General features: G+C 46.6%; 4 protein-coding genes across 27 annotated transcripts; 1 reads left to right on the forward strand and 3 right to left on the reverse strand.

Annotated features, from left to right (window-relative positions):
• Nucleotides 1-10,623: 10,623 nt before the first annotated feature.
• Nucleotides 10,624-18,473, reverse strand: LOC104066246 (tumor necrosis factor ligand superfamily member 10). Its single transcript, XM_054075161.1, has 5 exons — nucleotides 18,294-18,473; nucleotides 13,328-13,474; nucleotides 12,980-13,016; nucleotides 12,397-12,504; nucleotides 10,624-12,193 (listed from the first exon to the last, which is right to left on the reverse strand). Exons 1-5 carry the CDS (start codon nucleotides 18,438-18,440, stop codon nucleotides 11,751-11,753), a joined length of 882 nt encoding a protein of 293 aa, XP_053931136.1. The 5' UTR covers nucleotides 18,441-18,473; the 3' UTR covers nucleotides 10,624-11,750.
• LOC128853108 (carcinoembryonic antigen-related cell adhesion molecule 2-like) lies at nucleotides 13,481-68,571 on the forward strand. 6 transcript variants are annotated; one of them, XM_054075154.1, is made up of 6 exons: nucleotides 13,481-17,853; nucleotides 30,124-30,453; nucleotides 30,583-30,855; nucleotides 31,026-31,085; nucleotides 32,592-32,643; nucleotides 50,620-51,087. In XM_054075154.1, exons 1-6 carry the CDS (start codon nucleotides 17,631-17,633, stop codon nucleotides 50,897-50,899), a joined length of 1,218 nt encoding a protein of 405 aa, XP_053931129.1. In that variant the 5' UTR covers nucleotides 13,481-17,630; the 3' UTR covers nucleotides 50,900-51,087. The 6 variants fall into 6 exon arrangements, with proteins under 6 accessions (XP_053931129.1, XP_053931133.1, XP_053931135.1 ...); XM_054075158.1 differs by lacking the exon at nucleotides 50,620-51,087 and adding an exon at nucleotides 35,226-37,216; XM_054075157.1 differs by lacking the exon at nucleotides 13,481-17,853 and adding an exon at nucleotides 29,452-29,606.
• On the reverse strand, nucleotides 39,772-57,800 carry LOC128853107 (hepatocyte cell adhesion molecule-like). 18 transcript variants are annotated; one of them, XM_054075138.1, is made up of 13 exons: nucleotides 57,652-57,681; nucleotides 54,908-55,005; nucleotides 53,311-53,463; nucleotides 53,083-53,214; nucleotides 51,094-51,435; nucleotides 47,041-47,313; nucleotides 46,734-46,838; nucleotides 44,527-44,625; nucleotides 43,235-43,354; nucleotides 42,899-42,994; nucleotides 42,028-42,120; nucleotides 41,370-41,446; nucleotides 39,772-40,260 (listed from the first exon to the last, which is right to left on the reverse strand). In XM_054075138.1, the coding sequence occupies exons 4-13, from the start codon at nucleotides 53,114-53,116 to the stop codon at nucleotides 40,219-40,221; spliced, it is 1,281 nt and encodes a 426-aa protein (XP_053931113.1). In that variant the 5' UTR covers nucleotides 53,117-53,214; nucleotides 53,311-53,463; nucleotides 54,908-55,005; nucleotides 57,652-57,681; the 3' UTR covers nucleotides 39,772-40,218. The 18 variants fall into 18 exon arrangements, 16 of the variants coding, with proteins under 16 accessions (XP_053931113.1, XP_053931116.1, XP_053931115.1 ...); XM_054075141.1 differs by lacking the exon at nucleotides 54,908-55,005 and having other exon boundaries at nucleotides 47,041-47,268; nucleotides 57,652-57,799; XM_054075140.1 differs by lacking the exon at nucleotides 54,908-55,005 and having other exon boundaries at nucleotides 44,527-44,622; nucleotides 57,652-57,799.
• LOC128853109 (uncharacterized) lies at nucleotides 64,633-104,790 on the reverse strand. 2 transcript variants are annotated; one of them, XM_054075162.1, is made up of 3 exons: nucleotides 104,611-104,790; nucleotides 104,189-104,338; nucleotides 64,633-65,852 (listed from the first exon to the last, which is right to left on the reverse strand). In XM_054075162.1, exons 1-3 carry the CDS (start codon nucleotides 104,681-104,683, stop codon nucleotides 65,473-65,475), a joined length of 603 nt encoding a protein of 200 aa, XP_053931137.1. In that variant the 5' UTR covers nucleotides 104,684-104,790; the 3' UTR covers nucleotides 64,633-65,472. The 2 variants fall into 2 exon arrangements, with proteins under 2 accessions (XP_053931137.1, XP_053931138.1); XM_054075163.1 differs by lacking the exon at nucleotides 104,611-104,790 and adding an exon at nucleotides 104,475-104,554.
• Nucleotides 104,791-142,128: the final 37,338 nt, after the last annotated feature.

Here is a 142,128-nt window from a genome sequence, read left to right on the forward strand (position 1 = left end):
ATTGTCAGCTCAGCAACTTGGTCCACCTCTGTGCTCCTCAGGTTCCTGTCCCAGAGCTGATAAAATTATTTTCCTGTTAATAAAATTGTGACTGACAACTGGAATTTTGAAGGTGTACATGAATGCTTTCGGAGATCAGTGTTGTTCGTTGGAGTTTCAGACTGAACCTAATGCCATTTTGCTGTCCATGGCTGTCACTTGGCAGCAGTAGCAGAGCTTCCGCTTGCCTCGAGCTCACGGCCGAGGCTGCAGAGGGAGCCAGGCTGTTGGGTAATAGCCATGAGTAGTGGGATGGGGTTCTGCCTGCTTCCTGACGGACAAACCACCGGCTGTTGAACACGTTTGGGGGATGATGTAAGGGGCAATGTGCGCTTGCAGCCCAGAAGGCCAACCGTATCCTGGGCTGCATCAAAAGAAGCGTGGCCAGCAGGGCGAGGGAAGTGATTCTGCTCCTCTAGTCCTCTCTTGTGAGACCTCATCTGGAATACTGTGTCCAGTTCTGAAATCCTCAGCATAAGAAGGAGATGGAGCTGTTGGAGCGGGTCCAGAGGAGGCTACAAAGATGACTGGAGGGCTGGAGCACCTTCCCTACAAGGACAGGCTGAGAGAGTTGGGCTTGTTCAGCCTGGAAAACAGAAGGCTATGAGGAGATCTTATAGCAACCTTCCAGTACCTGAAGGGGGCCTACAGGAAAGCTGGGGAGGGGCTGTTCATAAAGGCTTGTGGGGATGGGACAAGGGGGAATGGGTACAAACTGGAGAGGGGCAGATTTAGACTAGACCTTGGGAAGAATTTCTTCACCATGAGAGTGGTGAGACACTGGAACAGGTTGCCCCATCCCTGGAGGTGTTCAAGGACAGGTTGGATGGGACCTTGGGCAGCCTGATTGAGTGTGATGTCCCTGCTGATGGCAGGGGGGTTGGAACTAGATGATCTTTAAGGTCCCTTCCAACCCCAACTATTCTGTGATTCTGTGATTCTAGGTTTGTTGAGCACTTTGTACAGTCTCAGCTCCCCTCATTCCCATCTGCGGCTCTGCCAACCCCAGCAGAGTCTTGGTGGCACAGGGTGATGGACTGTCCATGATAAACCTGTGCTGGGGGATCTCTGATACAGGACTGCCCTGTGTTAGAAACAGCGTGGCCAGCAGGAGCAGGTAAGGGATTGTACACCTGGACTCGGCACTGGTGAGGCCGCACCTCGAATCTTGGGTTCAGTTCTGGGCCCCTCACTCCAAAAAAGACATTGAGGAGCTGGAGCATGTCCAGAGAAGGGAACGGAGCTGGGGAAGGGACTGGAGAACAAGGGTTATGAGGATCGGCTGAGGGACTTGGGTCTGTTTAGCCTGGAGAAAAGGAGGCTGAGGGGAGACCTCATCACTGTCTACAACTGCCTGAAAGGAGCCTGTAGAGAGGTTGGTGTTGGTCTCTTCTCCCAAATGACAGGTGATAAGACAAGAGGGAATGGCCTCAAATTGTGCCAGGGAAGGTTCAGATCGGACATCAGGAAAACATTTTTAAGGGAAAGAGTTCTCAAGCACTGAAACGGCTGCCCAGGGAGGCGGTTAAGTAAGTCCCCATCCCTGGAGGTGTTGAAAAGATGGGCAGATGAACTGCCCAGGGACATGATTTAGTAGTAGACAGGTACGGTTGGACTTGATGATCTCAAAGGTCTTTTCCAGCTTAGGGATTATATGATTTTTCCATGTAGGGAAGCTCACAGCAAAATTCCCCATCCTCATTCCTGCATTTGCTGCAGCAGTGGTGCCATGTGCCCGGTCCATGAGGTGGATTTGGGGGGGAGATGTACATCTTACTGGGGTTGGTGCTTTCCTTTTCCCAGTGAAATGGGGGTTGTGGAAGCTCCTGGCTGTTTGCTGTCTGCTTTTCTTGAATTCCTTTCATTGCTATAAAAATAAGTTCAACTATTCCATCAAAAATTCCTACAGGGGAGAGCCCATACTCAGGTTTTTTTACCTTCAGCGTTTTCTCCATTGGCCCTAAGCAGCAGTTCCTCTTCCCCGGCACAGTTCCAGCTGCTGCTAAGGCTCTGTCCAGTTCTTACTTTTCCATTGCTTTGCCTTCAGAGCGACTCCAGGAGGAGCCCTGGGGTTTCTCTTCAGCAAACAGCAGAGCTGGAGCCAATCCACACAGTTGGGGAGCACCACCAAGCCTGTGGTCTCCTTAGGTGAATCAGAAATGGTGCTTGCAGCCCCAGGTTGCACACCCAGAGCTGAGGCTGTGGTTGATGCTCCTGGAAATGCCCTCTTCATCTGAAACCTTCTAACTCCAGGGGGGAGGCTGTGGCAAGGAGTTGGCTGTAGGGCATCCTCCTCGTCACCCTCACCCAGGAAAGGAAGGGACCTGGCTGTGATACTGTGTTTATGAGGTCCGTTATTGGAGACCGTTTGGGAGAGAGGTTTGGATGCCTGCTCTGGCTGTCAGCCTTCCTAAGGGCGGAATGGAAGTTGCATTGGTTGGCTTTGCACTTCCCCCAGCCTGGCACTGGGGTTTGAAAGGCATGCAAAATGCACGAGGTAGTTTGTTCTGGAGTTGCGAGGCCAGCAGGCTCTTGCTCTGCTGCTCTCCTCATCTCCTCTGCCTGTCTGCAGAGAAGTTCCCATCCTCTGAGCTTGGCATTAATGAAATGCAGAGGATGAGGGAACCCAGTGCCATCCCTTTCCACCCTCCTGGACCCAAGGCAATGGATAAGGGAGCCCAATGCCATCCCTTTCCACCCTGCCGAGTTCCCAGCTGGATACTGAGGTGTCCATGAAGGATGGGCTCCTTCTGGGGTCAGGACTTGCTCAGCAGCTTTGTCCAGACAAGCAGGGGCTGAGCGATGGGTCGGGCTCCTCCTGTCTCCGTGATGCTGCAGGCAGTAGGTACACAGAATTATTTTTTCCTGGTATGTCCAGCTTGTCTCACTTGAGAAATAAAGGGGGAAACTGCATGTGCTTGGTGCACGAGATCCGTGAGTCTGGATCGAGCTGGCTCGGCTTTTTTCTTGTGTACGGCTCGCTAGACCCAAGAGTAGAGCCGGGGAGCTGTCAGTGCTGGCAGGAGAGCCTGAGACCGTGCCGGGCAGCAGCGATGGTGTGGTGGTGGGTGACAAAGGAGGAGCGGCTGAGCTGCTGGCATTGGCTTCAGCAGGGTGGCGGCTCTGTTCCTCAGAATCCAAGGTCTGAGCAGTAAAAGGCAGCTCTGAAAGGGGAGAGAAACCACCTCCAAAGCATTGCCTTTCTTGTGGGACCACAGTCCTCGTGGGGCTGCAGTCCTTGGGGGAAGGAGTGAGCTGCATGAATGAGACGGATGACAATGGGCTCCTGCCTGCAGTAGCACAGGGCTCCCTATGCTCACTCTGTGCTAAATGTTTTCTTGTTGCTTCAGCAAGCATCCTGCCTCCTATAGCTCTTTGAATCCTTCTTACTGTAGGAAAGAGTGGCTTGTTTTCCTTTTTTTCAGGCTAGGTTACTGTGTGGGCGAGAGTGGTGGCTGGGTGAGGTGTCCCAGAGTGCACTGAGACAGATGTACATCAGGCAGAGTCAGGGCTGCCAGCGGAGTCTGCACGCTTGTGATAGTGGGGTCACAACCCCAGGCTTGCTTTCTTTGTCGTCTTTATTTATAATGTCCCAAGAAATTATTTCCTAGGGTGTAGACATGTTTTTCAGTGTGGATTTCCTCCTCCCTGCTGCAAACTTGATCTGGGCTTGGGACTTGAAAGTAAAACAAACCCTTGCTTGGAATGGAACAAAAGACTTGGAGGTGGTGATGAACAGGTTTATAACAACAGAAAGGGGGGGAAAACTGATTTCAGTCCCAGAATTTATTTTGCGACAAAGGGCAGTGTAGCGGGTGTGTGAACGCCCTGCGGCTGGCGTGTTTGTCTGCCCTGAATTGAAAGTAAAGCTTTGCAGTGCTGAGGATAATGACAGCACTTTGGCAGCAACTACAAGGAAGCTGTGCGTGTCCGGATCCCATCGACACGGCAGGGGCCTGAGAAATAAGGTCAACCTGAAAATGTATCAGAGCTGCAGTCGTCCCCCAGCCCCTAGATCTTTTCTATAGCAGGAGGACTGACAGGCTGAGAGAGTTGGTGATATTCAGCCTGGAGAAGAGAAGGCTGCAAGGAGACCTTAGAGCAGCTTTCAGTACCTGAAGGGGCTACAAGAGAGATGGGGAGGGACTTTTTACAAAGGCTTGTACTGATAGGCAGGCATCTTGGGTGGACTACAGGGAGGAAGTGAGGTCATGCAGGGAAAAAATCAGGAGGGCCAAGGCCCAACTAGAAATCAAATTGGCTAAATCTGTGAAAGATAATAAAAAATCTTTCTACAAATACATCAAAAAGAAAAGGAGGACGAGGGAGAATATTCAGTCCCTATTGGATGCAGAAGGAACAACAGTGACAGGGGGTGAGGACAAGGCTGAGGTACTTAATGCCTTCTTTGCCTCAGTCTTTAATAGCAAGGAAAGCTGTTCCATCTGTTTACAAACCCAGGAGTTAGAGGAGCAGAATGAGGCTCCCATGATCCAAGAGGAGGCGGTTAGAGACTTGCTTGCCCAGCTAGACACCCACAAGTCTGTGGGGCCAGATGGGATCCACCCAAGAGTACTCAAGGAGCTGCCGGATGTCCTTTCCAAACCCCTTTCCATCATCTTCCAGTGGTCCTGGCTGACTGGGGAAGTTCCACTAGACTGGAGGCTGGCTGATGTTGTGCCCATCTACAAGAAGGGTTGCAGGGAGGATCCGGGGAACTACAGGCCTGTCAGTCTGACCTCAATGCTGGGGAAAGTCATGGAACAGGTGATCTTGAGTGCTATCAGGAAGCACATGCAAGAGAACCGGGTGATCACGCCCAGTCAACATGGGTTTACAAAGGGCAGATCTTGCCAAACTAACCTGATCGCCTTCTATGACAAAGTGACTCGACTACTGGATGGGGGAAAGGCTGTGGATGGAGTCTTCTTGGACTTCAGTAAAGCCTTTGACACAGTTTCTCACAGCACTCTGCTTCAGAAACTGTCAGCCTCTGGCCTGGACGGGCACACACTGTCCTGGGTTGAAAACTGGTCGGATGGCCGGGCCCAGGGAGTGGTGGTCAATGGAGTTAACTCCAGCTGGAGGCCAGTCACAAGTGGGGTTCCTCAGGGCTCGGTACTGGGTCCAGCCCTGTTCAATGTCTTTATCAATGACCTGGATAAAGGCATTGAGTACGCCCTCAGCAAGTTTGCAGATGACACTAAGCTGGGAGGAAGTGTGGATCTGCTGGAGGGTAGGGAGGCTCTGCAAAGGGATCTGAACAGGCTGGACCGCTGGGCCGAGACCAATGGCATGAGGTTTAACAAGGCCAAATGCCGGGTCCCGCACTTGGGGCACAACAACCCTATGCAGTGCTACAGACTGGGGGAAGAGTGGCCCGAGAGCTGCACAGAGGAGAAGGACCTGGGGGTAATGGTTGACAACCAACTGAACATGAGCCAGCAGTGTGCCCAGGTGGCCAAGAAGGCCAATGGCATCTTGGCTTGTATCAGAAATGGGGTCACCATGAGGTCCAGGGAGGTTATTCTCCCTCTGTACTCGGCACTGGTGAGACCGCACCTTTGAATATTGTGTTCAGTTCTGGGCCCCTCACCACAAGAAGGATGTTGAGGCTCTGGAGTGTGTCCAGAGAAGAGCAACGAAGCTGGTGAGGGGCTGGAGAACAAGTCTTACGAGGAGCGGCTGAGAGAGCTGGGGTTGTTTACCCTGCAGAAGAGGAGGCTGAGGGGAGACCTTATTGCTCTCTACAACTACCTGAAAGGAGGTTGTGGAGAGGAGGGAGCTGGGCTCTTCTCCCAAGTGACAGGGGACAGGACAAGGGGGAATGGCCTCAATCTCCGCCAGGGGAGGTTCAGGAAAAAAAAATTTCACAGAAAGTGTCATTGGGCACTGGAACAGCTGCCCAGGGAGGGGGTGGAGTCACCTTCCCTGGAGGTGTTTAAGGAACGGGTGGATGAGGTGCTGAGGGGTATGGTTTAGGGAGTGTTAGGAATGGTTGGACTCAATGACCCAGTGGGTCCTTTCCAACCTGGTGATTCTATGATGGGATGAGGGGGAATGGGTGTAAACTGGAGAGAGGCAGATTTAGGCTGGACATAAGGATGAATATGGTGAGGGTGGGGAGGCCCTGGCCCAGGTTGCCCAGGGAAGCTGTGGCTGCCCCATCCCTGGAGGTGTTCAAAGCCAGGTTGAATGGGGCCTTGGGCAGCCTGATCCAGTGGGAGGTGTCCCTGCCCATCACAGGAAGGTTGGAACTAGATGATTTTTAAGATCCCTTCAAACCCAAACTATTCTATGAAAGGGCAGGGAAGGGCTCACAGCTGTCACCTGCAGGGAAGAGGTGCTTGGTGGGAGCTGGAGCAGCTTTTGAGACAGTTTTGGGTGGGTTTTTTTTGTTTTCTGTGAGGTTCTGAGATTGCTGCATGTCAAGGAAAGGGCCCTGTGAAGTGTTGATCCATCCTCCCTTTGGCATGGGGAAGGCAAGCGACATTTACATGGTGGGAGTAGTTGTGTACCTGGTCTGCTGGCACCCATCGGGGTAGCACCCATCCTCTTCCCTGAAGCCACGCATTCCTCCAGGCAATACGGGCAAGTAGCCCAGCACCTGCCTTTCCTGACATTGCCCCAGCTCTGTCCTCACCACAGCAGGAAGAAGTCAAGGCAGGGCAAAGCGGCCCCGCCATGGGTGAGTCACGCACCAAGCAGTGGCAGTTTAGGAGCTACTGGGTGCCAAATGTGTATTTATTCACACACAGACCTATTGGTGTCAACCCCGTGACTGCAAGCGGCTCAGGGTCTTTGCCTGGTGGTGTCTGTGCTGCCAGAAACCCACCCCAGGGGGGGCTAGGAAGCCCTGCTTGCAGCTGTTGCAGCTTGCTCTTCTTACCTGTGGGTCTTGGAGCCTTTTATAAAGGCTGATGGCCACAGGCATCTTATACAAGTGGGGAAATCGAGGCACAGAGCCTTCAGGAATGCCCAGGTCTCCTGGTGAAGAAACTGAGTGGTTCCTGCCAGTGCTCTTGGTTATTGCCCAACCTAGCTGCCATAGAGAATGAAGATGGTGAGGACCAACAAGTTACTGCTATGGCTTTAAAGCCCCTTGATTAATGACCCCCTCATCATCTTCCCTACACCTCTCGTCTCTTCTCCAGGTATTCCTGAAGCAAGATCTTTGCATAATGAGTGAGAAATTGGCCTGGGTTGCCCAGAGAAGTGATGGCTGCCCCACCCCTGAAGGTGTTCGAGGCTAGGTTGGATGGGGCTTGGAGCCCCTGATCCAGTGAGAAGTGTCCCTGCCCATGGCAGGGGGTGGAACTGGATGGGCTATGAGGTCCCTTCCAGCCCAAACCATTCTAGGATTCTGTGATAACGTTGTCTCAATGAGATTCATAGAATATCCTGAGCTGGAAGGGACCCACAAGCATCACCAAGGCGCTTGGTGGTGCTGTCTCTGCACGGGACAACCGCAACATTCGCACAGTGTGTCTGAGGGTGTTATCTGAATGCTACAAGCTCTCAGTTTAGAAGGGGACATGAGCTGGGTTCTTCTTCCAGTGCTCAGCTTCTGAGGATGTTGCACACGTGGCCATTGGGTTGATCTTGTCCAGTCATCAGCACTTCCCATGTACATCAAACTTAGAAAATCCAGGACCTACTTTTGTACAAGCAAGAAGTGAGGCAGCCTTGTCAGGTGCTGGAAACATCAGTGGGACTGGGAATGGAAGCAGAGCCTCTGCAGGGGCTAAGGCGGGATGTGCTGGAGCAGGAGCTTCTCCCATACCTGGCTGCCGGGGCGCAGGACAGTTTTGGTTCCAATGGTGCTTGCTGCTTGTTGTTGAGTTTTAAAACTGGTTTGGGAAACTGAAATCCCTCTTCCAGCATGGAGCATGTCAAAGATGCAGCGAATTCCCAGGATTGTTTTGCTTTTCTCAGCATCTCGGGTTGTTTGGGTAAAGCCTCCTCTGTGCTCAGGCCAGGGCTGGGGAGGGTGTGGTTTATCTCAGAGGGGAGATGTCACAGCGGGGAGAGATGAAGAGTTGACTCTCCCAAAGCAGCCTCTGCCTCTAAAATCTGACTCCCCAGGGCTGGGGGAGCCCCTCGCCCAGGTGCTGACACGCGGGATTTCTTCTCTGGGACAAGGCTTTGCATTCCCTTTCTGTTGGTGCTGTCGGGCTCTGTGGGAAGAGAAGGCTGTGGGGAGATCTTAGAGCAGCTTCCAGTACTAAAAGGGGCTATAGGAAAGCTGGGGAGGGGCTCTGGATCAGGGAGGGCAGGGAGAGGAAGAGAGGGAACGATTTTGAGCTGCAAGAGGGGAGATGAGATCTTAGGGAGGAATGTTTTGCTGTGAGAGTGGGGAGGCCCCAGCCCAGGGTGCCCAGAGCAGTGGTAGCTGCCCCATCCCTGGAGGGGTTCAAGGGCAGGTTGGATGGGGCTTGGAGCCCCTGATCCAGTGGGAGGTCAGGCCTCTGATCCATGGCAGGTGGTTAGAACTGAATGGTCTTTGAGGTCCCTTCCCACCCAAATCATTCCATGATTCTGTGATCTCAGCAGCAGCTGCAGGACTGGGAGATGCCTCTAAGCCCTCTCCCCACCATGACAAACCCAGAGCAGGAGACCTGGAAAAGCAGCAGAGCCAGGACCTTGCAAACACCCTCCTATGCCAAGGCCAGCCCCCACCCCACCCTACCACCTTTTCCCCCCAGTCCATCCCATTTCTGCTTGCCTGGTGCCACTCGACTCTTACCACATAGCAAGATTGCTGTTTGGCTCAATGCTTGTGGAGTTCATCTTCTCTGAAATCATCTGCCCACGAGTCTTTCTCTTCCAGGAAAGCAGAGCAATCCATGGTCTGGTTGGCGCTGAGCCCGGCTCTCCCAGCTCACGCATGGAACTGCTTTACCTGCGCCATTGCCAACTCCTGCAAACATCCTACCCACTCCACCGGGCCGGGGGGGCTGCTTTAAACTCCATTTCAAAGCAAAACTTGGACCCATCTGCTCCATTTCCTGCAGCTCCAGGTTTTCTGATTCAACCTGAGCTCCCGCAGCAGCTCAGGGGCCAGTGCTCCCCAGCAGGGAGGTTTCATGCCAGTAAGGATTTGTAGAGCTCTGAGAGCCCGAATCCTGTCGTTGGTCACCAAGGTGATTGACAAAGCAGGAAGAGAAAGAGAGGTGCAAGCAAAAAGGGACCATTCAGAGTGGATCTCGGAAGGCAAAGTTTTGCAGGGCCAGCACTAGTTGGGACCTGGTGTGCTTGGAGGTCTTTGCTAAGTGATACCACGGGGGACCCAGCTGTGCCTTGAACTCAAGGGCTGTGTTTGCACTGGGCAAGAGCCCAATGCATCTGGCAGGGCTGAGTATAGAGCGAAGCCTCACCTTCCTCCACGGAGCTGGGGAACCACAGCTGTTTGGGGACCAGGACCCCCCAGCCCTGCCTGGAGAAGGGAGCAGCTGTGTTCCCCCTTTATAGGTGGCAAAATGGTGTCCTTAGGCTTTGGATGAGCTGAGAAATCTGCCCCTGCATTTGGGGCTGGTCCAGGCGCTTGTGTGCGGGATGAGGGGGCCGCACCGTGCCCCTTTTATCGGCCTCGCTGGAGCAGCCACCTGCAGGAGCTCGAGAGTGGCAATGGCCAAGGGCTGTGGGTACTGGGGGCTGTGGGAGCCGCCTGGCTCAGCCTGGCACCAGCTCTCAGCCCCAGCCGAGGATGCAGGCCTGGAAAGCTGTAGATGGATAGCAGGAGCAAGGAGCAGCCTCTGCCTGGACATGATGTGATAGGGAACAAACCCCCCCCGTAGCACTCGAGGGTTTGGCTGTGCCTCAGGCTGGGCTTGGCAACCCCAAAGTGGAGAGAGGGGAGCAGCACCAGGGAAGCTGGGCGAGATGTGATTCCCAGGAGCTGATGGGAGGAAGAGGAGTGGGCTGGATCAGGTCCCGGCAGGGATTCTGCTGGAGCTGCTGTTGGAGCTGCCCCTAGTCCCAGGGGAGATGAAGGTACTGGGCTCAGGAGTGGGAGTGCATCTCCCTGGGAATGCCCCAGGCATCCGTAAGGGAGAGGTGGTGTGGAGCCCTTCGAGGCAGCATGGAACCCTTTGAGGCTCTACCGATGCAAGATGAGGCAGGAGCTGATTATCGCCCGCAGCCTTCACTGGGCTCTGTCTGCAGCTCTCAGGGGCAGAGCTCCTGGGAACCAGCCCATTCCCCCAGGCTGCCTTCGCACCCAGCAGCTCTGGCATCGCACCCGGGCTGCTCTGCTGCTGCCAGCATCACCACAGCACTGAGCTGGTGAGGCAGCACTCGGGTGTGGAAGCACAGGGTGAGGCTGCAGGCAGCCGGGGAGAAGCTGCTGCTCTGCGGAGAAGCTGCCGCTCTGCTCTGCCTCCTCGCAGCCCCGAGCCTGCAGCACTGGGGCAAGGATGGGGCGAGAGGGGGCAGAGAAGGCTGGGCTGCAGCCGGCAGGCCTGCCTGGCACCCAAGAGTGCTGGCACCCAGGTTGCCGGCGGAGCATGGGAACCAGGCCAGACATCAGGATGCCCGCTTGGCGATGCCTGATGCAAAAGGGGGGCAGAGCAGGGCTTCCCTGTACTCCAAGAGGTTTTATTTAAATCAGCACTGTGAGCCCCCCGTTTGCCGCACCGGCACAGGGGGTGCTTTGCATCCTTCGTGGGAGCTGACGCTGCCATCCTGTCCATACAAACAGTCTTCATATGATACAGAGTGTATACAGGGAATTACAAAGAGGGGCTGTGTCCAGCCCAGCGTCCGTGGGTTGAGCCAGCGTGACCACGCTCCGGCCTGCTCGATCCCTCTTTTGGCATCTGCCATGGCCTTGAACGCCGAGGGGCCGGTATTGTCCCTCCTGGGTCCCTGCCGATGCTCACCCACCTCCTGCAATCCTTGCTCCAGCTAAATGTGAGCAATCATGTGGCCCAACAGCGCTGGAAGGACCAAAACCCCCAAGGAAAGAGATGCTTCGTCAGAATCAAGGGATGTCACAGCAAGCTCCTGGCCGGATGGTCCTGTGCAGCTCAGCTCGGGCATAATGTGCCTCCCTGCCACGTGCCCAGGTGCGGTAGCTTGGGCTGGTGATTACTCGCCGGTCCTGCTCTTTGACCGCCCAAAGCGGATCGTTGGCATCACTCCAGGTTTCTAATTAGCCCAAACTCTTCAAATCCTTCTCAGAAGCTGATGTTGAAGCTTTCTCGTACCTGCGGGCTATCCCGGCGAGCTTTGCCCCGGGGTGTCAGCCCTGTGCCTGCGCTCCTGGCACCGCTGCCCTCTGCCAACCCTAGTTTCTGCCTTGGAGTCCCCGGGCACCCACAGCCTAGCGGGCCGTGAGGTCCAACTCGCCAAGGGTCATCCTGCCATGGAGATGCTTTGTCTTGCAGTTCTAGATGCGACCCTGGTGCCTTTCCTGCAGCAGGACCTCCTTGGGGAGGTGAAGCAGCTGGGACATCCTCCCTCATGCACGTCACCAGTGGACCACCCCTCATGCAATGGAGAGCCGAGCTCCATGTGGCACTGAGCACCGCAAGTCCCTGCAGGAGGCCATCCCCCGTGCCCTTCTCTGGCTCATCCCTTACTGCAAGGGTCATCACAGGCAGGAGAGGACCCCATGCCATGTCCCTGCCCCAGCCACTGGGCTGGGGGTGGCTTGGAATAGCTGCTGCGGGAGAGCGGATGGCAGGGAAGGTGGGAGGCCGAGGCGGCTGTCACAGGTCGAGCCGGAAGGCCCCGAAGTAGCTGGCTGCTGCATCATTATAGTCGATGGCCAAGGAGGAGACGGAGACAAAGAGCTCATCGCCAGCCTTCAGCTCAAACAGCCCGCCCTGGTAGAGTGCGTGGAGCCCGTAGTCCGCCTCAGGCGCCCAACACTTGGTGCCAACCCCTTTGAGCAGGAGGATGGGCTGGCTGTAGGAGGTCTTCCAGTTGATGCACTGCACGAGCTGTGGGACGGAGACTCTGGTGTTGGCCCCGGCACTGGGGTAGCGGAAGTAGATCTGGGAGTAGACGTAGTACTTGCCTGCCTGGTTGACTCGCAACCGGCCATCGCGGTAGGTGATGTTCTGCAGATGCGAGTGGATGGTGCTGTCTTCCCAGTATGAGATGGCGTGGCGGCAGGACTGGGAGAGGTTCCCAAAGGGCTTGGAGTTTCCTGGGGAGAAGAAAGAGTCATCGAAAGGAGCCTCCATCAGGGTCAGGAGGGGTGGCTTTACCCCTCTCTCATAGCCTGGAGGGGTGAAGGTGGTCTTGGACTGGACAGGAGAAACCGCTCCATCTGCCACCATCCTCCCATCCTGCTCCCCTGCCCTTTGTGTGGGATCTTTCCCCTGTTCCCATCTCAGAAATCCAACTTACCGTCCTCGGCCAGGCCCTGTGCACGGAGGGTGAGATGCGCCGAGGGCTTGCCCATTGTTCTGCGGAGAACCTGCCCCTCCGAGATGTTGAAGGAGCTCCGCCGGGCCTCTGTGGGAAAAGGGACACATGGCTGCAGAAGACAGAGAGTGTGGGGATGCCCAGCCCGTGCTGGCAGAGCAGGTCCTCACTGAGCAAGCAGGAAATGCCCCACAGACCTGCTGAAGAGGGGGGTTATTTGGGGATGGAAATGTTGAGTCAATCATTCTCTAAGGTTTTGGTGCTGTCCCCTGTGGCCCTGGTTGACTGGACTCCACATAGACATCACAGCTGGCCCTGCCACCCCATCCCTGGGGACAGATGCCCATAATGTGCGCTGTGGGACAGTCCTTGCCCTCCTCTCCCGCCCTGGCTCGCAGCACCGTGCCTGGTGGAGTTTGCCCCGGGAGCGACCAAGCCTGCTGGCAGCCGCAGCCACACGCCAAGCCATGTGCACGTGGACCGTGGCTCCATCTGTCTGGCTGCAACCGCACCCCAGAAGAGGTCATGGATGCCCTGCAGTGCCAGCACCCCAGGAGGAACTCACCCTTCACCGCACTCCTGTGAATAACGTTCTCTGTCACCTGAACCAGGAGAGGAAAGAAACAGTCCTGCGGTTAGAGGTGAAACGGGCATTCCCTGTGTCCCAGCTCCTCTCAGCTCCTCCAAGCCTTCAAAACTTTGGTTTTTGTGCTATGGCTCTGGGCTCCACCAGCTCCTTGCCGCAAAGGGCCCGACATGCAGCCCCACTCCTCCACTCCCGTCTTAAACCATCCTTGGAATTGCCCTCTGCCATCCCTCTGGTGAGGTGGAGGGGGAAACTGAGGCAGGCAGGAGCTCTCCCAACAGCTGTGCCATCCTCCCTGGTCCCCAAAGCCAGCAGGTCTGGGCTCACCGTGGCCACGTAGGCTTTGATGGTGTTGGCCAGCTTGAGGCAGGACTGGTTGCTGATCAGCTCCTCCAGGCTGGAGCCATCCTGCTGCTGACTGATCACCTGCAGACACCGCAGCTCCTCTGTGCTCCCCGGCACCTGGGCTTTGAGCTGGAACAGAAACACCCAGACGTGGAGCTGCTGGAGCCAGTGCAGAGGAGGCCACGGAGATGATCCAAGGGCTGGAGCACCTCCTGTACGAGGACAGGCTGAGAGAGTTGGGGTTGTTCAGCCTGGAGAAGAGAAGGCTGTGGGGAGAGCTTAGAGCAGCTTCCAGTGCTGAAAGGGGCTCCAGGAAAGCTGGGGAGGGGCTCTGGATCAGGGAGGGCAGTGACAGGACAAGAGGAGATGGGTTTAAGCTGAAAGAGGGGAGATTGAGATGACATCTGAGGAAGAAATATTTTGCTGTGAGGGTGGGGAGGCCCTGGCCCAGGTTTCCCAGAGCAGTGGTGGCTGCCCCATCCCTGGAGGTGTTCAAGGCCAGGTTGGATGGGGCTTGGAGCCTCTGATCCAGTGGGAGGTGTCCCTGCCCATGGCAGGGGAGTGGAACTAAATGGGCTCTGATGTCCCTTCCAACCTAAACCATTCCATGATTCCATATTTCTAACTCTGCATCAAATCAGGCATGCACAGCGCGGTTGGAGGATGTGGTGAGGTTGCTGGCAGGGGGTGTGGATGGGGCAGCTGCCTCTGGCCCAGCTCCTCCAACATTTGGGAGCTCAGGGCCACACTGTGGGATGGAGAATAACCCTGAGCTGCCCTGATCCCAGAGCTGGGGCTGGGCCAAGGCAACACTGCTTGGATGCAAACACCGTCTGCATGTCCTGTGCTAGGATGGAGTTGGGAGGCTGAGTGGTTCCCAGGCTCTGTCAAAAATCTGTTTTTGTGAATAGGATTGGTTAAATCTCATCTTGTCCGCCCATGATCCCTGGCAGAAGTGAGTCTTGCTCATCTCTAGCTCTTTATGAAACACAACAGTCCCTTTCCTGGAGTTCCAGCAGCAAGCAGGAGGAGGAGGCAAGACTCAAGGACCCTTGCAAGCTGCAGAGCACTAGGTCAAGGGAAGATTTCCCATTCTCCATCTCCTTCATCTCTGCCCTGGCGGGATGAGGCTTCACAAGCAGTGAAGCCCTGGCTTCGAAGGTGGTGTTCACAGCGTCCAGGGCAGGGGTTGCCCTGTGAGGTTTGGCTCCATATGAGGCAAGAGCTGTCATCTGGACGTACCCAGGCAGCTCTGGCCACATTCACCGTGGTTTCTCTCTGCTGAGCTAAACTGGGGTTGCAAAAGACGTTCTCGGGTCCTTCCAGGCTGCAGACAGGACCCCAAGTGCTCGCAGTGCTGTGGCAGTCCAGGCAGTGCTTTGACACTTTCAAGCCTGAGCTGCCTTGTGGTTTGGGCTGGAAGCCTCCCCTCCGCGTGATGCAGGCTGTCCTGGTGCCCTGCCCCATCCCAGGCTGTTCCAGTGCTCGCCCGGCAGCACAGCGGGGAGCAGGCACGGCTTGGCGCTAGGGATTTGTCACCACGCTGCTATGCCATGAGGAAACTGAGGCACAGCTGGCACACTGCCCTGAAATCAGCATGTCAGGAGCTGGGAACCAAAGAATCACAGAATTATAGAATAGCTTAGGTTCAAAAGGACCTAAATGATCACCCAGTTCCACCCCGCTGCAATGGGCAGGGACACCTCCCACTGGATCAGGCTGCCCAAGGCAGGTAAAGGGCTGTTAAATATCTCCAGGGATGAACACTTCCAAGGATGAACACCAACTCCTCAACGATCCCCTCTATATCAAACCTAGATTGATCCCAGGGCAGAACGCAGGAGTCCTCATGCTTGGCCACATTGTCATCTGGGGCTTGGCCACCTCCTCCCCCAAGGCCCTGCTTGCCCCCTGCCCACCTCCCACAGTCGCAGTCTGGGGTTCTCGCTTGGCTTGGAGCCAGGATGTGCTCACGTTTGGGATGCACACAGGCTCCAGGGGCAGCAGAAAGACTGCAGAGGGTCACATAAAAAGGGATGGGGGGGATTTTGTTGACTCTCATGGGCCAAGCATCTGTCCTTGCACTGGCCAACCCTGCCAGGAGCATGGTGGCTCGTAGCCGGACTTTAGTGGCCAGCTTGGAGGGGCTGTGCAGTGGCTCGTAGATGGGCTGCAGTGGCTAGCTCGGAGGGACTGTGCAGTGGCTCATAGGTGGGTTGCAGTGGCTAGCTCGGAGGGACTGTGCAGTGGCTCACAGGTGGGTTGCAGTGGCCAGCTCGGAGGGGCTGTGCAGTGGCTCGTAGATGGGCTGCAGTGGCCAGCTCAGAGGGGCTGTGCAGTGGCTCATAGATGGGTTGCAGTGGCTAGCTCAGAGGGGCTGTGCAGTGGCTCATAGATGGGTTGCAGTGGCCAGCTCAGAGGGGCTGTGCAGTGGCTCGTTGATGGGTTGCAGTGGCCAGCTCGGAGGGGCTGTGCAGTGGCTCATAGATGGGTTGCAGTGGCCAGCTCAGAGGGGCTGTGCAGTGGCTCGTAGATGGGTTGCAGTGGCCAGCTCAGAGGGGCTGTGCAGTGGCTCATAGATGGGTTGCAGTGGCCAGCTCGGAGGGGCTGTGCAGTGGCTCGTAGATGGGCTGCAGTGGCCAGCTCAGAGGGGCTGTGCAGTGGCTCGTAGATGGGCTGCAGTGGCCAGCTCGGAGGGGCTGTGCAGTGGCTCGTAGGTGGGCTGCAGTGGCCAGCTCAGAGGGGCTGTGCAGTGGCTCGTAGGTGGGTTGCACAGTTGCCAGCTTAGAGGGGCTGTGCAGTGGCTCGTAGATGGGTTGCAGTGGCCAGCTCAGAGGGGCTGTGCAGTGGCTCGTAGATGGGTTGCAGTGGCCAGCTCAGAGGGCAAGCGCAGCCCTCGACTCTCCCTGGGCTGGGTCCAGACCCGCCTGCCTGAGAGGGAGGACACTTGGTGCCCACCAAGGCAGCAAATCCCCGAGTGACGGGGCTGAACCCACAACCCCAGGCCTGGGCACAGCCAGTGTGTGCAGCTCTTGGGCTGCCACGAGCACTAATCACCAGTTACAGGGTGAGCCCTCATCTGACTGGTCCGGTAGGGTGGTGGCATATTCCCAGCAGCACATGGGGATGGCAACCATGCGTCTCATCCCTCTGGGTCCTACCAACCGCCTGGCACCGCCTGATCATGCTAGTTGCCTTGATTAAAGCTTGCACGCACCACTGGTCCCTCTCCCTGCAGGGTAACCTCTCCACTTCCCTTCTCCTGGGCTCCTGGTGCTGCGGGGGAGGGCATTAAATGAAGGGAAAAGTGGGAAAGTTTGGTAAAACTGAAGGGATGGGAAGAGCTATGGGTAAGGGGGAAAGGGTGGGCTGGCATGCCGAGTGATGGGGGTTGGAGCTGGACGAGCTTTGAGGTCCCTTCCTATCCAAACCAGTCCATGATCCAGTGTCCTCAGAGGTGCTGAGCTCCGCGTACCTATCCCCAGTGCATATCCACGCAGGGATCCAGCAGAGAAGCCTCTGCGATCCCCCCAAAGATGGACAGGGAAGCAACTTTCTCTTCCCTTCAGCCCTGCCCTCTGGCTCCATCTGCCCGCATTCCTCTCCTCTCCTCAGTGCCTTTCATGTAAACTCCTCCCAGCGGGTGCACATGGGATGCAGGGCTGGAAACAAAGCCCAAGTCTATGCTCCAAAGGATGCTCTGCTCCCAGCCCATCCCTCCTGCGTCCCCAGGCAGGGCTTGGTCCTTTTATCCCTGTCTCTGTTGTGGTTTTATGCACTGTTCCGAGCTGTGGCACTCTTGATGGACTCTCCACCAACAGAGCTGATAATTCCCATCATCAGGTCTGAATTTCCCTCACCCCATGGCAAATATCTCTCCTGGTTGGGGGTTTCCCACGCCTCCCGTAGCTTGAGAATTGCCATGAGTCCCAGTTAGCTGAGAGACCGGGGGCTGGTAGCAGGATTGGGCGACCACGTCGAGTTTGGGAAGGATTTGGCACAAATAATGCTGTGGGTAGGTGGGAACATCTGGATCCCAGCACGGGTGTTTGGTGGGATTGAGCTGGAGCACGGACCCAGGAGTGGATGGGATGGGATGGGATGGGATGGAGGGGCTACCCAGCCAGGCCATTCCAGCATCCCACAGAGTGGGTGAGGAGGGATGGGGGTCAGGGAATGAGGGTGGGATGGGAATTGTGGAGGTGGAGATGATGAAGGAACCAGGGGTGAATGAGGTCTGGAGCCCAGGGAGCTCTCCCCTCCCCATCTGGAGCTGCAGGCTCTGATGGGGCCCCAGAGCAGGGCTCTTTCCCCTCCAAGTGCAGACACCAGGACAAAGTCTCCCTCTCTCCACATCTGGATCCATGGCTCTGGGTGGAGCCCAGGACAGTGTCCAACCCCCCAGGCCCTACATCTGGATTCCGGGCGGCCCTCGGGACAGTGCCTCCCTCTTCCCCCCAGCCTCCACATCTGGATGCAGAGCTGGAGCAAGCCCCTCTCCACATCGGGTCAGTGTTCTCCTCCCTCTCCCCCTCTAGACGGAGGCCTCAGATCAGTGCTTCCCCCTCAGCCCCACATATGAACGCAGAGTTTAGATGTGTGCCCCCGAGCCTCCACATCTGGACGCAGAGCTCAGATTGGTGCCCCTCAGCCCCGCATCTGGACGCAGAGATTGGATCGGTAACACCTCTACCCCCACATCTAGATGTAGAGCCCAGATCAGTGCCCCCCCAGCCCATATCTGGACGCAGAGATTGGATCGGTGCCTCCCCACCCCCAGCCTCACATTTGGATTCATAGTTCAGATTGGTGCCCCCTCCCCCCCCCCCCCCCCCCCCCCCCCCCCCATCTGGACGCAGAGCTCGGATCGGTGCCCCCCCAACCTCCAGCCTCCACATCTGGACACACAGTTCCGATCGGTGCCCCCCCCTCCCCGGCCCCGTCTCACCTTGGCGATGGCCATGGAGAAGTAGACGAAGAGGCCGGTGGCGGAGACGAGCTGCAGAGCCAGCACGGCCCCCACGCCCAGGCAGCCCCAGAGCAGCCCGCGGCGCCCCCCGGCCCCGGCAGCGCCCGCACAGTCCCGCGCGGCCATCGCGGCCCCGGCGGGAGGGCGGGACGGGGAGCGGGGAGGGACCGGGGCTGGGCCGGGCTGCGGGATGGGGGGCCGCGGGGGTGGGGGAGGGGACGGACGCGGAGCCCGGGGACAGAGGTGGCCCGGGGAGAGAGATGGCCCCTGGACAAAGGGTGGTCCCGGGGCAAATTGTGGTCCTTGGGACAAAGGATGAGCCCAGGGACGAAGGTGGTTCCAGGGACAGAGTTGGCCCAGGGAAAAGAGGTGGCCCCAGGCATGGAGGTGGCTCCTGGGCCGTGGGTGGCTGCTGGAGTGGCCCCTGGTGGGAGAGAGTAACCACAGGGACAAAGGGTGGCCCCAGTGGTCCAGGTAAAAGATGGGGCCCCTGGATAGAGGTGGCCCCAGGGACAGAGAGGTGCCCCAGAGAGAGAGGTGGCCCCTGGACAAAGGGTGGTCTCAGGGACAAAGAGTCACCCCAGGCACAGAGGTGGCCCCTGGACAGAGGTGGCCCCAGGGGCAGAGGTGGCCCAGGAAAAAGAGGTGGCCCCTGGATAGAGGTGGCCCCAGGGGCAGAGGTGGCCCTGGACAAAGGGTGGCTCCAGGCATGGAGGTCGCCTCTGGGCAGTCCCCCTGGCTGCTGGTCCAAGGGTGGCCACTAAGGAGACAGAGTGACCTCAGAGACAGAGGTGGCCCCAGCGGCAGAGGTGGCCCGTGGACAAAGAGTGACCCCAGGGACAATGGGTGGCCCCAGGGATAGAGGTGGCCCCTGGACAAAGGGTGACCCCAGGGACAAAGGTGGCCCCAGGGAAAAGAGGTGGTCCCAGGGACAGAGGTGGCCTCTGGGCAGTGCTGGTCCAAGGGTGGCCACTGGGGAGAAAGAGTGACCTCAGGGTCAAAGGGTGGCCCCAGGGACAGAGGTGGCCCTAGGGACAGAGGTGGCCCCTAGACAAAGGGTGGTCCCAGGGGCAAATGGTGGCCTTTGGGACAAAGGGGGAGCCAAGGGTCAAAGGCAGCTCCAGGGACAGAGCTGGCCCAGGAAAAAGAGGTGGCCCCTGGACAGAAGTGGCCCTTGGACGAATGGTGGTCTCACGGGCAAATGGTGGCCCTGGGAACAAAGAGTGACCCCAAGGACAGAAGTCTGGGCAGTGAGAAATCTCTTGTCCTGTCTGGGCTGTCAAGAGATGGTGTCAGGGCTTGGAGGACATAATGAGGCACGGGGGTGGGCGGTGGGCCAAGCGTCCCCATGGGGCTCCAGCCCTCAGATCATCTCCATGGCCTCCCCTGGACTCATTCCAACAGCCCCATGTTCTTCCTGTGCTGAGGACTCCAGAACTGGACACAGGACTCCAGGTGGCATAGGGACATGTGCCGCACATGCACATGCACTGCGGACCCAGTGCCGCAGCCATCGGTACTCATAGAATGGTTTGGGTTGGAAGGGACCTCAGAGCTAATCCAGTTCCACCCCCTGCCATAGGCAGGGACACCTCCCACTGGATCAGGGGCTCCAAGCCCCATCCAATCTGACCTTGAACCCCTCCAGGGATGGGGCAGCCACCACTGCTCTGGGCAAGAGAAGAATCTTCTTTGAGGCTGTGTTTGTGTAAATTCCCAGGTACAAAATTGAGGCTGAAAGCTGTCCTGGCTCTGGATCTGCTGCTGGGCCAGAGCCCTGGAATAAAAACAGTAGTTCATCAAAGCAGAGCTGATCTGAATGCTTCTGAACTTTGGCCAGGGCTTCCCCACCCTCACATTTCTCCCTAAGATCTCTTCTCAATCTCCCCTCTTGCAGCTCAAAACCACTCCCCCTCATCCTATCCCTGTGCTCCCTGATCCAGAGCCCTTTCCCCAGCTTTCCTGGAGCCCCTTTCACGATTGGAAGCTGCTCTAAGGTCTCCGCAGATCCTTCTCTTCTCCAGGCTGAACAACCCCAACTCTCTCAGCCTGTCCTCGTACAGGAGACGCTCCAGCCCTCAGATCATCTCCGTGGCCTCCTCTGGCTCCAACAGCTCCATGTCCTTCCTGTGCTGAGGACTCCAGAGCTGAACACAGGGCTCCCAATCACATAGGGACATGCCACAGAGAGGTGGCCATGAAGCCAGAGCAGCTCTGAGTCAACCAGGACTGAGGTCCCTGTAGGTTATGGGGCTCCCCCAGCCAGTGCTGCTCTCCCCTAGTGAGAGCAGTGAACCAAAGCCCCGCCAGGCTGAGTTTTGACCCTTGAGGGGCTTAAAACTCTCCGTGACATTTCAGTAGTTACATCAGTTCAGGATTTGGCCCTTAAGCCTCAACTTGTTGGGCTGGGGCTTGCAGAGCATCTAAGGACTCCTCAACCAGGGGAAGAGGGAGAGTGGGTCAGAAGAGCTGGTGAGGGTTTGAGGGTTCCCTCCTCTGGAGATGGAGGAGACAGCCCTTGTTGGAGCATGTTCAGAGCTGAGAACTGGCTACTCCTGCATCCTGAAATGCAGCCACCACTCAGCATGCGAGGAGGTGGGTGGGTGGCTGGCCCTGGTCACGCATGGAACTCAAGCAGGTCCTGCCTCTTCTTCTACCTGATATGAAGTAATCCCACCCATGAAGCAGCATGGTCCCCATGCACTATAAGTCACCCCTCATTTCCCTTCTTTCTCCTTTCCCAATGACCCCTGGGCTCTGCCCTCCCTGCCCCACATTTCTTCCGGAGCAGACGTGTGTTTCGGGGTGACGGCTCCCTGCAGGGTCCATGTTGGCTCTCCTCGCTCCTCCAGCTGCTGGTTGTGCACGTGTCCTTCCTCTCGACCCCTGCTCTCTGGACCCATCACTGCAGCCTGGCTGGGTTGGCGTCGTAGGAGCAGTTTGTAGTGGGTTTCCTCCACAAGCTTCCCTTCACCCAGGCTTGCTTTGCCATGAGGTGGGGGTGGAAACAGAATCATAGGATTGTAGAACAGTTTGGGTTGGAAGGGACCTTAAAGATCATCTAGTCACAAACCCCCTGCCATGGGCAGGGACATCCCACTGGATCAGGCTGCCCAAGGCCCATCCAACCTGGCCTTGAAAACCTGCAGGGATGGGGCAGCCACAGCTTCCGTGGGCAACCTGTGCCAGTGCCTCACCACTCTCATGGTGAAGAAATTCTTCCTTATATCAAGCCTAAATCTGCCCCTCTCCAGTTTACCTGTTCCCCCTTGTCCTACCACCACAAGCCTTTATGAAGAGTCCGTCTCCAGTTTTCTTGTAGGCCCTTTTCAGGTACTGGAAGGCTGCTATAAGATCTCCTTGGAGCATTCTCTCATCCAGGCTGAACAACCACAACTCTCTCAGCCTGTCCTCATATGGGAGGTGCTCCAGCCCTCTGATCATCTTTGTAGCCTCCTCTGGACCTGTTCCAACAGCTCCATCTCCTTCATATATTGAGGATTCCAGAACTGGACACAATACTCCAGATGAGGTCTCACAAGAGAGGGATAGAGGGGCAGAATCCCCTCCCTCGCCCTGCTGGCCACGCTGCTTTTGATGCAGCTCAGGACATGGTTGGTTTCTGGGCTGCGAGCGCACATTGCCGGCTCATGTTGAGCTTCTTATCAACCAGCACCCCAAGTCCTTCTCTGCAGGGCAGCTCTCAATCACACCATCCCCCATAGTGTACTGAAATTGGGGATTGCCCCGACCCAGGTGTAGGATCTTGCACTTGGCCTTAATCTCAGTGCTTTGGTAGCCCTGAGCCATATTTATTAGGTGGGCATAAAGCTGCAGTAGTCCTTGCAGAAGGAGCCAGGCATGCGGGGCTACTCCATGCTGCTTCTCTGCCCAGCATGCAGAGGAGCTGTGTGACCAGATACCATGGTCCAAACATGGGGAAGTAGGTAAGTAGTCCCTTTATCTGCTTTTATTGCCTTTGTAAAAGATTTCGCCAAGCCTTGAATAATGCGAGCTCCATGCAAATGCCTTTGGATCCCTGATCTAATCACTTGCTCCCTGAACGGGTGTCTCCAGTGGGCTGTGATGTGCGAGGGGAGAGAATGATGGGAAGGGTGTGGAGTGGGCTGGCGGTTTCCTTGGCATCTTCTGGATAGCAAAAAAAGTTTTTCCTCTTACTCTTCTAGCAGAAAGGCAGCACTGATGCTGTTTGGGGGCTGCGGGTCCCCCATTCCCCGCCTCCTGGGAGCCTGATCAGAGTGAAGCTGCAGGAGCAGAGTGAAGGTGGTGGGACCCAAAGTGGACAGGAGATGTGGAGGTGGACGCTGAAGGGCTGAGGGTTCATATATTACCAAATGCCCCGGCCAGTCTTTCAGCTTGGGCTGATTGTTGATCTCAGGGCCCACTCTCATAATTTTCTGATTCTATCACTGGCAGAGGCTGCCCTGGGAGGTGGTGGAATCTCCATCCCTGGAGGGGTTTAAAAGACAAGCAGATGAAGTGTTTAGGGATATGATTTAGCAGTGGATGGGTATGGTTGGACTCAATGATCTCGAAGGTCCTTTCCAACATTCTATGATTCTACTTCTACCACCCTTTGCTGTCCTCACTCTTACTCTGGGAAGGGGCTGCTGAACCTCTGGTGACTTGTCTTGGAGAGACCTGCCTGGGGAAAACCCTTCCCATTCCCCTCTGTGCTGTGAGTCAGGATGCTCCTGAGACAAGGAGATCTTCCAGCCCAAAGCATCTGCCAAGCCCACAAGCAGTTTTGCCCCCTGTTTGACAGCTCAGTGCATGCCTCCATGCCCATCCTCTGCAGGCACCAGCCCTGCCCTGGCAAGGAGCTGTTGCCCCAGGCAAGCTGCTTTCTTTGGAACTGGGAAAGGGCACTGAGCTAGGAGAGAGATGACTATTTATTTCTAAAAGAATCCAACTAGAAATGAACCCTCCTGTCTGTTCTCATTAAAAAAGCTCAGGGCCTTCAGAGCCAGGTGGAGGGGTGTCAGATGGGGCAAGGGTGCACGTGGGAAGCAGAGGGAAGCCTGGAGCTACAAGAACGTGGTAGCTTGGGGCTGCTCTCGTGTCTTGGTGACAGGAGGTTTGCAGAGCAGCCAAGCCTGCAAACGAGGGCTGGACCAGAACTAGAACTGTGTGAGTAAAACTGAGTGGATGCCAGGTAAAAAAAAAATGCTTCCTGAGACTGGCTGAGGAGTTGTTTTTCACTTCTGATGTTTCCTGGTCTGTGCCCTAGGAGGGCTGGGTCAGCTGAGCCTGGAAATCTGTTTCTTCAGCGCTCAGTGGTGCAGAGCAAGTGCAGGAGAGCAGGAGAAGGTGTTTTGCTGGTTGTTAGCAAGAGCCAGGAGTGGGAGAAACCAAGCAGGGAGCACCTGCATGGCAGTGTGTGTTGTGTGCCTGGGATTTTTCACTTTGACCCTTGGGTTTGCTTCAGCTTTGCTGCAGGAATTCCAGTATCTGGAGGGTCCTACAAGAAAGATGGGAAGGGACTTTTTACATGGGCATGGAGTGGCAGGATGAGGGGAATGTATTTAAATTGGAGAGGGGAAGATTTAAATGAAACGTTAGGAAGAAATTTTTCACAATGAAGGTGAGGAGGCCCTGGCCCAGGTTGCCCAGAGCAGTGGTGGCTGCCCCATCCCTGGAGGGGTTCAAGGCCCAGTTGGATGGGGCTTGGAGCCCCTGATCCAGTGGGAGGTGTCCCATGGCAGGGGGTGGAACTGGATGGGCTTTGAGGTCCCTTCCAACTCAAACCATTCTGTGATTCCATGGTTGAATGTGCAATTCAGTCATGTTATTTTCCCATGTTTTCCAAGGGTGATGGGGCACACAGGACCTGTTGGATTAGCATAGGCTGGATCCCCTCTCGAGTTTGATTAGCGACAGAGCATCCCCCCGTGGTTCCGTTGCTCTGGAGCACAGCTCTGGTGCTGGGGCTCAGCTTCCCGAGGCTGCTCCTTTAAGGCAGCTTTGTTTGCTTGAGCAGCTGATGATTTCAAACATGTGTTGGCTACAGGATCTTCAGCCAGGAAGCAACACAACACCCCCACCCCCGGGGGAGGTGAAATCATTGCATGCAGTTCAGGAACGCCTCTGCTCATCTCCCTGGTGCATGCAGTTCAGGAAGCCTCTGCTCATCTCCCTGGTGTGCCCTCTCATACGTTTGTTTTGTGATTTGAACTGATTGATTCCTGTGCCAAGAGTTTTTGGGGTCCTGACAGCAGGACTCAGCACCCCAGCAGCGCTGCCTGACAGCGCCCAAGAGCTGATGCCACCGTAACTGATGCTACAGTTCCTGTCTGCCCCAGACCACCAGGGAACCAGCAGAAAATCCCCTCCTTCCAACAACCCTTCAAGTCTACACGATGGGAGGGATCTGGTTTCTTTGAGAAACCCACAGAGAAGCTCTTCTTTCTCAGGCATATCCAAGATAGCCCTCCAGAAGGGGAGCCCCAGGAACAGGAGAAGCAGGACAATGTGAACCTGGTGCAGGGGTGATCCTGGAGGGTCTGTGAGTGTGAGCACCTCCCAGCACAGGGGGGTCCAGCTGGGCCTGCCTGTTTGGGTCAAGCTGTGCTGATGCTCTCAGAAAGACTTGTGGAAGAGTTGTTTTAGGCTTTATGACCAGTCCGACCTGTCTCACCCCTTCTGCCCTTCCTCCCCTATGACCCAGACCCCCCCATTCAGGGGCTGGAGTGCAACCAGAGGAGGGGAATGGAGCTGGGGAAGGGGCTGGAGAACAAATCCTATAAGGAGCAGCTGAGGCTGTTTAGCCAGAGAAGAGGAGGTTTATACAGTTCTCTGCAGCTCCCAGAAAGGAGGTTGGAGTGAGGTGGGTGCTGGGCCCTTCTCCCAAGTGACAAGTGATAGGACGAGAGGAAATAGCCACAAGCTGCGCCAGGGCAGGCTTAGACTGGATATTAGGGAAAATTTCTTCCCTGAAAGGGTTCTCAGGTGCTGCAATGGCTACCCATGTAGGTGGTGGAGTCCCCATGCCTGCAGGGATTTAAAAGCTGGGCAGATGAGATGCTCAAGGATCTGGTTCAGTAGTGGACAGGAATGGTTGGACTTGATCTCAAAGGTCTTTTTCAACCTAAACAATTCTATGATTCTGTGGCACTCTACCTTATACTGCATCCTTTCCTGCCCTGTGGCAGTGTGTAAACCGTGGTCCCAGCAACCCATTTCAACGGACACTTTGCTTCTCGTCTTTGTCCTTTCCTCTAAACTCACTGGATGGGAACTGAGTTGGCCTCAAACTGCCCAGTTTGGACTGGTCCCTTGGCCAGACCCATGCAGAGACTTCAGCCTGCCCCCCCAAGAGGCCTCAAGACCCTGCTGTCCTGCAGATGCAGACAGGCCGATGCAGCCAGACACCGCGTGCTCTCCCTCTGCGAGGTGCAGAGCCCCTTTGCTTTGTTCCTGGGAATTTGAGAACCATGCAAGACACGTGGAGGCTGCAGAGCCAGGGAATGGACCATTTTCAGCCAAGTCATGGTTGGAACTGACTCAGAGCTTCCCACCACAGGTTTCCTGCTGGCTCAGGGCTTTTTCATGCCCTCCTCCCTCCCCAGCCCAACTCCTTGTGAGGTTGCGCAGATACGTTTCCCATCCGCAGAGCTGCAAGAGGCCCCTTCCCCTCATCCAGGGGGCTCGCAGGGGAAGCGTGTACTCACTGCCTGGTTCTGGCTTAGTAGAAACACCCTTTTGAGGTGAGTCTTGCTCATTCTGGTTCGTTGTACGCCTGGCTTTGGCTGCGCAGTGCCGAGGGGCAGCGGGTTTGGCCCCTCTGTCTGCTCTCAGTGGAGCAAAAGCAGCCTTCGTGCTGCCCCAGTGCATGCTTGCCTTGGGGCTGCAAGGGGAGGACATCAGCCATGAGGTCCCAGCCTCTGCACCCAAAGCCCTCCCAGTGCTTGGGCTGGAAGCAGCTGCCAGTCCTTGTTGGCTCATCAGGTCACTCCTTCCCTGGGGCCAGGGTTTGCTTGTCCCTGTTATCAGGGGGGGATGGAGACCTCCCCTGCCTGGCTGCATCAGGTCATCTCCAGAGGTTGCTAGGGGGCTGCAAAACCCAGGCAATGAGTTGGGATGAAGACCTCCCTTGCTTGGCTGCATCTCCAAGAGGTTGCCAGGTGGTTGTGATGAGTCAAAACAACCTGGAGCTCCCTTTGCCCTCTGTGGCCCAAAAGGTTTCTTGTCCCAGCTTAACAAATGAGTCCAGCTCTTCCAGCCTCACACAGTGCCAGGAGTAGGGGTGGGGGCTGGAGGTGTTGGTGTTCACCCTGATGCAACCCAACAGGTTGGCTTAGATGGGCAGAAGCTGTTCCTCACTGACCAGAAACTACCACAACCAAAAGCTTTGATGCAGAGCTGGGCTTTGTAGCCTCCTGCAAACCAGCAGGATCTGGGCTGATTTGGCTCAGTTTCTCCTCTCACACAGCACAGCTCAACCCCAGGATCCGTCACTGCACCCTGCAGGAAGCTGTCTCCATCCTAGGGCTGCTCCTGCCATCCCTGAGCTGGGACACAACGCCTAGTTTCTCCTGGGCTGTAGAGGGTAAAAAGAGCTCCAGGTCGTTTTGATTCATCGCCTGGGTTTTGCAACATGCCTGGCAAAGCAGAGCATAAAAACAACCATGAGGAAAAAAGACAGCCACAGTGCAGTCCAGCTGGGGTCTGGGTGTGTCAGCTGCTGGTCTGTGCCAGCCTCCTGTCCAGGACCTTCATAGCCCTGCTCTCCTGGTTCTCCTTCAAGGAAGCTGTCTCTGCTCTTGCTCTCACAGCAGGGAATGAAGCAGCCCAGTATTGGGCACCCCCTCCATGTCCCCCACCTTCCACTGCTGCCCATAGCATCCTGCTGCCCAGGATTACACCCATGCACGTCTCTGCATAAAAGGAAGCTTCCCACCACAGCTGAGCCCCTCACTCCAAGGACATTGAGGGGCTGGAGCGTGTCCAGAGGCAAACAGAGCTGGGGAAGGGGCTGGAGAACAAACCTTATGAGAAGTGGCTGAGGGACCTGGGGTTGTTTAGCCTGGAGAAAAGGAGGCTGAAGGGAGACCTCATCACTCTCTGCAGCTCCTGGAAAGGAGGTTGGAGCGAGGTGGGCTCTTCTCCCAGTAACAAGTGATGGGATGAGAGAAAATGGCCTCAAGTTGCACCAGGGGAAGGTTAGATTGGATATAAGGGAACATTTATTTACCAAAAACCTGGTGAAGCCCTGGCAGAGACTGCCTAGGGCAGTGGAGGAGTCTCCATCCCTGGAGGTGGAGGAGTCTCCACCACCTGTGGATGTGGTGCTTAGGGAAATGGTTTAGTGGTGGAGTTGGCAGTATTAGGTTAAGTGCTGGGTTTCATGATCTTAAAAGTCTTTTCCAACCTAAGCAATTCTATGAGTCTGTGATGGCAGGAGCAGGGCTGCTCCCTGCTTTGCTGATGGGAGTTTGCTCACATGGCAGCAGAGGGATGGATAGAGGGGGGAAGATTTGAGCCAGCTCCATAAAGACACAATCTGGCAAGCTTCCTAGGGCTTCACATCCTGCCAACCAGCAGCACCCTGCATAACATCACAAGGTGGGACTGCTTCCTCCTGAGACACTCATGAGACCTGGAGCACTCATAGGCTTGGGTAGGGGATGAAGAGCCATTTGCTGTCTGCATCTTCTCTTTGTTGGGCCCTCTCATCCCAGCTCTTCCCCTTGTCTCCTCTGACAGCTGATCTTCTCGCTCCCTCTAGTGGGACAGTGATGGGGCCTCCCTGCCTTCACACACAGCTGTCTCCAAGTTTCTCCTCTTGATCGTCCCCTTTCCGTGTTCTTGATGTCTTTCTGGAGATCTTCCTCTGGCCTGGATGGGGCCAGTCCCTGGTCTGGCCCCCCCTCTTCTCCCTGCAGCCCTGCTCCCCTCACTGGTACCCATGGAGGGAGCAGAACATCCTCCAAGAGACAACCTGAAAGCCTTGGTTTCATTAGAGGCTGGCGTGCGGTGGCTCAGCTGCCAAAAGGTGTGAATTCATGGCCTGGGCAGATCTAAGCTTCCTCTTCCCAGCTGCAGCCACATCAGGCATGTGGCCTCTCCATGCTGGGACAGCTCGCAGCTCCAGGAGCACCTTAAAGTGGCTGCGTTCAACCCAAATCAAGAGATCCTGGCACATCATATCCCCTTCAAGGAGATGCAGGCTGCAAAGCCGCTCTCCAGCCAGGTGTAGGGACGCTGGTTAATGCTCCTGGGACAAGCAGCTCAGAGAGCCGATGCTCACAAAGTTCCACCCTCTCTTCCTTCGGCTCCTGGAGGCAGCGGGGTCCTGACGGCTTGAGAAGCACGGCAGCCCTGAGCTGTGCACAGGCCTTGATCCCTGATCACCCAGGAGGTGATCTCTGGCCTCGACCCACATTGCTGGTAAGGCGTGATTGACCTCCCAAGCAGCCACATTGCCCTCACGCCACTGTTGTGTTACCTGCAACAACCACTTCGTTGTGGGACTAAGGGGAGGCCAGAGGCAGAAATCCAAACATGTTTTCATCACGGAATGGTTTGGGCTGGAAGGGACCTCAAAGCCTATCCAGTCCCACCCCCTGCCACGAGCAGGGACACCTCCCACTGGATCAGGGGCTCCGAGCCCCATCCAACCTGGCCTTGAACCCCTCCAGGGATGGGGCAGCCACCACTGCTCTGGGCAACCTGGGCCAGGGCCTCCCCACCCTCACAGCAAAACATTTCTTCCTCAGATCTCATCTCAATCTCCCCTCTTTAGCTCAAAACCATTCCCCTCATCCTGTCCCTGCCTTCCCTCACCAAGAGCTCCTCCCCAGCTTTCCTCTCGTGTCCAGTTACAGCAGCATCTGGGGGGACACTGGGAGGTCACCCAAGCACCAGCAGCCCCCTCCACGCTGCTGACGGCCTTGGAAGGAGTCCGAGGGGACCCAGTCCTTGCTCTAGGCTCTGAATGATGCTGGAAGGAGTCTGAACCTGCCCTCAGGAGGAACTTCTCCTGCACGGGGGGCTCTCAAACCAGTTTGACTCAGCTTCGTGTTTCTCAACATATAAAAACCTCCATGGTTGGTTGTGCCAGATACCAGGGGCCACTGGACCACACAAAGCACCACAGCGGGCTTTGCTGCCGTAAAACAGCTGTGTCTATGCTGCTGAGGGGATGGGAACAATGCGGGGAAGGGGGAAGAAACCCACAGGACAGGAGGTGCTCGGGGCGGGTGCCGCCGCCGATGCTGCCGGTCCTGCTCCTCCTTTTCGTCCTGCCGAGCCCCGGCAGCCCCGCAGCCGGTGGGGGGGTCACAGGCCAGTGGTTGTCCCTCTCCCTCTCCTCCTTTTCCCTTCCTTGTCTCCCTCTCCCTGGAGAAAGGAGAAGGAGAGAAATCATAGAATCATGGAATGCTTTGGGTTGGAAGGGACCTCAAAGCCTATCCAGTTCCAACCCCTGCCATGGGCAGGAACACCTCCTACTGAGCTAAGGTTGTTTTCAAGGATGATTGGGAAGGTGTTTGTGGGCTTTCTCATCTCTGAGAGCAATTTCTTGCCAGTGATCCAATGGGAAATAAGCTTTTGTGCGTGACAAGGGCTCCTTTAGCTTGGTCACCCCTGGGTTTGTGCCCCTGGCAAAGCGGGAGAGAGGAAAAAGGACCTCCTGCTTTTCCATGTTGCTGCTTAAATCTAGAAATAATGAAGTCCCCTACACCACTGTTGTAGGGCAGCTGAGCCAGGGAGGGTGTTGGCAGCCACCTCCCAGGCAGCTGAAGTTGAATCCCAGGCACTGTTTAGTGACATCTCATTTCTTTTTCAGCCCGCACACTTTCTCCATGCTACTCTGCTAACCTCAGCCCTGCATCAGAGAGGCTGGTCTCGGCCGTGGGCTGCACTGTGCTTTTGACAGTCCCGCCGCTGAACGCCACCAAAGCTGTCTTCTGGGAATACAAAACTGGCTCGCAGGAAGGAGTTATCATCAGTTATGCTTTCAATAGACCTGCCAACGCATCTCGCTTCTACGAGAATCGCACCAAGTTTAATGAAACAGACTTCTCGCTGCAGATGGTGCTTCAAAGGGGAGATGATCGGCTGTACCGGTTCCGGTCCGGATCGGATGCCACGGGCTGGTTCCAGCTGCGTGTTGTGGGTGAGTGATGAGATAGCAAACCCTTCACTGCAGCTGGAGAGCTTGAATCGCTGCGGAGGAAGGTGCTGCTCTTCTGGCACCCAGGGAGCAACTGGTTTCAATGCTGACTGTCCTTCCGTGTCTCCCCAGAACTGCTGTCTGAGCCAGAAATTGTGGGCAACTCATTGGTGAAGGCAGGAGGCAACATCAAACTGGTCTGCAACGTCCTGGGAGGGAAGGCAGATTTGTACCGGTGGAAGAAAAATGGAGAGCTGCTGCTGGGAAGCAACCACATCCAGTTTGTTGACAACACTACCACCCTGTGCATCATGAAAGCGTCGATGAATGACAGTGGCTATTACACTTGTGTGGTCCACAACGAAGTCAGCCAGAATGAAACCTCCTTCCTGCTCCATGTCCAAAGTAAGTGGGGATTTCTTCCTGATGCCCAGGAAAAGAAACAGGGGAAGCAGTCCCCAAATCTCACCCAGTGTCTCTGTATCCCTGTGCCAAGTGGCAGTTTTTTGCTTGGGGAGTGTGGGTAAAGGGTTACATTCGATCTAGGTGTAGAGACTGAATCTTTTTCTTTGCAGATGCTGCAAATGTGGTGTTGCCCATGATCCTGGCTTGTGTTTTTGTCGGCTTGCTCGCAGGTTAGTGCTGGGTGGGGCTGTATCTTCACCATGTTTTTTTGGCCAGCTGGCTGCATCGCTGGTGGGCACTGCCGCAGATGCTGCATGCGGGAAGGGATGAGGTAAGAGGAGCTGTGCTGGCTGATGGGGCTTCTCCTTGCTGGAACCGGGGTTTCATAGAATCATGGAATGGTTTTAGTTGAAAGGGACCTTAAAGACCATCTAGGTCCAACCTCGCTGCCATGGGCAGCAACACGTCCCACTGGATCAGGCTGCTCCAAACAACCTGGCCTTGAACACCTCCAGGGATGGGGCAGCCACAAGTTCCCTGGGCAACCTGGGCCAGGGCCTCCCCAACCTCACAGTGAAGAATTTCCTCCTTTTGTCTAGTCTAAATCTTCCGCCTCGTCCTATCGCTCCATGACTTCATAAAAAGTCCCTCCCCAGCTTTCTTGTAGCCCCCTCAGGCACTGGAAGCTGCTCTGAGGTCTCCTCGGAGCTTTCTCCTCTCCAGGCTGAACAACCCCAACTCTCTCAGCCTGTCCTTGTATGGAGGGTTCTCCAGCCCTCAGATCATCCTTGTAGCCCCCTCTGGATCTATTCCAACAGTTCCGTATCCTTCTTATGTTGAGGATTCCAGAAGTGGACACAATACTCCATGTGGGGCTTCACAAGAGCAGAATAGAGGATTTCCCACCCAGGCAACTCATGGGCAGGGGCTGGGGCTTTGTCACTACCATCATTTCATGCCGGGTGTCCCCAATCCACACAGGTAAGGTTGACCTCCATGGCCTTCCCTTGCCTTCCTGCTCCCAGGCGTGGGAGGGAAGGTGGTCATGAAACGCCTCCTGTGTGTCAAGAGCAGGCATGAGATTCAACTTTACTTTCCTTATCTGGGTCAACCCCCTGCATAGTCCCATGGCTCTGGGGGATGTTGTGCATCCCTTGTAGGGTCAGAGTGCCCCCAGCTGTGGTCTGCCCACAGAAGGGAAACTTGCTTTCTTACTCAGTGGCCTCGCTTCTCCTCCTTTTTTGAGCTGAAGAGACAGTCCCTGGGAAAGTGGGGATTTTAATTCTCAGATTAACAACTGCACACTTGGAGAGGGGAAAGGAAACAGAAACAGGCAAGTCTGGATGCAAGAAGAGGCTCTGGCAGTGTAAAAGAGAAGTGAGAGGTTCTCCCCAGGTGGTTTCTATGGATGTTTTGCTATTCCACGAAGTTTTCAGGTTTTTCCTGTGCAAAGCCTCCAGGTGCGGGGGTAGCGTCTCGTGTGTTCTTGTTCTTGATGCTCCCCTGTACCTGCCCACATGTCGCCAGAGCTGGTGGCCAACTCTGCTCCCCAGTCATCGTCTGGGCTGAGGCGAACAGTGGGGCAGTGAGGAGATGGGCAGGGGTGGTTTCTTCAGACGCCAAACACCAGCTGACAGGCACTCCTGGCTCAAGGTTTTCTGGCCAAGCATTGCCACGCTTTGTCTGTGCACCATCTCTAGGGTATTTAATGGAAATGATGACTGCTTTGTCCCCAGGTGTCTTCGTCTGGTGCAGGAGCAGGGACCGCCCGTGTCGCAATGGCTGTTGGTAAGATGCCTTCAGCTCCTCTCTTGGGGCTCCCCCAGCCATAGCTACAAGCCCAAAGTTATCGTTGGCTGGAACTGAGAAGTGGGGCAAGTGGAAGAACTTGGAGTCCTTTGCCAGCTTCTCCTTGCAGGTGTAAGAGGCAGCTGGGGAGTTGCTCTCCCCACTCTGGAGGCAAAAAGGATTTGCTGTCCCCCCTGTTTAGTCCCCACTGGGATTTGCTCTGGAAGTATCTGTGATTCCTCCACTCGGGCCGTAGTACTGCTGGCTGTGTCCAGCAAAGCAGGTGCCAGCATTGGGGAGTGCAGGCTCACCAGCAGCGAGGAACCTCAGAGCTCCTCCTGGTCCATCATCCTTTGCTCCATCACCTGTTCTCCCTCCACACTGGCTTTTTAATTCTCATTACAGACTTCCTGAAGTCGTGTGTACTGGGTCCTATCCCAATTCCTCACATTGCACAAGCAGCAAAAAACTCAGGCTGCGTTTTTTGGGAGAGCAGAATTTTGCCTGGAGGGGTAACACTCAGCTTCTCCTAAGTGTCTGGGGTTCAGATGGGGCCAAGCTTTTGTTTCCAGTAAAGCTTTCCAGATTTACATCAGCCAAGCTGCAGCAGCCTCCGGGGTGGAGCAGATGCAGAGGCTGTGCAGATCCACTCGGAAATGTGCTCCTTAGTGGTTTTTTTGTTTGAATTATCCAAAGGCCTCCAGAGATTCTGGAGAGTGAGTAATTCTCAACATCTTCTGGGAGCTTGCTCACTCTATGACCACAGAGTGCTGTTAACTGAAGCTTCCCGGAGGGTGAGGATAAGGATACGATCCTGCAAGGATAGCAAACTCTTTCCCATGTTGTGGCCAGTCCAAAATAAGAGAGATCCTGGTTGTTTGTTGCAGCCAGTCCCAGGGAACTCCTCCCAGGGATAAGGTGGCTGAGGTAGCTCCTGAAATTTACAGTAGAGCACAAGTCCAGCACTGCCACCGCCAGCATGTGACACTTGGCAGCTGCCTCAGAGGGGTCTAAGTGAGGATCCAAACCCAGGAGATGGCTTAGCTGGAGACCTTCCTTCTCATTGCGGGTAGAGAGCTGAGTGGCTCTCTACCTTCCTGTGGTGGCTCCCTGCCTTCCGGTGGTGGTGGTGGTAGATGCTGCCTGAGGAGCGCCACATGTCTGATGCTGTCCCAGCCTCTTCTGGGCTCACCTCTGAAATGGAATTACTTGGCCTGGCATCTTCACCCTGGAGAAAACTGGTTGCTCTCCCAGGAGTGCTGGACCTCACTTGCCACCTGGGCTGTACATGTGCTGGTGCAAGCTTGTCCTTCCCTTTGGCCACTCCTAGGGGTGATGGACCTTGCAGGTCATCAGGCCAGGGTGTTTGCACCCATCTTTCATTCTGATGGGAACAACCCCAGGTCCAGCACCAGGGCTGGGTGTTTTCACAGAATCACACAGAATCACAAGGTTGGAAAGGACCCATTGGATCATCGAGTCCAACCATTCCTAACACTCCCTAAACCATGTCCCTAAGCACTTCATCCACCCGTTCCTTAAACACCTCCAGGGAAGGCGACTCGACCACCTCCCTGGGCAGCTGTTCCAGTGCCCAATGACTCTTGTGAAGAATTTTTTTCTGATATCCAACCTGAACCTCCCCTGACGGAGCTTCAGGCCATTCCCCCTTGTCCTGTCCTCTGTCACTTGGGAGAAGAGCCCAGCTCCCTCCTCTCCACAACCTTCTTTCAGGTAGTTGTAGAGAGCAATAAGGTCTCCCCTCAGCCTCCTCTTCTCCAGGCTAAATAACCCCAGCTCTCTCAGCCCTGGTCTGGCTGCTGGGTGCTCACTTCTCTCTCAGAGAAGCTGGTGGCTCAGGAACTTCTCTCCTTGCTCCGGGTTGCTGTCAGGAAACGGAGAGCACAGGTGCATGTCTCTGTTGCTTGGGTCTTGTTTATAGACCTGCTTTGCCAGCAAAGGGCTTTTCTGGCCAGGGGAATGGTGGGTTTCCCTCTCCTTGGAGTTACCCTTTCTCTTTGGAGAAGTGCACCTGGGAAAGGCTGAAATCATGCCTCATGGTGTGAGCAGTCTCTGAGAGGTCGTACACCTCTTTCTGGGGCACACAGGGAAATCACGGGCAGGCAAACTGGCTCATGGCTTGACCATCTTGGATGCTGCCTACTGTGTCCAGGGGAGATAACCAGGTATAAAGGGGCCGGCAGCACAGGGCCATCTTTCAGCCTGGGTTTTCGTGTTGCAATTAAAGCGTCCAAAGAATCAGAGCAGTTTGGGTAGAGTAAACCAGATTTCAACGTCAGTTTTAAGCTTCAGTGCAGGTTGCCAAGCTCCCTGTCGCACTCGCAGGTGTCAAATAAATGCAGCCACATTTTACAGGAAATACTTCTCTAAGGTTTTTGGAGAGATGTCTGTAAATCGTTTGGGAGATGTGGTTTTTAATATCCATTGCTGCTAATAAAAGTGTGTGTTACCCCAGGTGATATTGTTGTGATCATCAAGGGTGGAGTATCTAAAGCTAGCAGAGAGATGTGCTCCCCACTGTTGGTACCTGTGTGGGATTCAGGATTTGTGGTGGGTTGCAGGTGGTGGCAGACCTTGAAGATGCTGGATTTCACCCCATGTTCAACTCTGTGGGAAGAGCCGCTGTGCCCAGGGAGGACATCTGGCTCCTGCATTCCCACTGGAACAGCTGCCCAGGGAGGTGGTGGAGTCCCCATCCCTGGAAGTGTTTAGAAGACGGGCAGATGAAATGCTTAGGGCCATGATTTAGTAGTGGACAGGTACAGTTGGACTTGGTGATCTCAAAGGTCTTTTCCAACCTAGGGATTCTATGATTCCCCATCCTATCCTTTTCCTGGGCAGCCCGGATCCTCCTGTGGCAACTGCAGTTTGGGGAACTGAGCTGGGGTTAAAACCAACCCAACAACCTTGTGCTGAGGCCAAGTGAGGGTATTTTTTACCTGAATCAGTTTGCTGAGTCACAGGAACCTGGCAAGCAGCTGTTCTGGCACAGCCCATAGTCCCAGGGATAGCTGGGCTTGGGAGAAGATGCCACTGAGGTTGGAGACGTTTCTGAGGTTCACCCTGTGGATCATTTACAGGGGAAGTTTCAGTCTGGAGGTTAATCTGGTGGCCTTTTACGTGGATTTATGCACAGTAGCTGTGTTTGAAATCAGAAAAGCCTTCTGCAGGCCATAGGAAATACCTTTGTGCATTGTAACAGCCAAATCTGGTGGGGAAAAACAGCCTTTGGGAAGGACAGTACGAACATGTGGAGTTTCGATGTGCTCTGAATAGATGAGTCCCTGTTTGAGTTTGCCAAGCAAACAGATTCCTACTGGTAAAGCATGTTGGTATTTCAAGTTACTACAAAATTACACCCAGAAAAGCAAGTGTATGTTTATATTTCAAACTATTTTATTGCCTATGATTAAGCTGATCTGTGATTAATTTGTTGTATGAATCATAGAATCTTGGAATGGTTTGGGCTGGAAGGGGCCTCAAAGCCCATCCAGTTCCAACCCCCTGCCATGGGCAGGGACACTTCCACTGGATCAGGGGGTTCAAAGCCCCATCCAACCTGGCCTTGAACACCTCCAAGGATGGGGCAGCCATCCCTGATTCTTCCCAAGATCTCATCTCAAACTCCCCTCTTGCAGCTCAGAACCGTTCCCCTCATTCTATCCCTGCGGTCCCTGATCCAGAGCCTCTCCGCAGCTTTCCTGGAGCCCCTTTCAGGTCTGGAAGCTGCTCCAAGGTCTCCCCACAGCCTTCTCTCCTCCAGGCTGAACAACTCCAACCCTCCAAGCCTGTCCTCATATGGGAGGTGCTGCAGCCCTTGGATCATCTCCATGGCCTCCTCTGGACCCATTCCAGCAGATCTATGTCCTTCCTGGGCCAAGGACTCCAGCACTGGATGCAGGGCTCCAGGTGGGGTCTCGCCAGAGCAGAGCAGAGGGGCAGAATCCCCTCCCTCGCCCTGCTGGTCTCACTGCTCTGGATGCAACCCAGGACACGGTTTCTCAGTTATGAGAGCACGTTGCTGGCTTGTGTTGAGCTTCTCCGCCATCAGCACCCCAAGTCCTTCTCAGGGGTGCTCACAATACATTCTCTGCCCAGCCCGTGTATATGGATTATTTGAAATGCTACTCGTATAATGCTCAGCTAATCACTCCCAGGAGCGAGGCCAATTGGTGATGGACAAAGTCTCCCTGTCTGGATGATCCATGCCAGGGAATCAGGAGTCAGTAGGGGGGTGCCATAGAGAAGTCTTCTCTGGGGAGTCTCCACTTCGGATGGAAATGAAGTGTTTTTTACACCATAGAGACATGAGGGGGCGTAGGACACCGCTATTTGGAGCAGGAGTTTCTGTTTCACCCGGAATGATTATTTTCTATTTTTCTCAGACCAATTTTTGCTTTCCCAGGCTGGTTCTCTCTTCCTTCAGCTGAAAGAGACAAGACCTTACACCAATTCCTGCTTTCTCAGTCTGTTTTCCACTTTTTTTGAATAGTTTTTCCCTATCCAAATACTAAGGATGGGGCTCTGAACAACCTCATCTGATTGAAGGTGTCCCCTGTCATGCAGGGGCGTTGGCCTGCATGATCTGTAAAGATTCTTTCCCAACACAAAGCCTTGTGTGATTCTGTGATTATAAGATTTGCCTTGCAATAAGACAAGAATCGTAGAACCATAGAATCACCAGGTTGGAAGGGACCCACTGGGTCATTGAGTCCAACCATTCCTAACACTCCCTAAACCATGTCCCTAAGCACTTCATCCACCCGTTCCTTAAACACCTCCAGGGAAGGTGACTCCACCCCCTCCCTGGGCAGCTGTTCCAGTGCCCAATGACACTTTATGTGAAAATTTTTTTTCCTGATGTCCAGCCTGAACCTCCCCTGGCAGAGCTTCAGGCCATTCCCCCTTGTCCTGTCCCCTGTCACTTGGGAGAAGAGCCCAGCTCCCTCCTCTCCACAACCTCCTTTCAGGTAGTTGTAGAGAGCAATAAGGTCTCCCCTCAGCCTCCTCTTCTGCAGGGTAAACAACCCCAGCTCTCTCAGCTGCTCTTCGTAAGACTTGTTCTCCAGCCCCCTCACCAGCTTCGTTGCTCTTCTCTGGACACTCTCCAGAGCCTCAACATCCTTCTTGTGGTGAGGGGTCCAGAACTGAACACAGTACTCAAGGTGTGGTCTCACCAGTGCCGAGTACAGAGGGAGAATAACCTCCCTGGACCTGCTGGTCACACCGTTTCTGATACAAGCCAAGATGCCATTGGCCTTCTTGGCCACCTGGGCACACTGCTGGCTCATGTTCAGTTGGTTGTCAACCATTACCCCCAGGTCCTTCTCCTCCGTGCAGCTCTCCAATCACTCTTCCCCCAGTCTGTAGCACTGCATAGGGTTGTTGTGCCCCAAGTGCAGGACCTGGCATTTGGCCTTGTTGAACCTCATGCCATTGGCCTCATCCCAGCGGTCCAGCCTGTTCAGATCCCTCTGCAGAGCCCCCCTACCCTCCAGCAGATCCACACTTCCTCCCAGCTTAGTGTCATCTGCAAACTTGCTGAGGGTGCACTCAATGTCTTCATCCAGGTCATTGATAAAGACATTGAACAGGGCTGGGCCCAGTACCGAGCCCTGAGGAACCCCACTTGTAACTGGCCTCCAGCTGGAGTTAACTCCGTTGACCACCACTCTCTGGGCCCGGCCATCCAACCAGTTTTCAACCCAGGAGAGTGCACGCCTGTCCAGGCCAGAGGCTGACAGTTTCTGAAGCAGAATGCTGTGAGAAACTGTGTCAAAGGCTTTACTGAAGTCCAAGAAGACTCCATCCACAGCCTTTCCCCCATCCAGTAGTCGAGTCACTTTGTCATGGAAGGCGATCAGGTTAGTTTGGCAAGATCTGCCTTTTGTAAACCCATGTTGACTGGGCCTGATCACCCGGTTCTCTTGCATGTGCTTCCTGATAGCACTCAAGATTACCTGTTCCATGACTTTCCCCGACACTGAGGTCAGACTGACAGGCCTGTAGTTCCCCGGATCTTCCCTGCAACCCTTCTTGTAGATGGGCACAACATCAGCCAGCCTCCAGTCTAGTGCAACTTCCCCAGTCAGCCAGGACCGCTGGTAGATGATGGAAAGGGGTTTGGAAAGGACATCCGCCAGCTCCTTGAGTACTCTTGGGTGGATCCCATCTGGCCTCATAGACTTGTGGGTATCTCACTGGGAGCCACATTCTGCTCGTCTAACTCCTGGGTTTGTACACAGAGGGAACAACTTTCCTTTCTATTAAAGACTGAGGCAAAGAAGACATTAAGTACCTCAGCCTTGTCCTTATCCCCTGTCACTGTTGTTCCTTCTGCATCCAATAGGGACTGAATATTCTCCCTCGTCCTCCTTTTCTTGTTAATGTATTTGTAGAAAGATTTTTTCTTATCTTTCACAGATTTAGCCAATTTGATTTCTAGTTGGGCCTTAGCCCTCCTAATTTTTTCCCTGCACGATCTCACTTCCTCCCTGTAGCCCACCCAAGACACCTGTTCCTTCTTCCAAAGCTCATAGACATTCCTCTTCTTTTTTATGTCTCTCAAGATCTCCCTACTCAACCAAGCTGTTTTTTTTCCCCCACCGGCTCCTTTTCCTAGCAGCTCTTGAGCTCCTAGGATTTCATTATTTAAGAGCGCCCAGCCCTCGTGGGCTCCCTTGCCCTGAAGGACTGTCTCCCATGGGACTTTGCTAACCAGCCTTCTGAACAGTCCAAAACCAAGGGGAGCTGCTGTTACTGAGAATCACTCACCTGCCTCTCTGCACCTTAAAAGGAGACTCACCAAGGTGAGAGGAGGATGTGGCACCCAGAGCAGCACCATGCATTGGTGCCGTCACTGAAGAGTGCTGCTGAAAGCAAACCAGGGTCAGGTTAAAGGTTCAGAAGCAAAAGCAAAGGCAGGGTGGCTCTGGCAGGACCGCATCCCAGCAGGGCTTGGACAGTATGGTCTGCACATCTTTTGTACCAGAACAAATATTAACCAGGCCAGTAGCTAAAGCTGACAATCTGCTCTTCTGCAGTTGTCTATACTAATTATTGGCAGCAACCCATTCTGGATCTAATTCCATGAAGTGCTCCAGAGCATCAGCTTTTCCCCTTTATTGACATTTACATGACTTTTGGGCTTTTTTTGTTTGTTGACTTATTAATGTAATAAAAAAAAAGAAGGCATGTGGTGTGGCAGTGTTAGTGAGGCTGGTTAAGCTCCAGCTTGGTCCCAGGTACAACTTCTGGCTCATGGAAAAGCTGCCCCTGCTGGGGTGATGGCCAGTGTTAGCAAGAGCGATGCTCGTATTTTCTCTTAGCCTTGGTTTTATGAATAGAGGGCAGGGAAAGTGGAGGGAGGACATATCACTTGTCACCTGGAGCTATTGCTTAGGGACCTGGGGGCAGCGTTTTGGCAAGATCTTTGCTAAAAGCCTTGTCTCGTTGGTGTCAAGGTAGAGGCAGATCTTACAGACGCCTTGTTTCAGCTGATGGCAGCTTCCCAGCTCTATGGGGCTCTACCCCAGCTGGTGAAGGGACGATCCTTTACTCCTCTTCCTGCTTCTGTCCTCGGGTTTCTTCCAGCACCTGCCAAAACCATAGAGACCATGGCTTTTGGTGGCCTAAAAGGGACTGAGAGCTCTTCAGCCATACCGTGAACTATCCTATAGGAAGCTCTGCTGTGAAGCATCCATAGGAAGCAGTGTCACAGTCCTAGGACGAGCACCCCTTCGGTACACAGAGACATTGTCCTCTCTTAAACATCCCCATCCCTCAACTCACCTCCAGAGACTGTCCTGGGAGAGGCAGTAAATCACCTCCACCATGACCCCCTCCAGAGTCATAGAACCATGGAATGGGTTGGAAGGGACCTCAAAGCCCCTCCAGTTCCACCTCCTGCCATGGGCAGGGACACCTCCCACTGGATCAGGGGATCCAAGCCCCATCCAACCTGGCTTGGAACCCTACGAGGGATGGGGCAGCCACCACTGCTCTGGGCAACCTGGGCCAGGGTCTCAGGCTCAGTTGCAGGAGAGACAAGGAAGGGCTCCACTGACCCCCAGGTCCTTCTGGCACCACTCAAATAAGGCAGGAGAGGAAGGGGGCATTAGGGCAAATCGGCAGTGCTGGCGTGGGAGGGAGGTTACTCTGAGACAGAGTGCAGTGGAGGAGGGAGGGAGACTAAAGTGAGCACAGGAGGTGTACTTGATGTTGTTGGTAAGAGACTGGTTTTCCTCTGTGCGTTATTTGTAACTGTTCCGGATTAGGTGTAGTAAAAGAGTGTTTTTACCCAAATCAAAGTGCAGCAGCCCGTGGAGCTGGGGTACATGGGACACTGAGGTGCTCTTCCCAGCAGCTGATTGCATCTCAGCAATGCCAGCATGGGCAAGCAAAAATGCAGTGCTCAGGGCATCATCCACTGCCCACCCAAACCCAGGAATGCTCCCCAGGGCCTGACAGTGACCCCATGGGACCGAGCTGAACTGGTGGCCCCAGCCCAGCCAAGGTGGTGGCCCCAGCAACCAGCGGGCTCACTGTGCATCCCCTCAGGATGAGGACAAAGCCCGAGCATTCTGCAGAGATGCAGGCAGGTGCTTCCTTGTTATTATGAATTAAATATTCATTGTGAATTAAATATTCATCAGTAAATAATAAGGGCTTGCAATAGCAGGGAACCAGCTAAAGCAGAGAGTTACCGGGCTGGTTGTGTCTTGTGTGCTCTGGGTGAAACGCGTGATATTCGTCATCTTCTCTTTTGGCTTATTCCTGTGATCTGCGAAGAAAGGAACGGCCAAGTGACTCTTGGTTTCCAACAATGCTTCAGTAATGCAGGCTGCACCCTACGTGCAAAGGTTTTCTAGGCAAAGAAAACCTGGCTGCAGAGAGCAGTGAGGATGGGAGCCTTTCACTGGGCAGAGCCCTTCTCTTTCAAAACCAAGAGAGCCCTGGTTTAGGCAGGGAAAGCAAGAAGCACCATGGATTTCTGCCTTCAACACCCATCTGGGCAGACTTTCCAGTGCCTGACAACCCGTTCAGGGACGAATTTTTCCCTAATATCCAATCTAAACCTCCTGTGGCACAACTTGAGGATATTTCCTCTCATCCTATCACCTGTCACTTAGGAGAAGGGCCCAGCACCCACCTCACTCCAACCTCCTTTCCAGGAGCTGCAGAGAGCGATGAGGTCTCCCCTCCTCCAGGCTAAACAGCCCAAGGTCCCTCAGCAGCTCCCAGAACCCTTGGGCTCCAGCCCCTTCCCCAGCTCCATTCTCTTCTCTGTGTGCTCCAGCCCCTCAATGTCTTTTCTGAACTGAGGGGTCTGGAGAACAAGTCTTGTGAGGAGCAGCTACTTACACCACAGGAGAAGGAGCAGCAGCACGATGAAGATTGCTACAGCAGCAAAGCCACAGCTGGCTGTCAGATGAACAGCCTCTGAGCAGCCTCGCTCTGATGAAGAGAAAGGGAGAACCTGTCAGCAGTCACTTCTCTGGCCAACACCACCCTCTGAACATTTAGGTGCCATGAATTTAATATCGGGAATTCCTGTGTTTCAAATCATGGAACCAGCCAGGCAAAACTTCCTTTTTCTATGCCAGAGCTAAGAAGCTGCCAAGACTGCATTAACTGCAATAAGGTTTCTGGCAGGACCAGCTCTGCAAAGCCACATAAAGAATCTCTCTGCCTCATGTGGAGTAACCCCTCCTCAGATACACTTCTGTTCCCCAGAAGAAAGGCAAGCAAGGGCAAGAATGGTGCAATGGGGGCCAAGAAGATGATCAGATGATGCAAGGGCTGGAGCACCTCCCGTCTGAGGACAGGCTGAGAGAGTTGGGGTTGTTCAGCCTGGAGAAGAGAAGGTTGCAAAGAGATCTTACAGCAGCTTCCAGTGCTGAAAGGGGCTACAGGGAAGGTGGGGAGGGGCTCTTAATGAGGGAGGGCAGAGATAGGATGAGGGGGAAGGATTTTCAGCTGAAACAAGGGAGACTGAAATGAGATCTTAGGCAGAAATGTTTGTTGTGAGGGTGGGGAGGCTCTGGGCCAGGTTGCCCAGAGCAGTGGTGGCTGCCCCATCCCTGGAGGCGTTCAAGGCCAGGTTGGATGGGGCTTGGAGCCTCTGATCCAGTGGGAGGTGTCCCTGCCCATGGCAGGGTGTGGAACTGGATGGGCTTTGAGGTCCCTTTTGACCCAAACCATTCTATGATTCTAAACATGGGCCACCCCTTACCATGGAGCTTCTGGACATTGTGGAGCAAAAGGGTGGTGAACAACAAGTTGACGATCAGCGTTGTGGGGGCTGTAGAATTCTGGCTGACTTTGTGCCCTGTGAGAGGCAAAAAATGCTGACAGATTAGAGAAAAAGGCATGACGAATGCAGGCTGGAATGCAGAGGAGTTGGGCTTCAATGAGAGAGTGAGGAAGGTGTGGAAAAAGTCTCTGAACAGGTGCCATGGGAGTGTGCTGGGCCTGTGCTGCCTCCTGGGAGTGAAAACCTAAGGAATTTAGTCCTGGGCTCTTATTATGCCTTTTTCAACAGAGATTTAGATCATAATCAGCAACTTACATATTTCGATTTTGCAGTATCTTGGAGATTCTGGTCTCACTGCTGCTGCTGCAACCTCGGTACTTCCTATCACCCCAACAAGGCAGAACAGGGCAAGCAAGATGAAGGCAGCAGAAAAACCTGTGGGAGCAGAAGTAAACCAGAGGGTGAGATGGAAGCTAGTGAAGACAGCAGTCTGAGAACAAGGTGAGGAAAGTTGGCTTCTGGAGACCCTACAACCTGTGTGTGGGAGTGGAGGATCCATCAGCCTGTGCAATGGGGGTGTGCAGTAGAAGCTGGACTGCAGACAAGAAGGGTCCCCACATCCTGAGGATGAGTCTGGAAGCAGAACTTACTCAGTGCTGCTGGCCAGGGGACCATGTCCTACAGCTGAGGACAGTTTTTATCCTGTAAGTTGGTAGCAAGCAAATGGTACTGTGTTCAGCTCTGGAGCTGTTGGAGCACCTCTGGAGGAGGCCACAGAGATGATCCGAGGGCTGGAGCACCTTCCGTACAAGAACAGGCTGAGAGAGTTGAGGTTGGTCAGCCTGAAGAGAAGGCTGCAGGGAGAACTTAGAGCAGCTTCCAGTCCCAAAAGGGGCTCCAGCAAAGCTGGGGAGGGGCTCTGGATCAGGGAGTGCAAGGATAGGATGAGGGGGAATAGTTTTCAGCTGAAAAAGGGGAGATTGAGATGAGCTCTTGGGGAGAAATATTTTGCTGTGAGGGTGGGGAGGCCCTGGCCCAGGTTGCCCAGAGCAGTGGGGGCTGCCCCATCCCTGGAGGGGTTCAAGGTCAGGTTGGATGGGGCTTGGAGCCCCTGATCCAGTGGGAGGCGTCCCTGCCCATGGCAGGGGTTGGAACGGGATGGTCTTTAAAGTCCCTTCTAATCCAAACTACTCCGTGATTCTATGATCCTATTATAAACGTACACATAGGCAACAACTTACTTTCAACGGAGAATGGAGACAAGACGTGTGCGTTTCGGAGGGGGCTTCTCTGTGCTTGTTTGCCTTAATGTGTGCTTCCAGCTCAGCATGTGGCAAAGAGGCACCCATGGTGTGACAAGCAGGCAGCCTCAGCCTGGGGCAGGGAAGAACTGGCTATGGACTGGTTTCAGAACAGCCAATCTTTGTGTTCCTCCCCTGTGGTCCCTTAAGGTCTGGTGGAAATGGTTTCTGAACTGCTTTTCTGAAGCCACTAGAAAAGGGATTGTGGTACATGAAGAGTGCAAAAAGGACATCAAAGATGCTGGAGGGAAAAGAAAGATGAGACACTGAAGCAAACAAGAACAGATCAGGTTAAATGAATCCTACCTTCTTCCAGCATCCAGATGATGGAGGCAGCAAGCAGAAGGAGAGAGGAGATGCACAAAAATCCATGGGCAAACAGAATTATGGGTTTCCTTGCTTCTTCTCATAGGGGAAAAAAAGGCAAATGTATTCAGTACCAGACAAACTGTGTCCTGCGCTTGGGGCACAAAACTCTTGGGGAAGAGTGGCTGGAAAGTTGCCTGTCAGAGAAAGACCTGGAGGTGTTGATTAACAGCAGTCTGAATACTAGCCAGCAGTGGCCCAGAAAGCAAATAGCATCTTGGCTTGCATCAGAAACCGTGTCTCCAGCAGGGCCAGGGAAGGGATTCTGTCCCTCTACTCAGCACTGGTGAGGCCGCATGTCGAATCAGTTTTGGGCCCCTCAGTACAAGAAAGACATTGAGGGGCTGGAGCACGTCTGGAGAAGAGAACGGAGCTGGGAAGGGGGCTGGAGAACAAGTCTTCCAAGGAGCGGCTGAATGACCTGGGGTTGTTCAGCCTGGAGAAAAGGAGGCTGAGGGGAGACCTCATCACTGTCTACAAGTGCCTCAAAGGAGATTGCAGAGAGGTGGGTGCTGGTCTCTTCTCTCAAGTGACAGATGATAGGACAATAGGGAATGCCCTCAAGCTGCACCAGGGGAGGTTTAGATTCAACATCAGGAAAAATTTCTTCACAGAAAGGGTTTTCTCAGGCATTGGAACGGCTGCCCAGAGAGGTGGTGGAGTCCCCATCTCTGGAGAGGTTTAAAAGGCTGGTAGATGAGGTGCTTGGGGATATGATTTTGTAGTGGTCAGGTACAGTTGCAGCTGATGATCTCAAGGGGTTTTCCAACCTAATGATTCTTTGATTCTATGATACACAGAATGGGTGCATCCTGCAAAGGGAAGATCAACAAGAAGCACAGCTTTTCTTTGTAAAGAATTGAACTCCTGAGCTTTAGAAACCCTGAAAAGAAAACCAGGTGCTTTCTTTGACTTCAAGAGGAACCAGGAGACACCAGACAGGTTCAGGGTTTTTCCACACTGAACCAGACACCAAAAGCACCTAGTGAGGCACTTTACGACACTTCTGAGTGTTTGCTGCCTGTAAAGATCTAACAAGTGCTGGATTTCCTCTGGATACTCATCTCATGGGGGAAAGCCCACCTGGCACAAGCTCTTGCTCACCAGGCATGGAAAGCTCTTCAGGGGAGATTACCCCAAAGACAAGAGCTAATGTCATAACCTGCACATGGTCCCAGAGGTAATGCTGAGAGACAAATACACATGGTCCCAGAGGTAATGCTGAGAGACAAATACACATGGGAGAAACTTTACCAGCTGTAGGGCTTCCCCACTGCTCTCCACATGGTCTCTGTTATTCTGGAAATTATTTCTGGTGGGCAGAAGAACCCCCTAGCAGATTACTAGGCGCCCTAGCTATGTTGGAGGACTCACTGTTGGCTCCGTCTTTAGGTTTGTTTTTTTAATTAAGATATATGTTGCTACTGGAGCACCCAGGTTAACCATGGGTTAGCAGATCCAGTGTCATGACTCAAACACCAATGTGCTCGGTCACCAAAACCCATGAGATGTGATCATTGACCAACTCCAGGCAGGAAGGCTCTTCCAAGCAGTCTGCCTGTCCTGCCCTTTTTATTTCTTCCCAGGGATGTCTGAGGAATGGGTGAGGAACCACTTGTCTGCTTGATACTTTGACTCCATCTCTCACAAGGCCATTTGGGATTAGCTGCTTCTAGGGAGCTTTATTTTCTGTGTAAGCAGGAGGCATCAGAAGCACACAAGCTGAGCACATCTCCTCCCACTACCAAAGTGGGTTGGGATGATGGGGAGAAGAAACTTGGCTGAGGCTTTCTATCATCTGCCCTGTCCTAGAATCATTAAGGTTAGAAAAGACCTCTAAGATCATCAAGTCTAACCATCAACACAACACCATTGTGCCTACTAAACCTTGTCGCCCAGTGGCACATCTACATGAATTTTGAACCTCTCCAGGGATGGAGACTCCACCACTGCTCTGGGCAGCCTGGTCCAATGTTCCACCACTCTTTCAGTAAAAATTTTTTTCCTAATATCCAACCTAAACCTCCCCTGCTGCAATTTGAGGCCATTTCCTCTTCTCCCATCACTTGTTACCTGAAAGAAAGTGCTGTTCACAGTGGGGAGAGGAGGGTTGAATCTAGGGCCTGGGGTGAAGTCCTGGCACTCACCGAACCTGTGAAAGAGCTGGATAATGAAGCTGATAGCAGAGACAGTGGTGAACATCAGCGCGACGATGACCAGCCTCTGTGCGTGGTGTAGAGGAGGTGTGAGACCTGCGGCAGGAGGAAAACCCAACACTGAGGACAACCTCTAAACACAGAGGGGCAATCATACAAAACCGCAAAATGCTGGAAAACCTGAGGGACAAGTCCTTGCCTTGCTCAGGAAAGTCCATGAGAGACAGTTGTACCCTGCAGGGTGGATGTGCAACAAGAGGACACACCACTGGACCCACCATAGCAGGGCAAGTCTAACCTGTCACCATCAGATTCAGAGTTGCCTCCTTCCAGCTTATCATGTTGCTGATGTTGCAGGAGTAGGTGCCACAGTCTGACTTCTCTCCATTCCTTATCCACAGCACAGTGATGTTTTCAGAGAGCAGATAGCACTTTTCAGCAGGAAGGGGACGTCCATCCTTCTTCCAGGAGATGGAAAAAACCTCTACTCCCTCTGGCACCAAGCAGACCAGCTCGATGGGCGAACCTGCCAGGTTTGAAGTACACTGGAGCTCAGGCTGGGGCACAGGCTCTGAAAAGCAGAGAGCAGTGTGGTAGCGCTCCCAGGAGCATGAGAACTGCCCTGTTTTGAACCTCAAAATTGGCTGACATGCAAGAATACCGAGCAAGAATACTGAGCCCCTTGGGCAGTAAGCAGGTCCTGATTTACACCCCAGGTCAGTTTGGAGGAAGAAAAGATACTGCAGGAGCAGTGCAACAACAGTTGAGTTACAGAAAGCAGATGTCCCCATCCCTGCCACTGCACCACTCCTTGGATGGACTCTACCAACCCCTGGAGATCACTGTGGGCTCAGGGGTAACATCCTGAAAGAGCTGTGAGATGGGATTACCGGAAAGTGACTTTCTGGACACTGTCTGACATGGGATTTCCCCAGAGGAGAGAGATCTTCCCACACAGTGGTGGCACAGGCAAGTATCGGAAAGGAAGAAGAAGCCATGAAGTTCAGCTGAAGAGCAGCGACGTGGGACTCCACTGCTGCCTGCATTTCAACTGGTCCAACTATGTGTGGGCCTAAGCACAGAGAATCAAGCCTTGTGTGCTGGAGAACCACATGCAGAAGGAGGGTTGACTGTCTCTCAGCTAACACCTAGGTACCTGCACTGGTTGGGGCTGCTTTTAACTACATCTGGATTTCCATTTGGTAGCAACCCCGTGGTCCTGAGGTTCTTCATTCCTGGATGTCCAGCCTGCAGTGTGCTCTCATAGTGATGCGGAGCTCTAGGAAAGGGCACTTCAAAACAGGGAGAGCTCTTGTCAATTTTCCAGGGAAATTCAGAGGCAGAGAAAGGCAATGGTGGTGGGAAGGAAGACAATCTGCAAGGCCTGGAGCTAAGCAGGGAGCCACAGGAGATCAGCCCCATCTGCCTGGCAGACCCAACCTCCTGCATCCATAAACCCAGCTGACCTCAGGATCTGATGCTGAAGGGGTTAGTAGGGCCATTGGTGAGGCAGCAGCATGATTGCTACCAAGGAGCTTCTGGCCTCAGCTCCAAGGGACTGGTCACAACTTTCAGCTCCTGAGTTCCTCAAATCATTACCATAGCAGTGGTTTTGCCCATCAAAGGTGAGCAGAAATCCCTTCTCTCAAGGAAATTTTATGCCATACATTTCCTGTGAGCAGCTTTTCATGACAAAACAACCAGATAAAAGCTCAGGCAGAATGTGTCTCCTGTTTCCATCACTCCAGTATGAAGGGACCCTACAGCCTGATGTCCCAATCAGGAACTCAGCCCTTTGCCAGACTCAATTGCAAAAAAAAAATCTGGCATTTCCCAGCAACTCTTTCAGGCTCTCCAGCTGTGTCTTTCAAGGCAGTGATGAAACCAGAAATCTTCCTCTAGTCTGAGACTTGCTGCTCCAACTGGATGCACATAAGCCTGATGAGATTCATCACAGGGTGCTGAAAGAGCTGGCTGATGTTATTGCAAGACCTCTCACCACTATTTTCAATGGTCTTGGGAATCTAGAGAGGTCCCAGTTGACTGGAAGCTGGAAAAGGTTCTTCCAGCTTTCAAGGAGCATAAGAATCATGGACTCACAGAATGGTTTGGGTTGGAAGGGACATCAAAGCCACTGACATGGACAGGGACACCTCCCTCTGGATCAGGTTGTCCCAAGCTCCACCAAACTTAGCCTTGAACACCTCCAGGGATGGGGCAGCTGCCACTGCTCTAAGCAACCTGGGCCAGGGCCTCCTCACCCTCATTGTGAAGAATTTCTTCCCAAAGTCTAATCCAAATCTGTACTTCTCCAGTTTATACCCATTGGCCCTCAACCTATCACTCCAAGCCTTTGTAAACAGTCCTTCCCCAGCTTTCTTGTAGCCCCTTCAGGTACTGGAAGGTTGCTATAAGGCCTCTTCAGAGCCTTCTCTTCCTCAGGATGAACAACCCCAACTCTCCAAGCCTGTTCTCATATGGGAGGTGCTCCAAACCTCAGGTCATGTTCGTGGCCTCCTCTGGACCCACACCAACAGCTCTGTATCCCTCTTATTTTGGGGACCCCAGGAACTGGACGCAGGGCTCCAGGTGGGGTCTCACCAGAGAGGCAGAATCCCCTCCCTCCCTGCTGGTCCCACTGCTTGGGATGCAGCCCTGGACATAGTTGGTTTCTAGGCTGTGAGAGCACATTGCTGGCTCATGTTGAGCTTCTCATCCCCAGCACCCCAAATCCTTCTCAGGGCTTCTCAATCACATGAACCCCAGCCTGTATTGAAACCATGGATTGCCCTGACTTAGCTGCAGGACCTTGCAGTTGGCCTTGTTGAACCTCATGAGGCCCACGCAGGCCCACCTCTCCAGCCTGTCCAGGTCCCTCTGGATGACATAGCATACTTCTGGTGTGACAACTGCACCATGCAGCTTGGTATATCTGCAAACTTGCTGAGGGTAGGAAGACCTTGGTAATTATGGGCTTGGTAATATTATGGAGAAGTATCTTCCGGGAGTTATCGAGAAACACTTGAGAGACATTGCAGTCATTGGTCACAGTTAACATGGGTTCACAAAGGGAAAGTCCTGCTTAACCAATTTAATGTCCTTTTATGACAAGGTCACCCATCTTGTTGACCAAGAGAAGCCAGTAAAGGTGGGCTTCATGAGATTTTAGTGAAGATTTTGATGCTGTCTCCCATAGCATCCTTCTGCGGTGGATGTCACAACACACAAATCTATAATACATCGTCTGAGGAATTGGCTGATAGATTGGGCTCAAAGAGATACAGCAAATGGGGTGAGGTCAGGCTGGTGGCCAGTCATCAGTAGGGCTACCCAGGTTTTTGTTTTAGGGCCAGAGATCATTAAGTGATTTAGGTGCAGAAGTCAATTGTACATTTGCTGATTTTACTAAACTAGGAGAAGCTGTGGACTCCCTTGAGAGTAGAGAGGCCTTACAGAGAGATGTGAATAGACTGGAGAGCTGGGCAGTCACCAACCGTATGGAATCCATGTGGTTGTTCATTGCCCAGCTCTCCAACCTGTCCAGATCTGCAGGGCCTCTCTGCCCTTAGGAGCATCAACAGCTCCCCCCAGTTTGGTGTCATGCACAAACTTAATTATTAAACCTTCAGGTCCTGCATCCAGGTCATTTATGTAGAGGTTAAAGGGCACTGACCCTAGGAGGGATCCTTGTGGAACCCCGCTGGGGACTGGTTGCCATCCTCATGGAACCACAGTTACTGTGGATCCTTTGAGCCCAGTCCATTGCTCACCCCGTGCATTGTGTCTTTGTTCAGTTGTGTGTGGGACAGTTTGTTCAGGAGAAGACTGAACAAACTATGTTTGTTCTATGATGCTATGGCTCTATTCTGGTTGCCAGCTTGTGGACCTGTCTGCTGCACCAACTGGTGGATCTGAGAAAACCATCCTCTGGAGGACAAGTCTTATGTGGAGCAGCTGAGGAACCTGGGGCTGTTTTGCCTGGAGAAGAAGAGGCTGAGGAGAGACCTCACGCTTTCTGCAGCTGTAAAGGAGGCTGGAGCGAGGTGGGTGCTGGGCTCTTCTCCAAGGTAAGACGTGATAGAGTGAGAGAGAATGGCCTCAGGTTGCACCAGGAGAGGTTTAGATTGGACATTAGGAAACATTTCTTCACCAAATGAGTTCTCAAGCACTGTAATGGCTGCTCAGGATAGTGGTGGAGGGGTCCCTAGAAGGGTTTAAAAGACAAGTAGATGAGGGTGTTCAGGGATCTAGTTCAGGAGTGGGTAGATATGGTTGGACTCGATGACCTCAAACGTCTTTTCCAACCTAGGTATTCTATGATTCTAAGATCCTTTCAACACATCTGACTTACTGATAACTTTAAGGAGGGTTGTCCTAGCTTTATCCTGCATCAGATCAACTGTCGCTTTATAGGTGCCGCTGTCTGTCTCTTCTAACCCCTGCAGGAGAATTGAGCCATTCTTCTGGTAGAAAGTCACTCTGCCTTGGTACGCTGGGTAAATGGTGAGAGACTGGGAATCTGCGTAGTGCTGCAGGATTAATGCGGAGCTGGTGGGGCTCAAGTATTCCCACTGGATGAAGCTGATATTCTTGATATCCGGCGCGTGCATCAGTATGGAAGATCCTTCCACTGCGTATCTTTTTTCTGTGATTTCCACCATAGCAAAGGACACCTGCAAAATCAGCAACAGGTCTGGCAAGGGGAGAGATATCAGAACAGTGTGGGTTAGTTTTAAAGCAAAAGCCAAAGAGCAATTTAATGTACTTGGGCACCCTATTTTTATCCTTTACATATTTTTTTTGTGCATGTTACCATCTGCCTTCCTGAAACTTATTTGTGCCATGTATCTGACTTCCTTCCTCGAGATAAAAACTGGAACGTTTTTGTTGGTGTCTTCTAGAAATGCTTCTCAGCTGGTTAAAAAAATTCCTTGCCCTTTGCAATAAAACTGGTTGGAACTGCGCTTTTTGGGCTTTCCTGCGCAGCAGGGGTTGCTAATGGGGACCACAATCAGTGCAGCTTCACCCCTGCATCTCAAGCTGCTCCCTCAGGACCTGAAAGGAAGAGCATGGCTTGGAAAACAAGCTCTGAAATGCACTTTGCTGGGACTATGTAGTCTGCTAAATAACTGGTGTCTGAGGGCTGACCTTTCTGTATGGTGTTAAAACCTACAGGCCTCTTCAGCCCTGGCCTCATCATCCCTTCCAGAGGAGGCTGAGCCCTGCAAAACAGATGCTCCCCTTGAGCTAGATGTGACCTTTCTGCATCTGGAAGGTGCTTGGTTCATCGCGCAGTCACATTTCCTGGTATCACTGAGTAATGCAACTGCCATGTGGGCGAGCTCTTTTCATAGAATCATTAGGTTGGAAAAGACTTTGGAGATCAGCAAATCCAACCATACCTGCCTACTGCTAAGTCCTGTCCCCAAGCACCTCATCTACCCACCCTTTAAACACCAGGAATGGTGACTCAACCACCTCCCTGGGCAGCCATTCCAGTGCCTGGTATCCCTTTCAGTGAAGAAATTTTCCCTGATGTCCAATCTGAACTTCCCTTGGTGCAGCTTGAGGCCATTCCCTCTTTTGCCCCATCACCTGTCACTTGGGAGAAGAGACCGAGACCCACCTCTCTGCAACCTCCTTTTAGGTAGTTAGAGAGAGCATGAAATGGAACCTGAACCAGCCTTTAAATAAAAGCCTTTGTCTTGAAAATGTTTTGTGGTTTCCCCAGGGGATACGGCAGCTAGTGTAGGTGTCAGCCTGTGAGTGTGATCCTGAAACGTGCCCTTGGCTCTACCAAACCCAGACATGAGAATCCCATCGTAACGCTGCTGGGATAAAAAGATGTAGCAAGAGGAAAGGCGCATGTGATATCTCCAGCACCCAAATCTGCCAGAATCATCATCCTGGACCCACTCTGAGCGTGTTTCAAAGGTTATGCTGGTTGCTGAAGAGGGAACAATCTACAAAAAACAGGTTCCAAAAGGAAATCATGTCTAAGCAAAGAGGAAAGATGGTGAAGGGGAGGTTCAAAGGCTCAGGGAAAGGAAATGGAGGGTACAGCATGGTGGGAGAGCAGAGAAGAGGCTCCCAGAAAAGCAATCCGTAGGAATGCAGTGGAGGAGAGATGCATGGAAGAGGTGGTAGTGGCACCCAGGTATGATGATGCTGCAGCACTGGGAGGAAGGAAGGACCTGCCAGGCTGGCTCCCCTGCACACACCCCTTTCCCAGTACTGCCACAGCCCGGAGCAGGGACACAAGGAGAGCTCAGAAATGCTGCAAGCATGTGCTCTTCAGGGAGGTGATACAAGCCCTTCATAAGTTAATTTTCTTACTTACAGCCTGTGATGGCTGCCTGCAGTTGGGTTAACATGGTAATGCCCTGCAGGCTCTTTCAAACCACTCCAAGGGATGAGCTCTTTCTGCAGCTCTACACTCTTGGGATGGCTGCTCTAGGTGTGATGGATGGACCTGTGAAGGACACAGTGAAAAGCATCATTGGCATCTGCTGTGCAGGGGTTGGAAAAGGTGAAGGGTGCTCAGTGCAGCGATGGAGGAGCTACCAACCTTCTTCATGCGCTCCCTCAGCTCTAGTGTCTCCACAGGCAGCACTGGCTGAAGCCTGAGCCCACACTGCTCATCATGGCACAGCTCAGGAAAACCATCACAGCGATATCTGCCTCCAGTGCCAGTTCACCACAGTGGTGGAAAAAGGATCTCCTAAACACAAAGACCACTGATATCAACAGCATCAACTCCAGCACAGGTGTAGCAGTTAATCGGGAGGGACAAGAGTGCTCCAGCCCTCAGATCATCTCTGTGGCCTCCTCTAGACTTTCTCCAACAGCTCCATGTCCTTCCTATGCTGAGGACTCTAGAAGTGGACACAGGGCTCCAGGTGGGGTCTCACCAGAGGAGCAGAATCCCCTTCCTCGCCCTGCTGGTCCCACTTCTTCCAGTGCAGCCCATAGTGCTCAGAGGTGGTTTGCAGAGTCACATTGAAAGCTTTGGCTTTTGGACAGCAAGGACTTCTCTCAGTGCCAGGTTTTGTAAGGCTCTGGAGCAAGGGGGAGGGCAGACAACTGTGGTAAAGTGGACAATGGGACAATTTTTGCCAAAGGTTTTTCATTGCCCTGCGAACAGAGTCTCAGCCAGGACTAGCAAAGGTCAAGATGGTCTCCTTTAGAGACGTGATTTATTTTAGAACCAGTCTGAGGCTGACAGTGGCTAAGGAACTGGCTTTTGATGCAGGGGATGTGTGTTTAAGGCTGAGCTCCCTTTGGAGAGACATTACATCCTGGCAGCATCCAGCTTTCGTCTGGGAAATCCAGCAAATAGCAGAGGAGGATCTGAAAGGGAATCAATTTCAACCACAGAGCTGCCCATAGGTGCAGCATGATCTCCTGGATCTGGCCCATCTCATATCCCCAACCCCAAGAAGGAGAAGAGAGAAAAAAATCCCCAGATCCAAGGGAAAACAGCCAGAGTGTGTCATGTTCAGCCCTGCAACAGAGAACTCTAGCCAGAACATCCTCCCCAACACCACTCCCAGAGGAGCCCTCTGCGGATTCCTGGTTTCTGCCTTGCCAAAACGATATTCCAGCCCTCAGATAATGCAAGAGCTGAAGTACCTCCCATCTGAGGACAGACTGGGAGAAATGGGATTGTTCAGCCTGGAGAAGAGAAGGCTATGGGGAGAACTTAGAGCAGCTTCCAGTCCCAAAAGGGGCTCCAGGGAAGGCGGGGAGGGGCTCTTGATCAAGTTGTGCAGGGACAGGATGAGGGGGAATAGTTTTCAGCTGTAAGAGGGGAGATTGAGATGAGATCTTAGGGAAAAATGTTTTGCTGTGAGGGTGGGGAGGCCCTGCCCAGGTTGCCCAGAGCAGTGGTGACTGCCCCATCCCTGGAGGTGTTAAAGGCCAGGTTGGATGGGGCTCGGAGCCCCTGATCCAGTGGGAGGTGTCCCTGCCCATGGCAGCGGGTGGCACTGGATGTTCTTTGATGTCCCTTCCCACTCAAACCATTCCATGACTCTGTGATTCTAGCAGCTGTGGAAAGAAGCATTTATGTTGTTTAGAGTTGAAGGATTCTGTGCCTACAGAGAGGGAATGAGGTTTATTGCAGGAGATGGAGAATACGACATATTTGCACAAAGAACACATACCACACCTCCTGCTTAAAGTGCTGCTGGTCCTCCGAAAATGAATGCCTCCTCCTCCCTTCTTGCCTCCACCAGCAGACCAGGACCCCTCAGATCTGTGGCTGGGGAGACGGGTAAGAGCCTGTGGGTACAGAGTTGCCCCCACAAGGTGGAGGGTGGGTTACCTCTGCCTGCCATCCCACAGACTGGTGTCTCTCTTGAAGAGAACTTCTTGTCTCACACAAGGCATTAGCCTGGTCCAACGTTTGCAGCCTGGAGGGCGGGTGTAAATGTGAGCCAACACTTTTGGTAAAGGGGCAGGTATTTCCAGTAGTTTTCACAGACTCTTACATGGATAAGGAGAGGAGTCAGACAAGAAAATGCATAAACAAAGCAGTCTTGTTTTCCTCTGTGCTCCAACATCATTACTATGCCGTTATCTTTCCTTTTTACAAGCTTTCCTTTTTACATGAAAAAGCTGGCACAGAAGCATGCTGCAGCCTGCTGGAGTTCTATGGAGATGACTTTTTAAGTGGTATCTTAGGAACTTCACTATATACCATGTATTTGGGAAACATCCAAGGCAATTCTGCCTCTTCTGCAGCCTTTTATGGGAATGGAATGTGCGTCAGCTCTTGTTCAGCTGAAAACAAAGAGATTGTTGGATGACTTGGCTAGGATATGACTGTGTATCAGGACAAACATCTGTGTCAGTGGAAGGGAAACTCCCAGTACTACAAAGTCCTTCTGTCCTTTCAGGACTGCCAAGGACTCAAATTGAAAGAGGGGAGATTGCAATGAGATCTCAGAGAGAAATGTTTTGTTATGAGGGTGGGGAGGCTCTGGCCCAGGTTGCTCAGAGCAGTGGTGGCTGCCTCACCTCCCTGGAGGTGTTCAAGGCCAGGTTGGATGGGGCTTTGATCACCCTGATCCAGTGGGAGGTGTCCCTGCCCATGGCAGGGAACTGTGTGGGCTTCGAGATTCCTTCCAGACCAAACCATTCTATGACTATGATTAATATAATTAATTATGACTCTATGCAAGCAAGGCATTGAGTCCTCCCTGACGCTAGAGAGAGGTGAGAGGCTCCTTTAGGGATGGGGAGGCAGGCAAAATACTTCTTATATTACAATTTCCTCCTGCTCCTCTGCGGTTTGCCCGTAGCAGAGATGTTAGCAGCTGACATCTGGCTGGAACTATTGTGGTCTGGCAAAGGAATCTGCAAGAGGAACCGAGAGCAATCAGCACAGGCACAGGCTGATTTTCTGTTATCTCTGGCATGATCTCCAGCATCCGTGCAGCCCCACTAAGGAGGTGGGTAAAGAGGAGACATGGCTTATCAGCTCCTGGCAGTGGAAAAGGCCATTATCCTAGCATGGGCTGCACTCCATTAGTGGTTCTTAAAAGAATGTACTTCGCCTGACCTTGGCAAAAGGGTGATAACAGACCTGGTGTTGACAGGAGCAACAGGAATGAATGATTTTCAAAGATAAACTTTGATGAGAGAGAAACTCTGCTGCAGAGGCAGCACAGGCACCTCTGGTACGGGCTGGTACAATCAGGCCCTTTGGTAAGGATCTGTGTGCCCTCTCTCTGCTCTGATGTGAAGCCTTTCACTGCAAAATAAAGAGGAATGATCTTTGCCCTGCCCGAAGGAAATAAAACAAAAGAGATGAAACCATTCCATGATATCACCCTGACAGCTGGGAAAGGTTGGATTATCACATTAGCAAATATTAAACCCTGGCTCTGCTCTCTCTGTCTCACATCTGCTGAGGCCTGGCAGAAAGCACGGCCATGGGTGAACTGTTACAACCAGTGGCAAGGACAGAAACTGTGAAGCGCTGCTCAGCAGTCATGGTTTACAAAGGCATAGAGCCACAGAGGAGGCTCTATGATCATATGACCAGAGGAGGCCACAAAGATGATCCAAGGGCTGGAGCACCTCTGGTATGAGGACAGGCTGAGAGAGTTGGGGTTTTTCAGCCTGGAGAAGAGAAGGCTGTGGGGAGAACTTAGAGAAGCTTCCAGTGCTGAAAGGGACTCCAGGAAAGCTGGGGAGGGGCTCTGGATCAGGGAGTGCAGGGAGAGGGTGGAGGAGAATATTTTTCATCTGCAAGAGGGGAGATTGAGATGAGATCTTAGGGAGAAATGTTTTGCTGTGAGGTGGGGAGGCCCTGGCCCAGGTTGCCCAGAGCAGTGGTGGCTGCCCCATCCCTGGAGGGGTTCAAGGCCAGGTTGGATGGGGCTTGGAGCCCCTGATCCAGTGGGAGGTGTCCCTGCCCATGGCAGGGGGGTGATGAAACTGCATGGGCTTTAAGGTCCCTTCTGATCCAAACCATTCTATGATTCTATGATTCTATGATCCTGCATTTCTATGATTTATGACATATCTGCCTCCCTGTGAGTATTTATTTACTGGGGCTAGGTAGGAGGAGAGAGCTGAGCCTGGGGAACAGATCCCAGTGCCTGGTGGAGGAGAGCACCCACGGTGCGGCAGCAAAGAGTTGGGGTAGAGCGGGAGGAGGGCTTTTCCTCTGTCCCTTGCCTCATCCCCATTGCTCCAGCCCTGGTGTTATCCAGCCGTGTCACTTCAGTACAAAAATCACCCCAGCCCCATCTCTTCAGTACCTGCTCTCATCACTCCAGGTCTTTGTTTCCATCACTCCAGCCCCAGCCCCATCTCTCCAGTAGCTGCCCCTTCACTCCAGGTCCCTGTTCTCATCACTCCAGCCCCTCCCCATCTCTCCAGCCCCCTCCCCACTCACCCTGGTGCTGGCAGCTCTCCGCAGTGGTCTCTGCTCGTTGCTCTCAGCTCGGGGCGGTAACGGAGCTCCCGCCCACAAGCAGCAAGTCCAGCCTTCTCTGTTTCGTTTTCTCTATCCTCGGCTCTCCCAGGCGCTCTCCATTGCTAATTGGAAGCAGGAGGTGGCTAAAGCACTGGTGGTCTGGTTCCTGCTCAGCCTCTTGCTCGCCCACTTCCTAAGCAATGGGACCACTGAAATGTTTCCTCTTCCCCACGCCCCCACCCCTGCAGGGACTGGGACCTCCAGCTTTCTGCACGATGGTGAGCATTTATAAGGAGCCCAGGAGAGCTTAGTAGGATCTGGGTTTGCCTTGCACAAGACATAGGGAATCTCTCTGGGTGATCCAGCACACAGGGGCAAAATGGGCTTAAGACCTGGAGGAGGAAGGCAGGAGATAAGGCATGAAAAGGGTCATCTCCACCTGCCTTCAATGTTTTCCCAAAACTAACCATCATGCAGATGGACACAAGAGTCGTTTGGCTCTCAAAAGAACCTCCAGCCCATCCAGATGGTCTGGGTTCTCACTAAGTCCCACCTTCTACCCATCATCATTGCACTTGGCAAGTTGGTCGTTTGACACCGTGTCTCTTAGCATCCTCATGAACAAGCTGACCAAGTCTGGGTGGTGGGGTGGGTTGGAAACTGCCTGAATAGCCAGTTCATAAGGGGTTGGTAGTGGGACCAGTCTTCTTGTTAAAAGGGGGACAGGCAGGGAGCAGGGACTTCGAGTGATGGGACCAGGGACAGGATGAGGGGACCAGTGACTGGAATAAAGGGAGAAGCAATGGGGCCAGGTACTGGAGCAGCGGACTAGGAACTGAAATGGTGGGGATGAGGACTACAGCAAGAGGACCAGAAACTGGAGCAATGGGGGGCCCTTCATTAATGACCAGGACAACGGGACAGAGGTCACCTTCAGCCATTTTGCTGTAGCTACAAAGCTGGGAGGAGTGGCTGGTACATCCAAGGGCCACGGTGGCATGCAGAAGAATATCTACAGGCTGCAGAAATGGGCTGAGAGGGACCTCAGGCAGTTCAACAAGGGGACATGCAAACTCCTAACCCTGGGGAGGAACACCAGGCTACCAGTGTATCTACTCTGCAGATCCTGGAGGAGGATCCTGGTGGACACCATGTTCACCATGAGCCAGCAACGTGCTCATGCAGTAAAGGTGGCCAATGGTGTTCTGCGCTGCATTGGGAGGAGCATCACTGCAGGATGAGGAAGGTGACCTTTCTTCTCTGCACAGCACTGGTGAGTCCCCATCTGGAGTGCTGGGTCCAGTTCTTGCCTCCCAGTACTGGAAGAATATGGGCTGATTGGAGAAGTCCATGAAGGTGATTCAGGTACTGAAGCATCTCTCATCTGAAGAGTGGCTGGGAGAGCTGAGACTGCTCAGCCTGGAGGAGAGGAGCCTCAGGAGGGTCTCATCAAGGGGGATAAACATGTAGAGGAGGGATATAATGAAGAAGGAGCCAAACTTTTCAGTGGTGCCCACTGGCAAGCCAAGAGGTGGTGGACACACGTTAAAAAGGAAAGTCAATCCGAATACAAGAAAACGCTGTCTTATGGTGAGGGTGACCGAGCGTTGGCGCAGGCTGACCGGAGAGGTAATGGAGTATCCAACCTCATCAGCATTCAAAAACCATCTGGCTACAGTTCTAAACAACCGTGTACCCTTTGATGAAATCAGGCGCTTGGTTTTTAACCGTAATGGTATTAGAGAAAAGCCAGAGACTCCTAAGCAAACACAAATATAATCAATGTCATATTCGCTGCTACCAGGGCGACAGGAAAGCAGGATATAAGGCTCAGAGAAATATAAATGTGGCCCATGCCTATCAGCAAACCTCCTTTCCATTCATTATCAATGAGCAATTCTCATGGATTCTGTTGTAACGGGTCCAGAGGAGGTTACAAGGATGATCCGAGGGCTGGAGCACCTCCCATACAAGGATACGCTGAGAGAGTTGGGCTTGTTCAGCCCTGAGAAGAGAAGGCTCCAAGACCTTAAAGCGACCTTCCAGTACCTGAAGGGGGCAACAAAAAAGGTGAGGAGGGACTTTTTATGAAGGCTTGTAGTGATAGAACGATGGGGAATGGCTTTAAATTGGGTAGGGGAAGATTAGACTAGACATAAGGAGGAATTTCTTCACAATGAGGGTGCGGAGGCCCTGGAACAGTTTGCCCAGAGCAGTAGTGGCTGCCCCATCCCTGGAGGTGTTCAAAGCCAGGTTGGACAGGGCTTGGAACAACCTGATCCAGTGGGAGGTGTCCTTGCCCATGGCAAGGGATTGGAACTGGATGATCTCTAAGGTCCCTTCCAACCCAAACTATTCTATGATTCCATGATTTTGAGCTTGTAAGAGGGAGGAAATTGCCTTCACAAATGCTAGCAACTGTTGGTCTGCTCATGTTTGCTTCCCCTTGGGCCAGCCCCAGGGTTTGCTGCGCGTGGAACTGCAGGGCTCAGTTACATTTGCAAAAATAGCTAGGAGTAGGGAACTGAAAAAGCCACAGAAACGGGTGAATTCTCAATTCCCAACTCTAACAGACCTGCAGGCTCTGGGACAGCAGAGCTCCTGGTCTTGGGAGACAGCAAGAAGCTGAATATCACCCTGATGGGATGAAGGTGTTTTGCCTGAGATTCTTGCTGGGTCCATAAGTTCCTTTGTCTCTGACTATGCTCTGCTGCTTCATTAGCTCTATATAATTAGCTGACACTAAAGGCCATAACAACCTCCATGGTTTTTCACAGCTTGATGTCCCATAAAAATTGTACAGGAAAGCTGGGGAAGGGCTGTTCACAAAGGCTTGTAGTGACAGGACGAGGGGGAACAGGTATAAACTGGAGAGGGGCAGTTTTAAACTGGACATTAGGAAGAATTTCTTGACCACGAGAGTGATGAGACACTGACACAGGTTGCCCAGGGACATTGTGGCTGCCCCATCCCTGGAGGGGTTCAAGGCCAGGTTGGATGGGCCTTGGGCAGCCTGATCTAGTGGGACATCCCTGCCCATGGCAGGGGTTTGGAACTAGATGACCTCTAAGGTCCCTTCCATCCCAAACTATTCTATGATTCTATGAAATTTGCAGTCACTGAACACTCAACCTGAAATTAAGCTACAAGTCACAGTTTTGTAGGATCATGACTAAAAATGGCCATGCGGCCATTGGGAAATCACAGGGTGCTCTGTCTAAACCTCCCCCTACCTTTAATTTTCAGGTATAGTTTTCTTATGCCTCCATCTAACTTAACAGGACTCATTAACATCTGCATAAGTGACCTGGACGCAGGGCTTGAAGGTTTAATAACTAAGTTTGCTGGTGACATGGAATTGAGTGGAGCTGTTGACACTCCTGAGGACATAGAGGACCTGCAGAGGGATCTGGACAGGTTGGAGAGCTGGGCAATCACCAGCCCCAGGGAGGTGAACAAGGGCAAGTGCTGGGTTTGGCACCCAGGACATGGCAGCCCTGGATGGATGGACAGACCAGGGATGAAAGGCTGGAGAGCAGGCGTGTGGGATGGGAGCTGGGAGTCCTGGTGGACGGCAAGTTGGACATGAGCCAGCAGTGCCCTGGCAGCTAAGAGGGGCAACCGTGTCCTGGGGTGCATCCAGCACGGCATCACCAGCCGGGTGAGCAAGGGGATTGTCCCACTCTGCTCTGCACTGGGGTGGCCCCACTTTAAGCAGTGGGAGCAGTTCTTGGCACCACAGGATAAAAAGGATCTGAAGCTGCTGGAGAGTGTCAAGAGGAGGGCACGGAGTTGGGGAAGGGCTTAGAGAGGAAGAGTGCCTGCAGTCACTTTGTCTGTTCAAACTGGAGGGGACTGAGAGGAGATCTCATTGCACTCTGCAGCTTCCTCACCAGAGGAGGAGGAGCAGGTGCTGAGCTCTGCTCTCTGGCCGCCAATGACAGGACCCAAGGGAATGGCAGGAATTTGGGCCAGGTGACAGTTAGGTTGGACATTAGGAGAAGGTTCTTCCCCCAGAGGGTGGTGGAGCCCTGGAACAGCCTCCAGGGAAGCAGTCACAGTGCCGAGCTAACAATATTCCAGAAGCTCTTGTTCCAGCGGGAAGTGTCTCCGCCCATGGCAGGTGGTGGAACTGGATGGGCTTTGAGGTCCCTTCCAACCCAAACCATTCCATGATTCTGTGACAATATGATCAGATCAACACACCCTGACACAGGGTCAGGGATTGTGTGAGGGGGATTTGCATTTAAGGAAGGAACTGAAAGAGCAGCCTCCCTCATGGTGGAGGGGAACCCCCGTCCCCTGGAGATGCTGTCTCACCCTGAAAGGGACAGGCAGCACACAGACCTGTGGATCGACAGGGAGAGAGCCCGACATCGAAGTCAAGCATGAGGACAGGAAGGGGTCATTTGTTTACCCATAAATGTTTAAAAAAAGATGCGGCGAGAAACTGATGAAAAAGACTCTTGCAACCATTGCTAAAGACACCCCCTCACTACAAGAAAGACATTGAGGGGCTGCAGCATGTCCAGAGAGGGAAACGAGGCTGGTGAAGGGTCTGGAGCACAAGTCTTAGCGGGAGCAGCTGAGGGACCTGGGGCTGTTTAGCCCGGAGAAGAGGAGGCTGAGGAGAGACCTCATCACTCTCTGCAGGTCCTGGAAAGGAGGTTCGAGCGAGGTGGATGCTGGCCTCTTCTCCCAGGTAAGAAGTGATAGGATGAGGAGAAATGGCCTCAAGCTACACCAGAGGAGGTTTAGATTGGATATCAGGAAAAATTTCTTCACTGACAGAGTGGCGAAGCCCTGGCAGAGGCTGCCCAGGGCAGTGGTGGAGTCTCCATTCCTGGAGGGGTTCAAAAACCATGTATCTGTGGCACTTGGTGACAGGGTTTAGCAGGCATGGTGGGGTGGGGCTGAGAGTTGGACTGGATGAGCTGAGAGGGTTTTTCCAGCCTTAACAATTTTCTGATCCTTTACTTTAGGTTTTACCTTTACAGAGGTTTTAGGGGCGGAGGAGGGCCCTGGGGCTGTTTAGCCTGGAGAAGAGGAGACTGAGGGGAGACCTCATTGCGCTCTGCAGCTCCCGGAGAGGAGGTTGGCGTGAGGTGGGTGCTGGGCTCTTCTCCCAAGTAACAAAGGATAGGATGAGAGGAAATGGCCTTAAGTGGTGCCAGGGGAGGTTTAGATTGGAAATTAGAAACAATTTCTTTGCTGACAGAGTGGTGAAGCCCTGGCAGAGGCTGCCCAGGGCGGTGGGGGAGTCTCCATCCCTAGAGGCATTCAAAAAATGTGTGGCCGTGGCATTTTGGCACAGGGTTTGGCAGGCACGGTGGGCTGGGCTGATGGTTGAACTGGATGAGCTGCGAGGTCTTTTCCAACCTCAATGATTCCATGACCTGCTCTTTAGCATGGAAGCTGGAAATGTCTCTGTGCCCCAGGTACACTTTGTTAAACATACTCTTAAAGATGGAGCCTTGCAATAAAATGCTCCCAAGAAACATCTTTTTCTATAAAAGCATCAGTCAATCACCTCAACCGTCTACAACAAAAATGTTGGGGAAGTGCCAGGCTTTGTCTATGTTTAGATAGCTGGAAAGGGGATCAGCTGATGCCCAGCTCTTCTCACATCAACGCTTTTCTTCCCCTCGTCAAATGAGGGAATGGATGGCTTGGCTGCCTCGCAACCGCAGACTTACTTATTCTTAGCTTTTCAGACTGGCAGACAGGAAAAATTAATCCCCATCCTGAGACAGCAGCAAAGACCACAGGAACCACTGCAACCCTCAGCATGTCCTGCAAGGGAAGGGAGAGACCTGGAAAAGAAGCCGGGAGTCAGGGCAGGACCAGCATGGATGGCACTGGTGGGCCATGGGGCTCCTCCGTCACCAGGACAGACTGGATTTTTCTTCCAGCTAGTGGTCAAACCAGCACTCTTTACTGCACTCTGTGCTCCATGAAATGTCTAGTCTGAGATGTATGTTGCCTTTCTGGCCACCACCTGACCCATGCCCATGTCCTACTCAACATCACCTTGGCCAAGGGTCATCACTTGGGACCTTCTCCAAGAAGGAAAAGCCAATCTCTTGCTGCCCATCCTGCCAAGGACTGTGCCTTGGTAGGATCAGAGACTGGGAATTATTGCTGATCACACTATGATGGAGAGCTCCTGTCAACAGCATGTGGTCCAGAACCTCATGAGAGGACAGCGGGACCTTGGGGGATGGAGGTGGGATATGCTGAAACCACCCAGGGATTCCAGGGAAGAGTGCAGAGCGGTGAAAGGGGAAACCCTCAGCAGTAATCACCTGAAACAGTGACATTCAAGGAAGTTTCCTGCCAGTTTATCCCATTGCTAGCATTGCAGGAATAGGAACCGCAGTCTGATTTCTTCACTGATCTCAGGTACAAGATGCTGAGGCCATCAGAGGTGTGAATCTGTCTGTCTGGAGGAAGGGGCTGCCCATCCTTCTTCCAGGTGAAGGTGTCCACTCTGCCTTCTGCCACCTCACAGAGCACCTCGCCAGTGCCCCGGGCCACGAGGACACTGCTCCAGAGCCGAGGGTGAGACACAGGCTCTGGAAAGAGGACAGGAACACCAGCACTTCCATCAGACCCAACCTGGAGCTTCTGTGCTGGAAATCTGAGCTGCAGTTGTCACTGCAGCATCTCAGAGTCTGCAATAGTATAACTGCAGGCGTCTTTTCCTTGGAAGCAGCACAGGGCTGCTCTGCTTTTCATAGAATGATGGAATGGTTTGGGTTGGAAGGGACCTCAAAGCCCATCCAGTCCCACCCCCTGCCATGGGCAGGGACACCTCCCACTGGATCAGGGGCTCCAAGCCCCATCCAACCTGGCCCTGAACACCTCCAGGGATGGGGCAGCACCACTGCTCTGGGCAACCTGGGCCAAATGACTCTCCACCCTCACAGCAAAACATTTCTTCCTAAGATCTCATCTCAATCTCCCCTTTTGCAGCTCAAAACCATTCCCTCTCATCCTGTCCCTTCACTCCCTGATCAAGAGCCCCTCCCCAGCTTTCCTGGAGGCCCTCTTGAGGTTTGGACTTTTTTTTTCTAGCTGAGGTATTGCTTTCACTGCATTTCAGTATTCCCAGGGCATTTTGAAATGTATCAGGAAATGGGGGGGAAAAAGAGAGTAGGTACACAGATCTCATTTAGATTTATATGTGGTGGAAAAGAGAAATGTGTGCTGAAGGGCTGTGGCGGTGTTGTGGCAGCAGCGATACCACAGCAGAGGAAGGGTAACACATTAGCGAATTGTCCGGAGTGATGTCGAGGAGAAAGTTTGTATTATTCCAAGCGTGCTCTTCTCTCTGTGACAGCAGCTGGTGCCTGCAGATTGTGGACTAGGATTCAGGATCAGCGGCGGGGCAGACGGTTTTAGTGAGTGCTCTATAAACCTACCCTGCTTGGCTTAGCTCCATCAGCCCTGTCAGGTCCCCATTGCAAAAGGTGTTAGAGGTAATCTCACTGGTAGCAGCAGATACCTGGCATCCCACCAGTCCCTCAATCCCTGCTCAGAGTAGAAAACAAGGGTGGAAATCGCCTTTCCAGAATGGAGCCCGTACCTCTGTCACCTCAGAATGTCTCCTTGGGCAGTACTATCAAATCTTCTCCACTGGGACAGGTTGGAAACCTCTTCCCAAAATCTCCCTGGGGATGTCTACATGCATAGCAGGTTCAAACCAACTCATTAGACCTAGCTCAAACCCCTTCCCCTGAGCCCTTTGCTTCATTGATGATCCATCTACAAATAACACCACTGCTCTGCCTGCATCCATCACCCTGCTCCTCCCTCCCATGCCCACCACTTACTGAGGACTTCCAGCAGGATTTTCATGCTCCCACTGTTTCGCACATTGACAGTCACTTTGTAGATGCCACTGTCGCTTTCCTGGACATCCTCCAGCAAGAGAGATCCATTAGATGGATGGAATATGGCTCGTCCTGTGTAGGGCGCGTGGATGGCTTGCTTGTGAGACCCCCTGTAGTACTGCAGGATGGTGTTGGAGCTGGTGCCATTGAGGAACTCCCATCGTGTGGAGTCAATGTGCGTGATGTTATCCGGCCCAGGAAGCAGCACTGAGGATCCCACAGCAGTGACTTTTCTCCTGAGGACTCCTGGCGCTCCTACAGCCTCTTGCAAAGACACCAGCAGCCCTGGATGGCAGGAGAGAGGAAGATGATCTGGGGAGATGGAGCAAGCCAGCATGGCTTGGGAGAGGCTTTGGTCCCCTCTGTGCCAAGGACACATATGGGGACCTGGACCACTTGGTCACTGCCTCTCACAAAGCCATTACCACTGCCTGTCATGCTCCCAGGCAGCAAGACATCCCAGCCAGAGCTGAGAAAGGTGCCTAAATAGAGCACAGGGTGCTTGGGGGTGTCCACCAGCAGGGCTGTGAGCTTTATCTACTCCAGTTTTGTGTGCATTTGGGTGGCATTTCCAGAAGGGACCTCCTAATCCTCACATAATTTCCGTGGCTCATTCCTATTTCCTGGTCTTGTTTGGGGTGAAAGTGTCCACTCATTCACAGTGGAGAGGGATGCAGTTGTCTCTCCAAAACACATGGCAGTTTCTGGGCTTGGCATGACTTGGGCCCTAATAGCCACTTGAGGACTTCAAGAGGAGCTGCTGCGGGTAGGTCACAGCACCCAGGGTCCCACCCAAAAAAGAGCTTTGTAGGAAAGCCAGGCAGAAATCACTACATTAGCTCTATCTTATCAAGTGGATCCTTAATACAAAGAATCATAGAATCACAGAACCATAGAATGTTTTGTGTTGGGAGGGACCTCAAAGCCCATTTAGTTCCACCCCCTGCCATGGGCAGGGACACCTCCCACTGGATCAGGGGATCAAAGCCCCATCCAACCTGGCCTTGAACCCCTCCAGGGATGGGGCAGCCACCACTGCTCTGGGCACCCTGGGCCAGGGCCTTCCCATCAACACAGCAAAACATTTCTTTCTATGATCTCATCTCAATCTCCCCTTTTGCAGCTGAAAACCGTCCCCCTCATCCTCTCCCTGCACTCCCTGATCCAGAGCCCCTCCCCAGCTTTCCTGGAGTCCCTTTCAGCACTGGAAGCTTCTCTAAGTTCTCCCCACAGCCTTCTCTTCTCCAGGCTGAACAACCCCAACTCTCTCAGCCTGGCCTCATACAGGAGGTGCTCCAGCCCTTGGATCATCTTTGTGGCCTCCTCTGGACTCACTCCAACAGCTCTAAAAGTGTGAGTTTAAAACATGAGCCATCCCTAGACAGAGGAAATGAAGGAAATAATGTTTATCTACCCAGACAGAGGTCCAGTTTATTGCTGGTAGCAATCCTAGTGCTGCTAAGAAGCTGCTCTGAAGGAGGCACCACGATTTCTGCTAAAGGCCCTCTTCTCCTCCTCAAAGCTGTCAGTTGAGCCCTTGCAAGCGAGTGTCAGGGCTGAAACTCTCCCAGACAGGGAGTGGCGGCAGCGATCCCAGTTTGTCCCCACGCAGCCACCACTGTGCAACCGCAGCCATGCTTCCCAACAAAAGAGATGGCATAAACAGCCCTTTCCAGCCGCCGCTGGCCGCTCACCCCGCCGCCCGCAGCGAGGCTGAGGGTTGCTGTGCAGGCCGGACGCTCTGAGCACAGAGCCACGAGCTGCACAGGCTGTGTTTGCTCTTCTCTCTCCATCGTATCTCGGTTCCAGCTCTGATAAGCAGATATTCGTGTGTTTACACTGCCGCCTGCTGTCTCTGCAAACAATCCTGCAGCCTATCTCTTGTCCTCTGTCCGGTGATCGCTCTGAGCAATTTTGCAGCACAAACGGAAAAGAAAATAGGCATAACAATTCAAGTATATCAAGCACATCTGATGGTTTTCATTTCTCACTCCCACCACCTCGAGAAACAGCCATCGGGTTTTATTTTTGAGCCTTCATCCCCTACAAACTCTGGGATGTGCAGGAAGAGGAAACCATCTTATGACTGAAAATCCCCTTGCCTTAGAAGAACTCTGCAACTGCCTGAAGGGAGGTTGGAGCCAGGTGAGTGCTGGGCTCGTCTCCCAAGCAAGAAGTGGTAGGATGAGAGCCTCAAGTTGCGCCACATGGGAGGTTCAGGTTGGATATCAGGAAAAATTTCTTCCCTGAAAGGGTTCTCAGACATTGAATGTCTGGCCAGGGCAGTGGTGGAGTCCCCATACCTGAAGGGGTTTAAAAGATGGGCAGATGAGGCGCTCAGGGATCTGGTTTAGTGGTGGACAGAGATGGCTGGGCTTGATGGTCTCAAAGGTCTTTTCCAACCAAATGATTCTATGATTCTATGAACACTGTTCATACAGACCAGGTGATACTACTAGCAGAAAGTAAGACAGAACACTTCATCACAGGCACCTTTTTACAACTACAACATCCAAAGCTTATTCTATTGATACTCAGAGCTCATTAACACCAAGGCATCTGAAAATCTAGGACTATTGCGATGGGTTTGTTTTCTATTTCAGGAGCTCTCCTTGAAAATCTTTGTACACTTGTGCTTTAATGCAGCCAGTGCATCTATAAGGACCACAACAAAGCTGCTCACATGAGGATAACTGCAATAAAGTTGGTGTTATTACACACAGTAATGTATGATTATATACAATAATGAATTATTACACACAGTAATGAGCCCCAGTATAAAGCTCTGCCATAGACTTCAGCTTTGCACCATACCTGGCTCCTGAGCTGCTTCTACCTCCTCTGTGTTTGGACAGCAAGGCAGAGACACCTTTACCCTTCAGGTTAAGCATTTTGCCCCGTCTGAAAAGTCTGACTGCATGCACGGATAACTGCATCACTCGAGTGAAGCCTCAGGCTCTCCATGGCAAAGATCTGCCAGACGGCAGCAGTATCTCACCCAGCCTGGGGACAATTTACCTGCAAGAAGCATCCAACTGGTCCCCAGCAGCTCTGCGGGATGGCACGTCAGCATCTCTCAAGGAAAAATGCCTCCAAAATTACCCTGGTTTTAAAACCACCCCTTGATAGTCCACCCTGTGAGAAGAATAACAGGTCAGGCTGTACCATGGGAGTTTTTGCAGTCTTAGAGACTGGATTTGCAATGCTCATACAGGCGGTGTTGTGAATAGTCCCAGTCTGGACTGGCTCTGACCTCACTGTTCTGCTGATGCTCCTCTCCTTCCTCACTGCCTCCTCTCCTGCCCCTCTGGTGGGGACCCTTCCCAGTGGCCGCTCCCCAGTGCTGTGCACAGGTTGTGTGGGAAGCAGAGCTCCCTGGTCCCTCAGCCTCTCTGCCAGGGCATGGCAGAGGGATCCCAAAGGGACCTTCTGCAGCCCCATGGGTGCCGAGGGACAGCCCTGCAACACACTCCAGAAGTGGCTCCGTTGCAAGAAACACTGACCTTGATTATCAGGCCAAACCAGGGAGAACCTCACACCTGAATCCAATCCTAACAGGGGTTTCCTGTTTCAGTTCTTACAACACTATAAATCACAGGGATGTCCCGGATCTTTCCCATGACCTAAGGCCGGAGATCTATCCCTGCTCCTTTCTTACAGCTCAGTCATCTTCCATCCTGCCCCTGGGGAGAGGAGCCCAGCTCCATGAGCAGAGCAGATGTTCAACTCATCCTCCAGCCTGTTTCTACTGGTGGCCAGGGGCTCAGGAAGGCTCTGAAACATTTGTCCCCCTGTGAGTAGTTTTTCCTCCACTAACCTGACCATAGAATCATAGAACAGTTTGGGTTGGAAGGGACCTCAAAGCCCATCCAGTTCCAACCCCCTGCCATGGGTAGAGACACCTTCCACTGGATCAGGTCCATGTCCCACAGGGAATTTCAGCTGAAGGGAGAGATGTGCCTGGGATCAGAGGACCGAGTTTCATGATCTGCACTGAGGAGCAGAGGGAACAGAGACTTGGGAAGGTTTGAACTCTGGGGAAAGCTTTCCTGCCCTGGTGAGCACAGCTGGCCCTGTCTGACTTCCAGGGATCACCGAGGCTGGAGTGAGATGGATGCTGGGACAGGACAGCTGCATGTAAAACATAAAGAAAGGGTGGGTGGAAGCAGATGTCATTGGGTTTGGAGCACCAACACGGTGATACCGGTTGGCTCCATCAGCCCTATCTTCCTCCAGCAGCAGGGGGCAGAGACTGGGATGGCCAAAATACACTGCCTTGTAGAGCACCAGCCAGCTATATCCCCCTCCCTTGTCTGCATCACTGACAGGATAAGGGGTCCTCGTTTCCAGCTTGGATACCGGCATCCAAAGTGACAGGGACCGATCAACAGGGCTGAAACAAAATCAGTGCCCCATGGTTGACCCTTATCACATTGCTCTGTGCACTGTATAATTGTAACGTCTTGCATCAGTAGAATTGCGCTGTGCTGCTGTGACTGTATCTTCTTCAGCACACGCAGGATATGCGTGCACCGCCTGGGGCTGATGGGCACGGTGAGACCCCTCTCTGCCTCTTGGGAGCTGCTGTGCCCTTTGGAGGGGCCGTGGCTGTGGTTGGATGGCCATAGTTTGCCACCCCGTTTGATGAGCAGTGCCATGGGACCAGCCCAGACTGGGCTGCTTCATTGCTCTGGGCTGTTGGGAGAGGACAGGAGGTGGGGAGAGGCTGGGCTGGAAAGAGCCCAGGAGAGGAAAGCACCAGTGTGGAGTTGGGCTGGGAGTGTGCAGAGTGAGGGCACCTAGCAGGTGCTCACGGTGCAGAGCCAGGTGCGATGGTGAAGGAAGGAAGGACCAACGGGGCGAAAGAGACGGACCCGGTCCGTGCTGTGTTCCTTGGAGACTGTGAGAAAGCTGCCCCAGGGAGATCATCCCAGATGAGCCCCACACCCCAGCCATTTCCATATCTGGCTGAATATCCTGAGCCTGAAGAGGGACTTTTACTGCATGGTCACCTCTGTCCTCCTCCTTTGCTCACTGATACCCAGCTCTACCACCATTATCAACAAAAAGGGAACCCGTTTCCTACTGACGTTTCTCGCACACCAGTCCCACAGCTCTCGCCACTGCTGGTCTCTCAGCCAAGCCCTTTCTCACACAGCTCCGAACACATCAGGGGTTCTTGGTCTTGGCTCATCAAACATGGAGAAGGTCCCTGGATTGGCCCCTCAGACACCCAATCACAGAAACATTAAGGCTGGAAAAGCCTCTGGATTTCCCCAGCCGCAGCCCAGTGCCGTGCACGGAACATCCCAAAGTGTCAACTATGCTCGGTCTGGAACCCCCAGGGGTGGGGAATCCCCTGTGCCCTGGAGCCTCTGCCAGGGCTTCACCGCTCTCACACAAAGGCATTTTCCCTCATGTCCAACCCAAACCTCCTGTGGCACAGCTCAAGGCCCTCTCCTCTCATCCACTGACACTGAAAACACCACAAATCCAGCTCTGAGACTTGTGTTGGAGGTTTAGAAAGCGAGCATACTTGGCCAGGGCTGGGCACAACAGATGATCTCCAGTGATCTCCACCAATCACGGGCAGCGAGGCAAAGGCTGGGACAGAATCTATTTCCCAATTCCATGCCTATGGATCAATTTTCCTAGAAATCTTATGCCTGTTCTGTTACTTCCCAAGGTCCGATTTTAATGTTGTCATGAACTTCACAACACAATTTCTGCTATGTCCATCAGAACAGGGAAAGAAAGCCTTGCTCAGAGGTGATGTGTGGATTAGAAAAATGCCCGCCCCGTGGCTCCGTTTGCCCCAAATATTCAGTCTGCAGAGGTTCCCTGAGGCAGAAGAGCCTTCAACAGCACAATGCACCTGTTGGGGTTTGCCCTGCTGAAGAACACAACCCCAGCATGCGCTGGCTTCTAGTGTATCTATTTTTGGAAAACTGTTAAAGAGGAGACACCTATGAGAAGCCAATCTGATATTGATTTGTAAAGAAGAAAGACAGGTAGTTAGGATCAGTTAAACTCAATTTTTTATTCCATTAAATAATGGAACACATATAAAGAAATTATAACTATCTTGTGGATAGCAGGACTGCAAACAGAATATGTCTATAAAGAATATGAGTTAAACCTCAGGGAACTTGGGAAGGTTGTTTTTTTCTTTTTACAAAGTTACTCAATAAAATGATAGAACCAGTGTGATGTGATGTGTAAAGCTTGAAAACAGTCCTGAGGAGCATTTCAGAACACGTGAAAAGTTTTTGTGATATTTTAAGAGAAGTACTGCATTTGCTGTAGGGAAATAACCCTCAATTACTGTGAGAGTAGATTACATGACTCAATTGCAGGTGTTCTTCTATGAAAGAAAATGTTATGTATTAAGGAATTAACTGAACTCCCTTTGCAATCAATGGGAAAACTCCAGATGGAACAGACTCAAATAATCTCCTCTCAGTCTTCTGGTAAAACACTCTTTAAGTAACATATACTCCATTTTAAAACAGATTTGAGAATTGTGTTTTCATTTAAATTAAAAAATAAAAATAGCTGCAATAGTTTTTATTGGTATGCATAGTGTTGTGTCCAAACACTGGGAATGAGATTTCAGGGACAGCATTAAGAGGAACTTCCAAAAACTGACTTCAAGTAATTTGCTCCCATGCAAGTAAGAACCAATTAAAGAGGATTAACTGTTTTTTCTCCAGTTCATAGCCACAACCTATTCCTTCCCTCAATAAGTAGTTAGTTAACCCAGCCTTCATCAGAAAAATAGAAAACAATATTCCTCCAGAGTTAAGAAATGGAACAGGCTGCCCAGGGAGGGGGTTGAGTCGCCTTCCCTGGAGGTGTTTAAGGAACGGGTGGATGAAGTGCTTAGGGACATGGTTTAGGGAGTGTTAGGAATGGTTGGACTCGATGATCCAGTGGGTCCTTTCCAACCTGGTGATTCTATGATTCCATGAAAACCATGTTGAGAATAATTCATACTTCAGTGAAGTCATTAGAACACTTTCCAGTAACACTGGATTCTATATAAAATCTATAGGAAATCTAAAAAGGCTAAACCCAATTCTTCACTAAAAGTAATAGAAGATCCTTCTTTATAAATGCATGTAGGCAGAATAAAAATCTCCTGTTTAAATTTTAACATCACGTGTATAGAAGGACAGCTGGTGTCTTGAGGTTGGGCACACAAACACATTTTCAGTTTCAACATATATCTGTGTAGAAACATTTTATATTAACGAAGGCCACGATGCCCTTGAAGTACCACGAACAGTGCGGTAAGAGGAAACAACAGACAGCAACAGTAAGCTATGCCTGTATGCCCAGAAGCTGAGAGGGAGGTGTAAGCTAGAAAAGTAAAAATCACGATAACTTAGGGGAAAAGCATGTAAAATATGCAAAACTAATTAACCAAGTAAGCATTTGATCTAGGAGTGGGCAGTAGCAACCAACCAATAGTAGTATAAACTTATATGCGTGAACAGTTGTTTGTAACCAATCAACTGATGCCCAGTTTTAGATGCAACATAACATCGTGTATATAAGGCACTCATGAAGAACAATAAAGCTCTTCGATCCAAGATATTGGAGTCCGTGTAATTAATCTCCTCATATCTGCAAATCTCTGTCTATTTTCCCTTATTGGTTACACGGTTGAGTATTTTGGACACAGAAAACTAAAGGTCTGTTCATTTATTTGTTATCTTTAAAATATACTATAATATTAACATAGCTGATACTCTGATTAACTCATGTTCAGGATTTCAGCAATGTAATCACTAGATCTGTAGTTCTTCCTGAAAATCTAAGAAACCTGCCCTTGTCAAGGGGCTCAGTATTTGCAGATAATAAATTGTCAATACATGGTTATTGATAGATACATCAATCTAAATCTCACTTCCGTGGCTGAAGGAAGTTTAAAGAACACAGCAAATCTAGAAATCCAAGAAAACAATAAGGTACTCTCAAGTCTGAGTTCAGTGGGTAGGCGCGAAGGGCAGAGGGGTGGATGGAATTAGTCCTCTGTGGAAATCCTACAGCATTACATGCTACTCCGAGACATGCGTGCGTGTATTTGTGCTACTGACAGCCTTCTTACGCTGTCACTCTTTTAAAATGACTTGTCTCTACACACCAGTGTTCTCATCAGTCCATATTGTTAATTTTTTATTTCTCAATCAATAATTCATGGAGGTTAGTGTGACATTGCTACAAATATCCTCACAGACAAGCAATGTAAATAATGGATACGACTCCAGAAATATCAACCAGCCTTGTATTGTTCTGGGAAACTTAAATCATGTCTGTCTGAACTCACATAACTAGTAAACAAGTAGGCTTCTCTCTGCACTGCAATAAATCCCTCATCTTTCAAGAAAATTAAGGATGTCATTAAAACAACTGTAGTTTTGGTAAGTGCACACAGTTTTTGAACTGTGACAAAGCTTCCAAAGATGTACTGAATTCAACTATCTTTTTCTCTTTTAAAAAAAACTCCCAAATTTTAAAATGCTATCAAATTTCCAGTAGCTGTAGTGAAATGTAACACATAGCTAATGCATTTCATACCACGTTGTAGTAAACTACTTATCCTTCTTCTATGTTTCTCCTAATTTCTGTCGTTTATTTAAAAGTCCTATAATGAACAGCTATGATTGAGGACCTATTTGTTCCTCCGATTTTCCATTTAACCTCAATGACTCTAGCCTCTCTTAGTTCCTTTGGCACTGAAGAGTATTTTTACAGTATTACCAAGACAACATATTTTCTACATTTCCACTAATTAATTTTCTATGACTCTTTCAGCCTTAAAAGAAAAACCACATTTCTGCCTGAAAAATGAATTATATTTTCTCCAGTTCCTCACAAATTTACATTCTGGCCTCATCTGTGCCACACATTCTTTATGGATAATGAGCAAGGCATCTTCACTTAGCTGTCACTGTAGAAGTGAAATGTTTACAGTGTACGCTTTGGAGATTCTGGAAGCTTAGGTTCTAAGAATACTTTCTTATTCATGACAGTAAGCATTGCCCTAAATTTCTCTTACACATTAACAGAAAAGGAGTGATTTGAAAAATTCTTGAACTTTGTTCACCCCTACTAATGTTGTTCGAAGAAATGTTAGTTTAGGTACATCACACTGATGACATGTTTCATGAGATGTGACAAAAACTATTAGCCACCCTAATGTCTTGCAGAACTGCTTGGGAAATTGCAAATATCCCTTAATTAATGAAGAGATAAATATCTTCATTATGAAGCTTAGAAGAAAATAGCCATCATATAACTTTTAAACTTCTTTTTCCAACACATTTATTCTGCAACATTTTGGGGATACACTATTGACATTAAACAAGAAACCTCAGGCCTGGATCTCTTGCCAGTTTTGAGCAGGAGACCACTAACTAATGAAAAATATTTTTCTTTAATTAAGTCTCTGAAATCATTCCTTAAAGTACATAAGCACGTATCTGTTGCAAAGATTATTTGAAGATCTCCTTTATGTTCACATTCTCAGACTTATAATGACACGCTTAAGCCTGCATAACCTAATCGCATAGTTTGAATAAATCTTTGAAATGTAACCAAAAGAATCTCAGACAAGATCGTCCTTCATTGAAGTCATAATGTAACATGTAGACACATGTAGACACAGTTTGAAGGTTATTGCTGTCAAGTTTTGAACTTCTGCTATAAAAGACATAAAAAAAATGATAGATTCTTCTGACCAGAAGGAGAAAAGCACCTGCAATACAGCCTTCTGCAAATCCTTCATTCCCAAGCTTAGCTCTTCAATTAATCTCTGCATACTTGAACTTACTGGGATTGTTTTCTGTAATCAAAAAAAATTCCAGGTGTAATTATTAACACAGTCTTTAATTAAATAGATTAGATCATTTGGACACATTCTAAAGAAAAGTCAGTTATTGAACACTCATGATTCAAATATTTCCAATGCCTTTTCCAGTTCTGACTTAGAAAAATATGGATTGATTCTCACATTTTTTCTGGATTTCTTTTGCTCCTGTAACAATACCATTACATGAACAAACCTGTAAGAACTCCCATTTTAGAGAAAAATTTGCAGATGTACACATTCCCATAAAAAATTAGTCAGAAATTTTATTCCCTAGAGTTACTATTGCTAAATGAATTTTAAAAATACATTTAAATATACGTATTCACTATATTATTACTCTAAAGTGACCATTGGAGCTAATGACATTTTGTTGAATGCAGCAACATTTACCATCGTAGGTATGCTGGTAGAGTAACTTGTTTGACATTTCAACAGTTTTATTACTTGTATTATTTCCCCTAGAAAATGGTATCAGGAAAAATACAGTTTTGCTGTATAAAACAGCAAATGGAGCCGGCAGAACAGCAAACCCAGCAAACCTATGCCTTCTCAGGCACATATGAAAATCCCAATTTGAAGTCATTATCAAACAGGTAATGATAACAACCTGTGATTCATTCAGTGACATCTTTAGTGTTTTCCCCATCTTAACAGTAAATGAAATAATTTTAAAACTCTCTCTTGCTAATGATATAATACCACCACCTTTTAAAATTTCCATATTAACTTGTTGCAAGTGAATCTCATGTAGCTGAACTGGTAATTTTGCATATACAATCTCTGAATTCCAGTATTGTCTCCGATATCAATGAGTTTGCTCTTTCACACGTGGAACAGTGAACGGAAAAGTACTTTCAGAATAACACCATCTAAGGGCCAGAGAAAGAACTCCATGCTGTGGCAACCTCTAAACTTCTAGAGGTTATATACAATGCAACTAATCATCATCCAAGCAAAAAAAAGCTAGATTTTCCAATGAGCAACAGAAAACACTACTTAGAACTTCTTTTTGTAAACATTAATGAACCTTTCCTGTTGTGGAACACAATTCAGAGTAATTATAGCAACAGTCAGGAGGCAAATTATTATCGGAGATTCCTGAACAATTGCGTTAGATCTTCAGCAGAACTGTTAAGGACCCTGAAGATACCACAAAATCAAAGCAAGCGAGCAACTAGCAGGAGATCCAGTCAAGCTAAAGAGGTTATGCAAGGCAATCAATCATTATCTTTAGAGGTCTGTATTCCCTATTTGTAAATAACAGATATGCCAGATATCTTCAATCTAATGCAAAGAAACCAGGCAGTCCATTTTTTTTACCACTCAAGTAAGTCCAAAATCAAAAGAAAAAAGTGTATGTTTCAATTCTAATTTTAATTGGACGTTCAGACTCCCATGTGTGTGGCAAAGTTGGCAGATTTCTACATCGTGTTATAATTAAGATCCATGTATCTCACCCCTGAAATTTAGCTTCTCTCCTTTGACTGTCTGTTGAAAACATGAGGAAAAATTAATGGCCACTCTCACACTGCCACAGCTTACAGTCCAAGAAAGAAGTGAGGCATTCTCTGTTTTCTCTCAACTGAGAATTTTCTATAGAAAAATGTGGGATAAATAACTTCTGCAGGAAACCTATCTGAATTCTGCCTACATCTAGAGCATAATAATAATAATAAAAAAAAAAAAGCAAAACCCGAAACTCCACAACCTTCCCTACCTGGGAAAAGGAAAAAAAAAGATGTATTTCCTAGAAAGTATTATACAACTGAATTATTTTTTACTGCTGTGTATGCTACAGAAAACCTATTGTCACAGAAACACTTCATGTTTTCTCCACAGTTGTTTTTGTGTGCAAAGAGAATTCAAAATAATTAAAGCATTTTCCTTGATTCAGAATCAGTCTTGAAACCACAGTCACCTCATGGCATCATTAAGAAATTCTGTACTGGAGTAACTATGCTCATATGATGAGGGAAATCTGTTATAACAAAGTACCTAAACTAAGCGGTAAAGTTACAGGCTTCCATGAGTAACTTGGAGAACTGAAGAATTAAACAATATGTTTTTTTCTGCCATCAGCCTTGTATTAGCTTTCCTCTTAATGCTGTCAATTATCCTCTTTTCATCTGTGGAGTTTGCACCATTTTCAACAGTTGCACTCGCATACCAATGAGTTGTCACACAGCTATTCTAATTAGCTGGCAGAGGCGGTTGTGCGATCTCCTACACGCTTTCTGTTTCTCTCCATGAATCTCTCCTGACTTTGCAAGTACAGGCTGAACAGAACTTAATATGAAAGTGCAGATTCAGCAGCAGAAGCCTGAAAACGAAAGAGGGATTATGCAAACCCATTTTACTTTCGTCTTCCAGAAGACCAAAATCTATCCATTTGTTCTCCTTATGTATTTCACGGTTTACTATTGTCTGCATGTCCTCTTTGCTCTGGTCTCCTGACACAGTCTCCTGCCCTTCTACTTCCCAAAGCTGGCTTTCCAGAGTATTTAAGTTAATCAGTGCGCACAGCCTGGAAGCTGTAGTTGCTGGTAACTACCTTTATCTTAAGTGGCAGCGGTATCTACTGGTCAGACAGACAGTTGAAGTTGGTAACTGCTTTAGCAGTCCAATTTGGGTCCTCTTCCATGCTTGTCAAACATGTCATTTTGGGAAATTCATTTCTTTTCATGCATTTGCTTTTCACAAACTGGCTAGAAAATAAGGAAATTATATACTTCTGCCAGGGTTCATTAGCACTGTTCTGCTTTTTCAATTATTTACCTATAACTTAGTGGCGACCTCAGAAAGTAGTTTTTGAGCACCAATATGGAAAATGAGCTCCGCCATCCTCGTCACACACTCTGCGTCATTAGTCTTCACAAGTAATTTAGAACAACACTCGAAACAGCACGTGCACATTCATAATTCAAGAAGAATAAGAAACAGTACAGCATCAAAATATATATGTTCATAGAAACTCTTCTCTAAAACAGCTGAATAGAAAGGTCATTTTACGACAGAATAATGTTTAATTTTGGGGGAATCACTGTAGGTAAAGGGGAAAGAAATGAACTATTTGATTTGGGAAGAAATTGCTTAGACAGAAGGTGTTTCAAATTATAATAAAAAATTAATTGGGAAAAGGAACCAGCCAAAGGACAAACATCTGTGACAGAAGGATGTGAAAAGAGAAACAAATCCTATGTATGACAGTTAATTTCAGTTAAGACCAGAATCTTAACTGGGCTACGTTTGGAGTAGTCTGTAAACACTTTGGGGAAAGAAGAAAACTCATTGATTTCAGTGTGAACGGTTGCAGCATCAACAAGTAAATTACTGGAAAACCAAACCAAGCCAAAGACAGTGAAAATAACAGATTCCAACAAAACCACACAAACGGGTGGTAACAAGCAGTAGTAAAGGGAAATTACAGTGATGAACATATCAAGAGTTGTTCAAGTCCAGGTTGGATGGGGCTTTGAGCAACTTGGTCCAGTGGGAGGTGTCCCTGCCCATGGCTTTAAGGTCCCTTCCCACCCAATCCATTCTATGACGATTCTGTGATACCTAAACAAGGCTGCAGCATGAGATGCCCCCAGCAGGCCCAGAAGTGCAGAGAAGTGAGGTGACGGCCTTCAAAGGACAAAGCACTCAAACCTAGGAAGTCTTCCTTGGGCCCTCCATTTCCTTTCTCTCCCACTGAAGAGTAAAATCTAGCAGAGTACGTGGTAAATATAAAATGCACTGTGGGAGTTTACATCCTGGAGTTGATTAAATGAGTCTTAAAGCATATTTTGTTCAGTGGACGTTGCAGAGAAAAGCGGCAGCAAGATGTAAAAAACATTGCAGTCCTCTTAATCGAGGCAGTTACTGAAACAAATCTCTCAACCTGTTTTCTGTTTAATTCATCAGCTGAGTTGAAGTTTGCTTGTGAGCAGTCTGTTAAATATACAAATCAATTACGTGACTCTGCCTTGCCATATAAACTGTTTTTATTAGCGCTATCTGGATAATCAAAGTTAAAATTCTCTCTGCAAATATTCTGAAATAATTATTGAACACTTGCTGCCAGCGTGCTCGCTCAATACCAGTGAACTCATCTGCTAGAGTATTTGTGAAAAGCAAACACAAAGCAGGTGCAAATGAACTCTGATCAAATTTGTTCAAAAGTTCAAGCAAACACTAATACTAGAAGGTGGGAAGAAACGTATTTTTTATATTTGGCTAACTGTAATTGCAAGTTTTCTCCAGGCAAACCAGGAGAGTTAAGCAAAAGACAAAAGGTATGGCAGCAGGCTGTAGTAAAGTAACTGCTGCTAAAGAAAAAAAAGAATAAAGTTCTAGTGGCAACATGGAAATAGAATTAATAATGTAATGGTACTATAATGCCAAAACTACAAAAAAAGGAAATCTGGAGCAAATAACTGTTGTAAAAACATAGTAAGCAGAACTAAATTTCTAATAAAATTATGTTAATAATAGGATTCAACCATAATTTAAGTACTAAACTTAGCCATTGAACAACAAGTCTCAGAACATGAATTTGTTTTGAGCAGAAACATAAAAGGATTCTGGGTAAAGTAGATACTATTCTGGTCTGGGTTGGGTCCCATACAGCAGCTGATAGCAGTTACACTTCTAAGATCTATTCCAAAATTTTCTAGGGTTTTCATAATAGGTGTAAAAATGTATATCACTTTAGATTATTGTCATTTCAATTGCATTCCAGTTTGACAAATATGGGGCTTTTTGCAAACATCATCACTAAACCCCAAATGAATTACTTTCAACATAAAGGAATAAAAAACAAGAGACTACAAATGATCAAGAGTGCTTGGTTTGGAGCTCGCAGAGAGAACGTGAGGAAAAAAAGCTGCTTTACCCTGGAACACTTCCAGAATGATAAGCAACCCTATCTAAGGAACAGAGTTAGCTCCTGATTGCCAGCTTATGCAAATGACAAAAGAAGCCAAAGAATTAAGGGTAAAAGAGTGAAAATTATTTCCAGAAGAGATGACTACCTGTACTTGAGAAGAGGAATACTTTACTAAGAATAAAACACTTTTCGCCATGGACAAATTTCCAATATCTTCCTTATGGGGCCTATGTGTTTAACTTTATTTTAGCAATAAAGGATTTGACTTAATCTTTATAAAGGCTGTTTAAATATTCTCCAGTACTAAGATATCTTTTACTGACGTGGGACCTGCTTTTTTTTAACTATTATATTTGACTGAAAATACATTTCAGCTAGATTCTTAACAATCCAATTGCTGTTTCCAAAGAATTCGCAGATATACAGAGATGAACAGATTTGTCAGAGGCAACAGTATCTCCATTGCCTTCTAGAACAGGTTGAGTCTTTTGAGCATATTGGTTAACGCAGGCATGCTACCCCCACGTAACAGTCACGATACGTGCTTGGACAGAGAGTTAGTCAACAAACTAGACTGAACAAAAAAAAAACCTTGAGGTAGTAAAATTCAATGAAAAGCCTTCACAGTAAGTTAATAGAATGAGTAGTGTCTTCACGTGGGCATTACGTTACAAGAGTTTCCAGTCAGGTCAGCACACAGCACTTTCATTACAGAACACTACACACTTTTTTTGGGGGAAAGAAGGACGAAGGGGAGTCCTTGCTGAACACAGTGAATATCCCTCCTCAGCAGCACGTGTATCTTGCTACCATCTTGATGAGATGAAAAATATGGAAAAAAAAAAACCTGCTGGTGCTGTCAAATTTTCAAATCAAATGAATACTTTCTTCAGTAAATGGATGGATTTTACTCAATGGTGACTTTCAGAAAATATCCACTGAACTTTTGCAATCCGTTTTATTTTTCTTTTAGCCACTACTTAAAAGCTTAAAAAAGATTTTAAAAAGAATTTGAGACCAGAGCACTAAAATTTAGCTAGACCTTCCTTATTAAATGAAGGAATATCTCCATTAATTAGGTCTTCCCCTAAATGCTTTTTGGCTCTCATTAGAAACAAAGTGTTATGCCAATATACCTTGTGTTGCAAATGTCTTGCAATTCCTGCTAATCAAATTAAACTCAATTCTCAGCAAATAAACTCTCATTGCAGTTAATGGAAAGCAAGGAACAGCACTGCTTTGTCAGAATGGGGTCATTACCGCAAGTTCCTAATTGCAAGTACCTTAATGCATAACGTAAAGCACAGTCTTATATAGGCTCTTAAGAACTAAAGCTGCAGCAAGATCAAAGATGTGATGTGTCCTTGAATGTTTTTATATGTACTTTGAATATGTAGAAAGAAAAGCAACAAAGAGAAAAAGAGCAAACCTGCAAAAGACAAAGATTCATTCACTTACGCCCCCTTCGAAACATATAAGAGTAATTTATGTAGTTTATTAGACTGCAGAGAAAGATTGATTTTGGCCCAGGACACATTCTGAAACCAATTTTAATTTGCCTCCTCCTCTACCCTCTTGAAAAAGAATGTTTCACACCTACCAGTTAATGAAGGATTATTACTTTCCTCTAGAGTAAGTTGCAAATGCAACCAAGGTTAAAGCAAAGGCACTCATTCTGAATTAGTTTATATGATGCCATCAAACACGAACACAAGTGATTCATGACATACTGCTATTACTGCACCCGCTATTTATCAATACTACACTATGAATTATTTTCTGTATCACTTCTCTTATTGTCATGTGATGGTACATTTTATCAAATTTACTTAATTTGAAAAAATGCATAAAGAAAAGCACTGGAAACCTCAGAAGGCATAATAAATCAGAGAAACTAAATTACAAAATACAGGATCTGGTACTACTTGCCACTCGGAGTTCTGCTGCTCTGAATGACAGTTGCACTGAATGGGTTGCAAAGAACAGGTATTGCAGTGAATGCAGCCCATACTGCAGGGTTCTTCTGCAAGCCAAAGTATTGGATCACACCTTAACCAGTCCTACACCTTACACCTTAAGTCCTACAGAACTGATTAGTTAAGGTGCTGTTATGACTAAAAAGACTGTTTCACCAAACCAAAAATTTTTCTTTTTTCCGAAAATATTTTGCATAATTTTATTTTCTAGGAGAATTATTAACCAAAATTTTGAAACTTTCAGTAAAATGAATATTTTGTGCTCTGGCTAGCCCTGGATATGAAGAATTTTTATTAAATTATATCTGGTGCAATTGTAAAGCCTTGCGATGTTATATTTGCAAAACTGCTGAATGTTGTTGGTAGAGTTGTACTGTCTCTTCTCATTATTTTTAATACAACATGTGTCTGCCTTTCCCTTCCTCCTGACGGCACAGGTTCTGTAAAAGCTAAGCTCTTACTTCTTTTGTTTTTCAGTTGTGCTCTCCCTGAAGGACATGCAAGCACAAAGTGGGAATTAAGGCTATTAGTTCTTATTTGGATACCTCTGGCATTGCGGAGAAGGCAGGCTCTGGAGAATCCCATCTCTCACACTGATCTCGTCTTCTCATGAAACAGAAGTTAGTATTGTGAATTTACAAACAGCGTGCAATAAGCAGCAGCTCCTTCTCCACCTCCTCCACCCACTTTTGCTCACCTTTACAATATAGAGGTAGAAGTAAACATTATAACTAGTGATGGGAGGGCTTTCTATTCAGGACTATTACATTTAAAATTCAGTCAGGTTGAGAAGTTACTTGAAGTTAACTGCACAAACAGGAATTGAGATAGACATCCCACCCTCTTGTGGTAGAAGACAACTTCCTTTCTGGGAGCTGCAGAGAGCCATGAGGTCTCCCCTCAGCCTCCTCTTCTCCAGGCTAAACAGCCCCACGGCCCTCAGATGCTCCCACAACCCCTGTTCTCCAGGCCCTTCCCAGCTTCGTTCCCTTCTCCAGACACGCTCCAGCCCCTCAATGTCTTTCTTGGAGTGAGGGGCCCAAAACTGAACCCAGGGTTCAAGGCGAGGCCGCACCAGTGCTGAGTACAGGGGAAGATCCCCTCCTTACTCCTGTGGGCCACCCCATGGCTGATCCGAGCCAGGATGCTCTTGACCTTCTTGCAAATAAATAAAGCCCACTTTTTTTTTTTCCCTAAAGAGTCTTCAAAAAGCCACTTCAATAAGCAAGTCAAGGCAACTCACATAATCCAAAACTCTCCAGAAAGCTTATTTGCAATCACTTCAGTAGCAACTGTGAATGTTTTTAGTTCTAGTTTTAAACAAGTGTATGGTAGACACACATTTTAGGTTCAGTTTACAGCTGTGTTGTATACCGAGGACAGATCCACATCCATCCAAGAAGGGGAACTAAAAACGTACTCAGAAAATTAACTCAGAATATTTATTTGTGTTTCCTCCAACTACTGAGAAACAAAACTTTACAGTAAATCAACAGAATTAAACCATTAAATTATTATCTACCTTTACAGGGTAATAGATGTATATAATCACTGATGCTTTTAGATGCCTTTCAAAAAATACACATGGTTTTAGTTTATTGCCTGTGTCCGTAGCTCTAATTTTCTTTTGGGTTGTTCCAGCTGAAATATCTACTATTCCCGCTAGCATTAATAAATAAGATGTGTATAATTTTAATTTGAAACAGCCTTGAAACAGGCTGAAACCACTGTAAGACAGACAATTGTCAAAAATTATTTATATGATAAGAAAAAGAATTTCAAGGCATCACCTTCCCCTTTTCTCCAGACTGCTGTATGAATGACTCTCCAACTCCCACAATCTGTTCATTCCTCAGCGGAGGATTTTTGGCCTACCAATTGTCTGACTTAAATGCTGCAGTATTACCTGGAGGCTGAGGGATTTCCAAAAATGGTCCCGAACTCTGCAGCTCGTTCCCAAACATGAGATAATTGAGCTCAGACTTTTTAACCCACAGGAGAAAGCTCATCTTGTTTCTCAGTCATCTGAGAAAAAAAGTAATGTGAAAATTACAGGTTGATTTCTCTAAGTTATTTCAAAGTGAACACCAGTCAGGATTGGAATGTAGTCTGACTACAGAGAATTTTCTAATACAAACAAATAGCGGTGTAATTCCCAGGCACACATAATTAAGTCATTGTTAATTACATACAATAAATCAATGATATAATCTTCCGAATATAGTAATAGGAGGAAACAATGTAAATACTAAGCTGATGTGTAACCGACAACGTAACAGAGATGTATTAATTTTGTGCATACCATATAACAAAAGAAGCTTCATCTTCAAAGTCACTCGTGCTTTAGGTGACAATAGACATCTATAAACAAAGAAGTCTGCTTGCAAATTAACTCCAAAATAAGAAGGGGTCACAGTACTGAACAGTAACAATTACAAATGGTGTTTGCAGAGAAGCACAAATGTGCAGACACAAAGGCTGTATTTGCAGAAATTGTCAGAGAAGAACATTTTCCACTTTTAATCTCATCAGAGTAAGAGCTCCACTGTTCTCCGTCACTATTTCTAGAATATGAAGGTACTTTAATAATAGCTAGAACTGTAAACTCATCAAGGAAAACCTCAGAAGAAAATAATCTCCCTTTTTCCTATATTTGCACCTTAAACAAAGCTTGAGTTGTCCACTGGGCAATTCCACACAGACTTTCATTTTTGCTGTCACTATTTTACCATTAAAGAAGAGTCCCGTTGTAAAGCACTAGAGACTTCAGAGACTTAAGCCAATATAAAATACTCTGCACTATGAAGTAATTTTATGTCACTACGCTGGTTATTTCAGAATTGGCTGCAAATAAGAAGCTGAGGATGATTTAATGTGTTCGAGACCCATCACGGCCATGGTTAAACAAAGTAAACAGATCAGTCTTTAGCAGTTATTTATAACTGGAAGAAAAGCACAAACCAACCATGATAAACACAGCGCTGAAAAATATTCTGAAGGGAAAAAACTAAAAGCATCTGAAAATGTCTTTTTTCCCCACATATTGCTGTATTCCGTTTTTCAGTAAAATAAAATCCTAATGACCACCCAAAGGAGAAGTTATTAGAACTAAAACCACTGCTTCCAAATAAGTTCCCAAGATACAACTGCTGAAGTCAAAATTTGGGAATTCAGATCTGATTACACACCAGCAACTGATACTCCTACTGCATTTTTAAAATAGAGTAATCAGCCTTCAGAGCTCACAGAAAAGACTCACTACTTTAAGATGGAAAAATACAAATCCTGCTAACTCATTTGTGAAAATTTAGTCCCTGCAGGGGTAACTATAACAGCGACCCAAGCTCTACAGCACCGATGCCATTTTCTTTTAAATCTACTCAAAGAAATGATATTTATCTTGCTGCCTAAACCCAACTCCCTCAGCAGATGCTGGTTCTTGACTCCTGCACCAGGGACTTTCTCCAGAGCCTGGACTGAGGACTTGCTGTCAATGAGACGTGTAACCCCAGGATGCAGATATTCAAGAAGGTCGCCTTCTCTCTTGCATCAATAAGCAGTTAGTTTCCAAGGAGGCCAAACTAAAAGACTTGTTTACAAAACCGTAAGGAGAAATTGATTCAGGAGAAACCATCCTACCACAGGATTGGGTGGCAGATAAACTGGCTCCACGTCAAGGTCTTTCATACCCTTTTCGCTGATCTACATTTGCAGTAAAAGAAGACCGAAATAAATAAAATCATAGAACCTAGTCGAAAAATGATATAATCTTACAAGGATTACGAGATGCCACTGTAACCTACATGACACAATGTCAATTTAGTCTTACTGTTAGAACACAGAACTGGAAATCTGAGTGTAGAGGCTTGTGGTTGCTATGCAATATTGGAATGGTCCATACAGATTTGTACAGGAGGCAAACACCGCTGCTTGGCAAGGTAGCTTCCCGGGGGGATGCCAGCAAGCAACCTCGGAGAACAAGGTGTCTACCTTTAACCTTTTGGACTTTCCCTCTTTTGGGAAAGGATTTTTGCCTTTTTACCACGAGCCTCCATAAAGCTGGAAAGGGACAAATTGGCTAATATGGTGGAGTTCTATTTTTCTCTAGAATGTCATTCTTACCTTCAATTTAGGGATCAAGACAACTTTATTATCCTTCATGTAGTCCTTGCATACTACTCTTGCGTACTAGCTACAGTGGGAATTCTGGAAGAACTCTTCTTTGTAGAAGCAGTAGACAAAATTATCTTCTGAGAGGTACTACTGCATGCTTAGAATTGCCAAGTCTTAAAATGAGAAAGCCATGATGGGCTGAAAAAAATGATTATTCCCAGGCAAGACAAATAAGCTACCGGAAAAAATTTCCTCAAGTTCTATCTATACCTTTGTTGCAATTTTCTGGTTGAGAGAGATGTTTGGAAGCCAGTAAAGCTTTTCCTATGTTAGCTTTAAGACTGCGATCCACAACCTGAAGACAGGCAGTCTTATTTTAGTATTAATGAAGCAGATTTTAATATCAGGAATCATGCTTATAGCAGCAAAACATTTATATAAATTTAACTTGCATCCCTTTTGTTATCTGCACTGGGCAGCCTCAAATCATAAACTTCAACAATTTTCCACAGTAAGCACGTTCTTTCCATAACGCTAGATTTGCTGTTCCCTCTCTGATCCCTTCCTCGACTATAAAACACTTCTGGGGGCAGAGGATGCCTGTTATTTTCATCAGTGAGAGGCAAGAGATGTCAGCATCGAGTTGAGCTTTTGCTATACTTAATCACAGTCCTCCTGTCATTTAAAAAAGAAACTAGAGATTTCGTTCAATAAAGATATCAACTGGGATTCAAACAGAAACACTGGATTTTAGGCACATAAGCTTAATTGACTTTCAAAAAGAGATAAGCAACAATTCCACTTAGGCTCTTCTGATAACACCACCCTTAGTAGCTCAGGTTTATGTGTGCAGTATTCAACTTGGGGGTTGGGAGAGCTAAAACTAGTAATATATAAAAACCACTATCTTATTCTGTCCATTATAGGAAAGATTAAAAAAAAGTTAATGTGTTCTTTCAGTAAAATTATTTTAAATATAAGAATTGTCAGCAGAACCTGAGTTCTATATGCTGTTATCTTTGTATTGATTTTGTGCAGCATCCCTCTTGTGCAGTATCCCATTGAACTGCAAAGACGTCCAATTTAATTGCAATTACGTTTCTTATGAACTTCAAACATGAGTTATGTACCAACCTTCATAACTTTTTCTCTCTGTTGTTTTAGCTTATACTTTTACTTGGCTTTTCTTTTCGTAGCCCCATTTAGCTGTGCTCCCTTTCTTATAGTCCACAGCTTACAAGGTCACAACAGTGACTCCCATACTGACAGGTAACACACAGTGCAACTGATCCCTGACGAGCAGGGAGATATTTCCATCTAAATGAGCAGACTGAGATTTGTGGTTCCCATTAAGGTTAATGGGGGTTATATAGCTCAGTCCTGGTGTATCATAACAAATGTTTGCCCCTTTAGCTAATTCATTCCCATCTTTTAGTTTTCATAGAGGAAAAGGTATTTTCAGAGAAAAAAAAAAAAAGGATTGTGATTTAGAAGCAAAATTCAGAGTTTTTCCATGTTTCATCACTAACTTTCAAAAGTGTTAAAGCAGCACATTTCCCCACTTTCTGCTTCATCTACAAAAGTGTTCAAGTTAGTGAGAGTTCCATGAGAGCCATTAAAAATCTGTCAGAGAAGTGGTGGTCATGGCAAAAACATTTTTCAGAAGCTGTCAATTTCCTGAAATATCCGTCAGCGCTACCGGGCACAAGAAGGGATTCCTCATTTAGAACGTGTCAATTCTTATTATCAATGTCATGATGAAAACACCTGCTAAGTGTATGTGTCTGGCAAACTGATGCTCAGTCACAGAAATAAAAGGGTGACTGCCACTCAGATTAGAGAGCAAAGAAGAGCTGGAGACATTTTTGTACACCCAGGTGAAGACAAATACTGTCTTTATCCTAATGCGGGGCTCATTAGGGTGGGTTACAGAGAATGCAGTAAGGGATAACTGATGAAAGATAATGTGAATCTAATGTATTTGATTCACTGCTTGTAAAATTATGTGTTTGGAGAGATTAGGTTTTTGGTCATTTGTTCCCTTCACAAGCTCTGAGGATAACACGTATGAGAAGCACTGTACAGTTCATGTTATGCCACGGATGCTGTTGTCGTTGAAAGTGTGACTGCAGCTTTTATGGGCAGACCAAATGTGTTTGGCTCCTGCTAGCAGGAGCAGTACAGCCACGCAGAGTTCAGGTCAGCCAAGTTGCACAGGCAATCATCACCAGCACACAAATATTGCCACAAAGGTCTTTCAACCTACCTGAACCTCGGGATGCAGCACCCTGGCTGCTCCTGCCAGATGCACAGAGCCCTGCGAGCTGCTTTTGAGAGGAAACGCATCCTCTGGCTCACTGCACTGTACATTCCTGTATATATAATATACTGACGCAAAGAAGATAGTAGCTGCTGTCATTTTAAAAGACAAATAAATAAACTTTATACCCAGGGGGTTACATGAGCCATCGAGATGCTGCTGTTTGTGAAAGGTCTTAAGCATTTCAAAGGAGGGGTTTGGACGAGAATTCCAGGCTTCTGTTTTGGATTAAGACAAACCATAGTCAGTAAGAAAGGTTACAATGAACAAACTGTTCATGGACTTCTCTCCTTATTTCCTACAACACAAGTTAAGAAATACTGTGAGGCAGAAGGAAACACTGTAAACAACAGTTAATCCAGCTGGCCCCATGCTGACCAACAGGAAAGCTGCTCTCTAAAAATCAAGGTTCTTTCCAAAGTAATTCCTATAACATTATCTCATCTGGCACCAGGCAGCTCTGCATTCTGATCTTGACACCACAAAGCACTTAAATACCTGCTTAACTTTAAGCTTAGGGCTTTAAGTACATGGCATTAACTGTAATGAGCATTCTTGTATTCTTAATCACATACTTGGATTCAACGCTAGAGCAGGCATGGAGAAATAATGGGTTGTACCTTCAGTTTGTGTAAATTGGTGTGACTTAATTGAAATTAATGGAGTTGTGTCAATTCAGACCAGCTGACACCAGATCCCAGGGGTTCAAGATCTCACAAAGTGTAAGTCAGCCTCCAGTGCAGCTGTGACTGCAGAGCCCTCCCTCTCAGACAAACTAGCAAACTCCTTTTTCTGCCTTTGCACCAAGCAGGAGTTAATGGTCGTACATCTCTTTTTTGAGCCACTGAAAAGGATAACCCCGGTGTCTTATCGAACACACTTGTTCTCTCGGTGAAAGATTCTATTATCAAGGCCATGAGTGAGTTATTACAGAGAGCACTTTGGCTCTCATACATCGCTGCAGAGCCACTGCAGAGCTCGAAAAGAGAAACTTACTGTTTTGCTGGGTGCCTTAGAAGCTTTTGCATGTGACATCTCAAATAGAAAACAGGTTCATTTGCTTTTAAATAGACTCTATTTAGATTATTTAAATCTCATCCTCCTTTTTTTTCTTGTTGGCTAATTCTACAGTCTCTCCATTAGGATCAACATCTCCTTTCTGTTAGTGCAGAAGACAGTTCAGCACATGCGACTCCTGCCCTTTCTACTTGCACGCTGGCCTGTATTTCTGGTAGAAGAGTACCATTTCAAAGCTTGTAAATCTTGGATGTTACAAATACTCTTTTCAAACATCCTCATGGGGTGAAAAAAGAAGAATCAAACTATTTTTTGGACCATGGCATAGGACAGAAGTTTTCAAAATGCCTACAAAGAACAAGAATGATTATATCGAACCAAAGCATAATTAAAACTTATTAAAGAAGGGGAGTTTTTAAATATTCTGTTCCTATATATTTTTTCAGAAACCCACTCAAAGATTCTAAACATTGTTTTTCCAATATTAAAATTTGATTAATATATTTCTCCATGAAGATTTTCGCAGTTTAAAAGGTCTCTGTTCATCAAAGAACTGAACCCTTTGCCTAATTCCATCTCATACCAGCAGAACTCATCAATCAAAAAACACGGTCCTTTGGTAGGATTTAATTACATAATTAGAAGTGCTGGTATGCATCACTGCATTTTGGCCACAGAGACGGGATGCACTGGAGGTTTCCTTCCAAGACTATGTTATTCAGTCTGAAGTTCTCTCTTATATTTGCTCTTAATGGATAAATTAGATCTCGCCTGTATCAAATGCCACAATTCAAATAACCATGCTCTGAAGTAAGCACAGTTAATAAATAAAATTTTAAAAACTAATTATGAACCATGAAAACTTCATATATGATTTATTGTTGGATCATTCCCACCAGACCACTGCATCTGACAGCAGTCTGAAGTATGTTTAATAGATTTTCCTTGTTTTCAGAGAAAAGCTTTCACTTAAAACACTGACTGTACAACTGCGTGCTTTTTTAAGGGAATATATACATTGCCAAGGTTTTTCTTTTTTTAAATGTAATAACCATCACTACATAAACATTGTACTAAATGCAGATATTTAGGTTTGGGGAAAGAAAAAGTTGAAAGCAAATTATTTCAAATAGCTCAGCTCCCTTCACACAATCCTAAACATTGAGCAAGAATTTGCAAAAACGTCCAGCCATCCTGTTTATATATATCTGTGCCAAAAGGAAACCAAAATGCCTTTCTTTTCCATATTTTTTAAACAGAAAATCAGTTAATATACTTTTTAAAACTAATCACTAGATTTATAATGCCTACAGGGAACATGGGGTAAGGATGGATTGCAAAGTTTTTCTTCTGACCACACAATGATACGTAATGAGAACATATTTCTGCTGAGAGAGGTGACTGTTTCCAAGCTTTTAATCCCCAAGAGACACTTCCAACATAAATGTTGACCTGAACTAAGAAGGATTTGGGACTGCTGGCACGTTCTCCCAAGAGAGTCCTTACTGTTGAACACAGCAATGTTTTCTGATCCCTGGTAAGTGGCTAATTACACAGAAACCCGAGCAAGGGTCTTCTGTTCAGGTCCAGCAGTGGCCACCCTCCAGGACAGGAGGTGCTGCTTTCCCAAAAACAGCATCCTCTCTGAGAGAGGCAAGAGCTCCTTGTAGCCCCCCTGTGTTCTGATTTCCCGCCTGGCCATTACCTCAAGTGTACTGAACACACATTTCCTTTCAGAGGATGATTTAAAGTAAGGTTCACTCCTTCCTCCACTGAGCAGTGCAGAGAACCGAGACTTGAAACATAAGCATGGAGTTATATGTCTAAAGTTAAAATGCACCTCTCCCATTATAAGCTATTTACTTGACTTCAAACTAGCTACTAGACATCGAGTTATTGAGCTATACGTGCTGCTATATCAGGGGGAGAAGCTAAGAGTTTTAGTGACCAAAACTCCTCTTGGAAATAATCTATGGTCATCTCATAGAAACAGAGAAAAGAAGATAGAACTCTGGTAAAGATGAGAGTAACTCCTTGGTGGTTCAGGTAGCACAGCGCTTGCTGCTTCCAGACAAGAGTGAAGAAACTTTCCAGGTGTCCAGGAATAAAATTCTTGGAGGGCCAGGGTGGAGACAATACTTCACAATTTCAAATTTCATAAACTAGTTCATGTGCATTCCTAATATTTTAGATCCTCAGTTCCCTTGTAGATATAACAGAAAACCCCTAAGAAAGCGCCATCACAGTGCTTCCTGTGGTACCAAGAAGTTTATATGTCTAAAACATAACCACCAACAATAACCAAAGCATTAATCTCACTTTCTACTTTCACATCAGGTATGCGAGACCCAAACTCAATAAACGCACAAAAAAAATCAGCAGAAAAATAGTACAGTCTTAACGCAAGATATTTGGCATGAAATGAACACTGAATTTGTTCATTTCATCTACTTCTACTTCAGTTTCTCTTCCTCTTGTCTCCACTATTTTCTAAGATTATTTATTTAGGGAAGCAACAGAATAGGACAAAAAACCTGAGGCACTTTTGCTTTCTTTTTACTGAAAAACTGGAGAAGTTACATGAAAAGGTACATCTATTAGAAATTAATCCTTTATTATGTTAAGGGTTTAAGGATAAACAACATGAACTATAATGCCTGAGTAGCTCTATAAACTATCCAACTTTATGATAACCACCACTGCCACTCAACACACTGATGGGTTCTGGCGTATGAGTCACTGCCCCAATGATAACTAAGCACATTACTACCTTGAAAATTAACTCACACACTGTCAATAATCACATAAAGGAAATTTGTTTTGCTACAAGGTTGTTTTCCAGCTGTTTTAATGCAGACAATTTTTTTTCTGAAACACAAATTGGGGGAAGGAAAAAAAAAAGGAAAGAAACAGACTTTGAAAATCTGCATAATTTGGAAGTGCTTAATGTAAATTAGATAGATCAGCCTAATTTATTTCAGTACTTTCTAATTGCATTTATAATTAGTAAAATACATTAATGTGCTACACAGAAGGTCAGGAGTTCTGGTAAAAGAATCTAATTAAAATGCTCTACTGCATTTATGTCACACATGCATTTAGTAACCTTGAGGCTGCAGTGTAGCGGCAAAGAAGGTTTTTGTACTTCTGTTATTTATAACTTTTATCTTCAACAGGAAAAGCGTGACTGTATGAGAAAAGCACATGTAAGTATTGTAATCCCTCACGCTATCTGCACAACATGCTAATTATGATGGTTTGGTTCACTTCGTATTGTACTCTTTCACGACAGACTAATAAATACAAACAAGTGGGTTTCCCTTTAAAATGAGGACTCCTGGATGCCCACCTGCTGCCCAGTCTTTCTCTCTTAGCAGCCCTGAATCAAATTGTGGAACAGAAAATTAACAGACAGAAAGACTGGAAGTTGGTGCCAGGCAGAAATTTGAGTACGGGTGGTGTCAGGTGTTTATCCTGACACCTGAATCCACTAGCAGCACATGCTTAAAAATAAATAAACTGAAGAAAAGCTTACAGCAATAATGAGCAAGCAAGAACTAGCAATGCTAATTTTTCTACTTAAAATTCATATTGTGAATTTATTACATTTAAATTACACATGCTCAGGTGTTCAAACGCTCTCCTTTCATCACCATCTCAGGTCGAAAAACATCATTAACATCCTTCTAGCACTGGAACGATTGCTCAGTAAGATTAAGAGATCTCTGCCTCACAGTTTTAAACATACTCGTATGACAGGACTGAGCAAAGCCTGAGGGAAGCAAGAAGACGGGGGGCGCGCTTTAGTATTATATATACACTGTTATCCCAGTTTCTCTCTCTACTAGTAACATAATGTTCAAGTTTTGGAATAATCACTGGAATTATAAATTCTTGAGATGTCAGGTCTGTTTGCAACGAAGAAAATTTACTCCAGCCTTCAATAGGAAGGAAAAACATGAGAAGAATGATTGCTCCTTCTCAGGACGAAACACTGAAGCTTTCAAAGATTTTTTGCTCCATACCAGCTGTAGAGGTGGGCCAGTGTCCGTGGCCACTGTTTATAGGCCTGAACAACGTAGGAAAGAAAAAAAGCTATGAGATATATAGCATAAGTAGGCTAAAACTAGTGCAAAACCGGACAATGTTCATTCCTTTCTTTTACAGCCTCTCCCACCAGTTGTAAAGCAGCCACCAGCTCCTGTGTAAATATCTCTAATATTTTAAAAATTGAACGAAAATGATTCAGCTTGCTCTTTATCTGTTTTCACCTACTGGGACTGAAGTCTTTTCTGAAAGAAAAGAACGGCAAAACCTGGCGGGACAGAGCTATAGAAAAGCTGCCCGCCTAAGGGACAGAGTTGGTTCAGACGATCGTCTAGTTGGACGCAAACTTTTAAGACCTGGCAGCCATGAATGCTGAACCTCTGAGTGTGAAGAGAATATAGTACACAAACTGTGTTTGCAGAACAGCAAGAGATGAAGATAAGAAATCTTGGAAGCTCTGGACCAGGGAGAGAAGTGACATTCACTCACCTAAGTTTTGCTTTGCCGTTCTAATGTAACTCTAAATATTGTATTAGAGCTGGCAGATAAACACTGGCTTGGTTCTGAAACGTCTGTCCTGAATTGCTGGCAGTATTGTCAACCATATCGCTTCCTGTTGGCGTCCAGCATCTACCAGGGGGGGCAAATTCATTTGGATTCCACAATGAACTGAAGGGATATGGAAGCCAGATGGCCCGAACCCAAATTAGTTCAGCTTCACGCCTTACACTTTCAGAGACACTGAGAACTCAGCATCAGTGCAGAGGAGGGAACGTTCCCAGGAGATCCGCAGGAAGGGTGGGAGCAAAGCATGCTACCCCAGACCCTAAAAGCCACACAGCTCCACTAACCTCATGCCAGGACTAGTCTTGCCTTAAGCTGAGAAACCATGGCAGTAGATACACAGAGTTGCCACCATCACAGCACGATGTATGAAGACTCTCAAATTCATGCACCTTAATGAAATTCTCCCCTAATCTTAATTCGCCAAGAGAATCCGATATCTCCTGAAGACAACTGTGAGCACACATGGCTAGTAACCTGCAGTAGTTGATGCTCAAAATAATGGCTAAGCCAAATATCTTTGGTTGCTGCCCGCATCACAAGATATTAAAAGCGTCAAGAGTGTGGAAGCTTGTTTCAGTGACAAGTACACTCATGCTGGATGGACTATAGGAACAGAAAACTTCTCAGTGCTGTAACAGATCATTTGTAATCAGCTATACCATCTAAAACAGCAGAGGAATTTTTTTTAAAATGCACGTTCATTTGACCATGCGTAACAAAAAACACAAACTGTACTGAAAACACTATTAACCCTTATTCTTCTCCTTATTCCACAAAACAATAAACAATCAGTGCCATTTCTAAAATAATTTAATAAGTATAGTACTTAACGATAGATCTTGCTTGCAATTCTAAAACAGAAAAAGCAGTTTAAAAGAAAATATAAAGAAGGGGGAAAGGGGCAATTTTCATTAGTTTAAAAAATATCAACATAAGGTAGGCATAGATTATCGTGAAGCCTTAATTGTGCTAAAACACACGAACCACGTGCTGAAATTTTGCAAGTATCTGTTTTAATGGAAGTCTAGCTCAGAAAGACTGGATACATTTAGAGAAAAACACAATGAGCTTCTCAACCCTGAAACCAAGCTTATCGCTTTCCAAATAAAGCTATATAAATAAATGGATAAATAAAATTTACTCTCACAGCAAGAGCACATAGAGATTTACAGAGCAGAGAAGGAAGCAAAAATCCCAGATTAGGCAAACATAACCCTCCAAACCTTAACCTTGCAGTCCATAATATACAGAGGAATTAATGTGAAAAATAAAATCTGACACAGGTGTAATATTAGCTTTTTTCCCTCTAATTATCCCAACTCATATTATTAGCACTTTTGTCTCTATTCAGATCTAGATGTCAATTTCTCATTACACACGCAGGCACCAGGTCAATGTTACAGCTAATGAATAATGCTTATTGTATCTGAGCCTAATTCTAGTAAAATTTAAATGGCCTATTAAATTTCTTAATAAATTTAGATATGGCTCCTGACTGCAATCTGTCTTTGATTAGCTAACAAAAGCGTATGAAGACCCTGCCAAGCTGACGGTTCAGAACATTTCAAGCAAAACATCATGTACATTAAAAAAAAAACATATTCATTTCATTTTTCATACATGTTCATTTCTCTTCAGAATAGGATTTTAAAAATGGTCTGTAACCTCAGATTTAGCCTGCCCAGGGCTTCCCAGTCCCACTTCATCTGGACTCGCTAAAATAATGGTACCACAGCTGCGAAGTCTCAAATGTGCATGTGCTTTCTGGACTAAGACTACCCTTCAGTAGTTCATTCGGGCACATGAATAACTTGAAAGATTTTTTTCATCTTTTTACCCACTGACGCTTAACCATTTGCTCCGAAACACTTTGTTCCACCCTGAGAAGTTGAACGGCTGCAGGCACAGGGCTGGATGGAGCACAGAACAGTGGTCAGTCACAACAGAGAAGATATCCTTCTGCTGACTTAAGACTTCCACAGTATTTAGAACCCCTCCATACTCATTAAAGAAGGGGGGAATTTACAGAACAATTGACCTGACCTGTTTTAGACAAGTTGCTCAAGGAAAATTATATTTATGGCAAAGCTTTTTCTTGGTTGCCTATGGAGAAAGGTAGTCCAGTCAGATGTAGATGAGAAGTTATCCACACAGGTGAGTTTTCCTCAACAACTGTGTCCACGTAGGATTGCAAATATACATTATTATTATTCGGGTGGCTGTGCTTCTTCCAAATGCCAATAAATTAACAAAAAAAAAAAAAAAAGAAGGGGGGGAAGGGTATATAATTATATTGTCTTCATGTAGAACCATCAGGGGAAGAAAGTCTTCCTTGAGAGAGCATGGTAAGTTTAGCTGGTTTAGTAAACAAAAATGCAGGGGGACTATACCGAGAAGAGAGAAGAGTGTTTTTCAACACCCAAGAAGAGTGCAAAGAGAGAAGGAGAAAAGCTATTTGAATTGAAGAACATTGCATAAAAACAGATGAACCATCCAAGAATAAGTTCAGGAGTCCTAATAAAAGGTTTCTAACCACTGCACGAGCAAGCCTCTGATTCAGCCTTCCAAAAGCAGCAAATGGTGGAGTTTTATACGTTTGTAAATATATGACCTTTACCTGAGACTATAGTTCCAGACCCTTCTTAACTCTGTCTTTTCATTTCAGGTTAGTTTCTGAAGACGATAAAACACAGATCCAAGGTAGGAGCAGCCAGGGAGGTAGATCTATTAGTTGTACAAGACAGTGGGGTTATCTTTTTGCTCCCAAATGTGCACCGAATGGGAGAAAAGTCCAGTGGCACCTCTAAAGAGGCCACTACAAATATTTCATCTTTGCTTGCAAAGCACACAGGTTCCTTTAAACTTGACCAGAATCAGAAAAAAGTATTACTGTGTTATACTGTACACTGAAAAATCCCATAGGTGTCAATACAAATTATTCAAACGTTATCTGTATTATTCATTGCAAAAAAAGCTGCACTAAGATGGAAATGATGGTCTAATCCCAGATCCAAACAACTCATGGAAGATGTTTAAAGACAGACAACATTCAGCTTCCCTCAGCACAGCAGTACAACAGTTCACAGGAAAATAAATGTTTCTCAGCCTCAATCATCTCTGAACTATTTTTTGTTTCTTGTTTTTTAGGGTTTTTTAAACAGTGTAGTTACAGTTGGCAACTCTGAGGCTCCTGCTGGTAACTGTGATCAAAACTGAAACTGATTAAACGATGCTATCTGTGCCACTGGATGGCATTATTAGATCCCAGCACAAAATGCAATAAACCAACACAATATTTTAATGTACAAACATAATTAATATACAAATTGCACCTCTCTTTACAGTAAAAATTTCAGAACATCCAAACCAGGTCTCACTACCTTCCAAATCAGGTACGTATGTAGCATCACGCCAAATGTCAAACATCTCAGTTATTAATCAGTTGTTCCCATTACAGGAGAATATTTCCATCCCTTAGAAGTCATGAAAGCACTGCTGTGTGGTAGGAGGTGTGCACAGCACTGAAAGCATCAGGCTGCAGTGGTCATAGAAGCCCCCCATGTAACACCATTATAGATTTCTGAGTGCCATCTGCTGGCACTTTAACTGTTAACTAAACCTCATGGAAAATTTTGAGTTCCCTGACTAAATTTCTGATATATATTCATTTTCATTTCATCCCATATGAAGTTTAGGCAAACTTTAATGTAAACAGGTTTGTTTGGTTTTTTTTCCATTTTAGTGTATTCACTGGAAAAGTGTTGTGACATTATCTGTTCAGACATATGTCTCAATGCCAAAATCAACTGAAGCATTTTACTTGGTCTTAGCTCAAGACTGAAAGGTGTCTGGCTGAACTGATTTGGTGCTTTATGAAAGTGAATCAATCATCCATTCTCTTACAAAAACAACTGTTTTTCACTGGGTCTATGCATACCAGCACGGGTCATCACAATATTTTCAGGAGACAGTTTTCTGTGCTTTGTAAAGCACAGTCCAGATAAGGAGCCTGGGGAGGCAAATGGAGATAGGATTAGTAGGAACTGCAAACCATGTGAACAAATATTTGGGCAAATAACATTTGCCCAGCTCGGGGAATCAGTAGAGAGGGTCTTGAGCATTTCTGAAGGGCAAAGGAGCTCAAAGCAGCTGGCAGGTCATTCAGGACAAACCCTTCCAAGCCCAAAAGTCCATCCTGGTGTTCAGGAAAAGGAATAGATATAGCAGAACACCGACTTGGCTAAGCAGGGAAGTCACGACTGATCTCTCACAAAACAGGTTGTACACTGGAGGTGGAAGCAAAGGCAGGCTGCGGTGGACGAAGATAAATGAGCTCATTGCTTAAGCACAGAGGGAGGGGGGCAGGAAAATCCAAACCAGGAACGATTTTCATGGATTTACAAACATAAATCACAGGTGACCCTAGTGATCACTAGGGATGCCCTTAACCTGTGAAACAAAGAAACTTACACTTCATAGTTTAATTTAACCATTAAGGCAGGTACACTTTACTCAGTGCTGCAGAAGACTCGGGATTTGTCCTTGGAGTGCTTCTGCCAAAAAGGGATTTCAGAGAACTTTATATACACAGAACTGTCCTCATATTCATATTTTCCCAAAATGACAAGCATACTTCATTCCCGGAACTCCACTGCACATCCAGAGGGGATGAGATCAATCCCACACAGAGTTGTTAAGGTGTGGCCATATCTGAGTGGTCAATCTCAATGACTCTGGGTGACAAGAAGATAAGGGTGGTTATCGCTATCTTAGTTCTTAATTTTGTTTTTTAACACACTATAGTTGACATTCCATCCCAACATTTACAAATCACTATTTCAATCCCCTCCTTTTTCAAGGCCTTTGCAAATTCTTTTGCAAAAGACTCACATCAGGTCCTATTGTTTAAAGCTCTCTTAAAATATGTTCCTGATTCTACTGCATGGCTGATCTGATTTCTTTTCCATGTCTCATAATCTTCTGCTGTTCACTGACAACACCAGAATGCACATTGAAACACTATACGCGTTAACAGAACTAATAGTCCCAGTGCTACAACACTGAGAAAAATTGTTTCAGCCAGGACAGCTTTAGGAGCCAAGAAGTTAACCAAGAAAAATCTATACCTTCCTGCTCTTGTATGGAGCTAAGAAGGTCATACTAATTATTATAGTGGTTCCTACAGTCTGAGACTGATCCGTCAAATTGGAACAACCTATGCCCTCAAAATCAGAGCATCCTTTATGGTATCTTAATAACAGATAATCAATTGCAGCTTTATTTTCTAAAACTGATGATGAAGATGTCTCGTTTCAAGATTTAAGGCCTCCAAGGCTCGAGAGGTGTAATTGAGGCTCCTTGCATACCTACAAATAAATCTCTTTAAAGTATTATAATTCATGGCCACGGCTACTCATGGTTAAAAGGAAGCCAGCGAAATTTCAGCTTTATGTGACAAAGTTTTGACAACCTCGTACGGTTTCCAAAGGTTTGAATGCTTGCAGGGATTCCCAAAGTACATGGAATAAATATAGGTTGTACTGAAGAAACAGCATTTAAACAAAAGGCCATATTATTGTATATTGTACAAGCCAGTTCTTCCCCAATGTTTTGAGAGGTATCCCACTTACGGGAAAACAAAGCTTCTCCTAATGGATACATTAACAATAATAGTCACAATTTTCCATCTTTACAGTTTACTTTACTTCAGTTAGCCTTAATCTTTTTCTTAAAGTGTTAAGCATTCTGTTGTCCACTGGCTGGTAGGTGATTTCTTCACTCAATCCAAGTTCTTTAATCTTTATTGTTTCGGAGACTGTTAACAATACTTGGTACAGTCCATTCCACTTTTCTCCCAGCAGTTTTCCTGTAAAATCTTTAACATAAACCTCATCCTCAGGTGTAAAAAGGTGTACAGGTTGATCTAAACCTCTAGCCTGTGCGGCTAATACAGGCTGAATTTTTTAGTTTTGGGTTTTATTGTTGTTTTCTTTCTTTTGTTCCTCAAGCAACTTCATCCGGTTTTGTTAGCTGATTCAACATCATTGTAAATAATTCTCACCTAATTCTGTGAGATCTTCTCCTGTATTCTGCAATTGATAAACAGGGCTAATGCCTTCCTTGGACCTTGGGTTGGTTGAATCCTAAACAAGGCCAAAGGAAGTTCTTGATATCAATACAAATTGGCTTCTTGACAAATTTTAGCTAATTGCTGTTTTATCAGCAACAATTCATTTTCTCCACCTGGCCACTAGCCTGTGGTCAGTACGGAGTATGCAACTGCCAATCAATTCTTAAAATTTCACTAACGTTCTAACCAATTTAGCACAAATGTGTACCTCTACCTGATGATATTACTGCAGGCAGTCCAAGACGAGGTATAATTCCATTCAACAATACTCTTGTAACTTTTCCCATTTTATTTGTCCTGCAAGGAAAACCTTCTGGCCAACCTGAGAAAGTATCTGCTATAACTAATAAATGCCAGTACCCCCCTTTTTACTGAGAGTTCAAAGACATCAAAGTGTTCCTATTATTTATACACAACATCTGTGCCCCAATGGATTGTTTTATTTGTTTTGGTTTTCTTTGTTTTCTGTGTAACTCATTGAAGACCAATTTCCATAGCACTCCTGATGGCATTATTACTTGTCCATTTGGAACAATAAACCACCCATTATCTACTTCCCTTCCTGCCATATTGCTAATCAGGTTTCTGAGTTCCTTTGAATCTTCCAGGAATCTTCCGCATCCATAAGCAGTTCTTCTAGATCTCGATGGCTGGAGTATACCGTCTCCATTGTTTTCAGTCAGTCACGTATTACTGGTTCCAAAGTGACTCCACTAAGGAAAGCTGCTAGTGGTGAAAATAACCAGAATGGCTTTGAAACATCGGGGAGACCTAAAGCTGGGACCTTCATCAATTCCTTCTTTAATTATTTACATGTCCTTCTTGCCTCTCTGGTCCATGCCAGTTTTCATGATCCCATTGGATATTCTTTCAATAGTTCATACAATGGTTTCACTAAGAGTCCACAGTTAAACATCCATAAATGACACAAACCTGTCATTGCCAGAAAGGTTCTGAACTCCTTTACCATCCCCGGCATGGGTGAGCAGCAAATAGCTTCCTTCCGGGCTGTCCAGAATTCTCTCTGGCCTCTGGAAATCTCAAATCCAAAGTAAGTAATTCGTCGTTGCATGGGCTGGGCCTTCTGCTGGGAGACCCGATACCCACTCGGTACCAAGAGTTCAACAGACTTACAGTCCGTTGCGCACAGTCCTCCTTAGTTTGTGTAGCTATCAGGACATCACCCACATCCTGCAGCAGGGTTCCAGTCCCAGGGCTCCAGGGCTCCAGCCAGCTGCTTCCCAAAACTAGTTGGGCTGTTCTTAATACCCTGAGGCAATACTGTTCAGGTTAGTTGTGGTTTTCTACCAGTTTCAGGGTTTTCCCACTCAGAGCAAATCACTTTTTTGCTTTCTTCACCCAATATCAGGCAGAAGAAAGCATCCTTTAAATCCTGTATGGTAAACCACATTTGATCTTTTAATTTGGTCGGCAAGGTATAGGGATTTGCCACCACCGGATGTAGTTCTACTACAATTTTATTTATGGCCCTTAAATCTTGCACTACTCTATAGTTTTCTCACCGGTTTCTTTACATGCAATATTGGAGTATTATATTCTGATTCACATTCTTTTAATAACCCATATTGCAAAAAAAAAAAAAAGTCAATAATCATTTTTATCCCCTTGCAATCTTCTAATCACAGAGGGTATTACCTGACATTCACAGGGGTCAATTGTACCTTCACATTCTCCACGTTTCTGGCCTTGCAGATATTTCAGAAGCCCACATGCCTGGATAAACCTGTTCCGAAAATCTCTGCTGTTACTGGTGTTTCTTTTTCCACTTGTTTTAAAGACAAACTCAATACTTGCTTACTTGATGATCTCTCACTTTAACTTTTGTACCTCCTGATCCAAATATTATTTCTGCCTGACTGCTTTAATAGATCTCTCAGTAATGGTTTTGGGGCTCCTAGCAAACAAATTCATGCGTACCCACCTGTTTTCCCAAGTCATATTTAGCAGACTGCATAAAGACAGCTTTTTCGGTTTGGCCAGTAGCTCCTCTTGCAATCACAAAATTCTGTTTTTACCTGCAGGAATCAGTTACCGGTTTACAGAGAGGGTCCCCTATCTATCAAAAATATAACCTCTCCACTCTTCTTCCCTAGCTTTATTTTAACCAGTGGATCCTCTACGGTAAATTCCCCAGGTCCCCGTCATTCAAGCTCAGCTACAACACCCCATCCTGGGGTACCATGTCCTCATTCCTCTACAGTATGCATACCAATTATTTCTTAATCCTGGACCACATTCTCTTGCCACGTTCTTTTCCCACATTCTTTTCTCGCATTGTTTTGACACCCCAGGTGATTTTGCAAACTGAAAAACCTATCTGCACACCTCAAGAACAACATTCATTGCAACAAGGTCTTAGGGCCTCTTTTCCCCATAGTCAAGCTTGTACACCAGCCCCAACTAATTACCAAAAAATTTTATCAGGGTTTTTCTGTTTTCTCCACCAGCCGGTGGACCATCAATCACCTTATAACGATCACCCCCGCTGGCTTTTCTTTAAAGTGCGGCCTTTCTGCCAGCCTCCCATCTTATGGGTTCTGTATTCTGCCTCCCCAGCTGCAAAGCACTTGCACTGTATAGGTGTCAATCCTTACATTCAGGACAACTCAAATCCCAACCGTATGTCACCCACAATTTCTTGTTACACCACATGCATTATATCAGGATGTAATAGACACCAATCAGTCATCCATATACAAACTGCACAGAACTCACCATTATTCCTACAACAAAACAAATACGATTTTATACAAATACCCCATTCCACTGAAGGAAGGAATAAATCATTATGTTAAGGGAACCAATTAGCTTAAGCAATAATAAGAATCAAATCTTGGCCACCTTGCAGGAAAAAAAAAAAAAGTAACAGGAGTTTAGCTTGTTTACTAATTGAAACAAAGAGAGTCCTGCAGCAGAAACAAAAGACAGACCTGGAGAGACCTGAACTCTTCAAGAAGACACAAGGAGGGAGATTATCAAGACCATCAGAGGCAAACAGAAGACACAAAGGAACTATGATATGCATACAAGAGTGGGCGTGCTAACAAGTTCCTGGAAAACAATGGACGTGTATGCTTAACCAGTATAAAAGTCATGCAACCAATGGGGGACTCATTAGTGGGACACATTATGTGGACCACCCCATGGATGCCACCGCACTGTTTACTAAAGCGCACCCGCTTAATAATCCAATTGGCATTGATAATTGAGTTCGGGTTTTTTTCCACGGCATCACCACAAAAACAACACACACAACACAACAACATTAACTCGAACAATTTGAACCGGCACATACAAACCAAATAGTCACTACAGCTTCCACATGACTCCAGTGTCTTTGGTTAATAGCACCTCTGCAACCAAGACCTCCGAACCAAAGCGACACAAACCAGATCGTCACACAAATCTTCAGTTAATATCAAGATCGCCACACAGAAACCAAACATTCGCCTTTACAACCAAGACCTCCCCACAGAAACCCAGTATCCTCCTGTACAAACAAGACCTACATGCAGAAACCAAATATTCCCCTTTCCAACCAAGCCCCGAGCAACTTCAGTGTGTGCCTATGAGATGCTCCCGGTCCGGCATACGCTCACCCTGTGTCAGACAGGAACGACTTACGAGGAGCCAAACCAAACGCACCGCTCCCTGAACCTAGAAGGAACATTTCTAAAGCGGACCTGTTAATCGGATGGTCCTCGACCGTCCCCGCAGAGATCCACTTGAGAAGAGGAGTCTCCCTGGAGAAACCCCCGCGGGTACCCAAGAGAGTCCCGATCTCCAACGGGTCCCGCAGCGGGCAGAGAGTGGTCCCCTCCGGGGCACCAAACCTGAAACGAAGAAACTCACACTTAATAGTTTGACTTAACCATTAAGGCGCGTACACTTTACTCGGTGCTGGAGAAGACTCGGGGTTTGTCCTCAGAGCGCTTCTGCCGGAGAGGGATTTCAGAGAACTTTACATACACAGGACCGTCCTCATATTCCTGTTTTCCCGAAACGACAACACTCTCCATTCCCGGCGCCTCACTGCCGCCCGGGGCGGTGAGACCGATCCCACCCAGAGCCGTTAAGGCGTGGCCATAGTCGAGCAATCACTCACCGCCTCCGGGTGCCCAGAAGATAAGGGGGTTCCCCGCGCCGAGCTTCTCCCGCGGCGCCGGTGCGCGGAGCATCCCGGCTCCCACAGCCAAGCGGCGCCTCCCCTGCTCCGGCCCCGCCGCGCTGCTGCACGGGTAGCACCCCCGGAACTGTCCGAGACGGGAGCGCCCTCGGGGGGCCTTGGAGAGGCGGACACCGCAGGAACAGCGCCGGGAAAGCACCTACGCCGCGTACCGTAATCAGAGGAACAAAAGAGACAATCGTAGCCTTCCGCTGCCCAAAGAAGGCATTGGGACCACGCGAGAACCGCGAGTGATCAGTCACCTGTGGAGCAGTTGTTTTGAAGTTTGAGCGCGGGGACGGTTGTTTGTAACCAACCGGATAACGCCTGCGTGTTTCCCTGGGAGTGCTCTGGGTGGCTGCACTCACTGCGAGCAGAGCAGAGGATGCAGCTCTCCGCATCTTGCCCAGGCCTAAGAAAGGACGCTTGCTTTCTAAAACTCCAAAACGAGTCTAAGAGGCATATTTTTTTTGCCGGCATTTTTGGTATCAGTAACTCCTGCCAGCTATCAGGGCGACAGAACCTTTAGCTACTCATTAGGTTCAGGGCTTCATGAAGCTGGAGAGGGGCTGTTCATAAAGGCTTGTGGTGATAGGACGAGGGGGAACGACTGTAAACTGGAGAGGGGCAGATTTAGACTGGACATTAAGAAGAATTTCTTAACCATGAGAGTGATGAGACACAGGAACAGGTTGCCAAGGGAAGTTGTGGATGCCCCATCCTTGGAGATGTTCAAGGCCAGGTTGGATGGGCCTTGGGCAGCCTGATCTAGTGGGATGTCCCTGCCCACGGCAGGGGGGTTGGAACTGGATGATCTTTAAGGCCCCTTCCAACCCAAACTATTCTATCTATGATTCTATGATGCTATGATCTTCAAGGTCCCTTCTGTACCAAACCATTCATGATTCTGTGATGGTCTTGTGCTCCGTGAGAATGGCCTCAAACTCCATTTCTTTCCAATTGCTCCTGGCTGGAAGGCCAAGTCAGCAGCTGAGCCCCATTTCAGTTGCAGTACAACTCCTGTTCCACCAGTGGTTATAAATAGTTTTTAAAACCAGCTTTTGCCTGGTTTCAGATGTGGGACTGGTAACGTGAACATTTATCAAAGCAAAAAGCTCTTCAGATGAAGGAGAATATCAATGCACTTGTCAGTTATGAGTACAGGCTTCACGGATTTTAATTACGACACCTTATTTACAAGGTACACAGGTGTGGCGTACTGCAATTTAAATGCTTGTTCGTCTACTTAAGATACATTTTTGGACTAATTGAATGTTTCTAATTTGGAGAAAGTGCTGAAAAATCATCCAACAAACCTCGCGTGCTCTTTGCAACATTATTCACTTGCTTTTGCTTTGGACTCAGAAAGAGCAACTCAGCACGATAAATACTCAACTCCACTGAACTAATGAGAAGACTGTTCTTTTATAATGACATCCAGAGAAGTCTGTACTTGCACTAGCTTAATTGTTTAATTAATTGTATCTGTACTGCTCTGTTATTTGGGCTCTATATACCCCTGAATTGACATCTCTTGGTATAGATGATCAACACTACCACTCCTGAAGTTTTATCTATGGACTTACATGTTAGACATTAGTCTGGCAGCTACATGACAGTTCTTCACCAACTCCTCTCAAGACACGTTCAACTTTGCAAAGTTGAAGTGATAACTGAAGTCATTAGATTAGATCATGGGAAAACAAATATGAGAACCAAAAGGAAATATATTTCCAAATTATTTATTGACTTCCCTAATGAACAAACAAAACTAGACATTCTGTACAAGTATCTGTGGCGTCACACAGCTGTGACTATCAAACGTATTTTAGTTTATATTCATCAGCAAACAGTTTGAGGCGAAAAAAAAGTGTCCCTCAAGTTACCAATCATAGAATCATGGAAGAGTTTGGGTTGGAAGGGACCTTAAAGCCCATCCAGTACCACTCCCCTGCCATGGGCAGGGACATCCCACTGGATCAGGCTGCCCAAGGCCCATCCAACCTGGCCTTGAACACCTCCAGAGATGGGGCAGCCACAGCTTCCCTGGGCAACCTGCGCCAGGGCCTCCCCACTCTCACAGTGAAGAAATTCCTCCTTATGTCTAGTCTAAACCTGCCCCTCTCCAGTTTATAGCCATTGCCCCTCATCCTATCACTACAAGCTTTTGTAAACAGTCCCTCCTCAGCTTTCTTGTAGCCCCTTCAGGTACTGGAATATCAATGTCATAACAAAAAAATTCTTTCATGTCATAAGGAACTAATAGACCTATTTAATCATTACTTTATTAATTGAGGAAATATTTCTTTGGTTAGAACTTAACACCAGAAATGTCTCTCACGCAACAGATAGAGCAACAATTTTCATTATCATCACATTCAATTTGTTTTCTCTTCCAGGTTAAAGTATCTTTAGAGTCACTACATCCTGAAGCGACGCATGCTGTCTCAGCAAGCCTGAGTTGCAGCACTGTGATCTATGCAAAGTCGCCTAAGGATAAGTGGCAGAGTGCACAGAGGCCTCAACATCACAGTCTGGGCTCCACGGTGCCTGGCATCCACATTCAGCTTAGACAATGTAAGCACAATGGGAAACTGGCAGTAGGTAGAAAAATGATGTTGGGAAAACAAAAATGAGATTAACTCTAGTAAAACAAGCATCTGCTAAAGCACACCAGCTGTGCAGCCACCCCAGGATTTTTTACATGAGACAACATTCAAAAAGAACAGCAAACAAAAAATTCTCGTGTCTTATCGAAAAAAAAAAAATAAAGCAACACACATTTTCCAAGAAATATAGTCTCCGTGAAAGTTTACATTTGATTTATGTGGTAAGGGAAAAGTCGGATAGCTAAGGTAAAGAAAATTCATAAGCACAGGTATGTTCTTGACAGCAGAATTCACATTCCTAGGCACTTACCTAAATGGACCTGGCTTCATTACACAGATCAAGGCCCTGCAGTTAGTGATCCTTGTCTTTAATGCAGATTATCTCTCACAGTTCAGGCCATGTGCTGGACAGAAAAAGCAAGCTCCCAAAAATGCTATTGCAGCTAAACTAGCCTGACCAAAACATGTCAGGATAGGGTCATTAGGAACATATGCCTTTACTACAGCATCAGCTGGGCAGGATGGAGTTCACTAGGAGCCTGGAGAGATAATTAAGAAGTTGGTTTGGATGAAGTTGGACTTAAATTGACAGTTGGACATCTACCCTGGCAAGGCAGGTTGAGATTCAGTCCTTCTGTAGTACAGGTCTTATTGTTCTGTAGAACAATGCTTATTGGTGTCCACAGCTTGTTTGTTTTTCACCTAATGTTTAGTGTAGATGGACAAACACATGACACAGAACTGGAGGTTGCCATGGCTGCAGCCAAAAAGCCATTACTACCAATGCCTAAACTGATCTTCTACTAGCGTAAACTGACCAGGAATCAGAAATTAGTAATTTCTTAGAAATTTTGTAGCAATACAGATCTCCTTTACCTCATTGGGTGAAAAAAATCCCAGAGTATTCTATTCTAAGGGTTTATTTAACACTAGCTGCGTGAACCTGTCTCACCTTCCACCACAACGCTTTTGGTATGGCCACCTCTGTGGGACCTCAGCTTATCAGAGAAGTACTGACTGCTAAGCGGGGTATACAAGTTCTGCTTTTTGGAGAGACCATAAAGAAACTAACATCTAAATAATGTGATGGCATGAACCATACTCATCCTTTGTATAATTTTTTTTTTTAATGACAACTTCATTTTAGCTGAATTATTTCATTCCAGAGCTGCAGAATGCCATGCTGACTGCAAACATCAAATTGATCAGTTGTTCCTATATCACTTCATTCTGCAAATAGCATCAGCTTCTTCAACAGGACCTGCAGCTTGCCAGGCTGACTATTAATGGAGCTCCTTAGAAATCATTAGGTCTTTTAGAAATATTTAGGACATTTTTAAAAGCTTTGTTATTTAGCTTCTAAGAGCTCCATCAGGACCATTAAATCTATCAGGTAAATAGGTCTTCAGAATTATTATTTTTTAACTGCACATTAGTGGTTCCTAATGACTATGAAGATGCTATTATACTTCATTGAGTATGCTCTTAAAGCATATTGATATGCACAGTAAAAAGCATATAGAGACATGTATATTTACTTCTTTTAAATGTTGTCTGCTTTCAGAGTTGAAAGACCATCTAATGCGTTTCCCAAAATAATAAAAGTTGCATAATTAGGGCAAGTTAACAAGTAGCAATTTTAAATGGGCACATTAAGTAAATTTGTTTCCACTGTCCTAAAAATCTTTTCCTAAATATGATGCTTTTAGAAAAAAAGTGATGCTTTTAGAAATAGGCAAAACTTCAAAAAGCTATAGTGCTTTTTCCTTTGCTGTAGCCTACCAACGGCACACAGAATTCCTTCTGCTCGGTAAGCTAAGCACTGCTTTAAAAATCAGGGAAAAATATATCACAAAGTTATATCACTTGAACAAAAGTAACAGTTACATAATAAAATCATCATTATAAACATAACTCTGATGATTTCTTCCTTAGCTGGAAATCTGTCTTAAAATAATCCGAGGAATTTTTCCTAGTTTCCAGGAAAAAACACTCTAAAGAAGGGTCCTCAAGCTACCTTTATAATTACAGCTCAATCCACCTGGCATTGCACTCTGCAGAAAAGGGAACAGAGACCATGCCTTTAACTTGGAAGCACTAAAGAAGCACAACCCAGCTCACTGCAGAGGTACAAAAGGGTGAATGCATATTGTATCCTAAAACTAATTAGGATAGCAACTCTATCTTCACAGAAAAAAAAATTGGATAGTTCGATTTCAACCAAGCAGTGGGTCCACACAGACAATCCAAACAGACTTTGTAGTAGAGGGAAGCAATAGTTGCCTGTCCTGAGCATAAAGGAATGGAGTCAGAGGAAATGATTTTGAGAATTGAGACGTTCTCTTGGATTAAAAGTAAACGACAGCTTCAGTTTATTCCCAAACTGATTGAATAAAACATTCTAAAGAAAAACAAAGGGGGAAAAATTACAGTCAAAAGACATATTTTTCATTGGCACGTGATTAGTGTTGACTGCAGGCGGAGACAAGCTAGTGAAGAGCCCTCAAGAAGACACAAACTCTGAGAACTAATCGGGAATTTCAGTCTGCCATCAAGTGTTTGTTTCAATTTCAGCATAGTTTGCATACTAGTTTAGAGGGGTGCAAGTTAAGCACCAGGAACCCATTATCTAATGGACAGGAATATGTATATTGAGCAAATACCATTTTCAATCATTTCCTCAAGTGATTTACTGTTTAACTCTGCACAAAGTCAGAATGCATAGAGGTTAAGTCTACTCCTCTGCAACAGTAAATCACTAGGATGGGATCACCAGTTATTTGCCTACCATGACAACTGCTGTACAGACACGCCATAGTGACAAAACAAGGCAGATGTTCCCTAGTTCTGCCATTAACTTAAAAAAAAATATATCATTCTGTAATTTGACTTTTTGTTGAAAAGCCTCCACTCTCAATGCGTATAAACTGGAGAGGGGCAGGTTTAGACTGGACGTAAGGAGGAATTTCTTCACCATGAGTAGTGAGGCACTGGGAGAGGTTGCCCAGAGCAGTGGTGGCTGCCCCATCCCTGGAGGGGTTCAAGGCCAGGTTGGATGGGGCTTGGAGCCCCTGATCCAGTGGGAGGTCCCATCCAACCTAAACTATTCTACAAGTCTATGACTCTATTTTATAAGATGCTTAATATATAGGAAAAAAGACTGTATATATAAAATGCTAGGTATGTAGAAAATACGTTATATCGATGTTATATAAACATGTGTCTATTTTATTATGTAATATATAATTACATTATAAACATATATATTTATCTATTTTCTATAATTATTTACTAGCTATATAGCTATATATATTTACTAGCTATATAGTACAGAATATAATTATATATACTCCAGAACAAAATTCTAAATTCAAAGTGTGCCCAAATGAAACAGTGAAAGACTTATATTAGGAACACAGTTTCTCTTCAGTTTTTGCTAAGAAGTCTCAATGAAAAAGACCTTTTGCACCAAATGCAATTGTAACTCACAGCATTGCATCTGCATTGAAAGCAGCTTGAAATTTCTGAAGGATCCTGTATTAGAGTCTTACACACTTGGTGTGGCCCAATCATCCAAATTTAATTTAGCTCACAAATCATTCTTTTGCAAAGGATGGAAAGTCACACACACAAACACACACACACACCCCCCTACACACAAACACTGTATAACCTAAAACACAGATACGCAAAGTTGAGTAACTGGAGGATTTAGCACTCAGTTCATTAATAAAGACATCAGTAGGACACATGAAACTTCTAGCAGTCAGGCTCCAGTTTTTTGATGGGTGAAGCTGCTGAAGCCCTGCAGCTGAATTATCCTTACTTCTATGATCTCAATCCATTTTCTATTGATTTTTCTTACACAGCAGTAAGTCTTGATTAACTTTAGCAATAGCAAAGACTGCTTCAAAATGCCTTGAATTGATCAGACATAAGGATTTCCTGTTAACTAGAAATTAAAAATATATTTCTTCCAGTATCACAAGCAAGAAATGCATTCCTCTTTGCAAAAGGAATAACTGAAAAGACTGTAATGCTTCAACTGCCATTTTGTTGACTTGGAAGGTCATTGGAACATCTCTCGCAAAGGTGACTTAGCCAAGAGGAGAAGTTTTTCTGTGTTACATACACACAGCACTGGGTATCCTTCAGAGACTGCCCAGCTCAGCTAGTTACAGGTACCAGAAGATATCACACTTGGAGGAACTATGAAATATAAAATAGTAGCAAATACCCAATAAAACAAAATAGACAAACACATACTTACAAGAAAAGCTTTTGAAATTAAAGCTGCTGTATAGCAAACAATGGAATGCTTCAACGTTGTGTCACTGCATCACATAACAACCTTCAAGAAGTCTTTTTGTCAGGTCTGACATGCATCAAACTAACTGATTTGAAATATTTTGCATCATCTGAACTGTAAATTTTTGCAGATGCCATAAGTATCCTATTTTGCAGGCCTTTCTAGAAATAACAGACAAATTTAACATCTTCAGGGAAGTTTAAAAGTTCTTGTCCAGTAAGGACAAAGTACAAAGAAAAAAAAATATATTGAATTGCTGATATTGGTGATATGCAAAGACATCAAAACACTCAGACTGCCTTAATAAAGGTAAGTAAAAAATTATAAGTTTAAGAATTGTCCTTCTAGCAAAAGAAGGTTATTTTCTTATTAATTTATATCTAATTAAGCAAAATTCATGATGGAAAAAAGGCCATTTTACTGTATTAGTCAGAAATGTCAGCATTCCATCCGCATCCATCCTGCACTGTCAAGATGAAAGCTGCTTAGTAGACCTGTCAATATTTTTTTCTTTTATCTTGGTTTATTTGTTTACATTGTGGTTTTTTTCCTTTAAGGAACAAAATGTAAATACACATTTAGATTTGGGTTGTGTTTTGGTTTTTTTTTTTTTTTTAAATCTAAAGCTATTATTATTTTAATCAGAATTTGTCACCAATAGTAGGTACTTCTGGCTAAAACCAGATGACCCTGTGAGCATTGCGCAATTCACCTCTAAAAAGAAATGTCTTTTTAAATTTAAAATAAACTACAGGCTTATTCTTTAACTTAGGTTTCATGACTGCATTTGTTGCATTTCTGTCTCCTCAAAAAAGAAAAAAAAAATCACTGAAATATATTAATATGTTCATACTGTTTGTAATACTCAGGACAAAGAGAGAGCAGAAGGCCTGTATTTGAGTTATCAGTGCTGACAAAAAAGAATCTCTGTTGTGTTAAGCGTGCAAGAGATGGGGACAGCTTTTCTTCCCTGTCATCAAAATCCTAGTAATAACTTCCACTGCCCTTTTTGGAAAGCAGACTTGAAGAATCACAACCCATATAGACAACCACCTCAGCTGCCTTAGTTTCCAGTTAAGTCCCAAAATGATGAGGTGACTATTGCAGGTGGCTTTCTACATGAAGCCCGTACAGCTGAAGGTGGAATTGACCCTGCCTCAACTTCCCCGAATAGAGGAAAGCAAAAACCCTAGTTTTGGTTTCTGTAGAAGCTCCCTGCTTTAACTTGGATCCTTTTTCCACAAGTTTTCTCCCTAACGGATAACCAACATGGAAAATAATAGGCTGTGTCCTAAAACATCACATCTTCCATTGCAGCACAAAGCAAAGAATGAAGAGCACATTTGTTTTCAAGTTTTTGCTGACATCCTTTTAAATCCGTAGTTCTGAGAGAACAATCCTTGACAGGTCTCTTCTACCTATCTTATTAGATCTAAACTGCGACGGGTGAGGGAAGCAAGCGGACGACTCAATATGAGTGATAAAGCAAGCTTCAACTTTATTGATTACAGTTGCGGTTTATATATCTTTCACTACATTCTACTTAGTCATTCCCTAAACTTGATTGGTTTGGTTATACATTTGTAAAACAATCATTGGTTACTATTGCATTCATTTACTCTTATTCCCTCCTGCTTGCAGCTGCAGCTGGGGGCCCACGGTACATTCCTGCTTCCTTACGTTATGCTCATCCTGCGTACTTTCTAGGTCAGCTTGACCATTACCTACTCCCTTATCAGCATGTTTCAATACTCCCCTGGTACATTCCCATTGCAGCTGGTAGATCTACACTTATGTCAAGCGGCCTCTATGTTATACGAGTCTCACACAGCTTCTCCATAGATCCATGGCCTTGCTCGTTTAACCATTCCTGCATCCATTCTCCAACACTAAACTGACAGTGTAACGCCCTAAGATCACAACAGCCATCAGATCACTTCAGCTGCTCCAGTCAGCAACTGCTTCTAAGCAGCAGAGTTCATCACACAAGCTCTTCTAAACGCAAGGTCTGAGATTTGCACCTCTGTGCTCTGGTACACAAACAATAAAAATGACAAGAGTGTCAGCTCCTGGCAGTTCAAGGATAAGTTTCTGAACATCCTCACTTTTCATAATGACTAAAATAACATTTTTCTCCTCCTGTTTGATGAGAAGCATGAGTTTGATTTTTTTCAGACATTTGTTTGACGCTCCATTCCAGACCACTAACTTACAACTTCCTGTCTCTCTTCAAAATTTCACATTATCAAGTGTGAGAATATCTCTTCCATAATGTTATCCTAAAATAACAACAGCAGATTGGCATAAAAATCCACTGTAGAAATCTCACACCATTTCAAAGCAGTCAAGAGAAAACCTCCCACTGGTATTCACTCTGGGTAGTGAATGATGTGTATCTTGAGAGAAATATTGTGGAATCGATGCCAGAGATCAATCACTTCAAAGAAATACAGTCATTTGGGACAGTGTCTTTTGCAGAGCAGAAAGCAACTCTGCTACAAAAACACTTTATGCACAATGTACATTCGTATGCATATGATTATGCAGAAGTTCATTTATAATATATCTCAGGAGATGCAGTAGCTTGCATGCAGTTATTTAACTAGTTTGGGGACTTGGCAAGAGAGATTTGCTCTTGCTCTCCCCACATTTTATTATGGGAAGTTTATCATCAATATTAAAGTTTTAATTCCCCCAAAGCAGTGCATTAATGCATTCATAAACTTTAATACCTAGAGCTTTGTGCCCACCTTCATCATATATTGAACACAATTGTTAAACAGCAGTTCCATATTTTCCTGTAGTTCTTTTTCATAATAAAGAGATTTCAGAAATATTTCAAAAGCACAGTCATTTTGAAATTTTGCCTAGACATTTTGCCTAATTTTAAATATCTGCCACGCAGAAAATTTAGTTTTATGGTTCTCAGAGTAAAAACAAAGACCACAGACCCCTAGCTCTCTCAGCTCTTTCTTTTCAAGCAAATTTGCTAATCGTGCATGGAACTTCTGGTACCTTTACTATTTATTGCTTGCCCCTATAGCCTCATTTCAAGTTCACACGTAATCATTTGGTTTTATGTCCTTTCATTATTTAGAAGTCATCTATTGCTTTGTGTAATAAACTAAACGTTGGGAGTCATTTCCCATGAAAGATCAGTCCACTATTCCAAATACTGTAAATACTTGTAACAAGTCAATGCCTGTCCAAAGAGCCCTGTCCTTCTCTTACATACCAAAGTATTGGGAAGAGGAACTAAGCAGTTAACACAACAGCACATTATAATATTTTTCCTTATATGTTCTTCACACTGAGAGGAGGCGACATCCAAGGATACAGATTACAGGCAGTCAACACACTAAAGAAGGAAGAACAATAAAAGAAAAGATAAAACAGGAAATAAAGTCAATTTAGATGTAATGAAAGAAAGCAAACAGCAGACTTATTAAAGACTTATTAAAGGGGGAAAAATAAAAGTAGTCCCAAAGACATTATCATTTGTAGGAACCGCTACTTTTTCTTTGACACCACAGCATGTACAGAGAAAGGAGAGTTCAGAGATTATCAGGAGAGCTTTAAACTGGCTTTTAGTCCCTGACACAGGATACACCAAGAACTAACAAGCCACAGACACAAAACCCCCTAACTGTCTATCAGCAAAACCTTAATTCAATATAATTTATTTAATGGGATGGGATTGTCTCCCTGGACTTGGTGCTGGTGAGACCACACCTTGAATTCTGGGTTCAGTTTTGGGCCCCTCACTCCAAGAGGGGCTGGAGCGCGTCCAGAGGAGGGGAACAGAGCCTGGGAAGGGTCTGGAGCCCAGGGGTTCTGGGAGTAGTTGAGGGCCCTGGGGCTGTTTAGTCTGCAGAAGAGGAAGCTGAGGGGAGACCTCACTGCTTTCTGCAGTTCCTGGAAAGGAGGTTGTAGCAAGGTGGCTGTTGGTCTCTTTACCCAAGTAACAAGGGATGGGACGAGGTTTAAACGCGGCCAAGCCATCAACACCGCTTTTTCGGCGACATCCATCGGCAGGACGGTGAGCGCTGCGGTGCGGTGGCCATCTGAGGCGGTGGGGCACTGCCCTGAGACGGGAAAAGCCTTGGAAAGCCCAAGCGGGAGCGGGGCGGCCGGCGCTCGGCTCCTGACAGGCGGCAGCGGACGGTCCCGCGCGGGGCCTGACGGGAGGGGGCGGTCCCGCCGGGTCCCGCGGGGGATTTAAACGGTCCTATGGGAGCGCGGCACCTTAGTACAAAGGGGCAGTTGGAGGGGCAGTTGGAGCGGGCAGGGTGAGCAGGAGGGGCTCAGGGAGAGGCTGGTGGCTGCTCAGACGGGGCCGTGGGCCATGGTGGCTACCAGGCAGAAGGTTAAAACTGCTCCGGATGCCGCAGCGAACAGGATGGCTGTTGCCCCCCAGACAGAGCCGCAGTGGGTCCGTGCAGCTCCGCAGAGCCTGGGCTGTAGGCAGTGCCCCTCCCACAGCAGCTCACGCCTCTGGTACCGCTACACTTGTGGGAGCTGTGCTCGCGGGGGAACTCCTTCACATGGCGGCAGAGCTGAGGGAGGAAGCTGAGGGTAAGGACAATCGGGGAATGTGAAACATTCCCTAGGCTCCGGCATCCTCAGAGGACCTTAAAAACATCCTCTGTTAATAAAAAGAGGAGAGTGATTGTCCTGGGGGATTCCCTTCTAAAAGGAGCGGAGGGACCCATCTGCAGAGCGGACCCGCCCCACAGGGAGGTCTGCTGCTTACCGGGGCGTCAGTGAAGGATGTCACTAGAAAACTTCCTTCCTCGGTGGAGGAAACGGATTATTACCCCCTGCTGGTATTTCAAATAGGCAATGATGACCTACAGCGCAGAAAGCTGAAAGCCATCAAGAGAGACTTCAGGGAGGGCTCTGGGGAGAATGATGGAGGGCTCCGGAGCACAAGTGGTGTTTAGTTCCATCCCAACACTAAGGAATAAGGAACAGGAGGTCAAGGGCAAACAGCTGATTAATGCCTGGCTCCGAGCCTGGTGTGAGGAGAGAGGCTTTGGGTTCTTTGATCATGGAGTGACCCACACACCCCCAGACTTTCTTACTAGGGATGGGACACGCTTGTCTCCAAGGGGGACTAAAGTACTTTCTAAAAATCTAGTTAGGCTCTTAAATAAAGCTTTAAACTGGATGTGAAGGGGGAGGGGAGGAGACCAGGTTAGTTGGGAATGAGCCTGGAAGTGGGACTCCAGCGACTGAGATATGGTGTGCTGGAGAGGACCGCCAGTACACCACCACAGAGCAAGTGGGGGCGAGTACAGCTGGGGACCGCAAGAATGAAACTGGCACTGTGGAGTTAGGTATTCCAAGGACCAGTCCATTGGGAATGAACTCTATCCCCTTTGTGAGGGCTGAAGATTCATCAGCCCAGCTGAAGTGCATTTACAGAAATGCATGCAGCATGGGCAATAAGAAGGAGGAGCTGGAAGCTGTTGTAGGGCCCTGTGACTACGATGTCGTTGCCATCACAGAAACATGGTGGGATGACTCATATAACTGGAGTACAGCTATGGGGGGGTATAAACTCTTCAGGCAGGACAGGAAGGGTAGAAGAGGAGGTGGGGTAGCCCTCTGTGTTAAAGAGTGCTTTGATACCCTTGAGCTGAATTATGGTGAGGAAGGGACTGAGGGCTTATGGGTTAATATCAGAGGACCCCACAAGAAAGCAGACATTGTGATTGGAGTCTGCTACAGACCACTCAGCCAAGAAAAAGCAGCTGATGAGCTCTTCTATAAACAGCTGGGGATAGTCTCTAGATCTCTACCTCTTGTCCTCGTGGGAGACTTCAATCTTCCTGATATCTGCTGGGAGTACAATACAGCAGAAAGGAAGCAGTCTAGGAGGTTCCTGGAGTGTGTGGAAGACAACTTCCTCACACAACTGGTTAGTGAACCAACAAGGGAGGGTGCCCTCCTGGACCTGCTGTTTGTGAATAGAGAAGGTCTTGTAGGGGATGCAATGGTTGGAGGACGCCTGGGACTAAGCGATCATGAGATGATAGGGTTTTCAGTTCTGGGTGGGATAAAGAAGGGGATTAGCAAAACAGTCACGTTAAATTCCAGAGGGCAGACTTTGGACTGTTCAGAAGGTTGGTTGGCAAAGTCCCATGGGAGACAGTCCTTCAGGGCAAGGGAGCCCATGAGGGCTGGGCGCTCTTAAAAAATGAAATCCTAGGAGCTCAAGAGCAAGCCACCCCTGTGTTCTGGAAAAGGAGCCGGCGGGGGAAGAAGCCAGCTTGGTTGAGCAGGGAGATCTTGAGATGCATCAAAAAGAAGAAGAAGGTCTATGAGCTATGGAGGAAGGGGCAGGCATCTTGGGTGGACTACAGGGAGGAAGTGAGATGGTGCAGGGAAAAAATTAGGAGGGCTAAGGCCCAACTAGAAATCAAATTGGCTAAGTCTGTGAAAGATAATAAAAAATCTTTCTATAAATACTTTAACAAGAAAAGAAGGACTAGGGAGAATATTCAGTCGTTATTGGATGCAGAAGGAACAACAGTGACAGGGGATAAGGACAAGGCTGAGGTACTTAATGCCTTCTTTGCCTCAGTCTTTAATAGCAAGGAAAGTTGTTCCCTCTGCGTACAAAGCCAGGAGTTAGAGGAGCAGAATGAGGCTCCCATGATCCAAGAGGAGGCTTTTAGAGACTTGCTTGCCCAGCTAGACTCCCACAAGTCTATGGGGCTGGATGGGATCCACCCAAGAGTACTCAAGGAGCTGCCGGATGTGCTTTCCAAACCCCTTTCCATCATCTTCCAGTGGTCCTGGCTGACTGGGAAAGTTGCACTAGACTGGAGTCTGGCTGATGTTGTGCCCATCTACAAGAAGGGTTGCAGGGAGGATCCGGGGAACTACAGGCCTGTCAGTCTGACCTCAGTGTCGGGGAAAGTCATGGAACGGGTAATCTTGAGTGCTATAAGGAAGCACATGCAAGAGAACTGGGTGATCAGGCCCAGTCAACATGGGTTTACAAAAGGCAGATCTTGCCAAACTAACCTGATCGCCTTCTATGACAAAGTGACTCAACTACTGGATGGGGGAAAGGCTGTGGATGTAGTCTTCTTGGACTTCAGTAAAGCCTTTGACACAGTTTCTCACAGCACTCTGCTTCAGAAACTGTCAGCCTCTGGCCTGGACAGGCGCACACTGTCCTGGGTTGAAAACTGGTCGGATGGCCGGGCCCAGAGAGTGGTGGTCAATGGAGTTAACTCCAGCTGGAGGATCTGCTGGAGGGCAGGGAGGCTCTGCAAAGGGATGTGAACAGGCTGGACCGCTGGGCTGAGACTAATGGCATGAGGTTTAACAAGGCCAAATGCCGGGTCCTGCAGTTGGGGCACAACAACCCTATGCAGTGCTACAGAGTGGGGAAGAGTGGCTGGAGAGCTGCACGGAAGAGAAGGACCTGGGGGTAATGGTTGACAGCTGACTGAACACGAGCCAGCAGTGTGCCCATGTGGCCAAGGAGGCCAATGGCATCTTGGCTTGTATCAGAAACAGTGTGACCAGCAGGTCCAGGGAGGTTATTCTCCCTCTGTACTCGGCACTGGTGAGACCGCACTTGGAATACTGTGTTCAGTTCTGGTCCAATCACGACAAGAAGGAGGTGGTCGAGTCACCTTCCCTGGAGGTGTTTAAGGAATGGGTGGATGAAGTGCTTGGGGGCATGGTTTAGGGAGTGTTAGGAATGGTTGGACTCGATGATCCAGTGGGTCCTTTCCAGCAAAGTCTAGATGAAGCTAGACTTTTGTGGGAAACTGCTGTATCCAGGTACCCAGGCACTGGCAGTGGGGGCAGCAGGATGGCCTCTCTAAAATAAAGCCGAGAGCTGTCCATTGTTTGGAATAGCCAGTTTCAGGAGGCTCAAAAACTGACCCACCTGCACGCAAAGCTGAATCTACCAGCCACAGGGGTGGCACCTCCGTGATAACATATTTGTGAAAGGGTAAAAACACCATGCAGCAGCTGAAGAAATGTGAGAGAAAAGAAGGGGAGAAGGTACTCCAGGCACCAGAGCAACGATTCCCCTGTAACTCATGGTGGAGAATGTGGTGTCTCAGTTTGTCTCCCTGCAGTCCAAAGAGGACCACAGTGCAGCAGATATCCACTCTGCAGCCCATGGAGGACCCCATGCCACAGCAAGTGGACATGCCCAGATGGAAGCTGCAGCTCATGAAGAGCCCACGCAGGAGCAGGCTCCCAGCAGGAGCTGTAGTCTGTGGAAGGAAGCCTATGCAAGAGCAGGCTTTCTGGCCAGACCTGTGACACCCATGGAGGACACATGCTGGAGCACTTTTTTAGTGGACCCCACTACAGCAGTTCATGAAGGACTGTATCCCATGGGAAGGACCACATGCTGGAGCGGAGGAACAGCGTGAGGAGGAGGGTGCAGCATAGATGAAGTGATAGAGACTGACCACAACTCCCAGTCCCCATCCCCCTGCACTGTTCAGAGACGGGTCAATAGTGTAGAAGAGTCAGGAGTGAAGTTAAAGCCTGGGAAGAAGTGGGAGGTAGAGGGACAAAGTGGTTTTTGTTTTGTCTTTGTTTCTTACCATCCTAACTTCATTTCAATTGGCAATAAATTTTGCTGAATTTCAACCTGTTTTGCCTGTGACAATGACCAGTAAGTGTTCTCCCTTTCCTTATCTCAACCCATGAGATTTTCCATCTTATTTCCCTCTCTCTGTCCTGGTGTGGAAAGGGAACGACAGAGTGGCTGGGTCAAAGTCTGGCAACCAGCCAAGGTCAATCCACCACAGAAATAAAGGTAGGTATTATAGCAGAAATATTTTATAATCATTTTTATTTTTTAATATAAAATATTCAATAAATAGGACAGTTAAACTCTACGTAGACAACAATCTATTGTTGCATTCCATTACATACACTCCTACATTCAAATATTGCACTCGACTAATCACTACAAATTCTTTGCTGTTTCAGCACCTAAATATGCAAGCACTTTTAAAGTTGGAAAAAAAAAAAGGTGGGGGCGAGGTCTCTGTTTCCCATATTTATATATTTTGATATGTTGCAATTAAGAAGAAAAAATATACTCCCTATATTTTAGTCAGCTGAGCTTAAATGCATAGACCTTGCTCTTGAGCTTATTACTTAGATATTTAGAAACCTCCAGCTTTGCCCTCTCCACTTCCTGTGAATGCTTTCAAGACCAAGTCTAATCATTTCATAACTCGTCTGGTTCAGAATAGTTCAAAGGCAAATAATAAACACATTATATTAGTCTCTTACCTTAAGCTCCCACAGTTATAATTCAAGGACATTTAACATAGATTCAGCTCATACCAGATTGTAACAACTATAGAAATGAGAAGATAATCCCATGTGCAGAACTTCAAGTGAAACCAATGTAAACATAGGCTTCTGTGATTAAAGGTGAGCAGAAATGGCACAGATGAAGAAGTGGTCTGTGCACTGCAAACACAATTTACTATTCAAGGAGTGCAAAATGTTATACCAACTAAGCATCTTGATGAGACCTTTATATAGCATATAAATTCCAGCCCAGCAGTCCAGCCTGTTCAGTTCCCTTTGCAGAGCCTCCCTACCCTCCAGGAGATCCACGCTTCCACCCAGCTTGGTGTCATCTGCAAACTTGCTAAGGGTGCACTCAATGCCTTCATCCAGGTCATTGATAATGATATTGAAGAGGACTGGACCCAGCACTGAGCCCTGGGGAACCCCACTTGTAACTGGCCTCCAGCTGGAGTTAACTCCATTTACCACCACTGTTTGGGCCCAACCATCCAACCAGTTTTCCACCCAGCAGAGTGTGCGCCTGTCCAGGCCAGAGGCAGCTTTCTGAAGTGTGTTACACTCCATACCTTTTTGGGGAAACTGATTGCCTGTAACGTTTAATTAAATATACACTGTACTTTAAAACAATATCCACTGTACTTTAAAGCAATTTCTCTTCAATTTTCCAGTTAGTAATTTAAAAACTCTTCTGAATGTCAACCTCTGGCAATTTTTATGCTAGCTACAACTTGGTCAGGATAAAAAGAAAAAAACATTAGCATGTTAATAACTTCATATATCTCACGGGCAGTTAGCTCTACATCAGAAAAAGAAGCTGCTTCTTCAGCCCTATTCTTAATTGTAGAGTGATTATAATTTACCACAATTTCCTAGTTTCCTTCATTTACATTTGTGGAGAAGGTTTTCAACAGGCAGCATGCAATCCTGTCCTAGTTCCAATGACAGCATGTCACTGAGGAATTTTCACATCCATTAATACGTAGAAAGGAAAGCCAAGAACTAACACATACAGTAAGAAAGTGGACAGTCTTTCAAAAAACTACAAGCGGAAGTTAAGCAGGAAAAATGCAATTGCTTGCTTTAAAATACAGGCAAGTGCCTGGCAGTAGCCTTCCACACGTAAAAATATATCATAATTAAATCATGCAGTATCTCGATCTTTTTTTAATGTTTGCAGAATAAATGGTTTAAGATATGAGAAGAAAAGTGATGTCCACAACTTTAAACAATATGGTTATTGTTCACATGCACGATCTCTTGCATGCCGCTTGTCAACAAGGAAATTAAAGCCATGTCATAAAAAAGGCTTTGTTATTAGTGGCATTTGTTACAGATCACAAAAATAATGTTTAACAAAAGAAAGTGGATATTTAGGAAACATGGTGATTTCAATGTCTATTGTTTTATTTGAAGGAACTACATATCGATACATAATTTTGGACAAAACTTCTAACAAGCCAGATTTTAATACCTTCTGTTTCTTTTTGACCATTAAAAGGGAGTTTTCAGTAATCTGCATACCTACTGCATTCATACATGTACTTTTTAGAACAAAGCAAGGTGTTTAAGGTGTTCCTTCGACAACATGGACAACATTCAACCTGTAAGTATAGGAAGTAATATGGCACACCTATTTCAGCAGAGTATTCATAGTCAGGTAATATTTGGAGTAGAGAACACTCAAATGCTTGCTGCTGTGGTCCACGCTTCTCCAGGGCCGTACCCAATGGTATGTTCCTGTATTCATGTGATTTCTGCAATTTACCTAACAAAATGCAGCAATCATAGGGTTTTGACTCAATATCTCACCTTTATCTTACAGGAAACTGTACTGCTTCCTGTGAACTTGCTTGGCAAGGAGAAATTTAAATACTAAGCATAAACATATACCGTCTTTTGCAGAATCTCATAAAAAGAGAAGAACAGAAAAGAAACTAAGAAAAAGAGAAACAGCCAGAAAAGAAGGGAAGAGTTACGGTGCCAGATACTGAACAAATATCTCCAGTTAAAGAAACACTCTGCTCATTGTTTTAATAATTGACCTAAATCCCATCTAAAAATTAAAAACTGGAAAGAAAGGAATAACCTAGCATTCTTTGCAGCCTGAATTTCTACAGTGGGGCATTCTAACGAGGACTTTGGAAACAGCAGTTTGTTCCCATAGCACATAGTCAGCAGACTACGGAGCCTATGACTGGACAGGGCTTTGTGGAACAGGTTCTAGTCTGAGGCAAGGAATCATTTCCAGCTAAGAAAGCCAGTCCAGGCACAACGAACACTTACAGGTATGCAGTGCGGATGTGCTCAGATCAGTTTACATACTGGTATCAGACTGTTTACAATGCTTACATCACTTGCTTCAAACCCTCAATTCTCAGAAAGGATTGCCGAGCTGAGCCCACACTTTGCCCTGGAGAATCTTCAGCATAACCACACACCAACAAGTGAGGCAGGTTTGAAAGAAAATAGCCAGACCCGTGGGGAATTCCCCATCGTGATGTGCTCTGCCAGGAGGAGGCACAAATAAGCTTTAATCAGCCTCAGTCTGTGTGGATAGAATATTTATACAGTGAAAATATAATTAGTAATGTTCATAACATTACAACAATCTAGAATCTGTGCCTTGATTTGAGAACTCTGTTAGTAAGAGCACAACAAAATGCTCGTTCACTCACTGAACAACTATGAAAAAAATGGCAAAGGCTGAGCTCTGAAATGCAGACACTAACTCTTGATTTGAAGTCACTTGACACTATTTTCCTTTATTTTTCCCAGGTAAATTTTGGGGAAAAAAAAGTACTGTACATGAAACATCTATGAGATTAATGCTAAAGTTATGAGAAAACAGTGACGAAATTGTAACTGTCAATGATTTCTCCAAATAAGAAAGAAGAGTTAGCAAGCTTTGCTGTAATGTGTTCTCTGTCCAATAATATTCATTAGTTCCATTAACAACTGGAGAACAGAATGTAGTATATACTGATTAAACTGGTAGACTACATCAAGCAAAAAAGGATGGAAGGCACATCAGAGGTAAACATTAAATTCAAAATTCAATTAACAAGAAGAAAAGCCCTGTTAAGAAGATCCCACAAGAGAGGAATGGAAATCATCACCCACACAAATACAAGAAGGGGGAAAACTGCTTAGGCTGATGTTTCAAAATAAAGAATTTACAACAGATCACAAACTGAACGTATAATAGCACGCGAAAAGAATGGTGCTGTCTGAAAGTGTACCATTCTGAGATGAAAGGCTAAACCATAGTCAAGTAAGAAACACAGGTTTTGGCATCTGCTAAGAAAGAGTATCTTGCCTTTCTCTGGGGACAGAGAATATATTTGTAGGAATTCCTCACATCACAGTTTAAGAGCATTTTCTATTTCTCTTCTGGCTCAGGGTCACTTAAACCTCCTTTCTTAGGATTGTGATGCTGAAACAGACTCCTAAAGGAGGATAAATTTGACAGTGAAAGTCAAATAAAGAAAACCTACCTACCTAAAATGTTGTTAATGACTGCAAAATGGTATTTCTTTTTCTATAATATTTCTATTTTTTCAAGGGTTTGCCCCAGCAAGGAAGCCTCACTTTTCCTCTATATCTTAATAGCACATGCTTTCACCACAGCTGGGTACAAAAATTATACACAGACCGTTAGCAGCGATGAAGGTATTGAAAAGCATAAAATCTCAGCACGACAACTCCAGCAGCAGGATGAGATGAAAACACAGAAAAGAGAGAACAACAACAAAAAAGTCAATGCAAAACACGAGAGTGACAGGTATTGTGGGCTGCTGCACATCAGCCACGGAGAGTTCCTTTTTCTCCACTGTGCTTTACAGTACCCTGTGCCATAACCCTGGACCATGTTTGTACCCTACAAGAGTACATGAAAGTGAGAACTGGTGATTAAGGTTGAATTTAAATAGACAGCCGAATTACTGGTTTATTGTTTTGAAATATAACATTTTTTATTATTTTTTGCATCCTTGTAGATTTTTGGGGCCATATCCATGTATCGGGACTATCTGTATACTTGCCCAGAAATTTCAATGTTCTAAACATAGTTTACATGACAGATGAAGAATTGGAAACCGAAGTTGGTTTGGGATTTGGCTTACCTGAGGCCGGACTTCCAATGGAATTTCCAGCCCATAAAAAGCCTGAGATTTCAAAATATTATTTCACATTCTGAATCTGAGGAGGAGAACTATGAAAAAATCAATGCAGTGCACTTTCACAGGAATTAATTAGCAAAAGTCTGGCTTACAACACATATCCATGCTGGATTTCGTATAATAGATGCCTTAACTCATCAGCCATGCAGCACCTACACTGTAAATTCTATGAACTGAAGTTGCACTGGACTGGCACATGTTGCACAGCAGAAGAGGGAGTGCAGAGAAAATCTGACAGAGGAACATATTGCAGCACATGAATAAATCATCTTCTCCTCACCAGAGTACTGAATCCAATATGACTGGGACTCAGATGATACATGAAGTCAGCTCTTACAGGTATTTGATCTTGAGTTTCTCTAGACAGCAAGAACTCTCATGAGCTGTGTGATGTACAACCATCCCTGGACAAATACTCAACTGATGGAAAGAAAATTTATTTCTAAGGAAAAAAACCAAACAGATGATTGAAAAAAAAATTATAGTTGACATGTATGTGTATTTCATTGATTTATGTAAGGAAGTAGTACTAAAGTAGTAAAACAGTGCATGAACTTAAAATATAAGCTATGATTTATTTTGCTTTATTTGGAGATTCATGTTGTACTTGCTGTAGTGTGCAGTTGTAATTACACTTTTGGCTGTGGACAGATTCTCTAAGGCAAGAACTGTGCTCATACATCTCTGCAGGACTAATTACAACGCCCCAAAAAGTCTGATGAGTCATCATGCTTGAGCACATTTGGTTGAAAGGTGAAGTTTCTTCCAATGAAGCTCCAATGAATCCGAAGTAGAAGCAAGACTAATGGCTCTCGGGCACTACAAAGTTCATACTCATTAGCTTTTGCTATGCTTTTTTTTTAACAATCTTATGTACTTTGCCCTTTCTTTTTCCCCTATTACTCTCCAAAATTTGCCAGTATTTTTACAGATGGGACCTTGAAACTGCCCCGGTGCTCTTGGTAATGCAGGCAGATATGCATCCTTTGCATGCAAGAAATAAATGCCTATTTTATTATTGCTTTTGCTTCCCATATGGACAAGTTTGGGAGAAAAGACTTCTGATGAAGAGGTAGTGCAAACCTGATTTATATTTATCATCTAAAAATAACTGGCAAGAAGTCTTTCTCTTAGGCATTGATCATATTTTTTCACTCGAACCCATTTTAACTCACAGAGTGATCTCATAGATTTCAATGGGAAATTGACAAGGCTACCGTTGATCTGGTGGTAATTTAAAGGGAATCCCACCACATGGCTCATTCAACATAATTCATATAAATACAACAGATACACAGTTGTTGTTCTTGAAGTGCTTTACAGGATTAAAGCTCAACAATTCCTTTTTTTTTTTTTTTTCCAGTTAGAACAATTTCAGCATTTTAACACGTTGTCACTATTCATTGATCTATGCTTAAAGGAACCTGAACACGGTTTTACTGTCAATAAAGGATTTAGATTTACATTCTATATCCCATAAGAAACTTTATAAAATGTAAGAAAACTGGCCACAGATGAAGTAATAGGAGAACAGAAGGTAAACTTTGAAGGGAAAGCTCAGTAGAAATCTAATCGATTTCTCTAAATACTTAGTTGGGGTGGGGCTAGGGGAGCCTTCCAACCTCAGGCATCCTGGGATTCTGTGAACAGTGAAACACTTTGCAGTTACATCACAGTATGTTTGATTAGCAGGATTTTAATCGATATAACTGAAATCCATTCAGTGTTTCAAAATTATTTGATTCGGTTTGCACTCTGTTTTTATGAAAGAACTTATGACAGAGTAATTACTCTAATTAAAGACAACTAGGAAATAAGATATTTTAGAAATGGACTAAAATATACTTTCAAATCTGCTTTCAGACACTGGTATATTTTAATAAATCACATTGCTTTGCAGAAGATACAGGGAATACATAAAGCATTTGTATTAAAGTTAGATACTGTAATTACAGATATCCTGGCCATTAACAAGAACCCATTTGCAATGACATTTTCACAGGCAAATTCAGCACATTTAAAGTAGACAGACATTCTACAATAAGAATGATAAACAACCGTGCAGCAAAATTCCTGTCAAAATATTTCCCTGAGCAGTTAGATCAAATTAAATTAAAATGTCCAAAAATATTAATTCTCTTCAGATTAAATGAACAAATTCAAAAGTGTTCACTGAAAATACTTATCTTATTTTACATTTACACTTCATATTTGTTTTATTAAAGAAAAGCTAAGATCAATCAGTATGGATTGACCAAAACATTAGTTTGTAACTAAATAAAACTACTACATTAAATCTCTGTTCCCCACATTTCCTTCCCTCGTCTAAACCATGTATTGCCCATTACATAGAAAAAAAGATCTTCTAAGGTAGCTATTACTGCGATATCTTAATTCCAGAAAGAATGGAATGTTTAACTCTCCTTTAAAATAAATTCAGCTTTGGAAATTCAGTTTGGATATCTATAAATCAATGCATTCAGAAGTCTCAGTTTTCCCCACTATTCACTGAATAAGATACAGTTTTAGTCAGTAGAAGATTCAGATCTACAATACAAGCTGGAGGACAATTCACCACAGAAATACAGAATGAATGCCATGAATCTGGTTTGTCATTTTTTACTAACCAATGTACTGAAATCTATCAAAAATTATAAATGCCTGATAAAAGGGTTTATAGCCTCTTAGGAGTCCTCCTCTCCCCACCAACTTCCTATCAACTGCTTATTGGTAAGAGCTTGGACACACACACAGAGCTCTGAATCTAAAACCAGGAGTGCTACTTCTGAAACGTTCAGGACTAGAGTTGCAGTTTTTCCTCTCCCTCTATCAAAACCAGCGAAGATCATTCACGTGTAAACATATAAAACTGAAAATATGAAAATGGGAAATTAAAATTCATTGAATGTGCAACAAATATATGGTCAACACCAACACAAAAACCTGAATCACCTTCCTGCTACTCACTCCCGCAGAAACTTCAGGGTAAGAAAATCCTAAGGGCGACAGACGGTACAAATGACAAAACATCCGGTGAAGAGAGACAGGAAAAATAAAAAGACAGAATTATGCAACCTCTAACATGACATAAAAATAAAGAATTCTGTATTACTCAACAAGAACAGTGGAAGAACTAAATGGTATAATTTTCCATGCTTACATGATATGCAGAATCTTAAGTGCATATCTAAGGAGTTTCAATACAGTTACCTAAAACATACAGAGGCCTGGAGAAATAATGCCAAACAGGAATTTGAAGAAAGTCAAAACTAATAAGTTGGAAAAATGAGGGCATGGAAATGTGTTAGTTCTGATCTATTAAAAAAAATATTCAAAAAATATTGAGGCTACCCTGAAGAAGGCCACTATGAATAGGATTGGTGATCACACTTCTTCATTTGAAAAGAGCCAGAAAACGGGAAATACCAGGAGGAGGGAGTAGCCAGCGATGGTTTTCCAGAAATCTCCCTCTCTACACCATGGCATGGGATATGCACACGAGTCCAAGTCAACACGCCAGAAGGCCGGCCTCGGGAAGCCCTGCTGGCTCTCCTGCCTCATGTAGGGATTCACAGACAAGACCCCCTCCTATACTAGGTCTTGTCCTAGTGACGTGCCAGAGATCCAGAAGCCTCTTCATTTTTTTTGCAAGTGGTAGATCCTTGTGGTTATATACTAATAGAACTATCTCCTGACATGCCCTTCTAATTACCAGATTTCCAAGATTAAAACTTGTGAATGATCCAAATTACGTGTTAGCTGAACTACACCAAACTGTATGAAAGTCTCAATTAATCTAACTAAATAAGAACTGGAAGTTAGGCATGTAGGTAAATTAATGAGATGGAAATGTGATTGCTACACAGTTCCTTTTGCAGACTCTAAATTAATGGCAACTGTTCATAAAAGAAATCCTAAGAGAAACACCTGGGAATTAGAATTCCTACTCTATGCTCAGTCCTGAAATTTAAAAACCATTTTCGTACATAATTTGCAAATGAGATTCTTCTTTTACTTAAATTAATTACTTCATCCAAATGTCACGAACTTTACAACAGTACAGTGAGGACAAAAAATTATTTTTTATTTCTTTCTGAACTGAAAGCACCTTCCTGTACTCATATGAAACTAATATCTTTCTAGTTTTGTTTTAAAATAGTAAATCCATTTCATTTGGAACAAAATAGATATCTATCTTTTCAGAAATGGCAGTCAAATTTAGTGAAGGGTTGAAGCCTTACCTTTTAGAGCAAACCATCCAGATGATCTAGTGGAAGAGCTCCCTCAAGAAAAGGCAACGCTAGCAGAAAGTAACAGCCAGCCCCGTCTTCCGCTACAAATCCAAGCACTACATACGGGAAGCAGGGCACAGGAGCTCATTAGTGCTGTGATTATAGGTTTAAAAGTGAAACATCCTTCTGATTTCAGTACACCTAAATTCTAAATAACTTAGTATTTGTGACAACCAGTTCTTCCCTTTATAGTAATTAGGATGAATATCCAACTCAGTCACGTTGCACTTTTGACAGATTTAAAATTTCATTATCAGCGAATGCTTATTTATATTTATATGAGTTTGTATCACACACAACAGATTTGAAACACATGACAGTCTATCTTATAAAAGAAGCTGAAAAGGGTATTTAACTTTTAGCTGCTTAATGCAACTACATTAGATGGACATGTTTGCAGAGCTACTCTAAGGGATTTTGTTACAGCTTGTAAAAAGGGGATTACAAAACTGTTCATTCCAACTTATGTGAAAAACACTCAATGTACACCGATATCCATCAGCATGATAAACTCTGACTCTGACACTTATAAAGCTGATTCAGGACACAGAAAACTACTTCAATCAACTAATAATCACTCAAAATTACCTCCAGGAAAATTCCCATAGCCTCAGTATTTAGATGAAGTGTCAAGGCTCATAATGAACTGCTTACAAAGAAGGCAGTTTCTCTTACAACAAATCTCTGTTAAGTTGACAAGAATTAATGTACCCGGCAGCTCCTCAGCAGATGGCAGGTTTAGGCACAGAAAGGCGGTGGTACAGGAGCTTTGTGCCACCAACAGAAATCATTAAGGTGAAAGAACTTTCAAATGAGTCACTTCCGTAGACTATTAAAAGAAAATCACTCTTAGGATAAAATGTCTTAGCTCAAGAATGAATTTACTTGGAGGGTGCTTGCTAAAGCTCCTTTTGTTTGTTTTTGACACATAAGAAATGCATTATAGAGCATTATTTACATGCTCTAGATTATCCTTTACAAATCTATGTACACAAGTAACTCCAAACACACGCTATGAAACAAGAAGCTCTATATCAGTTTTGGCTAACTCTCAGCCAGACTAAATATCAGGCCAATCAGCAAAACATTTGATTATCTGAGCAAAGGTTGACTTCAAGTGCATACACATAAACCAATTTTGATATCTAGAGATATTAAAAAAAAACAAAAAAACCCAACCAAATTCCTTTGCCAGTTGACCTGCAAAGAATCATAGAATCACCAGGTTGGAAAAGACCCACTGGATCATCGAGTCCAACCATTCCTAACACTCCCTTAAACCATGTCCCTAAGCACTTCATCCACCCGTTCCTTAAACGCCTCCAGGGAAGGTGACTCAACCACCTCCCTGGGCAGCCTGTTCAGAGGCTTTCAAGAAGCCTCTGAAGATGCCACCTTGAATGTGAAGACCAACCAAAATACTGCAAGGTGTAGGGCTAAGCTATAAAATTGATACCAAGTTTGTAGGTATCCACCGTAACAATTCAACTGCAGACACTTGCTGACCGCCTGATAATCCTGCCCTCTGCTACTGGAGAAGAGACTCGCCAAGAATAGCACTGAAGGACTTTTTGTCTTGCAGGGCCTTACTAAAACAGCATTCTTATTTACAGAGCCACACTGTGTCCTTTGCCAATCAGAATGGTGTTTATTTATGAAATAAAGCAAACAAAGCCTCCAAGAGTGCAAATACACCACGTTTCTTGCATTTAATGCATTTTTCATTTTACTTTAGCTGAATAAGTAAAAACACACATTACACTTAAACATAAACAAAAGAAGCTGCTGTTCCCACAGTCACTCACTCTGTTGATTATATCCTATTTCCAAAGAGTTCACATTGTTCTGAGAAAAAGTTTTGAAGAGATTGATATCCATCTTCCCAAACCTGCAGTTCTCTCTCTAGCAAGCTATGTACAGACTCAAACTGTTGTTTTCCAGATTTTGTAGCAATGCTGGCTGAAAAGATTTCTGATACAGCTTTTCATATCCTCCTGCCGACATAGATAATCTGACATAACTGTTCATTTAGATTCTACTAAGTTCACTCTAGAGCATTTGCATGTTGTGTTAATTGATCTCACCTAAAAAAAATAGTCCTTTTGCCAACTGAAAAGCCATTACTGGAATGTGCTGCAACAACCTAACACCGTGAAGCTCCAGAATAGCTATAGCAGAGATACTTTATAATTATGTAAAGGTGAACTATATCAAGTCAAAACATGCCCTGGGTGTGAAAAAAAAACACCTAAAATTGCTTCATTCTGCTTGATCTGCCCTGAAGGTCTGATTATCGGCCCTCCCTTAGCCAGGATTTCTGTGCAATTTCAGTACCTGACACTTTCCCCACCCAGGTTAAAATAATCTTTGAGGAAAGAGAGAGATTTCAGACTGCAGGGTATTGGTTTCTCACCACATTTATCTCACTGACATTGAACTACTGCTTAGGAAATTCTAGCACAATTACAACCTTAGCAAAAATCCAAAGCTGTATGTGAGAAACTCAGTGGTCCAATCAGAGAAAAAACATTCAGTGTAGACACAACTGCTTCCATAGGGTAACAGGAGACAGTACACCTCACGTAAGAAAGGGGACAAGTTACGATAGTTGTAGGAATCATCGTTCTGAATTTCCTGACTTGATGTGTGTAAATTTCAGCAATAATGTCACATTAATACAGATATTTGCATTTAACACACCCATGTTTATTAAAGAAAAAAATGTCACCACAATAACAAACCATTCTCTGAAACACACTCAGGGTAAGCAAATGCCAAGCAGGAGGAGAAATTTAAGTTGCACAGTATCACAGATGAGATGTGCACTATAAGGGAAAACTTTTTTTTTCTTTTTTGCTTTGTACCATGCAAAAGCCTCTTGGGAAGGAATCAATTGGTCCTTTTTATAGCAAAGATGATTTCTATGTGCATAGCTCAAGACACTCAGTGGGAATCTATAAATATCTAAAATGCAAAGCAGGACCCACTGAGAAACCTTTATCTTAAAATATAACGAAATACTGTTCTTTTTTAAAAAATTGCAATGATGATTTAGATAAACTGTTTTAATAAATCATGCAGGATGCTAATGCTCTTTACAGGCAACGTACACAAAGCCTTCATGCCCTTTCAGTATCACTAGAAGGTGACTGGGAGATTGTCTTTTGCACAATCTGCTGGGCTGCTAAAATAGTCCTTGCAAGGACTATTTGCTCTGCAAAGAGGTCAGTTTCAACGAGGTCATGAATTGTGTTGCTTACACCCGCACATTTGCAGCACTGCCAGAGTGGTTTCTCAAGCATCTCCCTTAAGAAAAGATCCATGTCATTTTCCTGCATGCCTGTATGACTTTGCTGGGGGAAACTGTAAGACAAGACACTTTTTTTTCCCCCCAGTAACAATATAAATGCATGGGCAGAGCATGTCAGAAAAAGAGAAAAAAAAAAAGTGACACACTATTAAACTTTTCCACTGAGTGTTACTGAAAAGCAGAGGTTACATAAATGGAATAGGTAGGATAACTCATGTTCTCAAAAAACATAAAATCTCTGAAATGTATTTGCTATGTACCATCAAATTTATAGCTTTTACTCCAAAATATATATATACACAAAATTAAACCATAAAGCCTTGAAACAAATGCCATAAAGCCCCAAACAGATCTCTGCATATTTCCATATACGTAGCAAGAATTTTATCACTGCTGCAAGAGCAGAATTTGGGAAAGCAGCTTTCTATCCTGGCATACTACTGAACTACGTTGAATAACACTTGCCTGTGATGGACATATTGTTACATATGTACATACACAAACAGCCCACAAGGATTATTTTAAAATAAAACATACAGAAAACCAGCTTTCTTCTATCCCATAATCTGCTAGTAGACTATAAGAGTGTAAGAGAGAAACAGGTCCATCTAATATGTCTACAAAACGAAAAGTCTATTTAAGGTACAGAAGAGTTTCTAAACAGAGCAAGCATCTAGCACGTACACCCAGAACATCCTCGCAGTCTCCAACAGTTTGTGGATTTCCAAGACAGAAGCGCCAGAGGGTTCTTCAGAATATTTTGTTTGCTTCATCATTTGAGGGGTTTGTATGGGCTTTTGTCCCACCCCGGACCCACGAGCCACACACTCGTGTCCAGGCCTGACAGGGAGCGGGGGGTGTCGTTGATCTGTGCGGCGATCCGGAGGCCGACAAGGTCACTCTCAGGGCGAAAATCAAAAGCAATATTTATTCTGGCTCCAGCAAACATAAACAGACCAAACTACTCAGGTGCACAGCCGAGATACTGCGGGGCAACTTCCCAAAGTTACAGAAACAAATCCCAACCTGGTCAGATCACAATCTGATTCCTGAACGCAACCCAGGTCACTCGGATCCGATCCGACATGCACACCATAAGGTAACCAGAGGGAGACAAAGAGAAAGAGAGAGAAGGGAAAAGGAAAGAAATCACTACATCAATGGGCGGCGGCAGTTGCTCGGGAACACGTGGTCACAGCAGCGGCCTCTTCCAGGCTGCGTGAGCCAGGCTGGTCCGATTGAAGTGATGGTCAATAGAGAGCGTGGGAGTGAGAGCCCTGTGTGGTTCCTTGCGAGTTCTTTTCTCAGACCCTCATCAGCACTTGCCCGGGTGCTCTTTCCAAATGGAGCAGCCCAGGCAGTCCAGTGGGTGAAGGAAAACGGGGTAGGAGGGGCAGCATCTGCTGCTGCATCACCTCCCCCGGCAGCAGTGGCTCTGGACCTTGAGCTCAGCCAGGCAAGGAAGAGCGGCGCTTATTCCTGCACCTCTCCTCCACTGAGCCCCGTGCCACAGACGAGACCCTCAGGCCACATCCCAAGCTCCATCCTGGGGGAGGTCTGCCACTGCACCACCTCCACTATTCATTGCTGGCGCCACAAAACGAACACACAAATGGGCAGCCTTCAGACAAAATGTTTAAGGCAAAGAAAGAGGCAAAGTCGGGCCTTACGTTCCACCCCATGACTTACACATTTGTCACAGAACTCAAATCCAAAACTTAGGTCCATACTGTCTATAGTGGTGACCCTTATCAGAAGGGGTGAGGAGAAGGAGAATAAGGACGAGGGAGAGACAAGGAAGGGGCAGTCACATCCCAGATCCACAAGCTATCAACTCGCCCAGTTGAAAGACACAGGGTATTTCCCAGCTCCACGAGGTGCCAACTCGTGCCCAGGCCTCTTTCAACTTGAGGGCTTTACAGCTTTGTTTTTGTTTTAAGAGTGCTTCATGGTTGTTTTTTTTCAATTTGAAACTCTCCAATCGTACCTTATGCCTATTCCAGCTCTTATTATCTACAGCTTCCTGCAACGAGTTTATACACTGAACCCCAGTTCTCCTTGTTTGCTTTGAGCCAGCTTTTGCCAGTTTCATTTATTTCCTCTTGTTCTTTTCTTAGATGAGACAGCGAACATTTCTTCTCTATTCATTTTCTCCAAGCCACTTACAATTTTAAGGAGTTCTAAAACAAGCTCCCTTTCTTCAGGATAAGAGTCCCAGCTAATTTATTCTCTTCTTGCACAGAAGTCATTGCAAACCCTTGACAATACTCACTGCCCTTTTTAGAATCTACCCCATTTCTAGAACACATTTTTTGAGAGATGGACGCAGAATCGGTCCAAATACTGAACGTGCAGGCACACCATAGAATCATTCAGTGTCATAATGACGTTCTGGTTTCTACTTCTTTTCTAATAATTCATAACATTGCCTTGACAGGTTTTTGTAAGGGGAAAAAAAAAAAAAAGAAAGAAAGAAAAAAAAAAACACTGGGCATTAAGCTCCAAAAGGACAAGATACTTCACAGCTCTAGAGAACACCACAAGAATGTACCTTCACGGTTCTGGAAGAAGATACTTAATTTTGACAGGTGATTGTCACTTTCTTATGGACCTACACAGGTCAAAATATTCCCTTTTCTCATCTGCATGAATAATATTGATCAATTTTATACTGATACTCATGATCAAAACATGCAGAATTTCTTTTTATTGACATGAAACAATATAGTAAATACCATTAATGAACAGGTTATGTGAATGTTTCATACAAAGATAACACAAGAATACCCCAAACACACTTTCTTGAGAACGGTCATGGTGAATAATTTGACAGATAATGAAGAAATATTTCTATAAAATTTGTAGGCGAGGAGGGAACAGATGCAGGCAGCTACTCAAAAAAAAAAAAAATACACGTAGTTTAAATACATCGGGACAATGCACTGCAACATAAAATCTCTCTGAGTTACATCCCAATAATACTACCGAAACACACAATATCCACGCAGCATTAAAAGATGTAAAAAGATGGAAGGGCTGCTGCTGCATAGCTGTCAATAAGGGAATTCTATGCGCTACTTGTGTCAGCAATATATAAATAATATACTACTGAAATACCAATAATATTGCACTGTAGCTTACTGTATCTGCAATCTCAGTGGTTAAATTGATACTATACAAAGGGATGGTTTCAGCAGAAGGCTGAAGAACTTACATAACATTATAAATGGGAAGCGTATAGACAGCATAGCTTGCTCCCTAGTTTTTTTTCCTACTTGGAAAATACAGCCATTATGGTTAGGAGAGATATCCCTACAGATTTGTAACACACAGAAAGCATTACTAATGAATAAAGCCGTATTCAAGCAGCTAACTCTAACTTTTAGTATGTACAAAGACTCAAGCACATCTCCTCTTGCCATCCAGGTTAATAAAGTCTGAGATCAGTAACACACCCTGAGCATCAGCAAATGAACAAACATAAATAAAGTGACTTATGTACAATGAAAGCAGTGGCAAACCACTGCCCAATTTCTATCAGGAAAAAAAACAAACACAAAGAGAAAAAACAACAAAGGAATGCAGTTTTGACAACTTCATTAGGAGACAGCATTTTACAATCAACAGGAGAAGGAAACACAAGGTGGCCAACAAAGGCTTCTCCTCTGAAGACAACAGCCCCACTGTTCTCAAGCAGCAGTGCCTGTCAGCCGTGCAAAGAAAAAGCCCTACACCACTGGTGACAATATTTCACATATCACACCTTCTCACTGACATCTGTCACAAAGTAAAACTAAATATAAAAATAAGATTTTTCCACAGTCACAATATGTTGAAAGAAAGAAAAACCAAACAAACCACAAACTACAAAAGGGAAATCCCACTGAAAACCCAAGAGCGAGAACAGAAGTAATCAGCTTAGCAGTGAGGACATTGCTTTCTCGCTTTCACTCTTGACCAGGAAAGCAGCAGGCACCGGGGGCACAAGTTCCAGTGCAGCCTGTAACAGCAAGTCCTGCAGCATCTGCTTCTGAGATTTTTCTCCTCTCTGGTACTCCTGGAGAGGCCGCAGCTGTTTCAGACTGAACGCTGCATCAAACTGGTAGCAGTAAGCAGAGCCTCCTACCACCCCACCCTCAAAGGTGGTTGCAACTTTAAGTCAAAAACCTTAAATGTATGTCACATTTGATTTTCTTAAGTGATTAGTATATTACTAATCAAACTGAGAATCTGATTAGCAAACTGAATATCTGATTAGCTCCTTCCATGATGCAAAGAATTGGATATTAATCAAAGCTCACAGAAGAGAAGCACCACCATCTCACACTCAAACCAAGCACCTGCATTTCACAAGGGGAAAAATAATGATTATTAAAATGAATAAATTGTAGCTCTTTCATTAGTTGCAGGCACTTTTTTTCTTGTCTAATCAAGGCAATTATACAATAAATTTTTGAAAATACATGCTGTACTTAAGGAAGCAGGCCTGATACATTTGTACTCCATAAAGACTCTTCTCTCGCTGCTCCACCCAGCAAATACCCACTGCTGTGAGATGAGCTATTAGTACAGAATTCCATTGCAACCGCTGCCAACTGCTGAACTGTACTGGTATAAACAAGTCACTTGTGCCATCATTCCAACATCAAGTTTGTTCCACATATGACAGAAGATTCATAAAGGTTTCAGTGGCTTAAAATACATTTTTAAAGGAATCAAGTAAAAGAATGGGGGGGGGGGGGGATAGCGGAGAGGGAAGCATCTGCTGGTGTCAAGACAATTTCTTGGCAGAACTCAGTAAGAGGACACCTTTCAGCTGATTGGCTGTGCCCTCAGAATTAAAAAGTGATCACAGTCACTGGAAATTACTTCAAGCTGGTCTACAGGTTAGATTCACCAATGACAAACTTAAAATATATTCTGACCAGAGCGTTTCCAGTGCACGGCTGGACTGTGTACGCCTAACAGCTCGGGGTTTGGTTGTTTTTTTTTTTAATTTAAACTTGAGAAGTAAGTATATGCCTACCTTAAAACTTTGTATTACTACAGTATTTTTATTCTATCAATATTTCAAAACCTATGTTTCCCATTCAAAACTACATCTTTTTTTTGCTGTTCAACAGATTTCAGAATATTAAATAACCTGTACTGTGCTGAGATGAAGGATGCTACAAAGATGATCAGAGGAATGGAGCACCTCTGCTATGAGGACAGGCTGAGAGAGTTGGGGTTGTTCAGCTTGGAGAAGAGAAGGCTCCAAGGAGACCTTATAGAGGCCTTTCAGTACCTGAAGGAGGACTACAAGAAAGCTGGGGAGGGACTTTTTACAAGGGCATGTAGTGAAAGGACAAGGGGGAATGGCTCTAAATTGGAAGGGGGAGGATTTTATTAGAAATTAAGAAAAAATTCTTCACAATGAGGGTGGTGAGATATTGGAACACGTTGCCCAGGGAGGTTGTGATGCCCCCTCCCTGGAACTGTTCAAGGCCAGGGTGCATGCAGCCTTGACTTGATCTAGTGGGAGGTGTCCCTGGCCATGGCACAGAGGTTGGAACTGGATGACCTTTAAGGTCCCTTCCCACCACCCAAACCTTTCTATGATGCCCAAAGAACACTGTGTGACTGGTATCTCATTGGCACTCTCAAGAAAACAAGTTTTCCACGTCAAGAAGCTATTTCTTAGAGAAGAATTTCAATAAATACACCTCAAAATTATTGAGTATATTAACTGCATGAAAAAACTGAAAGACCAGAGCGGGTTTATAAGAGTAAAATTTTGGTATCCAACAGTGCTATAAAAAGCAGGCTTTAACTGTACTCTCCCCCTGGTTTTTTTTGGTTCATACAATTACTACTATACATTTGAAAATCTTTCAGAAGCCATGTTTTATGTTATTTTAAGCTACTGTAAGAATATTTCAATAGAAGAACGGGAGACAATTATCATGGCTCCTGACAGCAAGCTGAATTTTGTAGAACTTTTGCCTGGTAATCTTGAAGCGCACATTTTTCAGTAAGGTACAGTTCTTCCCCTATTCTCTCCTTGCAAGTGGAGAAAGCAACACACTTGTGGGGAGTCAGTCTGGACTCCTACTCCTTTTTTTTTCTCCTCTAACAAGAAAAGTTGTTAAACTTCACAGAAGTTCAAACAGCCAGTCTGGATACCTGCTGTAGCTTACAGGATGCATCACCGCAAGGCCCACGATACATTTCTGATGGGCCATTCAACCTCAAATCATCTTCCTAAATATGTAATGAAGAGATAAAAGTGACACAAGAGGAAAAAAAAAACAACGTTGACTAAATTATCATTAATCCTTTGCACAGCCCCCTCCTTGAAATCTACCTTGTTCAGAAAAACACAAGCAGATGTCATTCCCGTAATCATTCTCTTGTCACTGTCTGAGACCTGGATTTTGCTTTCCTACCCAATCCTCACTGACCTGCTGTCTTTTCAGTCAGTCGTTTATTTATTTCCTAGAAAAATAGAGCTCGGTTTCTACCCCCCATGCCTGGAAGGAAACAAGTGCAACACAGTCTTCAGAACACTGGAACAGTCTGCAACGTGGGACAAACTGTTTCCCTCTTTTCAGTATCTTATGAAGTCTAACACTAAAGACGAACACTGTAAATCTCAGCACTGTTAGCTTTAACTGCTGATCATTTCTACAGAAACATACTAATAGGCTTATTACAACACTCTCAAACAGTTCCCAAAACTTCCTCAGTGCCAGAAGCCCCAACTGTTTTCTTCCAAAAGCTCCAGGTGTACTCCTGTCAGTATCCATTATAGGATGCACTTGGGTATAGACAGCAGAAAAACCTTCAACTCAAAGGCTGAAAATAAATGGGGAACATAAAATAGGATTAAATCTCAAAACAGGTAAAGCATTAATGCCTCGCTTTATTCTCATTTTGTTTATTTAATGAAAAGCCCAAAATTTAAAAGAGCATTTAAATAAAGCTGCTGCAACATAATTTCCACTCTGCCAAACAATATGCTGCACAACCAAATTTTGCCACATACCTTAAATCCAGATCGCTCATCTTCATAACAACTTATCAGAACAAATGTTTGCTTTATTTTTAATATCATTTAACAAGGAAATTAATACCTGGATAGAAGAGAAAATCCTAATTGGAGTTCCACTGATTGAAAAGCTGCAGACTGATGCCAACTATTGTCTGCTCTTACCAGTGTGACTGCCAGGACCCCAAGTGCACCTACATAGGCAGTAACACTCTCACCTGGCAACCCCACTTACTCCACATACACACATCCACACACCCCTTCCCCAGGATGAAGACAAGCCCAGCAAATGAGGCTCTCAAGTACTAAAGAATGCCTGAGAACAAATGTAGTCTCCTACAGTTTCTGCAGCGATGAAATTAAGAGCAATGAACTTGTTTAGACCAAAAAAAAAGTAAGATACATAAAATAATATTTTTTTTTTCCCTTTAACTATCTGTGCAAGCAAAGAGTTTCCAAAGAAAAATATTTCTAAAGCATATTACTTGTAAGTGCAAAATACAAAATTACACAGGTTCAAATAGCAGCAGTTTACTTGCAGGCACCTACACTGTATCTTTTTCTTTAAGTACAGATTCACATCTGTTTAGAAGCATCAGGATTTTAAAATGAAGACTCTATTTAATACTAAATAATTGTATTGATACATCAAGATCACTACACTAGGAAAAGCCTAGATAATTTGCAAACTGATACATTTACTGCATATCAGAATCTCGTAAAACTCTCTGATTGCAACTGACATTTTATATCAGAAAAAATGTGTAATAGGATGGATGAGCTTGAAATGAGTGTTCTGAATCGCTCTGGCTCACTTTTCATCCCACCTGAACCAACACCATGCCTATGTGCTGAGAGAAAAGGCAATGGATAAGGGAATGCTCCCAAGTGCTGTTTTATTCCCTACCAGAAGGGCTAAGTATTAGTGAAACACAAATCAATAGAATCATAGAATCACCAGGTTGGAAAGGACCCACTGGATCATCGAGTCCAACCATTCCTAACAATCCCATGCCCCTTTGCACTTCATCCACCCGTTCCTTAAACACCTCCAGGGAAGGTGACTCGACCCCCTCCCTGGGCAGCTGTTCCAGTGCCCAATGACCCTTTCCATTAAAAGTTTTTTTCTGGCGGAGCTTCAGGCCACTCCCCCTTGTCCTGTCCTCCGACACTTGGCAGAAGAGCCCAGCTCCCTCCTCTCCACAACCTCCTTTCAGGTAGTTGCAGAGAGCAATAAGGTCTCCCCTCAGCCTCCTCTTCTCCAGGCCAAACACCCCCAGCTCTCTCAGCCGCTCCTCATAAGACTTGTTCTCCAGCCCCCTCACCAGCTTTGTAGCTCTTCTCTGGACACACTCCAGAGCCTCAACATCCTTCTTGTGGTGAGGGGCCCAGAACTGAACACAGTATTCAAGGTGTGGTCTCACCAGTGCCGAGTACAGAGGGAGAATAACCTCCCCGGACCTGCTGGTGACCCCATTTCTGATACAAGCCAAGATGCCATTGGCCTTCTTGGCCACCTGGGCACACTGCTGGCTCATGTTCAGTCGGCTGTCAACCAACATCCCCAGGTCCTGCTCCTCCATGCAGCTCTCCAGCCACTCCTTCCCCATTCTGTGGCACTGCAAATGTTTCCAGAAAAAAATCTTAAAATCTTGGAGACCATACATTATCATCATAGCTATGCTGCAGAAAATAAGTATTACTTTATTTGTGTGTTTACAGGAGTATCAACAGACTCCACATCTAATTAAGTTTTAATTAGTATTTTCTCATACTACAAAATCGGTCTAAGGATATATTTTTTATTTCTAACCCTCCCAAAAGAAGTTATAGTAGTACTTCTCTATGTCTATGTATCCCTGTTTATAACCAGCATAATTATAAATATACGTATCTACCATTTTCTGGCACTGATTAAAAAACCTTCAAATTATGTCTTAAATGTCACTCAGCTTGAAACCGCAATGTCCATGACAAAGAAAGTTCAAGTAGACTCTTCAGCCCCGAGCTGTTACATTCATCTCAGAACCCAATGAGCCAAAAGAGAAGATAGTAATCCAAAGGAAAGGCTCAAGCAGCTTCAGTGGGAGAATAAATGCTGGCTGGTTTTCTGGTTCAAATCCAACCATTCATCAATCATAAGACAAAAGGAAAACATCAAATTGGGCACAACATAAAATTAACTGTATCTGCCTAAAAATGTATTATAAAGAATCCTCAGTCCTTTTTATTGTATTCAACTAACTCAAACTAATAAAAAAAATGCCCTACAATTAAGATAATAGAGCTAATGGAACTGCTGTAAATTATGAAAATGCTGACTCCATCAAAAGTTCTACAATATTTAATATTTACCACAAATCTATTTTTCATCATCCTTTCTTAAGATTACTGAAAATCTCAGCACAATCT

This window comes from Cuculus canorus, chromosome 10, assembly GCF_017976375.1.
Source record: "Cuculus canorus isolate bCucCan1 chromosome 10, bCucCan1.pri, whole genome shotgun sequence".
NCBI classification, from domain to species: Eukaryota; Metazoa; Chordata; class Aves; order Cuculiformes; family Cuculidae; genus Cuculus; species Cuculus canorus.

Excerpts from the sequence above, each read along its gene's own strand:
- LOC128853108 (XM_054075154.1), top strand. The coding sequence starts at position 17,631 with ATGGGGCCCCAGAGCAGGGCTCTTTCCCCTCCAAGTGCAGACACCAGG. Across the intron at positions 30,454-30,582 it reads GTTCCAGCTGCGTGTTGTGG|AACTGCTGTCTGAGCCAGAA; the intron begins GTGAGTGATGAG and ends GTGTCTCCCCAG. Across the intron at positions 32,644-50,619 it reads CCGTGTCGCAATGGCTGTTG|CTTGTGGACCTGTCTGCTGC; the intron begins GTAAGATGCCTT and ends TCTGGTTGCCAG.
- LOC128853109 (XM_054075162.1), bottom strand. The coding sequence starts at position 104,683 with ATGCTCCGCGCACCGGCGCCGCGGGAGAAGCTCGGCGCGGGGAACCCC. Across the intron at positions 104,339-104,610 it reads CTTCTGGGCACCCGGAGGCG|GTTTGGTGCCCCGGAGGGGA; the intron begins GTGAGTGATTGC and ends TCTTCGTTTCAG. Across the intron at positions 65,853-104,188 it reads GAGGACCATCCGATTAACAG|GGCTGCTGGTGTCTTTGCAA; the intron begins GTCCGCTTTAGA and ends CCTGCCATCCAG.
- LOC128853107 (XM_054075137.1), bottom strand. The coding sequence starts at position 53,116 with ATGTTAACCCAACTGCAGGCAGCCATCACAGGCT. Across the intron at positions 44,626-46,733 it reads CCAGCTCTTTCACAGGTTCG|AAGAAGCAAGGAAACCCATA; the intron begins GTGAGTGCCAGG and ends TTCCCCTATGAG. Across the intron at positions 41,447-42,027 it reads GCTGCTCCTTCTCCTGTGGT|ATCACAGGAATAAGCCAAAA; the intron begins GTAAGTAGCTGC and ends CTTTCTTCGCAG.
- LOC104066246 (XM_054075161.1), bottom strand. The coding sequence starts at position 18,440 with ATGGCCGCGCGGGACTGTGCGGGCGCTGCCGGGGCCGGGGGGCGCCGC. Across the intron at positions 13,017-13,327 it reads TCAAAGCCTACGTGGCCACG|GTGACAGAGAACGTTATTCA; the intron begins GTGAGCCCAGAC and ends CTCCTGGTTCAG. Across the intron at positions 12,194-12,396 it reads ACAGGGCCTGGCCGAGGACG|GAAACTCCAAGCCCTTTGGG; the intron begins GTAAGTTGGATT and ends TCTTCTCCCCAG.